Source organism: Colletotrichum fioriniae (genome assembly GCF_027942845.1).
Source record: "Colletotrichum fioriniae strain IMI 355084 chromosome Unknown scaffold_14, whole genome shotgun sequence".
NCBI classification, from domain to species: Eukaryota; Fungi; Ascomycota; class Sordariomycetes; order Glomerellales; family Glomerellaceae; genus Colletotrichum; species Colletotrichum fioriniae.
In genome coordinates this window covers 685478-821544 of record NW_027076850.1, presented here as the reverse complement: position 1 = coordinate 821544, position 136067 = coordinate 685478, and the positions used below count along the sequence as shown (strand labels likewise).

At 52.7% G+C, this 136067-nt stretch overlaps 38 protein-coding genes across 38 annotated transcripts in view; 25 read left to right on the top strand and 13 right to left on the bottom strand.

The window, feature by feature from the left end:
- Nucleotides 1-788, top strand: part of CHT2_2 (Chitinase 2) — a gene marked incomplete at both ends in the record, with an annotated part of 2717 nt that extends 1929 nt beyond the window's left edge. The window contains one exon of the mRNA XM_053194739.1: nucleotides 1-788. This exon is cut by the window's left edge and continues 1293 nt beyond it. Coding sequence (XP_053047908.1) covers nucleotides 1-788 — 788 coding nt within the window.
- Nucleotides 789-2952: 2164 nt separating this feature from the next.
- Nucleotides 2953-7097, top strand: N0V96_010386 (uncharacterized protein; the record flags this gene model as incomplete). The annotated part of the gene is given in 4 exon segments (XM_065758927.1): nucleotides 2953-2972; nucleotides 3263-4394; nucleotides 4406-5848; nucleotides 5904-7097. 4 exon segments carry the CDS (start codon nucleotides 2953-2955, stop codon nucleotides 7095-7097), a joined length of 3789 nt encoding a protein of 1262 aa, XP_065612450.1.
- A 3023-nt stretch (nucleotides 7098-10120) lies between these two features.
- TES1 (acyl-CoA thioesterase) lies at nucleotides 10121-11359 on the top strand (the record flags this gene model as incomplete). The annotated part of the gene is made up of 3 exons (XM_053194737.2): nucleotides 10121-10225; nucleotides 10320-11213; nucleotides 11297-11359. 3 exons carry the CDS (start codon nucleotides 10121-10123, stop codon nucleotides 11357-11359), a joined length of 1062 nt encoding a protein of 353 aa, XP_053047906.1.
- A 1352-nt stretch (nucleotides 11360-12711) lies between these two features.
- N0V96_010384 (uncharacterized protein) lies at nucleotides 12712-13437 on the top strand (the record flags this gene model as incomplete). The annotated part of the gene is made up of 2 exons (XM_053194736.1): nucleotides 12712-12892; nucleotides 12974-13437. 2 exons carry the CDS (start codon nucleotides 12712-12714, stop codon nucleotides 13435-13437), a joined length of 645 nt encoding a protein of 214 aa, XP_053047905.1.
- A 1165-nt stretch (nucleotides 13438-14602) lies between these two features.
- On the bottom strand, nucleotides 14603-16761 carry N0V96_010383 (uncharacterized protein; the record flags this gene model as incomplete). Its single annotated transcript, XM_065758926.1, has 5 exons — nucleotides 14603-14907; nucleotides 14973-15477; nucleotides 15532-15630; nucleotides 15710-16126; nucleotides 16312-16761. The coding sequence occupies 5 exons, from the start codon at nucleotides 16759-16761 to the stop codon at nucleotides 14603-14605; spliced, it is 1776 nt and encodes a 591-aa protein (XP_065612449.1).
- Nucleotides 16762-18460: 1699 nt separating this feature from the next.
- On the top strand, nucleotides 18461-19432 carry N0V96_010382 (uncharacterized protein; the record flags this gene model as incomplete). Its single annotated transcript, XM_065758925.1, has 2 exons — nucleotides 18461-18534; nucleotides 18583-19432. The coding sequence occupies 2 exons, from the start codon at nucleotides 18461-18463 to the stop codon at nucleotides 19430-19432; spliced, it is 924 nt and encodes a 307-aa protein (XP_065612448.1).
- A 3726-nt stretch (nucleotides 19433-23158) lies between these two features.
- N0V96_010381 (uncharacterized protein) lies at nucleotides 23159-23835 on the top strand (the record flags this gene model as incomplete). The annotated part of the gene is made up of 2 exons (XM_053194733.2): nucleotides 23159-23165; nucleotides 23372-23835. The coding sequence occupies 2 exons, from the start codon at nucleotides 23159-23161 to the stop codon at nucleotides 23833-23835; spliced, it is 471 nt and encodes a 156-aa protein (XP_053047902.2).
- A 1287-nt stretch (nucleotides 23836-25122) lies between these two features.
- N0V96_010380 (uncharacterized protein) lies at nucleotides 25123-32188 on the top strand (the record flags this gene model as incomplete). Its single annotated transcript, XM_053194732.2, has 2 exons — nucleotides 25123-31180; nucleotides 31248-32188. The coding sequence occupies 2 exons, from the start codon at nucleotides 25123-25125 to the stop codon at nucleotides 32186-32188; spliced, it is 6999 nt and encodes a 2332-aa protein (XP_053047901.2).
- A 522-nt stretch (nucleotides 32189-32710) lies between these two features.
- Nucleotides 32711-33493, top strand: N0V96_010379 (uncharacterized protein; the record flags this gene model as incomplete). The annotated part of the gene is made up of 2 exons (XM_053194730.2): nucleotides 32711-33031; nucleotides 33101-33493. 2 exons carry the CDS (start codon nucleotides 32711-32713, stop codon nucleotides 33491-33493), a joined length of 714 nt encoding a protein of 237 aa, XP_053047899.2.
- Nucleotides 33494-35301: 1808 nt separating this feature from the next.
- On the top strand, nucleotides 35302-36713 carry N0V96_010378 (uncharacterized protein; the record flags this gene model as incomplete). Its single annotated transcript, XM_053194729.2, has 2 exons — nucleotides 35302-35520; nucleotides 35586-36713. The coding sequence occupies 2 exons, from the start codon at nucleotides 35302-35304 to the stop codon at nucleotides 36711-36713; spliced, it is 1347 nt and encodes a 448-aa protein (XP_053047898.2).
- A 2182-nt stretch (nucleotides 36714-38895) lies between these two features.
- On the bottom strand, nucleotides 38896-40619 carry N0V96_010377 (uncharacterized protein; the record flags this gene model as incomplete). The annotated part of the gene is made up of 5 exons (XM_065758924.1): nucleotides 38896-39082; nucleotides 39109-39548; nucleotides 39608-39999; nucleotides 40059-40272; nucleotides 40362-40619. 5 exons carry the CDS (start codon nucleotides 40617-40619, stop codon nucleotides 38896-38898), a joined length of 1491 nt encoding a protein of 496 aa, XP_065612447.1.
- A 1258-nt stretch (nucleotides 40620-41877) lies between these two features.
- Nucleotides 41878-42611, top strand: N0V96_010376 (uncharacterized protein; the record flags this gene model as incomplete). The annotated part of the gene is made up of 2 exons (XM_065758923.1): nucleotides 41878-42152; nucleotides 42605-42611. 2 exons carry the CDS (start codon nucleotides 41878-41880, stop codon nucleotides 42609-42611), a joined length of 282 nt encoding a protein of 93 aa, XP_065612446.1.
- A 737-nt stretch (nucleotides 42612-43348) lies between these two features.
- N0V96_010375 (uncharacterized protein) lies at nucleotides 43349-44476 on the bottom strand (the record flags this gene model as incomplete). Its single annotated transcript, XM_065758922.1, has 4 exons — nucleotides 43349-43681; nucleotides 43713-43746; nucleotides 43813-44168; nucleotides 44240-44476. 4 exons carry the CDS (start codon nucleotides 44474-44476, stop codon nucleotides 43349-43351), a joined length of 960 nt encoding a protein of 319 aa, XP_065612445.1.
- A 2563-nt stretch (nucleotides 44477-47039) lies between these two features.
- Nucleotides 47040-48159, top strand: N0V96_010374 (uncharacterized protein; the record flags this gene model as incomplete). Its single annotated transcript, XM_065758921.1, has 2 exons — nucleotides 47040-47048; nucleotides 47413-48159. The coding sequence occupies 2 exons, from the start codon at nucleotides 47040-47042 to the stop codon at nucleotides 48157-48159; spliced, it is 756 nt and encodes a 251-aa protein (XP_065612444.1).
- A 443-nt stretch (nucleotides 48160-48602) lies between these two features.
- Nucleotides 48603-51560, top strand: N0V96_010373 (uncharacterized protein; the record flags this gene model as incomplete). Its single annotated transcript, XM_065758920.1, has 2 exons — nucleotides 48603-49241; nucleotides 49449-51560. 2 exons carry the CDS (start codon nucleotides 48603-48605, stop codon nucleotides 51558-51560), a joined length of 2751 nt encoding a protein of 916 aa, XP_065612443.1.
- Nucleotides 51561-68029: 16469 nt separating this feature from the next.
- Nucleotides 68030-70812, top strand: N0V96_010372 (uncharacterized protein; the record flags this gene model as incomplete). The annotated part of the gene is made up of 5 exons (XM_065758919.1): nucleotides 68030-68066; nucleotides 68300-68495; nucleotides 68554-68594; nucleotides 68660-69089; nucleotides 69144-70812. The coding sequence occupies 5 exons, from the start codon at nucleotides 68030-68032 to the stop codon at nucleotides 70810-70812; spliced, it is 2373 nt and encodes a 790-aa protein (XP_065612442.1).
- Nucleotides 70813-73546: 2734 nt separating this feature from the next.
- Nucleotides 73547-74152, top strand: N0V96_010371 (uncharacterized protein; the record flags this gene model as incomplete). The annotated part of the gene is made up of 3 exons (XM_065758918.1): nucleotides 73547-73633; nucleotides 73813-73934; nucleotides 74071-74152. The coding sequence occupies 3 exons, from the start codon at nucleotides 73547-73549 to the stop codon at nucleotides 74150-74152; spliced, it is 291 nt and encodes a 96-aa protein (XP_065612441.1).
- A 2847-nt stretch (nucleotides 74153-76999) lies between these two features.
- On the bottom strand, nucleotides 77000-78736 carry AL1 (phytoene dehydrogenase AL-1; the record flags this gene model as incomplete). Its single annotated transcript, XM_053194722.2, has 1 exon — nucleotides 77000-78736. The coding sequence occupies one exon, from the start codon at nucleotides 78734-78736 to the stop codon at nucleotides 77000-77002; it is 1737 nt and encodes a 578-aa protein (XP_053047891.1).
- Nucleotides 78737-81011: 2275 nt separating this feature from the next.
- Nucleotides 81012-82899, top strand: N0V96_010369 (uncharacterized protein; the record flags this gene model as incomplete). The annotated part of the gene is made up of 3 exons (XM_053194721.1): nucleotides 81012-81034; nucleotides 81092-82015; nucleotides 82086-82899. 3 exons carry the CDS (start codon nucleotides 81012-81014, stop codon nucleotides 82897-82899), a joined length of 1761 nt encoding a protein of 586 aa, XP_053047890.1.
- Nucleotides 82900-83593: 694 nt separating this feature from the next.
- Nucleotides 83594-84211, top strand: N0V96_010368 (uncharacterized protein; the record flags this gene model as incomplete). The annotated part of the gene is made up of 1 exon (XM_053194720.2): nucleotides 83594-84211. One exon carries the CDS (start codon nucleotides 83594-83596, stop codon nucleotides 84209-84211), a length of 618 nt encoding a protein of 205 aa, XP_053047889.2.
- A 172-nt stretch (nucleotides 84212-84383) lies between these two features.
- On the top strand, nucleotides 84384-84746 carry N0V96_010367 (uncharacterized protein; the record flags this gene model as incomplete). Its single annotated transcript, XM_065758917.1, has 1 exon — nucleotides 84384-84746. The coding sequence occupies one exon, from the start codon at nucleotides 84384-84386 to the stop codon at nucleotides 84744-84746; it is 363 nt and encodes a 120-aa protein (XP_065612440.1).
- Nucleotides 84747-86028: 1282 nt separating this feature from the next.
- N0V96_010366 (uncharacterized protein) lies at nucleotides 86029-88234 on the bottom strand (the record flags this gene model as incomplete). The annotated part of the gene is made up of 2 exons (XM_053194719.2): nucleotides 86029-87670; nucleotides 87729-88234. 2 exons carry the CDS (start codon nucleotides 88232-88234, stop codon nucleotides 86029-86031), a joined length of 2148 nt encoding a protein of 715 aa, XP_053047888.1.
- A 6537-nt stretch (nucleotides 88235-94771) lies between these two features.
- N0V96_010365 (uncharacterized protein) lies at nucleotides 94772-95501 on the bottom strand (the record flags this gene model as incomplete). The annotated part of the gene is made up of 2 exons (XM_065758916.1): nucleotides 94772-95170; nucleotides 95262-95501. 2 exons carry the CDS (start codon nucleotides 95499-95501, stop codon nucleotides 94772-94774), a joined length of 639 nt encoding a protein of 212 aa, XP_065612439.1.
- Nucleotides 95502-95621: 120 nt separating this feature from the next.
- Nucleotides 95622-97322, bottom strand: N0V96_010364 (uncharacterized protein; the record flags this gene model as incomplete). The annotated part of the gene is made up of 2 exons (XM_065758915.1): nucleotides 95622-96055; nucleotides 96164-97322. 2 exons carry the CDS (start codon nucleotides 97320-97322, stop codon nucleotides 95622-95624), a joined length of 1593 nt encoding a protein of 530 aa, XP_065612438.1.
- A 907-nt stretch (nucleotides 97323-98229) lies between these two features.
- N0V96_010363 (uncharacterized protein) lies at nucleotides 98230-98732 on the top strand (the record flags this gene model as incomplete). Its single annotated transcript, XM_053194717.1, has 2 exons — nucleotides 98230-98524; nucleotides 98680-98732. 2 exons carry the CDS (start codon nucleotides 98230-98232, stop codon nucleotides 98730-98732), a joined length of 348 nt encoding a protein of 115 aa, XP_053047886.1.
- Nucleotides 98733-99589: 857 nt separating this feature from the next.
- On the top strand, nucleotides 99590-100496 carry N0V96_010362 (uncharacterized protein; the record flags this gene model as incomplete). The annotated part of the gene is made up of 2 exons (XM_065758914.1): nucleotides 99590-99596; nucleotides 99985-100496. The coding sequence occupies 2 exons, from the start codon at nucleotides 99590-99592 to the stop codon at nucleotides 100494-100496; spliced, it is 519 nt and encodes a 172-aa protein (XP_065612437.1).
- A 1610-nt stretch (nucleotides 100497-102106) lies between these two features.
- Nucleotides 102107-103171, top strand: N0V96_010361 (uncharacterized protein; the record flags this gene model as incomplete). Its single annotated transcript, XM_053194715.1, has 1 exon — nucleotides 102107-103171. The coding sequence occupies one exon, from the start codon at nucleotides 102107-102109 to the stop codon at nucleotides 103169-103171; it is 1065 nt and encodes a 354-aa protein (XP_053047884.1).
- An 832-nt stretch (nucleotides 103172-104003) lies between these two features.
- Nucleotides 104004-104711, bottom strand: N0V96_010360 (uncharacterized protein; the record flags this gene model as incomplete). Its single annotated transcript, XM_065758913.1, has 2 exons — nucleotides 104004-104662; nucleotides 104705-104711. The coding sequence occupies 2 exons, from the start codon at nucleotides 104709-104711 to the stop codon at nucleotides 104004-104006; spliced, it is 666 nt and encodes a 221-aa protein (XP_065612436.1).
- Nucleotides 104712-107548: 2837 nt separating this feature from the next.
- N0V96_010359 (uncharacterized protein) lies at nucleotides 107549-109898 on the top strand (the record flags this gene model as incomplete). Its single annotated transcript, XM_065758912.1, has 3 exons — nucleotides 107549-109195; nucleotides 109242-109392; nucleotides 109450-109898. 3 exons carry the CDS (start codon nucleotides 107549-107551, stop codon nucleotides 109896-109898), a joined length of 2247 nt encoding a protein of 748 aa, XP_065612435.1.
- Nucleotides 109899-110261: 363 nt separating this feature from the next.
- On the bottom strand, nucleotides 110262-110831 carry N0V96_010358 (uncharacterized protein; the record flags this gene model as incomplete). Its single annotated transcript, XM_053194712.2, has 1 exon — nucleotides 110262-110831. The coding sequence occupies one exon, from the start codon at nucleotides 110829-110831 to the stop codon at nucleotides 110262-110264; it is 570 nt and encodes a 189-aa protein (XP_053047881.2).
- Nucleotides 110832-111501: 670 nt separating this feature from the next.
- On the bottom strand, nucleotides 111502-111957 carry N0V96_010357 (uncharacterized protein; the record flags this gene model as incomplete). The annotated part of the gene is made up of 2 exons (XM_065758911.1): nucleotides 111502-111858; nucleotides 111949-111957. The coding sequence occupies 2 exons, from the start codon at nucleotides 111955-111957 to the stop codon at nucleotides 111502-111504; spliced, it is 366 nt and encodes a 121-aa protein (XP_065612434.1).
- A 6661-nt stretch (nucleotides 111958-118618) lies between these two features.
- Nucleotides 118619-120234, top strand: TEF1 (translation elongation factor EF-1 alpha; the record flags this gene model as incomplete). The annotated part of the gene is made up of 4 exons (XM_053194710.1): nucleotides 118619-118757; nucleotides 118816-118950; nucleotides 119064-120136; nucleotides 120199-120234. The coding sequence occupies 4 exons, from the start codon at nucleotides 118619-118621 to the stop codon at nucleotides 120232-120234; spliced, it is 1383 nt and encodes a 460-aa protein (XP_053047879.1).
- An 808-nt stretch (nucleotides 120235-121042) lies between these two features.
- On the bottom strand, nucleotides 121043-123809 carry N0V96_010355 (uncharacterized protein; the record flags this gene model as incomplete). Its single annotated transcript, XM_065758910.1, has 4 exons — nucleotides 121043-122482; nucleotides 122535-122797; nucleotides 122846-123605; nucleotides 123780-123809. 4 exons carry the CDS (start codon nucleotides 123807-123809, stop codon nucleotides 121043-121045), a joined length of 2493 nt encoding a protein of 830 aa, XP_065612433.1.
- Nucleotides 123810-124153: 344 nt separating this feature from the next.
- On the top strand, nucleotides 124154-125234 carry N0V96_010354 (uncharacterized protein; the record flags this gene model as incomplete). Its single annotated transcript, XM_065758909.1, has 4 exons — nucleotides 124154-124183; nucleotides 124237-124444; nucleotides 124500-124564; nucleotides 124695-125234. The coding sequence occupies 4 exons, from the start codon at nucleotides 124154-124156 to the stop codon at nucleotides 125232-125234; spliced, it is 843 nt and encodes a 280-aa protein (XP_065612432.1).
- Nucleotides 125235-125486: 252 nt separating this feature from the next.
- On the bottom strand, nucleotides 125487-125851 carry N0V96_010353 (uncharacterized protein; the record flags this gene model as incomplete). Its single annotated transcript, XM_053194707.1, has 3 exons — nucleotides 125487-125531; nucleotides 125587-125793; nucleotides 125849-125851. The coding sequence occupies 3 exons, from the start codon at nucleotides 125849-125851 to the stop codon at nucleotides 125487-125489; spliced, it is 255 nt and encodes an 84-aa protein (XP_053047876.1).
- A 384-nt stretch (nucleotides 125852-126235) lies between these two features.
- N0V96_010352 (uncharacterized protein) lies at nucleotides 126236-127634 on the top strand (the record flags this gene model as incomplete). The annotated part of the gene is made up of 2 exons (XM_053194706.1): nucleotides 126236-127192; nucleotides 127251-127634. 2 exons carry the CDS (start codon nucleotides 126236-126238, stop codon nucleotides 127632-127634), a joined length of 1341 nt encoding a protein of 446 aa, XP_053047875.1.
- Nucleotides 127635-128491: 857 nt separating this feature from the next.
- On the top strand, nucleotides 128492-130936 carry N0V96_010351 (uncharacterized protein; the record flags this gene model as incomplete). Its single annotated transcript, XM_053194705.2, has 4 exons — nucleotides 128492-128616; nucleotides 128894-129454; nucleotides 129516-130069; nucleotides 130140-130936. The coding sequence occupies 4 exons, from the start codon at nucleotides 128492-128494 to the stop codon at nucleotides 130934-130936; spliced, it is 2037 nt and encodes a 678-aa protein (XP_053047874.2).
- Nucleotides 130937-133284: 2348 nt separating this feature from the next.
- N0V96_010350 (uncharacterized protein) lies at nucleotides 133285-134163 on the bottom strand (the record flags this gene model as incomplete). The annotated part of the gene is made up of 1 exon (XM_053194704.2): nucleotides 133285-134163. One exon carries the CDS (start codon nucleotides 134161-134163, stop codon nucleotides 133285-133287), a length of 879 nt encoding a protein of 292 aa, XP_053047873.2.
- Nucleotides 134164-136067: the final 1904 nt, after the last annotated feature.

The window sequence follows — 136067 nt, the reverse complement described above, 5'->3', positions numbered from 1 at the left end:
TCGTCACTGAGACCATCCCGTGGTACACCACTGTCTGCCCCGTCACGGCAACGTCGTCCGCCGTTGCGGTGCCTACAATCAGCCCCCCTTCCCAGTGGGTTACCAGCACAGTCTACACCACAAAGACCTACACCATCACATCTTGCGCTCCCGATGTGCCAAACTGCCCTGTCGGTCAAGTCACGACCAAGGTCGTTCCTGCCTACACCACTGTCTGTCCGTACACCGAGACGACACTTGGCAGCACTAAGCCTTCAGGCGACCTTCCCAACCCTCCTAAGCCCTCTGGCGACGTTCCTCAGCCCCCTAAGCCCACCGGTGATGTTCCCAAGCCTACCGGTGGCCAAGAAGGAAACAAGCCCTCTGGCGGCATTCCTCAGCCTCCTAAGTCTACTGGTGATGCGCCCCAGCCCACTGGTAGCCAGGGAGGAAACAAGCCTTCTGGCGATGTGCCCCAGCCTCCTAAGCCCACTGGAGGCCAAGGTGGCAGCAAGCCTTCTGGGGATATTTCGCCCCCCAAGCCTACCGCAACTCCTGTTGTCCCCGGCAAAGAGGATGACTCGACGACTTTCATCTACAAGACTCTGACTGTCCCCATCACGATTGGCAAATACAACTCCACACTCGCGGGTACCGGCTCCAACTACAAGCCCACCTCCACTGGCGGGTTCCCTAGCTACACAACGGCCGCTGCCGTCCCCAGCAAGCCTGTCCAGGCTGGAGCTGCCAAGATTGGAGCTTTCGGACTCGGTGGCTTCGTCGCTCTTGCCGTTGCCCTTCTGCTCTAATGCGTATAAGGAATTGATGATTGGTTACCGCGGATATGGCATTTATTTCTTTGATTCTGTTCACGAGATGTATAAACATGACTAATATTTCCTTTGTATATGGTGCTGAAATCGAGGCATGTAAAGCAAGCCTCGGTGGACAGAGCCTCGTGAAAAAAACGTTTGGCGCATTGCATGCCAGAGCATATAGTTGAGAAAACATGTTGTATGTATATGCAAACAATGCAGTCAGCCCATTGCTGGGATTTGTTATCTGTTCCTTGAACAACCTGATGTTTGACTTTTGAGTGTCGCCTATGCGCTTTTAACATCAAGGTTTCTTTTTCAGTCGTTCGGCCGAATCGGCCTGCCTGGGCTGAACGGGAGCGACATGGAAATTTGACAACGGGCTTGCCTGCTGGGTTCCGGCCCGGTTCCTAAAGAGCCGCTCGGCAGAGATTGCGCGCGCCGTTTCCAGGAAATATCTCAGCGAGTGGTGATCGTGGTCAATCAGTCCCCGATATGGTTGGTGTATGGAGCTGGACTAAGGTAGTTCTTCAGCTCTTGTGTGTGGCTCAAACAACGGGCGCCACAGGCACCCGGCGACCGTCTGTCCTTTTTTTTCATACCATATAGGTATCCGTCCAAGGGTAGTAAGCTCGAATCAAGACACACACATTTTACCTTGGTAACCTTACCACCTTGCTGTGTACTAACCTTACGGCTTTGCCCCTCCGCATCCCACTGTGTTCCCCCAAAAAGGGACCAGAAGGGGTGTCATCATCGGGTGGCATTAAAAGGGTATTAGGGTGTGTCGCCTAATTAAGTCCGTTTCCATGGACAGACCAGGTACTATCTAGACTCGCCGGGGGACAAAAAATGATATGATTGGCTGGAAGCTCGCGGGTGGGATAGGGGGGCCGCAAGCCTGTGGTTTCGTCACCCCCCAATTCCAAGGACGGGAACGTCATTTCTGGATTTCTGGATTGCTGCAGGGAACCCGGAAAGGGAGAGTGCCGTCCGAGCAGTGAGCACTGAGAGGGGGAAGCAAAATGAGGGGCACCACAGCAGGCCAAGGGCTGATTTGCGATGACCATGTTGCACAAAGTCACACTAGGCGCTTTTCTGGATAGTCGTCGAGGTTCTATCGTGTTCATCAATGGGGCTATGCTGGAATAGCGTCGGTACCTTGGTTGTTTGAGTTCTTTATTACAACCTGAGCTGGTGACCTTACTGTGTATGTACCTTGGGCGCAGATTCCGTGACGAGGACTCGAGGGAAGATAGAGAGAGATACCTTAGGTAGTCTGTATCCCGAACAGTCGAGAAGAAAGAAAGAAAGAAGAAAGACCATCATCTACCCATCCATCCCGTCCAACCAACCATCCTACCTTGCTTCTACACACTACACTACATTACCTACTCCGGACACTACACCCTCAGCTCGCTTTCGTTCTCGTGCGACTTGCAGAAAACTTGGCAGCAGCAACAACAACACCACCATCATCCTCGCTCACGAACGACAGCGGCTTCCTACCTCACGTTGGATTCTTCTCTTTCGTGGGATAATTCGCGCCCCGTTGGTTCCAACCACGCCGCTCATCTCGATACCTATCTCTAGGAAGTCATTATCGGATATTCATCACAGCATCCACAGCTTTACTCTACGCATTATTCAACCCACCCCACCATTGTCTGTGGTTTGTCTGTTGTCGCCGACCAAAGCGTCTCACATTCCCCCAACCGAACCGACGTCCAGTCCCTCATTCAGCATCCTCCACCAATTCTCCTCCTCCTCCTCCTCATCCAAACCCCCGCCGACCTATCAGCAGGTCCGAGTACCCAGTATTCCTGCAAGCATAAGCCATAAACTGCCTTGCCTTTCTTCACCCATTCTTTACCTTTGCTACGGGGTGCGGCATACGTGTAGCAAGCCGGTCCCTTGTGCTCGACCACCGGCTGCTCCATTCTTTACCTTACATTACCTCCCCACGACAGACGGAGTACGGGATCCAGCACACGCTCATATAAACTCAGACTATCTTACGAGGAAGTGGGGAGCCCAAAGCAACCTTGCCTGGCCCGCGTTCCAGAGGTGTCCATAATAGCATCCTTTTACGGATACAGTTGCTCTCCAGCCAGGTGCGTGTGTGAGTGAAGCCGAGCTTCCTCACTGCCTCTGTAACATGTCGGACGCTGGCGATAGGTACGTGATGATCCACCTCAATCTGCTCCCGTCTTCTCCACGCCTGTGGCATTCCAGCTGCTTTGCACACAACCACAACCTCCCTTCCCTCCCGTCATCATCCTTCCGTTCCCACTGCACCTGTCATCGGGGCCGACAGACACCTCAGCAGCAGCAAGGCGTCTGCCCATACACTTTCCCAGGGCGGCCCGCAACAGCAAGCGACAGAAGCAAGCAGCGGGCACCAGCAACAGCACCTTCCACATCCCAACCTTGGCGGCAGCAAAGCTAACCCTGTCTTGATTCTCCAGCACCCACAAGCGGTCAAAGTCGGCCGCTGCCCTCTCACTCCTCCGACGAAACCACTCCCGCAGCGAAGAAGATCCATCCACCACGGATGACGGTGCGCCGCTGACGTCGCCACCTTCTACAGCGGCTTCCGCGACAAACATATCCATGGCTCAAAACATCCCCCGCGGCAACGGGGCCAACAGGCTCTCCATCTCCCCTTCTATGGGCCGAACCCCTTCCCACAACAGCCCCCCCTCCGCAACCGCCTCTACATCCGCATCCAAGATGAGCGTTGCAGGTAGCGAAAAGGGCGTCTCCCTCGAGCAGTCTGTTCGCAAGTTTCGCATCGTCGAGGCCCTGCGAAGCGGCGACACTGCTTCTATTTCCAGGGCCATCAGGGATACCGCCGAGGGCGGGCCCCGCACGAGCATCTCCTCCATCAATACCCTCAGCGGCACCGGTCTCGACGACACCACCGTGCTTCACCTTGCGATTCAATGCGCCGAGTATCCCGTTGTCGAGTACGTCCTATCTGACGGCGCCGGAACCATCGATATCAACGCCAGAGACAAGGACGGCAATACCCCGCTCCACGTAGCTGCTGTCCAGGGTCGGACCCAGGTCGTCAAGCTCTTGCTCGACCAGAAGGAGATCAACGATGCCGTCGCCAACTACCAGGGCCGACTACCCATCGACGTCGCTCGAAACCCCGATATCTTCCAGCTTCTACAGCTGTCGCGGTCCATCTTTGCCGAAAACAAGGTTAGACAGATCCAGGGTCTGATTGCGCAGAACGACTACAAGGCTCTTGAGACTGTATTGGAGGAGTCTCGTCTCAAGCAGATTCTCGACATCAACAGCACCGAATTCGTCACCGAACCTACGACCCTCCAGGCCGGCGGAAACCTTCTCCACGAGGCCGCCCGCAAGAAGAATACCCAGCTCATCCAGGTCCTTCTGCTCCACGGAGCCGATCCCTTCCGTCGGGACCGCAAGGGCAAGCTCCCGCAGGATGTGACAAAGGATGATACCACACGCGCCATGCTCAAGCGATCCCCCGCTGCCGTCGCGGCTCAGAGAGGCATCCAGGAGAAAGCCGTTCTCGGCCAGGCGGCTTCACAGGGCGCTGGGGCCGCGGCCTCTGCCGACCCCGTGGCTGGAAGGAGGCGCGAGAGATGAAGGGCTACCTGAAGAAGTGGACCAACTACCGCAAGGGATACCAGCTTCGATGGTTCGTTCTCGAGGACGGCGTCCTGAGCTACTACAAGCATCAAGACGATGCTGGCTCCGCTTGCCGTGGTGCCATCAACACGCGCATTGCCAAGCTGCATATGAGCGCCGACGAGAAGACCAAGTTTGAGATTATCGGCAAGTCTTCTGTCAAGTACACCCTCAAGGCCAACCACGAGGTCGAGGCGAAGCGTTGGTTCTGGGCCCTCAACAACTCTATTCAGTGGACAAAGGACCAGGCAAAGGAAGAAGAGCGCCAGCGCGCTCGCGGCGCCGAGCTTCTAAGGCAGGCAAAGGCAGAGCAATCTGGAAAGTCCCCAGAGCTGTCCATCAATGAGGCTCAGAGCGAGAGTGCGAGCGTAGCCGATGGAAGAAGCAGTGTGCAGATCCCCAGGACTATGTCGCACAGCAAGATGTCCGTCCCCAGAAGCGACTTTGCTGGCGCGAGCACCGTCGCTAGCAACGATGACGACTTTGCCGATGCCGCGACAGATGCGGGTCAATCTCGTGTAACAAGAGGACACCACGGACCGGACGATGACGATGATGATGACGACTTTGAGGATGTCAGTAGCCGTGAAGAGCCCTCTGTCAGTAAGGACGCTTTCAGCATCACAGCTCAGTCGGCCAAGCTACAGCTGGATACCATTTCTGCTGTCAACGCTGCGATGCTTTCCGAGGCCTCCAAGAACCCGAACACGATCGTCTCCGACACCAAGGTCACTCAGGCTCTCACAACCTACGATGCAGCCGTCAGGAGTCTGACGGGACTCATCGGAGACTTGATGAGGATTTCAAAGGATCGCGATGCCTACTGGCAGTACCGGCTGGACCGCGAAATCGACATGCGCCGCATGTGGGAGGAGAGTATGGCCAAAGTTGCCAAGGAGCAAGAGATCCTGGAGGAGCGTGTCGACCAGGCTGAGCAGAAGCGCAAGGCTGCCAAGCGTGCGCTCCGCGAAGTTATGAACGAGCAGCCAACAGCCGCCAGCCAGGATCTCGAGGGTGACAGGAAGGTGGATGGCACTGCAACTGTCGAGGCTGCCGTCGGTGCCGACGATACGAATATCGCAGCCCCGCCAGCGGCGCCCGAGCGGACCTTGACAAGGAAGAAGACGGTTCTCGATTCGCTTGAGCTGTCTGACTCAGAGTCGGATGATGAGGATGAGTTCTTTGATGCAGTTGATGCTGGAGAGGTTGAGGTCAGCCACTTGCCTCATGCTGATGCGGTGCCAACTCCCCATGAGGAGAAGGAGGAGCAGCAACTCGTCGTTTCTGGTGGCACGGATCTCAGCAGCTCCTTCAAGGGCTACGAAAATGGTATCAGGAGTCGTCTCAAAATGGATGCCGATGATCGGCCCAAGATTTCACTTTGGGTAAGTTACACCGTATCTGATGCTGTGCATGTCCAGTTTGCTAATTTGTTTGCAGGGTATTCTCAAGTCCATGATTGGCAAGGACATGACAAAGATGACTTTGCCTGTGTCATTCAACGAGCCTACCTCCCTGTTATACCGCGCTGGCGAGGACATGGAATACGTCGACCTTCTGGACCAAGCTGTGGAGCGATCTGACTCGATTGAACGTCTCATCTATGTGGCTGCCTTTGCTGCTAGTGAATACGCTTCTACCGTCGGTCGTGTGGCGAAACCCTTCAACCCGCTTCTTGGAGAGACTTTTGAATACGTCCGGCCTGACAAGAACTACCGTTTCTTTATTGAGCAGGTTTCCCACCATCCTCCAGTGGGTGCCGCCTGGGCTGAAGCACCTAACTGGACCTACTGGGGTGAATCGGCTGTCAAGACCAAGTTCTACGGCAAGTCCTTTGATGCCAACCCCCTTGGAACGTGGTTCTTGAAGCTTCGACCCAAGTCTGGAGGTAAAGAAGACCTTTACACCTGGAGAAAGGTTACGACATCCGTCATTGGCATCATCACTGGTAACCCTACTGTTGACAACTATGGACCCATGGAAGTCAAGAACTGGACGACTGGTGAGGTGTGCCAGATCGAGTTCCAGCCGCGCGGCTGGAAGGCGTCTAGCGCATACAAGATTTCAGGCAAGGTCCTCGACTCTGACGGAAGAGTCCGATACAGCATGGGCGGCCGATGGAACTCGAAGCTTTACGCCCGTCTCACGCCTGGGTATGAAGCTACAGTCGAGGATCCTGGTGATTCGGCTTCGCTCCACAAGGGCAGCATCACCGACCCCAACAAGGCGTTCCTCATCTGGCAGGCCAACCCCCGCCCGCCCGGCATTCCGTTCAACCTCACACCCTTTGTGCTCACCTTCAACCACATCGATGACAAGCTCAAGCCTTGGCTGCCGCCCACAGACTCTCGTCTTCGTCCCGATCAGCGCGCCATGGAGGATGGAGAGTACGACTTTGCTGCCGAGGAGAAGAACCGTTTGGAGGAGGCGCAGCGCGCGAGAAGAAAGCAGCGCGAGGAGAAGGGTATCGAGTTCCGTCCTGCGTGGTTCGAGAAGACGACGTGCGAGATTACTGGCGAGGAGTACTGGAAGTTCAACGGCAAGTACTGGCAGCAGAGAGAGAAGGCCGGTCCCGAAGGGAACCCGCAGCAGGCCTGGGAGGGTCTGGAGCCCATCTACGAGGACGCGAAATAGGAATCTCGCGTCGTTCTAGGAGATGTTCGTTCTGTCAGTGGCGGGATCGATGGTGCCAGCAGCGGGTACCAAGTTGTGCCGGACAAGAAGCCGCAGCAGGTGCGTCTTGCGGATGGGCCGAGCGGCTTTCGGTGGACTGTTGGGGGGAAAAGGTAGATCCCACCTGCACTGCGTGTCGGAAAGCCAGGATGCAAACGATGTAACATAGATGATATTGAAATAAGCAATCGCTCGTTCTCGGCATGTCCGTGTGTAGTACTTGTGCTTGTGAAGTTTGGAAGAGCCTTTAGCTCATGCTCGATGAGACTATGATATGATGTAATTTGTTTCTTGACGGGTCCGATTGTGAGACGGTTTGCCTTGAGAAAAGTGAGGGGCTAGCAACAAACGGTATATTGCCTGTTGAAAAGGAAGCCGAGAGAGGGTCTGGTTACGGAAGAGGTGGGCAAGGTAGGGTGAATACGCGGAGAGTCAAGTACCGTTACCTTGGGGAAAAGGATCTACCTTGGTTGTTTGAACGGCCGCGACTGAAAATTTGCTTAATGGGTTCATGGATGTTTTGTTGTCCCTCAAGGTGCCTTACACCACAGGTCACGGAAGTCGCGACTGGGCAGGAGTGTAACAGGACCCACACCCTCCTCGACGTAGAGGTACGTATATAACGTACCTGAATGCTCACTCTCGATAGATCTTGTTCAGGCAACTTCTGAGCCTCTCATTTGGATCACTTCCTTGTCCTGCTTCTCCAGGAGCTGGTGTATCTCACTGCCCAGGGCGGATGGAGGAGCAGCATCTCTTTCGTTGTGGCTATCCTCTTCTTCTTCGTTTACGGGGGGTCCAATCCTTCTAGCTAACGGGCCTGTCTCTTCTTGACGTATCCGTCTTGGAATATGAGAAAATGGGTGAGATGTGGCTGTCTGGGATGTTTTTATAATTGTGTATTTGCTTTTACTTGGTCCCTATAATCATCTTTCATAGCTTAGACCCGAGGATTGATATTCTGTCCTTTGGAGACAGAGAAAAAGGTCTTTTACTCTATTTACTTTAGCTAAGCGCCCCGTTAGAGGAATGTGAATTGGCTAATATGTTACCGCAATAGCTTTTATAGCCTACCTCTTTTACGTACGGATACGTGGTGCGCTAAGGGACGTGTTATTCAGGTATAAAATAAGTTAGAGCCCGCTAATAAACTCCTTTTTCTAGTACGGTTAAGCGGCTTGAATGGGGCTAATATTTATTCTTGTTTTGCTATGCGATCTTCCGTATACTAGACCGCCTAAGTGATTTTAAGAGCGGAGATAGTTTAGGATACTATCCTACTTAGTTAAGTTATAAAAAACGAACCTATTTCATCTCGTTCCGCCATTTTCTTTTCTTGTAGTATTTGATCATGAATATGTGGGAGGTGGAGGACAAAGTTTAACATGCAATGGTCATGTAGTCTTTCTATCTGGGTATGGCGGAGGTGGAAAAGGGCTGGGCGAAAGACCCTCTTTACAAGATGAAGAGAAGAGACAGGAGGAGAATGTGCGTCCGCTGTCGTCCGAAACAGGTGCGAACACTGTCTTCCATCGCGAATAGTTGCAGGTATAGAAGTCAAGGTTGAGGTACTTGATGAGTATCAAGTACCCAGTTCGGCCGGAATGGCAGTTGCACTGCGAGACTGCCTCCACAGGAGCGATTAAAATAGGCACGCAAGTATCCCGCTAGCTGGCAACCACGTCTCAAGAGCCCTGTTAATGGATCTTGCCTCAATTATATGAATCCGGAATCGGTACGAAACTTGTAGAGCCCGAATCGAGTGCACATCAACGCGGTCAACGAGTTCGTCTCACTGCTCGAGGTAAGATACCTGACTAATTATTCAAGATGCTCTGCCGGTATTGCCATTGGATGACATTATCAAGATGACAACGCTGGAGTAAGACGCAAACACCAAACGTATTCTTCCAGTCTCCGATTATCTTGCTTGCAGTTGGCAGCTTGAAGCTCTAGAGCCGAGGCAAGCGGCGGCACGGGGCGATTAGTGAACTTGGGGGAACACCGGAAGCGCTTCCGCAGACGCGCTTCGTTCGGACGGGGGAATCGAACTGCCGCCTATTTGTCTAGAATTTCAGCTGTGGGAAACACGTTGTATCAGGAAGTTATTGATAGAAGGCGCAGTTGAGAGCTGTTAAGTGATATGTGAGCGAGTTTATCTACGGCCATCAGGGGAGTATATCGTACGTCGCGGAGTTACCATTTTGGGTATCTATTTGCACATGACCCCTGCGATCTATTTCGCCTCTCCTCAATGGCAGTGTCTACTCCGTAAAGACTGCAGCCCAGTCCTGAGTTGATGCTTCCCCTGGACCGCAAGTGCAGTCGAGCCTCGTTGGGCATCTGCCCCGCCAAGAAGCTTGTGATACCGGTCGGAGCTCGGAGTGGAGGGCGGCGTGTGCACCCGGCGCCCGTGGGAGGTGGGACTTTAGGGGAGCCACTCACCGAGTCCCGGGAGCACCTCGGTGAGCTCGGGTGGAGAGCGGCACGTTTCCTGCAGCAGGTGCAGGTGCTGGAGACTCGCAGCTGCCCACGACTCGCCACGGTTCGTGATCCCCTGAGCGTAGCAGTGACATCCAATCAAACCGCTCCGCTTTTGGACCTCGGCACTTTCCCCCCCATGCTTGACCAGTGGCCACGACCCCAATTTATGTCACATTTAGGGGACCTGGGTCGCGCATCTCAATCCGGACTCCTGGGTTCGGTCACAAGCGAACCCTTTTCTCATCCCCATTGTATCGTTCATCTTCTTCGTCTTTCATATCATTCTTTTCTTCACTTGCCTCACAGCATTTAGAGGGCTAGATTGAGAGGCGCAGCGCACAGGAGCGGTCGTGTTTGACCTTGCGAAACGCCAAGACTCGGTGTTTAGAGGAGAGATTTCTTCGGGGCTTAGAGGCGAGCTCATCAACATCATCATCAAAGACGGTAGACAGCCATCGATTTAGAGCCTGAAATTTGGGTCAAGGGAGAATACCAGCACAATGGCATCAGGTAGATCAACAATCATCCGGCCTCCGCCGGATGACCCGAACAAGAGTCCGATGGAGAACGTATTGGAGGTGACGGAGCTCGGCGTGCTTGGTCCGGTGAGTAATCCCACCCGATGCCGTCGGCGGCCATATGTTCACCAACGACACATACTGCATGTCATGGAGAATTCAAACTGACTCCGTTAACTAGGACATCTTCACGAACACGCGCACACCATGGCACCCACCTGGCGCCCGCGGCATCTTTGGCGGCGCCGTCATCGCCCAGTGTCTTGCCTCCGCGCAGAAGACGGTGCCCAACGACTTCTTCGTCCACTCGTGCCACTGCTACTTCCTCCTCGCGGGGTCCTCTGAGATCCCCATCCTCTTCCACGTGGAACGTGTCCGCGACGGCCGTTCCTTCGCCACGCGCACCGTGCAGGCCCGCCAGCGCGGGCGGTGCATCTTCACGACGACCGTCTCATTCGTCAAGGAGGGCAGCGGCGGCGAGAAGCAGGTTCGGCACGCGGCGCCGCTTCCCGACGGCGTGAGGGCGCCCCCGGATAACTGGAAGGGCGAGCCCGAGTGGAGCACGCACTCGCCCTTCCAGACGCACCGGATCTCGATCGTCGGGGCCAAGGACAAGGGCAAGAGGCTTGACGAGATGAAGTCGCGCAACTGGGTGCGCGCGCGGGGCCGCATCTCGGTGAGCGGCGGGCACCAGGCGCACCTGAACGCGCTGGCGTACATGTCGGACAGCTACTTCATCGGCACCGTTGGGCGGATCCACAGGCTGTGGCGGTTCCCCTTCAAGCCCGAGGAGTTTGATGACCTGCCGCCCGAGCTTCGGGAGCAGGTCGAGCGGCTCAACGAGTTTGAGGGCAATACCGAGGCGGGCGGGATCGAATACTGGAAGACGAGGCCGCACTTGGGCATGATGGTCAGCTTGGACCACTCCATCTACTTCCACGAGCCGAGACGGGTGAGGGCGGACGAGTGGATGTTTACCGAGATGGAGAGCCCTTGGAGCGGCGACGGACGGGGCGTGGTGCTGCAAAAGATTTTCGCGAGCGATGGTACGCTTTTGGCGACTTGTGTTCAGGAGGTGAGTTCCCCTTTTGTTGCTGGTGTTTTCATTCTCGTCTTCCCACCCTTGATATGTGATGTGTGCTGACTTGTCTTGCACAGGGCGTCATTCGGTTGAAGCAACAGGAGGATGATGATGAGAAGGAGCCAAAGTCTAAGTTGTAGATCGCAATTCTGGCGTGTATGAGTGTGTAGAGGTAGTGTATCAGCTCTGAGTCTACTTCATTAATCTGCTCGTGACACAAGAATAGCGTTTATCATTTCGATGATAAAAGCTGTTCTTGAGCGTTATGGGGAAACGAATATGGAAGTCCGTTTACGATAGCAGTGATCAAAAAGTTTGAGAATCTACCATGTGTGATGGTTGCGATACCAAAGAGGCCTTCACACTTGAGCATTCCCCGTAGTGACTAGCTGAGTTCTGTCGCAAAACCCGAGACTCGTCTTGAGAAACTGCCACCGGTCGCCTCTGTCACGAATACGCGTCGGACCGCTGATTGACCTACGTCACATACCCTTCGAAACAATGCTTCCTCGAGCGACCGTGAGGGTGGTGCGGGAAGTTGATCAAGTGGATGTCGAGGGGGGGCGTGTGGTGTGGTCGCTGGTTCCTTTGGGGAAGTCCAGAAAACCCAACCGTACTCTCAAACTTGAAAAGCCTGATGACTATGAAACGTATGGGTGTGACGACAAGCTCAAGCTTCAGATTCAGCCTTCATTGCCAAGCTCAAGCTCAAGCTCCCGAAGGAGAATTCAAAAGTCAAAATAGTTGAGATTGGAAATTACAAAGGCTTCATTGGTAGGAAAGTGCCGGTTCTCAAAGCTCCCCCTCGCAACGGACCATCTGGATAGATCACTCATCGCAGCAATAAAACCTGCAGCACAAAAAGTACATACATTAAGCTCAAGCTTACATCCTAGAGCTGTCCGTAGGCCGGGAGGGTTGCTCCAGAAGAATAGGGAAATAGCAAGCTTTCCCCGCCCGTCTGCCCACCTAAGCCGTCTCTGTTGCATATCGCAGCTCGGTTTGTGACGCACGCACATACCCATACCTGCTTGTCAGATGCCATCCGGGCCACCCGGGCAGAAAACTCGTCTGATCAAGATCAACAGCCATGGCTCTTACCACGCCATCTACAGGAGTCCGATGGGGATTGTCTACGCGCGCGCGCTCTCTATCTTCTTTCATGGAATATTCGCTGTCCGTGAAACCTGTTCGTACCACAAAACGTAACTCTGTGTGACAATTCTGAAGAGACCAAGACATGGAACAATTTTCTCTTGCCGTCGTCGTCTCGCAGGAAAAAAGGAGCATCATTGATCTTGGGTCACTGCGTCATCCATCAGACGGTCTGGATCGGTGATGCTCTTGAGGTGTGATATAATAACAATCTCACACCTCGAAGAGCTATCTGATGGACAAGACACAGACAACCCAGGCTTTCGTATTGTAGCCTCAAATTTACATAAGCACTACCTCGTTCTCGTCAACTTTAAACAGAGCAAGCTCTCACATCATGTCCGGCCCTCCTCCTAACCTTGGTCCCACACGAGTGATCCTCCACGTGAAGGGAGACGTGCCGGAATGGAAGGAGGAGTTCAAGCAGTTTCTGTTGACTGTGAAGGATTCGGAAGGATACTTCCGCTACCGATGGGGTCCTTGGGAGGAGGACCACAGCAAGCTGGAGATCCTCGCGAGTATGTTTCTGTCCTCCGGCTTATATCGCAACTTCTTCCCACTGCCAGATCGGAACTAACGATGGCTTCTCCTTACCACAGCCTGGGCCCCAGTCGAGCACCGCCAAGCCTTCGGCCGCTGCCCCCACCACCAAAAGGCCATCGACGCCCTCATGCCCGTCCTCAAAGCCGTCCCCTCCAAGTGCCCGCGCGTCGACTTTGACGTGAGCACCATTGTCCCGCCGCCGCCGCAGCTCATCAACAGCCCCATTTGCGAGATCATCACCATTACGCACTTCACGGGCGACAAGGACGCCGCGGCGGCCATGATTAAAAAGGTCGAGGCGAACGCGGGATGTCTGGCGTCCCACTCGGGCATCACGGCGACGGACACGCCTGATAACGGGACCGTGTGGTTGGGCTTTGTGGGGTGGCAGGATTATGCTTCTAGTAAGGCGGCGGATAAGAGTGTGTATATACCGTCTGGGGTGGGCAAGGTTGAGTCGCATCATATCAACTTCAATTTTCCTATCAAGGGGTTCTCTGTTACCAATCCCGGAAGATAAGATAGTTTTTTTTAGTTGAGGATACATGAGAGAATGTGGTTATGAGCCGAGACTTTTGCTCTCCTCGAGCTGGAATGGTGGCCCGTCTTGTTGTACCTCGAACCGATGTCAATCTCAGTCCTCCGATAAACTATGAAATCTGGTGGAGTTCATACGCCAACGGGTATAGATCAACCTCAATGGTTGCAGGGTTCTTCTGGTGTAAGTTCTGTCACAGAGGCAACCTCCAGTTTCACCGACGAAGAAGATCATGGAGGTCTACCATGTATAAGAACCAAGATTGGTCAACTGACGTCTTCAAACTATCCTGTCGGTCAGGCTGCACATGATCGTAACTACGCAAGAACACCTAGCCTAAATCTTGGATTCTTGAACCCACCGTGCCTGTCCGTTAGGTCGCCACGGGCTTCATCAAGCCTAATTTTAGGAGTTCAATAAGAAGCCCAGCGATCATCTATTACAAATCTCAACGAGGCTGATGAAACAATCTGCAGCCTTGGCTCCTTCTTTATTTACTTATATGAGCGTTCCGACTTCAAAGAATACAGTGGTTGCCACGGCATGGACCGACGGGATGTGTCAACCCAAGAAAACTTAGAGTCCGAGTTGCCCACTCAGAGAGTTGGGACCTGGTGCGTACAACCAGAGCCGCGGTAAGCCATCTTTATCGTGTGATTGGTGACTTAGTAGATCGGATGACAGCTGACGAGAGTGTGTGCGAACGGCTTTCCAGGAATAGTTAGACGATGAACCTGGCTCATGACTAGCGACGGCAGGGCCGGAGCAGTGGAGGTCCGCAATCCCAAATCACAGCTTACGCGATGTATTCCATCCGGATGAGAGGCCTGAAATGGTTACATAAAGAAATGGACAATCGGAAGTCCATATCGTGGTCCAGCGAGGGGAGTTCCGTGTAGATTGAAGAGTGACCTTTTCGAGTAAAGACCCTGTTGTTTCAACTACCTTAACCCGTAGATACGAATAATGGAACTATACACGCAGGCTCCCATGTTCTAGCATGAAGCATAACGCCGGTAGTTGTCAAATTATCCTCACTCTTCCGTCCACAGTATTCATCGTCCCGTTTCACTTCGTCGATTAGGTGAGTTTTATAAAGACTCATGCAGACTCGGATTCGTATCTTTGAGTATCTGCCAGGCTCATCTCACCCAATGTACTTCTTTCCCATCATCCAAGCATCCTTGTCGTAGCACTTTGGCCAGACACCGCCTCTTCCGGGCGCTAGAATGCCATTGGGATCCAGGGTGTCGTGAATCTCCTCATGCATCTTCCACAGTGCACCATTGTTGAAGTCATAAGCATCCGCAACTTGGTCCATGAGACCTACGTGGGTCCTAAAGACGCTCCAGCCGCGAGCCTTCCACTCCTTGACAAGGGTCCGGCCCAACCACTGCGCGCGGCCGCGCATGTCCTTGTCCTTTCTGTCATACGGGATGATGCACACGTTGTCTGAAAGTGCGATGTCAGTTCATGTAAACTAGTTGCTTCGATGGTCTGATCATGGGAACACTTACGCATAGTCCGGAAGTATGCGACATAGTGGCTGATGTAGTCGATGCCCGCCTTGGCGAACAGCTCCTTTGCCAAGGAGTATTGCTCCCAAACGGCCTTGCCCTCAAGTCTGGAAATAGCCGCGACCATGATGACGGAGCAGTTGGGCAACCACTGCTTCATCCAAGCAAACTCTCCCATGGACGAGATACCTTGGAGGTACGTGGCTCTGACACGAACCAAGTTCTGCTCACCGGGGCACTCGTCAAGCGTGGCCCACTTGCTGCCCGGAACCTTTGTCAACTCCTTTTTGATATCCTCAATGAGAGCCGCGCGGACTTTGTCAGAGCCGAATACGGCGCCAATGTAGCGCCACCGACCCGTGTTGAGCTTCTTGGCCATCTTCTCAAAGTCCTCTTCGGGGATGACTTCCTTGTGAGAGGCATTGGTGTAGCTGGACCTCGGGCCATAATGAGCAGCCTCCAGCGTGAGGTTGCGTAAACTGACTGAACTCTGGAGCGTGCCGTTCTAAAGAGAGTCAGCTCGATAAAATTGCCTTCCAGACCTGGGGAGAAATCATACCAGATCAAGAGGCTGAATGCAGTCGACCAGGGCGGCCAGATCGGCCTCCTTCTCAAAAGTGACGGAGAACGGCGTCATGCCCTGCGGAGCGGGCATCAACTATGGTGAAAGTTGTCAGTTTACCCCTTTTGACGTTATTGTCGTACCGGGCCAGGTATGATTGGACGGAGCATCTCACCCAGAATCCCATCTTCGTGACAATGCCAGCATTGCCCTGCGAGAACAGACCATCGTTCATTGGACCCCAGCCGTACGGGAACAGAGCGAAACACTCATTGAGCTTCTGATCGGCCGGGTGAACGCCTTGCTCCGCCTGTTTGCGGCCCTCCGGGTCCTGGATCGCTCCCATTCCCATCCTGGCGACCTCGCCGTTGGGCAGAACGACCTCCATTCCGCTGTGTTTTCCCCATCTGTCACCGTACAAGGAAGCACCGCCCCCGCGGTCCAGGGCGTTTCCAATCATGGATCCCCAGCCGAGGCCTGACGAGTCTACTCTGATCTTGTCCAAGAGGCCGCGGTCACGCAGATAACTTTTTGGCGGGAAGCCTGTCAGTCTCTCGGTTTCTGAGAATCTTTTGATGGGACGATCGGCGACCTACTCGCTCATTTGCATGAAAGTGACACCCGGCTCAACGATGCAGACACACGCCGTCTCATCCAAGTGCAAGATGCGGTTCATGTGCGTGCTCAGAATCATAACCAGCGATCCAGGAACCTTGAAACATCTCGTCAGCCTTCCAAGGCGGGAGCTAGGTAAAAGACACAGGTTATTGTGCTTACTCTCGGTGCCGAGCCACCGTACGCGAGGTTTCGTCCAGTGCTGATGGGCCATACGGGAACCTTTGACTCGTTGCACGCAGCAAGAACAGCCTGGATGTCCTGCACGCTGCGCGGGTGGCACAAAGCTGAGCCTACCAGCTCGCACTCGTCGTCAAAGGAGCGGTAGTAGTCGTGGGTGCGGCAGTTGCGGCCAAAGTCATCATCTTCGTAGCCCTCAAAGTCACAGCCAGCCGTAATGACAGTGAAGTTCTCGCCTCCTCCGACCGCTTGAATTACTCGGCGGGCGAATTTAGTGAATCCAGCCTGCGTGACTCCGGGAGGGAGAACCTTGGGGACTTCCACGTCTTGTTGCTGCTGCTGTTGCGTCGGGGCTCCGTTCTTGGCTCCGTTGCCGGCACCGAGCCAGAAGTGGCCACTGCTAAGATTCGGAGGAACAGCGGCGGTGGTCATATTCGAGATTTGAGTTGAAAAGTTCGTTGGATGTACAGAGAAACAGGACGAGAGGTTGGGAAGTTGAATGCAGTGGCAGCGGCAATGATGATAACAAGCTTCTTGGTGATAGTCAAAGCATATTAGTTGACAAGAAATCAACTCAAACATGTCTTATTTTATATCTTCCCTCTGTCATGATGGAAATTCCTTCAATGTCCGAGTCCTAACCGCATCACCATTCACAATCAGCCCACGCCCCCGCCTCGACATCACGAACTTCAGGTAAATGCCTCTATGGGAAATAATTGCTCGTGGGGTCTACCCCGAAGAGGAAGGCCAGGGATGGGAACTTAATCCGCGTCCCCCCGTTAAGTATCTTTTCCATGGATGAACGAGACTTTGATGGGGGCAAAGATACAAAGTGCCAACTTTTTAAAGTGTAGGAAGATACTGATGTCTTTGCCCAGCACAAAGCTCGATTCCGCATACAGTCTAAGCGCTTGAGTGACATTTGCGCGCATGTCAATCTCGGACGTGCCCACGGGCCGAAGTGCAGTCACTTTCGTCTGTAAACATTGGCCACTATTGTCTTTTCGATTAGTTTTGGCCCAATGTTTCCGCGCTTTACACGCGCTCCGCCATGCCGCTTGTGACCTCCTTGCAGTGTCTAGTGTGGGTATCAATGCCCCTACGTTGCTTTTGCTACTGAAACGGCGTTGAAGATACCAAGTCTTCAACCAGAGCAAACCCTGTGAGTTCTGGTGTGTACAAGCTTTGCCGTTAAGCTCCCGGCAATGGAAACGACCAACCTACTTCGCCCCGGCCCCGGCTCCGAGAAGGTTGCAAGGAAAGTAATTCAGACTGGCATAAGGTAGCCTGCAATCGACTATGATCAGCAAGCGTGCTGGACATACCCGCGGACAACGTAAACCCTCAGTTCTGTGACTTTGAACTACTGTTCTCAAGTCCGGGAGCTACGAAGGAGTTACTTAGTCCATACACAGACCCACCACACGGTTTTACTTCAGAACCTTAGCAACAGTCAGCTAGTCTAACGGTCGACGACATGCTCTCCAGATTGGACCACTACCACGGCTTTTTTGGGCTTTACAACATGTATTGTGGCTGTAACAATATGTTTGACGTCCAACGCTCTTTCGGATTCGAGGCGGAAACAAACACAAGCAAGGCGGAAACTCCAGTCTGCGCCACGGACTCGCAGTTTTAGCCTGATACGTTCTGACCGTAGCATGTACTTCAAGCGCTCCAAGGCGGTTTTAGAGTGCGATTTGATGCCGTATTGGGCTCGGTCCGGTGCCCGCGTAATGGCATCCTTTCAAGAATCCTCGCGGTGGAGAACCAACAGTTCCTTGCAGGCTGCAGGCTGATGTATTCGCCCTTGTACCATCCAACTTGTGGGAAACATAAGTAAGTAACTGAACCTGTCCCATTTTAACGGCATCATAGACATCCCACATGTGCCAACTTTGCCCAGATCTTTCTTCTCACGAACCATCACCTAAAGCTTACCTCTGCAATGTCTCATTCTTCAGTTGCCGCAGCACCCTTCTCGCTTCATCCCGCTCTTTCATCCACTCCAAGAGGACATCAAACTCGCGACAATGACTTGCTGCCGCAAAGGACCCATGGAGTTCGCGAGAAAATGCTTTTGCAGCTCCATGGCCAGCAAATCCGTATTCCAGACCTCGGACGGCTGATGAAAGATTGGCCGAGGGACCAGAACCCACACCTCGATGCTGTAGACAGCAAGATTCTCCAGATCATTGAGAGGTAAGAGATTGCTATAATGACGATCGGATTCCACTGACCGTGCAATAGCCACGCAGTCAATGATGCCGTTCGTGGACGTCTAACGAAAGCCATGCTGTCAAAGCAACTGACGGGCTGGTACCCATATGCTTCCTGCGATAGAATCGAAGCTCTCACCTCTTTCCAGGCCTGGATGTTCATCGTCGATGACATGCTTGACCAGTACTCGCTCATACATAACTTCGACTTTGCGTCACTGCATCTTCTTCTGGCCGATTGCCGGGACTTCATCGACCGTAGCCTCGGACTCCTCACTACCGCTGAAAGCGGTCAACCGCAGTATAGGGATCACGATGCCGTTGTGTCATTTGCTGAGTATGCTCAAGCTGTCATGAAGGCCAACGGGGACAATTACAGCTATCGACAACGCATCGCAAAAGAAGCTACTGCCACCCTCGATGGCTACCGACAAGAAGCCGTGAACCGGTATGCTGGTCGAGCCACATCGCTCCAAGAGTACCTCGGATACCGAGAGGCATCATCATGCATCATGCAAGTGGCGGTCAACCTTGAGTTCGCCAACGGCATCAACCTCCCCGAGGAGGTCATGGCATCCCCAGAAATGCGTGAGTTGTACCGAGCTGCTGTTGCCATCGTCTGGATCGTCAACGACATTGTGAGTCTGCGCAAGGAACTCAAGGAAGGTTTCGTCGAGAACCTTGTTGTCTTGTTAGCCAATGGCGATGCGCAAAAGGGGCTTGATGGTGCTGTGGCTCGATTGGAGCACGAAGTCTCTGCGCTCAACGATGCCGTTAAGGCTTCTGCTCGCCGGTTCGACGATACGCCCTACAAGAGTCACGTCACTCTGCTGGCGAAAAATTGCAAGAATATGTGTATGGCAAATTGGCTGTGGAGGTAAGCAAAACTCAGTTCGTCAATCTAGGTGCTCAAATCTGACCGCGACATCAAACAGTATGAAGACCCCCCGGTACTGTCTTTCAGACATCAAGCCTGATGCCGAAGGCGGGTACACATTCACAGTTGATTCCACGCCGGAGGAGAACTGATCCCTGTACTTCGCCGCGACGATGAATATGAAGAAGCATAATGCATGGGTTGCATTGAGATTCTGCAATTTAGGAAGCTGGGCTGGTTGACGATTCTAGACTGAGAGCCCGGTCGCTCTGTATGATAGAACTTCATCTTCGCCAAAACCTCAAGAATCAAGATCAAACTCGCACTGTCAGTATGAGTCATTATTGAAGCTACACGCCTTCCTCGCACATTCATCCACGGATGGCGTGGTTTATGGCCACCCCATCACCAACCTTTGCAAAATTGTGTGGCTCTGCTGTGATACTTTTGACCATCGTCGATCAAGGTTCGAACGTCGGTATCGGTAATTTATGTCAGCATAGGCTTTTCATCTCAATATGACGTGCAGTGGCTCGGTATTGCTAAAATATCACACACTTGATATTTCATCGATCCGTTGATGGTTCGCTCTCGCTTAGGACACCCATTGTGGTTGAAATCTTCTTCCATAGCAAAGCGGCTTCACATGCTGTAGCAGTGTAAGTTCTACCTCGCCGGGTAAGTCCGCGGACCGCCTCTTACAAGGTCTGACGGCCCGCCCGGAGCGTCCGGTGCTCCCGATGCTCCACTCCTAGCCTGCCAGCTTGAGCAACTGGCGTAATACGGAGCAGCCCGTAGACATGTGTGCGCAACACACACATATTTAGGTTAGCCTTCCGCTGATTTCCTCAATTGTAACTATAGTCGGTCTTCATAGGATGAGTGTGCCCAGCGACAGGGATCCGGGATCATACCTCCTGTCCAGTGGGGTGTTACTTGTCGGGACAGGTTCAAAGTGTAATGAATTAACATTTAGACAAGCAAACTCGCCATCACTGTTGATTCTTAAGTAGTCGTGTCGATGGCAGAACGCTTACTCAATTAATTGGGAAAAAGTGGGTTGACACCGGTCTTCGCCGGGGAAAGCTCCCTCTTTCACCTTACCTTAGGTAGTCAATACCGAGGCAGCACTTTTAGCTAATTGCTCGAGACGTTTCACGAGGGTTGCTCTTGGACACTGAGAAAAAGTCACTTTCGCGTAGCCAGATAATTCTATGTGCTCTTAGAACCCGCGTGGTGTGGCAATCATCACCTTTCACTCCCGAGGAGTCACGTATCGGTCTAACTACCCACACAACGTGCACAGTTCACTTCACATCCGCTTCTGCTCATTGGTAGCACCGATGCTTTTATTCTAGTACACAGACAGGCTTATACTCTATAGTTATATGCACCGGGAGCGAAGTTCTGAATAACACGCAAAGCCACGCACGTACATGGTTGCAAAGCAACACCATGAACATCGCTGAACACGGAATGTAACACGTAGACGCCTATGTCCCAATCCCCCAACAAAATTACAGTCACTTTATAATACTAGATTTCAATATTGACAAAAGCACATGATAGACCATGAGAATGAACGTCTCAAGCACTGAGCATCAAAGAGTAGGTCTCATCACATAACTCAATGGCGGCGGAGAGCGCTCTTCGAATCTCTGTCAAATTCTCCGGTATACAACCCGATTACAAGGCATTAAATTGTATTGTTGCTAAAGTCTACTGACATCAATCGTGGTTGTGAACTTTGCAGGAGGGAAAGGATAAAAGGAGGAAGAAAATCCCGAAAAAAAGTCTGTCGAGACAGTGAGAGTATCCACTAATACTGTGTAAACGATATCGAGAATCGCCCGAGCAGCCAGCAAAGGCAGAACTTTAAACTAAATACTGACATCAATTTCAACGTGGAGGTTCGATTCTCTCGGAAATCGTGGCTCTAGACCAGATTCATGATACTTGTTTCTGAATTCAGGCCGACTCTCGCTGATCCGGCAAACACACATGCAGTGCAGGCTAGGCCTTTGAATAGAACTAAGATTGTTTATGCAACTCATATATCCAGTTTCCTTGCAATGACTAACGGGAACCATCTTTATGACCTTTAGTAGATGGAACAGTAACTAGAGGTTTGAAATTCGCGACACACGGGAGTGATGACATTGAGAAAAGCATCGCCTCTTTACCTATCCGTGCTCCAGTGCCATGTACGAGCTTATGGACAGGAATTGCTCGCAATACTTTTCACAGTTCTAAATGATAGAAGCGAGAAAACTACAGTTCCTTTCACTCTCCCCTCCCAGCTTTTGTTATCACATTGGCGTTTGAGAGTAAGACTTAGTAAGAAGCTATTGAGGTATGGAGAGGCCCAAGAACATACCCACACACTGGATTGAACTCCCATAGCCTATGGCAGCAGACAAGCTTGAAGGACCCTCCTTTATGAGAATATTGAAATCTGCTCATACGTCTTACATCCAAAACAGGCTCACAGTATTGAGCCAGACGGTGAGTGAGGAATGCCAAGAACAACTGAATAGGCGGCACGGGCCGTGATGGGATTTTGAGCAATGAGAAATGACATTCTGTCCAGGGCAAACGATTACCGACACAGGATAGACCCATCGGGATACTCAAATTTGAAGTCGCAATTAAAGCAAGTCGCATCATTCGCAGCATATCTTTTGCAGTTGTTGTAAAACTCTTTTCCATCAATTTGGCCACTAATTGCCTTGAGCTGTTGTCACAAGTCAGTCATGCCGCTTTCACTGAGGACTGATTGAGCTGGACTTGAACTTACGAACCGTCCTTGGAACCTCGGTCCCGAACCAGATGATCGACCAATCCAGAATTGCCCGGAGTTTTGGCCTAAAAGTGGTTAGCTGCGTGACTCTGATTGGCAAGAGCCGCAAGACCTACCATAAGTGTAGCCGAACCTGCAGTCGCCGGCCAACAGATCAGTGGCGGCATAGTCAACTGCTGAGTCGGTTTTGTACTGGCATGCACAGTAGTCGTGCATGTCAGCCATGGACAGCCCCCTGGCGAGCGTTAGCGATCTGAAGTTATGAGTTTCCAAGGATGAATCTCAGGAACATACAGAAAGAGGGCCATGACAGGAAAAACGGAGAGACGCATGTTGAAGATTGACTATGATTGATAAATTTGATGGACTGAATTAAAGCAGGTAGTGAATGTGGCCATAGGTCAGAGAGCGCACTTAGCAATTGTCCTGAAATAACCGAAGCGATGTCTTAGATGCTGCAGGTCAGAAATTCAGCGAACAGCAGCTGCGGACTTATATGCTCTATGGAATAGCGAAGTTGTGAACCCCGCGGGTTCCGTTCGCAAGCAATCATTGTCTTGGGTGTAAGTTTGATTGCATTCTCGTGATAATTTGCAAGAGTCAGTTCTTGAGCTCACAGTTCTGAACTAAGAGTTGCAAAGAGTCCACTGACAGAAGCCGCCACATCCGTTCGGAAGGGCGTGCGGAGAGCGAATCTGTTCTAAAATCAATAAGCACACGTAAAAAATATGCGAAGCTTTTGAGTAACCGGCCAGCGAAGTCACAAGCTTTTGGCTATGGGCGCTTTTAGGCCCGTGTTGTAAGCCTCATTTCCAGCTGGGCAGACTTGGGAAGAAGAAGCCATAGTACTTGACACCAAGAACTCCGTAGTCATATATTTGAATTTGAGATGGAAAATTACGGAGATCCTAAATGTTATGCCACGTAAAGATGTCGAGTTCCACGATATCTGTACAGTTAGACACATCTATATAGCTACGAACTCAAGCCTGCAGACGATGAAAGCTCTTCAACCAGAAAATCCCGCCAGCTCGTCACCAAGCCACAACATTCTTTTTTACATATACGAGGCACTCATTACATTCGATTTGAATATGCTTTGGCTTATTGCTTTATTTATCTCTCTGGCTTCCTGCTCGCCAGTTCTCCAACCTCTGGTACAGGAGCGGGGCCTGACATGCGTCGGTTACCGCGGTGCCCCAGCCGAACTCCCCGCCATCAGCATCGACCTTCGCGGCGACATTGAAGCCCACGTCTTCGATGGCGCCAATCCTACTCTTTCACAGCTTCCTTTGAACACTTGGGCCGGTTCGGCTCGTGATCACCGCTTAGAGTACCGTGCCTGGAGAAGCACCGGCCGCGACGGTATCTTCAACGTCCACCTCGAGGTTCAAGTCACTGGCTACGCCAACGTCTTCGTCAACTTTGGCGCACAGTCTGACCGTGGTAACGGTGATCCGGGCCTGTCTCGTGTTGATAACGGCTTGGCTGTTGGTTCTGGCTCGAACCCCTACCCAAGGCGAACTTTCTTCAGCATGGCTCTTGGTACCATTCACCAGAACATTAACTATAACCTTGTCGGAAACTGGAGTCAGTATACTAATTAGAAGGTTCCGGGCTCAATATCTTGCTGATCGTTTTACAGGACTCTGACTGGGCTCTTTCGATGTGCATGAGTTGGGGCCATTGAGTGATAGCCAGGCTCCAGCTTACGAACGCTCAACTTCTCCATAACCTAAAGACATTAATCAAGCTATGAGCAAAATTTTCCTTGCATTGGAAGTATCGCAATGCTTCTGGCTATCGATAAGGCACATTTTGGAAGTTTATGGGACCTACTTACATCGAGTTGCTGGGGACCAGAAAGGAAAAAGGCCGCCTACGTATTCCATCAACTGCTAGATAGTGCCAATACATATGGACGTATTTCCCTTGGGGTAATAAAGAATGATACATCTGCACGATCTTGCTTCTCTCATATTCGCCTATGAATAAGTAGTTTCGAAACAAAGTATGCGTTGAAGGAAGGCTGGAAACGGATCATTAGATGTGTCCTGATGAAGAGATATGATCAAGGACAGATCGGTTAGTTATGTACTCTTATGAGATATCATGTCTGTCAATGAGACAAAACTCATATGATGCCTAGAGTAACAAAACCATCCATGGCTCAATTTCTTAGGACACGGACAATTAGTGTACCAACAAGAACCGCATGAGAGCCAAATAAAATATGCAACACGGCTTCAGTTGGTAGTTTGAAGCACATAGCTGGATCTAGGGGGCGAGGCCAGGTTCAATGAGCCTATCGTACTGCTAAAACGTTATTATCATAGAGGTCTTACGAGACTACGTATTGAAGACTGTAAGACAGCAAGGTTGAAATTCAATGGCTATATACGATGAAAAGATAGGCAGGTTATACCAGGCGGAGTTGCCCCAGTTTGCATCTGCAACGAATGGTACGAATCTCATCTTATCGTGATAACCATGAAATGTAATATAAAAAACCGAGGCAAAAAAGAGATCCATGGGGTATGCATTCGTTGCTTTGATGTTAAATGGCCACGGGACCCGAGTTGGGGCAAGTCAGAGAGACCCGAGTTCGTACATTTAACCTGTCCTCGATGATTCCTTCCGCGGGCCCAGCACCCTTGAAACTCGGTTGAGACATTATGATTGGTTCCAAATATCTCAAGTTGTCCTACAGACACGATTGTACCTTAAATTGGCGGACGACTGGTTACTTACAGACTTATGGCTATTAGAAAAATGAGTTATTTGAAATGACCCTGTGCCCACATTGAAGAAACTCTAGTTCCCCAAACGTCAACCGGCACCTTCAACTTTCTTTAACTCCTTTTAACAAGGAGAACTATAGACCACAACGTACAATGTCTACCACTAGCACAGACAGTCTCCTCACGGAGGATATGCCGCCGAATACCATCGCTGTCGTCGGCGTGGGCTGCAAATTTCCCGGCGCCGACTCAGTCGAGGACTTCTGGCGCATGCTAGACGCGGGAGAGTCGAAGCTGAGCGAACCACCAAACGGACGTTTCCCTGCCCACGAACACCAACGTGACACGGACAAGACGGTATACTTCGGGAATTACCTCGACGATATTGCCAGCTTTGACCACCGTTTCTTCAAGAAGTCAGGCCGCGAAGCAGCGTCCTTAGACCCCCAGCAACGACTCCTGCTAGAGGTATCCTACCAAGCTCTTGAGTCGGCCGGCTTCTTCGGCCCCCGCAAGCCCGACTTGGACGTCGGCTGCTTTATCGGCGTATGCGCGTCAGACTACAATGACAACGTGGCCAGCCATCCGGCCAACGCCTTCTCTGCCCTCGGAACCCTGAGAGCTTTCGTTCCCGGCAGAATTAGCCACTTCTTCGGGTTGTCTGGGCCGTCAATCGCCCTTGATACGGCCTGCTCATCATCAGCAGTCGCCATCGACGCTGCCTGCAAAGCAATCCTGCACGGCGACTGCAAGAGCGCCATCGCCGGCGGCGTCTCCATTTTCACGAGCCCGTTCTTCTATCAGAACCTGGCGGCGGCCTCATTCCTTAGCCCCACTGGCGCGAGCAAGTCTTTTGACGCCAGTGCTGACGGCTATTGCCGTGGCGAGGGCGTCGGCCTTGTTGTTTTGAAGCGACTTTCTGATGCGATTGCTGACGGCGACAATGTGCTGGGCACGATACTCGCTACCGCTGTTAGGCAGAGCAGCAGCAAAGTGCCCATTACTGTTCCGTATAGCCCGTCACAGACGAAACTCTATCGCAAGCTTCTCACTACGGCTGGTATCGCGGCTGAAGACGTTACTTACGTTGAAGCTCACGGTACGGGGACGCCCGTTGGCGACCCCCTCGAGTTCGGCGCCATCAAGGAGATCTTTGCCAGCGGAGAGAGAGATACTCCTCTTCATTTTGCGTCTGTAAAAGGAAACATCGGCCATACTGAAGGAGCTTCTGGGGTTGCTGGTCTCATCAAGACTCTTCTGATGATGCAGTATCGTGCCATTCCCAGACAGGCTCATTTTCAATCTCCACATCCTAAGATTAGCCTGGTTCCCGGGCAAATGTCAATCCCGACAGCAACCATCCCTTGGACTGCCGACACACTCATCGCATGCGTGAACAATTACGGGGCAGCTGGTAGTATCGCCGCCATGCTTGTCAGGGAACCGCCTTCGAAGACGACGCTGGCGCGGAGTTATCAAGCCACCGCATCAAGTAGCCTCGATAAATTTCCCGTAATCATCACTGCCAACGGCGTCAAGAGCCTCGGCGAGAACGTCGCCAAGCTGTTAGACTACATTTCCTTCCTTCGCAGGGGCTCGGCTTCAGAAGTTGAAATACTGGCTGATCTCGCTTTCAACTTGAGCGAGAGACAGAATCGGACTCTCCCAAACATGCTTGCGACGGTAGTTTCCGATCTTTCAGAGTTGGAAAAGCAACTTCAGATTGTGGTTTCAAATCCCGAGTCATCTCTCTGCCAGACCAACCCTAAGCCGAGTCCAGTTGTCATCATCTTCGGCGGTCAGACCTCCCGCTCTGTGGGCCTCAGCAAACACGTCTATGACAGATCAGCACTCCTTCGCAAGTATCTTGACGAGTGCAATGATATAATCCAAGGTTTTGCACACCCAGGGATCTATCCGGGTATATTTGCGACCAAGCCAGTTGATGACGTGGTTGCGCTGCAGACGATGCAGTTTGCCCTTCACTATGCCTGCGCCCAGTCCTGGATCGCATGCGGCCTGCAGATTGACTGCGTTCTGGGTCATTCCTTCGGTCAGCTCGTTGCTATGGTCGTTTCCGGCGTTCTGTCGCTCGAGGACGGTCTCAAGTTGGTATACGGGCGGGCCGTTCTGATGCGTCAGAAATGGGGCTCGGAAAGGGGCTCCATGATTGCAATTGAGGCCGACTACGAGACCACAAAGAACATAATCTCAGCAGTGCAAAGACTGGACGTCTCTTCTGATTACCGTCTCGAGGTAGCTTGTTTCAACGGGCCTTCAAGTCATGTTCTCGTGGGGTCTTCTGCTGCAGTCGATGCTGCTCACGTTCAATTCATGAGTAGAAGTCCGAAGGGCAGAGCCAAGGTATTAAATGTGACGCATGGCTTCCACTCGAGGTTCAGCGACCCGATTCTTGCCGACTTGGAGAAGCTTGTCGAGGGTTTGTCTTTCAACAAGCCCAGGATCCACTTCGAGACCTGCTCGAAGAGAGAGGCGTGGTTCGACATCACAGCCAAGCAAGTCGCCGATCACACTCGTTCGCCCGTCTACTTCGAAGATGCCGTGAAACGTATTGAGGCTCGCTTCGGCGCATGCACATGGCTGGAAGCTGGGTCTAACTCAGTCGTCACTAGCATCGCTAAGCGCGCTCTTTCTAGCAGCAACACCGATGATCACCTGTTCTGTCCCGTCAACTTAACTCGGGATGACGCGCTGAGTTCAGTAGCAGACACGACCGTCAACCTCTGGAGGCACGGTCACCACGTTCAATTCTGGCATTTCCACCATATCCAGAAGCAAAGCTATCAAGCGCTGAATCTTCCCCCCTACCAGTTCGAGAAGACGCGGCACTGGCTGGACTTCGACCTTCAGGCAGGGATCTCATCTGAGCTGTCCCAAATGCCGGCCAAAGCACCCAAGTCTCTTGTCGTCGAGCCAGAGCTAGAGCCGGTGCTCATTGCGCTATCCGGTTTCCAAGATGGGGCACCCAGTGGCCCCAGGAAGGCGACTTTCACTATCGATCCTCGTTCCGAATGTTGGAAGGTGCTTGTTAGTGGCCATGCTGTGCTGAACGAGGCACTTTGCCCAGCGACTATGTACATCGAGCTGGTTATGCAGGCCACCAAGCAGCTCGCGGCCATTGAGAACATTGCTTGCGCCCCTTTTGCACGTGTGGATGATCTGGAGATCCCCTCGCCCCTCGGAATGGGACAGGATAGGATCGTTCAGCTTATCTTGAGTCCGTCAGACCAGACAGGTTACAAGTTCGACTTTGCCTTCGTCTCACAAGAGCGTTCAGGTAGACAGTCGCAGGTCTCGACGACGCATGCTACTGGAAAGTGTGAGATAGTACCATCGAACGACAAGAGCATAACGGCTGAGCTAGAACGAACCAGCAAGCTCCTTCATCGCATGCAAAAGAGCCAGGATAAGGGTCAGATGTTTACCGAGATGGCTAGGCAGCCTAGCGGCGAAGCTGTCCAAGGCAAACTCGTGTACAAAGTGTTCTCCAGGGTCGTTCAATACGGCGACATTTACCAAGGCGTCCGCAGAGTCGCAGGCAACAGCGACGGTGCCGTCGTTGCCGATGTCGTCTTGCCCAAGCCACAGCCTGCCTGCACACAGGATCTCGTCTCTACACCCGTCGCCATCGACAACTTCTTTCAGGTCCCTGGCCTATACGCCAACTGCCTTGCTCCTTGTCCTCCAGACGATGTTCTCGTCTCTACACACGTCGACCGCGTTCAATTGTCGCCTGATTTCGGCAAGGCACAGGCCGAAGGGAGCAGCCCTGGCTGGGATGTTTTTGCGATATCCACGGCTACGAGCGACAGAGAGAGCAGCAACGACATTTTTGTCACAGACAAGATCACCGGACAGCTCGTTTTTGTTGCTTTTGGAGCTAAGTTTAGCAGGGTGAGGATGGCATCTCTCGCCAAGATTCTGTCTCGTGCGAACCCTTCCGATAAATCTGAAGCGGTGTCCTCCAAACCATCCCAACGGAGTTCGACTACAGCTATAAACCCCCCCAAACTTGAGGCAGCGCCTTTGAAGGCTCCATCGCTAGCTTCAATTTCTCTGCCGAGCATTGCAGCTGCCGTCAATAGCATACTGCCATCTTCACCGCCAGTTCGCCTTGCCATTGCTCCGAGCGTGGCAGATGAGCTGCGTGAATTGCTGAGCAAGATGACAGATGTCCCGGCAGATCAATTGCATGATGACATCACGCTTGAAGAGTTGGGAATTGATTCTCTCATGGCTACGGAGATTGTGTCTGAAGTCAACGAGGTGTTCAACATCTTGATCCCGCAGGACCAACTTCAGGACATGCAGACCTTCTCAGCTCTTTGCGCATACCTCGATGGCTATGGAGCTCAACAAGCATCTCAGAAGTTCAAGGGTAACCCTCAGGTTCCGAAGGGTCCCGTTGTCACTGTTCCTCTCACTCAGCCCCCAAACCAGGAGAGTCGAAACATCATCTTCAACTCTGAATTCCAGCCTGCCGCATCAGCGGTAGAGCCAAGCGGTCTCCAAGAGAAAGACGAGCTCGTCGATTTGATACCGCGACTGGCAGAACTGCTAGGAGATCATCTCGAGTGCCCGGCAACTGACTTTGATCGCTCGACGAATCTCATCGATCGCGGCCTGGATTCTCTTCTCTGCATGGAACTGATGAGCGACATGGAGGAGATGTTCGGAGTTTCTATCGACGCATCTTCTTTCACAGATACCTGCACCTTCGGGGATCTTACTGACATCCTCGTCAGCGCCGCCACACCCGTTGGAAATGCAGAGACGACGGAGCCTAGCACAGCCGACTCGTCCCCAACACCGTCCTCCGGCTATTCGACAGACGGCACCGACTCTAGCATTACTATCGAACGCACTAAAACCCCGCTCAAGGCAGAAAAGCTTCTCTCGGCTCCAGCTAGCTCAGTCTTGGCCAGTGCAGCCCAGGAGTTCGAGGGCATCAGAGTTGATTTCGACAAGTTCGCCGCCATGTGCGGGTTCAGTGACTTCTACATCAAGGTAGCCGACAAACAGGCAGACCTGGTTCTCTCCTATGTCGTAGAGGCCTTCTCGGACCTCGGCACCGACCTCAGCGCACTGAGACCCGGCGATGTAATCCCCAAGATCCCAGTTATACCGAGACATGACCGCATGCTCGGCGTTTTTCATAAAATTCTTCAACGCGGCAAGTTGGCCGACTACGATGGCAGGCATTACGTCCGCTCGGAGAAGATCGTTGACACCACGCCCTCCAGCAGCCGCTTCAAGGATATCCTTGCGGAGTTCCCCCAGCATGCCAAAGAGCATACACTTTTGAATATCTGTGGTTCAAAAATGGCTGCGATTCTGAGTGGTAAGATGGATCCGCTATCGATTCTTTTTGGCACCAAGGCAAACCGCAGCGTACTTGACGACGTGTACGCGACGGCTCCCATGTTCATCATCAGTTCTCAACTTCTCACATCCTTCCTCGAGAAGGCGTTGTCCAAGTCCACCCCTGGACCTGACGGGAAGTATCGCATCGTGGAACTTGGAGCGGGCACAGGCGCAACAACGCGGTGGGTCGTGGACAGACTTGTGCAGAAGGGGGTGCCTATCGAGTATACCTTCACCGACATTTCCGCCGCACTGGTGTCCGGAGCCAAGCGCAAGTTTGCCGGGCTCGACTGCATGAAGTATGACACCATAGACATCGAGAAGCCGCCTGCGCCGCAGCATCTTGGGCAGTACGACATCGTGCTAGCCACGAACTGCATCCACGCCACTACCAACCTTCACAACTCTCTCACCAACATCAACAAGCTCTTGCGGCCCCATGGCTTCGTGTCGCTCGTTGAACTTACAACGCGAAACTACTGGCTGGATATGGTGTTCGGTCTCCTGGATGGTTGGTGGCTGTACGACGACGGCCGCCCCTACGTGCTCGCAACCCCAGAGTTCTGGGACGATACAATGAGACAGGTCGGGTTTCAACACGTCTCGTGGACCGGCGGTCACAAACGCGAGTCTGAGGTCTGCAGGGTCATCACCGGTTTTAAGCAGCCTGTCCGGGATGCATCTCAACATCGCAGCATACCCCAAGAGAAGGCCGGCGGTGTTGAAACAGTCGTCTTCACGCACACAGACAAGCAACTTCCGCTTCGAGCAGACATTCACTATCCTTCACAGTCTCAGGCGTCAGCGCATAGGAATTGGGTGACCGGTATGGTTTAAATCAAGAAGTTCGCATTTTGTACATAGACACCGGAGCTGACGATGCTCCGCTACAGGTTTGATAATCCATGGAGGAGGGCATGTGATGCTGTCACGCCAGGATGTACGGCCGCGTCAAATACAACTTCTTCTGGACAACGGTGTTTTGCCCGTGAGCGTGGACTACAGACTTTGCCCGGAGGCGACCATTCTCAACGGGCCGCTTGTTGATGTTGCCACCGCATATGCTTGGGCAAGGAACACTCTGCCAGACCTGAAGCTGACTCAAACGAAGACGAACAGCCTTCTTGATCGCAACAGAGCTGTGGTTGTCGGCTGGTCGACTGGAGGCACTCTGGCCATGTCTTTGGCCTGGACTTCCGTACCGCGTGGCATCCCGGCACCCGATGCGATTCTTGTCTTTTACTGCCCGACTGATTATGAGGACGAATTCTGGCGAAAGCCAAATGTCCCAGATCACTCAAGTGGGTTCGCAAATGAGACCTACAATGTCATTGATGGGGTCTCTTCTGCCCCCATCACCGCATACAACGTGCCTCCGAAAATGATGGCAGCAGCCGGCTGGATAGCACCAAAAGACCCCCGCAGCCGCGTCGTGCTGCACATGAACTGGCACGGGCAGACACTGCCCGTCCTCTTCCGTGGCTTGCCTTCTGGCTCGGACGTGTCATCACACGCCGCGGCCGCATATAACAAGTTGGAACAGCCCTCATTAGAGGAGGTGGTGCGCGCTAGTCCTTATGCCCAGATTGTCAAGGGCAACTACAAGTCACCGACGCACGTTGTTTTTGGCACTGGAGATGACTTGATTCCATGGGAGCAGGCCCGGCGCACGGTGGACGCCATGAGAGATGCGGGCATTCAGTCGGGGCTTACTCTTGCCCCTGGTCAACCTCATCTGTTTGATCTCTTTCGGGATCCCGATGGAAGTCGTTGGGGTTATGTGAAGGAGGGTTACAAGTTCTTGCTTGAGAGAATTGGGAGAGATATCAAATGAGACTACAACATAAAAAGCTACTTAGCTTCGACGTCAAATTTTTATGAATTGTTAATACAAGCAAGAAAATTTTATAACCGGATGTTTAGGAGAAAGGAATTTGCTGCAAGTTCGCTTTAGATATGCCCATTAGAAATCAACAACTCTTGAAGCAGGACGCTTAGAAACGAGACTGCCTCTACCTCCTCACCCCTGTTCTTCTATTCACCAGCCTTGGGGGAAATAGCACATCTCTCCTTCTGGTGTCGGATCTCAGAAAGGGTGATCCCTGACACACCTTGTCTCTCGTCAGGCACAGCCGAGCTGAACTAGTCGGACCCGAGTTATTCGATGAGCCGGCTACCTTAGGATAGGTGTAGCCAATAACCCGAGTGATGTAATCTGGGTGTGGCATCTAGCGACCACATTAAAGCCTCCGTCGTGCAGGAATTGGTCACTAGTATTGTAGGTCGCGAGAGCGAAAGGGGATACCAAGCTGGCGATTATCAGCCATTCATCCACTGATACATTACCACCGCCGCAATGATTGCAGAAGGACTCTTTGAGCGATTCGATGACAGAGCCTGTCGCATAGTTGGTATCTTGGCGGTCTTAGTCGTTTTCATCTTCGTTCTGGACAATGCGCGTTCGTACATCCGGTTGAGACACATCCCAGGACCAACTGCGGCAGCTCTCACAAACTTCATCCGTCGATCATGGGTCAACACTGGCAACGCCCACGAGATACACACCAATCTACACAACAAATATGGCACCGTTGTGCGGTTTGGTCCCAATGCCGTCATGGTCTCCAAGCCTGATGCGATTGAGAAGATCTACGGTTTTAAGATAAGATTTGAAAAGGTATGCAACGCTGTCATTAGAACCCGACGTCCTGCAAAGGTCTTGGCGCATCATTAACTTCCGGTATAGTCCGAGTTCTACGATTCAATAAGGCCAAGGATTAAGGGTGGCAAGATCCCAGACGTCTTCGCTACTCGCGACGAGGATATTCATCGGCGAATGAGGCGTCCCGTCGCCAATCTGTACTCGCTCACAAGTCTGATGTCGTTTGAGCCGGTCGTCGACTCTACTATGCAACACCTGTTCGAGCGACTAGACGAGTTGTTTTTAGACAAGAAAGTTGATGTCGACCTCTTCAAATGGATGCAATATTTCATGTTCGACGTGCTTGGCGAAGTCACATTCTCCAAGGAACTAGGATGTCTCGATAAAGGTGGCGATGTTGAAGGCGTCATTGAGAACAACTGGCGCTATTTCAATATAATTGCTGCGGTAAGTGAGAATATACGATCCTTGGTATGATTACTAAGGAACTCTATGCTAACCGTATTGCATGGAACAGAATACGCAGATGCCTTGGCTTGACTGCCTGTGGAGAGACAACCCCCTGATTCCCGTCTCCGCGAAAAGAAACCCACTGGTGGAGTTCGGTGCCGCTAGAATCAGGGAGCGAATGAATCTGATCGAGAGCGGCAAAGGCGACCTCGACCAAAAAGACTTCCTCTCCAGCTTCATCGCCGAAAATGCCAAAGACCGCACTCTCCCTGCAATGTACGATCCTACATACAGCTCCTCGAACCTCGGGTTTGGTAATGACGCAGCCAGACTGACGCAACACGCAATAGGTTCCTTCCCACCTGGGTCAATTCCAATATCGTGGCAGGTGCAGACACGACAAGCATTTTGTCTGGCGCCTTGTTATACCATCTCCTCAAAAACTCTGCCTCACTCGCAAAGCTTCAAAAGGAGATCGACGATGCCACCGCCGCGGGGCGACTCTCCAAATTCGCGACTTGGAAAGAATCTAAGGCTCTTACTTACTTTGACGCCTGCGTGAAAGAGGCCACTAGGATGCATCCACCGTTCGCCCTCCCTTTCGAGCGCGTGGTTCCAGACTGTGGACTGGAGATCGACGGGTACCACATTCCTCCGGGAACAAGAATCGGTATTGTAAGTCGACTGTTTATCATTTGATGACTAAATTCGAAAGATACTTTGATGCTGACAGCTCACTTCAACTCTTTAGAACCCGTGGTCGCTGCATCGCGACGTATCACTGTATGGTGCCGAACCGGACCTCTGGCGACCCGAGAGATGGCTGTGCGATGAAGAGCAACACGCCACTATGTATAATACACTTCTGACTGTAAGTCTTGTGAACAAGAAAGACATCAACCGGGATCGCGTTAACGTTATTGGCTTCACAAGTTTGGCGCTGGCCACCGGAGCTGCCTCGGGAAGCACCTCGCCTATTTCGAGATATACAAGCTCATTCCCTCATTGTTGCAGCGCTACAATGTGAGTATACTGGCTGTACTTACCAATTGATACACGGTAATTGATAACCCGCTCTAGATACAATTAGAAAACCAAGATGAGGAGTGGACTGTTGAGAACAAGTGGCTTGCCAAGCCTTCGGGATTCCGCGTCAAGCTTTCGACTCGTAGTTAGGATCACATAAATAGTTTACGGGCATTTCGTAGAAAATGGCACTTAGACTTCAACGCAGCAAAAAAATTTGTCTGCGCAGAAACTCTGTGTTCTTCGCACAAAGTGTCTCCAGAACAAGACTTATTTCTAGAACTGTTTTCCGACCCTATCCACCTGGATGTGGTCTGAACTGGAGAACCATTCTCTAAATCACATGATTCATAAGGAAGAAAATATTCAATGTGGTCAATGGTCTAATTACAGCTCATCTAATCGTACACCATACCTCGGTCATGAAGCAGCTGTGTAGTTTAGGGCGGTGCAGGTTGTCGGGTCCGGGGCCGAGTTGACTCGGACTAAGCGCACACTTTATGCGCATTAGTGTCAGTTGCTTACACAGTATGTGCAGGCAAACCTCGTGTCGCATTCTGCTTAACATATTCCAACACTGGCTGGGGCGCTTGTTTCAAAGCAATTCCTTTTGTTCATGATTGGCCCGAGGTGGCTCTTATACTAACTCGGGTCCCGTCAACCTAGTTGCACCGGACGCAAACCGGCCAACATCAGCTCATCTTCACCACCATATATTGCGCTGAAAAGGATACTCATAGTAGTGTCTTCGTGCCTCTCTGAGTTAACCAATTACTCATTTAATCTGTGTTCATTTGTCCTAGCCTACGATGCCTGGGCTTACAACCCAACCTCTAGTTCAATCTGAGAAGCCAGAGAAGTCACTCGTGGTTTGGCAGTCACTCAAGAAATGTCTCCCGCCAGCGGAAAATAAGGACGTTGAGTTTTGGTGGAATCTCACCGGGTACCACCTCGCAGTCATGATCGACGCGGCAGGCTATTCTACCCAGCTGCAATACGAAACCCTTCTTTTTCACTATCACTGGATTGTAAGCAGCCTACTTCATGCTCCTCTTTTGTTACAGGTCGAACACTAACTCAACAATTAATTTAGGTTCCTAGGCTGGGTCCAGCGCCGCACCCTGATGGCACTGCGGTCTTCAAGTCTCTCGTCGCTTATGACGGCTCGCCATTCGAGTACTCGTGGAAATGGAACACCACGTCCGGCGAACCCGACATCCGCTACTCTTGGGAGGCGATCAACAGCTCCTCAGGAACCGCTGCCGATCCCCTGAACCATGATCCCACGCTCGACTATATGGAGCAAGTGCCAAGCGCTCTCCCGGGCGTCGACTTCTCGTGGTACCGCCACTTCCTGGCAGAGCTGTACAATCCAGACAGGTCCGTCTACGCCAAGGAGCTGGAGGAGGGCGAGCCGCCAGCGACGACTCTGATGCATGCCGTCGAGTACAACAAGAAAGCCAGCTTCGGACTCAAGTCGTACTTCCTCCCGCGGAAGCTCTTCCAGGGCGGCGACCCCGCGACGTTAGGTGAATGGGACGCCGCCATCAAGAAGCTGAACCCAGATGGCAAGCATCCAGGCAGAGACGCTCTGATGCACTTCCTGGCCAATAGCCCCGAGGGCCGCCTCATGAAGCCCAACGTCATGGGCATGGACAACGTAACGCCGTCCAAATCTCGCCTCAAGATGTACTTCACCTCGCGCAATACCTGCTTCAACTCGGTCCGGGAGGTCATCACCATGGGCGGGCTCCGCGACGTCTCTGAGGCCAGCCTGCAGGACCTGCGCTCCCTCATCCTCGCCATTCTCGGTCTGCCCGAGGACTACCCCGAGGACGCTGAGTTCGCTCCAGCGTCCGCCAGCGGCGACAACAAGTGGGACGACTTCGACGCGCTGTGCGAGGGCTTCACGTACTTCTTCGACATCGCACCCTCGAGCGGCACGCCCGACGTAAAGTTCTACCTGCCCACGCGTAAATATGGCCCCGATGATTTGACGATTGCGAGGAACCTAGTCGCATGGCTCCGGGAGCGCGGCCGTGGCGCCTACTGCAACGAGTATCTCGCCATGCTGGAGAAGCTCGCCGTTCACCGCGGCCTGGAGAACGGTAAGGGCATGCACGCGTACATCAGCTACCAGTGCACCGACAAGGGTGAACCGGATATCAAGTCATATATTTCTCCTGAGTTGTATCATAAAGCGCGGTATCTCTCCGCCTAGGAATGTCTAGCTAAGTTCCGAACGACAAACAATTAGTTTCCAAAGCACGCATTGAGCCAGTTCTGCGGATGGCTAAAGTGCGGTGCCATGATCCTCCAACTTCACAAGATGAGCTTCCTCCCATAAATACCGCGCGGGGGCATCATGCAATGTATATATCCACGGAAACCCGCTGAGATGATGATGAACTGTTGCCCAGTCGCGCAGGTCTGCACGATCGCAAGTCTCCGCGATTGCAAATAGCAGCCAGCTGTGGTCATTGACTTTTAGGACCGAGATACCGCTGATAAACAGAATCCACAGCAGCAGTGAGACATCGCCAGTTCGCGCGTCTGTGTGCGTCGAATAGAGTTCTCGAACGGCGTCCACTAGACGAGTGCATAGAAGCGATGAACTGAAGTTATCACGGCAGTAGTTGGGAAGCAGGCCGGTCATGAACGCCAGCATCGCGAGACGTGATGCGTTGCCGTAGAGGCCTCCCGAAGCAAGTAGGGGCTGACTGAAAGGGTCACCTTCCAAGAGACGGTAAAGGAGTGATATGAGCGTCTCTGTGTAGTCTAAGGGGTTGAGCTTGGCTCGTCCGTTCTTCACCCTGTCATTGAGGACGCCGGCGAAAACGATGAGATCTAGCAGGATGCGGGGCAGCCCGGGGGGACAGGCAGAGAGTTGTTCTTTGACGGTGGCAGAGTCGCATAAGACAGTTGTTACGGGCACATCCTGACTATTAAACATCGTGGGTGACCCGTTCTGCATGGCCAATTCAATATCGAGTCTGCTGTTTGTGAGTGCTCTGTCTTTCAGAGATCGGATGTCAGATTGGGAAGAAGCTGCATACCTGAGTGGCTTGAGGGCCAATGGACGGTTCTCCTTCATCAATCTGGTGATACCCCCGCGCAACTCAATCATTCGATGAAGCCCTTTGAGGTGTACGAGACCGGTGGAGTGTTGCTGGTGAATCTGTTGGTAGATGGCGAGGGTGACAACAGCAGCAATGGCGCTATCCGATATGGCTTGGGGGCCAGAAAGTTTGAGGTTGACCAACGAATAAGCCTGGCATATGTGATGCAAAGTCTTTGACGACGTGGTAGGCTTTCTTTCAAAGAAGTCGACGTATGACGCCGACACGGCCAAGGTCGAGTGAAAGTCTGGGGCAGTGGTGAGTTGAATGTAAAATGGAAATTCGCCCGCATGAGTCACTCACATGCTTCATCTACCAGTATGCAGTTGACCCAAATCGATTTCAACATGTCGAACTTGTAGCAGAATTGGGGAGGAAACAGCGTATCACTGATGTCAAGGAACCCTGGAGGAAGCAGGCAAGTTAGAGAAGCATCAGGATAGAGGTTAGGGCGGTGGTAGGGGTCTGGGCGAGCCATACACCGATGCATGAGCCGAGTGGAGTCAGGATCGAGTTCTTGGGGGAACGATGTTAGACAGAAGTCATTCCAGAACACCCGTCGTGGTATCTTCAGCTGACGCTTGATGGGGACATTGTTCGTCTGTCTTCGCGTCGAGGGTCGTGGTCTGCCGGCATTCTTGCCCCTCATGACATGAGAACGAAGGGTGCGACGGTCCGACTTGCCTATCCCGGCCGCATTCTGTTCGATGAACACCAACGCAGGGCTCATCGTGGTCGCTCGAACGGTCTGGTCGATGTCGGTAGTGAAGATTACGGTAGGCGGGGTACTCTCCCTTGGCAAGCCATGAGCTCAACTGTTGCCTGTCTACAACGGGATGTGCTATTTTTAGACCACGCTAACCTGATGCCGGATCTCCTACAACATTATTGATCCAACGTCGCTCCAATCATGAGGATTGGAACCTTTTAACACATCTTTATGGTGATACAAGTATAAGCCTGTTTTTTATAATAAATATATATATATATAATAAAAATAAAAAACTTGCTTATACAGTCTACACATATTCATTCTTCAAAATCGATGCTAGACTGGCAGTGGATGTTGGAGATAAATTGAATTGTGGAAGCAATCTCAGAACAAACATTGAGCTGGCGATTATAGCTTCATTCATATCATGTGGCCAATTGGCTACTTTTCACGAGATAAATTTTGATATTAATCTGGTACTACTGCTTTAGTCGTATCATATGCAATAAAATTTGTAACAAGTTAAAGGCCCATACATCCCTCGAGAAGATTCTTGACAGATGACGGCCACTCTAGCTCCAGGCCGCCGCGTTGGAAGGAACAGGGTGATATCCATTGAAAAAGCCCTGAGGATCGAACTTGTTCTTCAATCCCGTCAAACGCTCATGGCGCCACTCATCGTAACCATACAGAGCCGACAGAGGCTCGTCCTCGTTGGCATAGTTCTGGTAGACGTAGAGCTTGTCGTAGCCGGAAGAGCTGGGCTCAGCAAACTATCGCGCCACTCCGCGAAGAAATTGTTGACAGCGTCGGCAACGGAGTCATCCGTGTACGAGCCGATTGACTCAATCACGTTCTCAAAGTGGTCACGGTGAGGGAAAGCCGAGTAGTCGTCGGAAAGCGCCTTGACTCCCTGCACGGGGAAGGTCTCGATCATCATAGCCGAGCCGGCAGCGAGAGGGTTTGCTACCAGGAAAGTCTCGAACGCGTCGGTGAAGTTGACCCAGGTGGTCGGGTTAAGGACCTTGGTGTTGAGGGCGCGCAGGTTGTATCGCGGTCCAGTCGCGCAGGATTGCGGGATGAGACCGTGGACCGTCTTCGTGGGCAGCTCTTCCCAGCCCAGCATGTTCTCTTGGAGATCGACACTGAAGGAAGAGAAACGCTCGGTGTACTTTCTGCCCTCTTCCTCCGGTCCAGAATAGACTAGGTTGACGATGACGGTGATCTTTGGAGAGGTTAGCAAGGAACAATAGTAGTGAGCTTGATAATGACACGCTGACGTACCTGAGATGTCGTAGCATCCAATGCGAAGAACATGAGGACGGCCAGCTTCTCATCCAGACCTTCCGCAGTCAGCTCATTGGTGATCTCCATTACCCGTTGCACGGAGTCCTTGGTGAAGACGAGGTCTGCACTGTAGTGCTTTCCTCCGTTCGTCGCCGGCCAGGTTTCGTACGTCGACTCGATAACGATGCCGTAGTTTTGGCCCGACCCCCTGATTCCCCAGAAAAGATCAGAGTTGACGTTGTTGGAAGCCTCGATAATGGTGCCGTTCCACAGAGCCAAGCGGACCTTGCGGAGGGCATCGCTAGTCAAGCCGTGCAGGCCCTGAAGACGTCCAAGGCCACCGCCTAACATCGCGCCTGTTGAACCCACACATGGGCATGATCCCACAGCTATTTTATCTCATGTTAAAAAATTCAAGGCACATCATTCTCATTGTGGTGTATCTTACTCAGTTCTCGTCCGGCGGCCGCTACGGTGTCGATGAGATCGCTGAAACGGACACCAGTCCCCACAACAGCTGTGTTGTCGCCTTGCAGCTTGACGTAGTTGAAGTTCTCCAAGTTGATCAAGACGGCGTCTTGGATGGCGTGGAGAGACGGAGCATATCCGTGACCTCCAGACTTGGCTAGCCAGGTCATGTTGTTACCGGACATATATTCAAGCTACGTACGCGATACCGTATTAGTCAAAGCTTCTTGCCGTCCGCAGGTCGTTCCAGCAGAATGGTGCAATGCTGGATGTGCTAACTTACAGCGAGGGAAAGCTGCTCCTCGGTTTCGGGAAGGAAAACTTCGTCAAAGGTAGGGGCCTTGTAGGAAGACCAACGTGTCGTCTTTTCGCCGAAGCCAGCCCAGGTCTTGTCGTGTACCAGACTAGAAACTTCCGTCGGCCATACAATTTGAGAATCGTTGCGAGGATACAATGTTGAGAAAGTCAGGGGCGTGCTTGATGCCGTCTGGACGATGGCCAGAAGCGCCGGCAGGGCTTGAACGATCGTGAGGCGGGCCATTTCTACTACTATGGGAATTAAAGCGCACGAGAGAGACTTGTTGCTGTTCAGGTTCTGTGGATGATTCATCAAAAAGACATCAATTCAAAACGGGGCTCTTGAACTTTTATATTCTTCTCAGTCGTAGCCGTTCGCGATGGTGGCTTGCTGTGCCTCAGCCTTCAGGCCCCCAAACTTCAAGAATGAAGCCATTGTAGAGCCATCGTGGAGAGACCGTTTCGCTCCTGTGATGGGCGCAGCGCTCTCTCGCGACGCAGGCTCCTCTGTCTGCCCCGAAGTGGTGATAGTTTGGATGAGAGCATCGTAGGATTTTTCAGTCAGGGCTCAGCCGCTGCCCTTCTCAACCTGATTAGGAATGGCTTCTCATTTGGGGGCCTCCATAAGCTAAACATGAGCGCCCAATCTCAATCTGGAAGCCGTACCTGGAGAGATGGGATTTATTTTGGTTGGATTGAGGCCCAGAGGCGCAATCCATGGGCATAGAGTACGTCCCTGAGGGATCACTAGTTCGAAGGCAGCCGCATTCAACGATCCTTGCGTTCCGATAAGCGGATATACCAAGACTCTATGAAGCTTGTAATACAGGGATGTGAATATTTGAGCGCTTAGGGCCAAGCCGTGACAGCCGTTCGGGACTGAGAAGCCAGTCGCATCAACCGGAGACGATCTCCGAGGAGTGCCTGCCTGGAGCGGATAGTCCTTGTGTGAGATTGAACGGAACGACGGGGAACTTCAGGTAATTCTGCAAGGGCACCGTGGTCAGCATCGATTGTTCGGACGATGAGGGGTCGCAGAAGCGGCCGTTCGTCCCAAGATCCTCGCCCCCTCCCGGTCCGCCCGAACTAGCGAATCGCCTCGCGTGGCCTCTGAAAAGTGGGACCGGTCTGGAACTCAGAGCGAAGAACATGATAACAATAGCATCACTTAAGCCTGAATCGAGGTCCTCAAAGAAACTGTAGCTTACTCGGCTTCTTGGTCGTTGACTCGGGTCCGCTGGGCTGACAACTCGGGCCCGGGTCCCACAAATCGAACTCGGGTCCCAGGCTGCGGGGCACTAGTCTCCGGCAGAGCATACTCCGTACTAGACCGGAACCTGTCGAATGCCTAGCTGGAAATCAAGTGTAGCCTAATTTGCGCAACCAAACCCATCATAATATGGTGAATCAAGCTGTTTGAAAGGTGACATCGAAATTGCGGACACAATTCTTCCGACCCTTCCATTCTCCTACCTTAACGTTGGAAGAATACATAGCAAGCCATGGGTTCAGCCACAGAGATTCCAACATACACTGGAAAGACCGTCTTGGTCACTGGAGCAGCTGGTACACTCGGACAAGCGACTGCAATCTCGTTTGCCGCCGCGGGAATTGCCCGTCTCGCCATCGTTGACCACGTCGACGTTTCGGATACCCGCGAAAAGGTTCTTCAGGCAGCTATCGACGTCGGCAAACCGACGCCCGATGTGCTTGCCTTGACCATCGACGTCTATGATGCCGCGAGCGTCGAGGCAGGCGTGCGGGAGGTGAGCTCAATGTGGGATCATGTCGACACTTTTGTCAACATCGCAGCTTCTTCGTCTAAAACCGTCATCCCTCAGGGCGATGTAATTGGATTAAGAGACGTGAATACCTGGTGGAAGGTCTGGGAGACTAACGCTAAGGGCATAAGTCTCATGGCTCGAGCCCTACTGCCTCTCTTATCACGCGGCTCCGAAAGGACGATCGTGAATGCGGTTCCTGTGTTCTCCGCCAATCCTGCGGCACCTGCAAACGATAGCCAATTGTCAGTGCTGTCTTCTACGCGGCTTTCTGAGAGTCTTATGCTCGACTACGCCCACGAGGGCCTGTTGGTCTACTCTGTGAACCCAGAAATCGATTTGGAAGGAAGAGTGCTAGAAGTCGCGGGGCAAGGTATGTCGAGCTAGTGACACTTTCAGAAGATGAAAGTGCTTTGACTTTATGATAATCAATGCTAATATCTACCAGTCATTAATGTCAGATGCGGCGATGTTATTGTCCATCTGACCGGCAAGCGGCGTGAATGGCTGGCAGGGAGACATGTCAGAAGCGTGGAGGACTTGATTGAGCTGCAGGCCCACGACGAAAACTTGGCTGGCAATTTTCTTCCAAAGATGCAGTCTCCTATTGAGATAGCTCCTTTTAAGAGTGAATCTTTTGTGCCTTCTTGGACATCTAGAAGGGGGAGAGTGCCTCGTAGTAGTTACTGAGCAGTGTGTGGGAACAATTAGCATAGCATTGTCATTGAGGACTTACTATTTGTTATTGAAGCATACATGACTTGATAGTAACTGTCAGATGAACTCAGAATAATTCGAAACAGGCAATTTTCTTACGAATGAAGGCTGAATATTGACTTGGCTTTCCCTTTAGTGTTCCAATTTTATTACTGGCGTCATATCGAAGGCTAGCAACCGAGGACTCTGATTGGATTGTAACCATTTCCACTTTCGATACGTGCCTTTGGAAATTCTATATGATTTGATGTGTCTCGAGACGCACATGATATATCTAGCTACCATGACCTACGTATGTAGTGCTGAGTATCAGTCCTATCGGAAATCAGTCGACATCTATAGACCAGTATCAGCTATCAAGACTGTGGGTTGATATGAGGCTTTTGACAGAAGAAGCTGCATTCAAGTGAAAAGTGAATTAATGAGGGTATCTTATATCCCCTACGACCTAATTTCCTAAGGATAAATACTAAATCTACGAAATCTGAGAAATGCATCCAGGCTGCACCTGTTCTAGCTTGGCAACGAGTTCCTTCCATATCGTCTTCTGTAAGCGCTGGCCCTCATCGTTGCTAACCCAGTCCGGCACCCAGAACTCCTTGATTTTGCAGCCCGAAAGAAGTTTTCCGTGACCCTCCTCGCCGACCACCAGTCCGTGCAGGATGGTACGACTTCCCACCTCCGCTGTGCGTGCCATCATGGCCCGGACCGCCTCATGCATGATCTTGGTGAATGTCCTTTGCATCACGCCCCAGTCCGGTGGTGCAAAGGCCAGGGGCGACCATGGTAATGACCACACCCGTACGATCTACGGGAAACTGGGCCGCAAATTGACGAACAGCACATTCCTCAACGAGCTTTGTAAGAGCGTACCTGGTAATATTACGTTAGTCTCGCCACAAGCCGCTTATTCTTTCTTCGGCTTCTCCTCTGACGTACCTTGAGTCCATGTTTGCGCGCTTCTGGTCGTTGAGCCCGTCAAAGACGCTCCCATTGCGGCTCTTGTCCATTTCCGCCTTGACGGTGTATCCCAATACACTGACGATGAAGACGAGCGTTGGCTTGATGCTGAACTTACGAGCGCTCTCGATCAGCTTGGGCATCATCAAGGATCCGAGGAACAAGGTGTTGACGACGTTGACAAAGATGCTGCTCTCGACGCCTTCAAAAGTCTCCCACTGGTCAATCATGATGCCGGCGTTGCAAACGAAGCCATCAATCCTGTCCAGCTCCTGAGAAATTTGATTGGCAAATGCTTGAACGGCAGCATAGGTTGATAGATCCAGATGCCGCACCTTTTGCCACGAGGGTAATACTGTCAGCCTGTCTTTCTCGGCCGTCGGTGTTTGGGGTAAGCCAAAGTTACCTGTACGACGCCCTTGCGTCCCGTCGACTTCTCAATGTCTGCCTTGGCCGTTTCTCCAGCGCTGAGGTTTCTCACGGCCAGAACAACCGTCGCGGCGGAGGAAGCAACGAGGTGCCGCGCAGTTTCCAGGCCCAAGCCGGAATTGCCTCCGGTGATGACATAGGTCTTTCCCACGCAGGACGACTCGTCTACCAGGATGGGGAGCTTCCTGTACTGCTCCGCGGTCAACCGTAGCATCACCATCTTCGCTATCACTGCTAAAGGATACTACAAACTATTGTGAAGAGTTCTGAAAAGGTAGAGAAAGCTGACTCTGAGATGGGTTCAGGAAAGTCGATATGTGTGGAGCTTTGTTCATGCCGGAAGACATGATTTCTGCGTGTTCACGACACGGCATTCATCCTTTATATCCCAAGCAGGCAGCATCTTACGAAGCTTCCCAGACACGAAGAGAATGTCAAGGCTCCAGCACGGTCTCGGAATCACAATCGATCCAACGCGCGTGGCATCATTTTGGTCAGTTTGGATGTAAGTATAAGTCAGAAGCGGCCAATCAAGGGGCCAGATCTGTATCTCCGCCATGTGGGGGTTTCCCAATAACCAATTAGATATTACTTCCTACTTCGGGGTTAGCGTCAACGGACCGGTCCCCCCTGCCGGCCTTCAGCCCGAGCCAATCAGATATTGATTGCCTCTTCGGGAAGCCGACGGGGAAATACAAAGATCAAGTACCTCGATCCTCGGACCTCCGTCCAATGAAGAGTGCTCATATAAGATGGGAGTATCCACCCCTCGGATAACTTAGGCACCTTGGGGTTCCACTGTCAGCTTATATGTATCCGTAGATGTGCACATGAAGGGCATTGAATCCTTCATACCTAGAGAATCCTTGAACCCTTGGTACTTCAAGCTGCCTTAATAAGGTAGTCTGTCTTGCGTGCTTCCCGTCAGCCTCAACCGAAGTACTTCATACGGGCGACTGCAGGTGCAGGCCCAGGCCGCCCGGTGTATTAACAGGGAGCAGGGTCATATCGCCTTACCCGTCCGCCACCCATTGGCGGCTTGGCCCAAGGCTCCCTCCGTGCCTGCATATGCACGTTGAAGACTTCAAGCCCTGATAGCGTGATTGCCTCTGTGTGAACAATGATTCATTGAATACCTTCCATCTTCTCTGGCCTGCGGCGTAGTCTATCCTCGTGCTGCATGTGGCCCGTAAGATCATCCTCCCTCCATGCGTCCGAAGGGGTCCTTGTCTATCTAGATTCAGACCCTTTTTCCTAATACCCTCGACAGCGCCAAGAACCAACATGTTTCTCAGGCGCAATTTCCAAAAAGTAAGACGTCTTCTGCCTAGCTATCAGCTTGAACTCAGTCGCTAGTTGCTCCGTGATGCCTCCCGTGCCAACCAGCTCGCCCGCAGGCGACGGTTGAGTAAGGGAAGACTGGCCTGTACCTTGATCTGACATATAGCTAGCGCAGCATGAGCTCGCGTACCGTGCCTCGCCGGTCGGGAACATTCGTCTGATTTATCCGTCGTTCCCCGGAGGAATTGGACCCTTGATCCGGAAACGTGTCGTAAACTTGCGGGGTGGGTTGAGGTGACGACGAAACGGGGAAAGCAACATCTACATCACCCATGCATGCACGAAATCCTATGGCGAAATCTGTGGTCTGACAGGATTTGGGTCAAATTGAGCATATTCTAAGCGGCTCTTGTGCACTTTCTTGAGCTGCCTAATGTGACTCTGGCTTTTTAGGTCCCCGTATAGGGCTAGTCCTTTGGCGCCCGTCGCAGCATCAAATCATATGATAGTATGGCTCATCTAGAACGCTGCAGATACACCCGATCTGAGAAACTCGAAGGATTGCAAAGTGTCGCACCAAACCACTCGACTAAATACCAAAAAGAAACCTCCTTTTGCCTGGGATCCATTGAGAGTGGTCTAGGTAGGGGTGAGTGATGGCTGACGCATACAGGTAGTATTGGCCTTTCGTCTCTTCTGCCCAAAAGAGGCGACCCCGGCCTATTGTCGCTACCGCTGCTGCAGAATACACCGAGCTCCAGCCTCTGGGCCGAGATTCTGCATGCAGAACTGCGCTCATTTGATTCCTTCGTTTGCGAGCCAGGGCGCGGCACAGTGGGGGTCTTCGGTAAGTAGGCTGCACTGGGGAACGATGGAGGCGCGGTCTAACCATCGCCTTCGTTCATCATATATCTATCTTCATACCAGCTCTCATGCGATAAAGCCTACTTCATAAGAGCGAATCAGACGGTGAACCTTTATAGACCATTTCAGACTTCAGTCTTTTGTCATAAATTGCTTTCTGGCATCTACTCACCTCGTCTTTCATTCTACAGAAAATCCGGAGAACACCATGCCTCCTACTAGAGAACGACGATGGTGGACAAGCCAAGAAGATGACATACTCAAAAGAGAGGTGCAGGGGAAAAGTACCAACCTCTTCTCCCCCTTGTTACGTGCGCCGCCGAATCTAACAAAGATCTCCATCTTCCAGTGCGCCAAGGCGGGAACGTCCAAAACTGGAACGACATCGCCTTATCATTACCAGGCCGCACCAACAAAGACTGCCGTAAGCGGTGGGCAAAGATCCAAGTCGACATCCGAAAAGGTGCTTGGACACAAGAAGAAGACGAGAGGTTGCAGAAGGCCGTGCTGCAACTCGGATGCAAGTTGGTTCACCACACACTTCCCCCAATTTCCCATCTCTCGGGACTCATCAATGCTAACCTCCATCTGTCGTAGATGGTCACAAGTAGGGGCCATGGTTCAAAGTAGAAATGCCGACCGTAAGCAGAAATCATCCTCGTCAACATCCCACCCTTGGTTCCCCTCAGTGCTGAGATACATCCTTGCTGTAGAATGCGCGAAACGTTGGCAACACGTGTTGGGACCCGACGTCAAGCACTGTTCCTGGACCCCCGAGGAGGATAGGAAGTTGCTGGACGCCATGAGTAAGTTTGGAAACAATTGGAAGCAGATTGGTCTTACCGAGCTGCCGGATCGTTCCACCCATGATCTACGCAACAGGCAAGTCGAGAAATCTGAGCCATCATCTGTATGGATCTACAGCTGACCATGACTCGCAGAAGTCTCATTCTCGGCCGCAGGAGTCGGCATGCACAATCAAATAGCTCAAATTCCTCTCCACAGTCATTACCGGATGCCAATGACGAGGAAATGGCCAACAACAGCCCTGACGGTAACGATGAGGAGAGCTGTGACGGTGACGGCGACGATGTATTTGATGAAGGTTCCGAGTCTGGAATGGCCGAACCAAGAGGAGATCAGAAGCATCAGCTCCTGATTGACATGAGTCTTCTGTCCGAAGAAACAGTGAAGGCAACAGAACTCGGGGCCGCGTCCATGATCATGCCAAACTACCAGCATTCAGACACATTCTTGGCAGTACCCGCTCTGGAGTCGCCAGGTAGCACTTTCAACATGTTTGACCCGAGCTGCGTGGGCACCTCAGATCATTCATCGTTGAACTCGGCTATTCAGACTCCGGATAGCGATTGGATGTCTTGGCTCAATTCGCTTGAGGCTGACACCTCAGTTTCACCGGAATCACGGCCCTCATGGTGGGATGAGGGTTCCACTGATCAACACTACTTCCACAACTCCGGCTATGGAAGTTCTGATGTCAACATGGCTGGAATTCCGGACGGTAATAATAGCTCAAGAGCTAGGAAGCGAGTCAAAGGTGAGGCTTCTCCAAGGGCTTCTCTCAGGCCAGGGGCCCGCGATGAGAATCCGGCGAAGGATAATGTACAGATGGGTCTTGTCACTTTGTCTCTGGACCAAGTAGACCCGATAATCGCCAACGAGATAATAGGAAGTGTCATGAAGCACAATGGGGGGCTCAAGATCAACTGCACCGTCAATAATCACTCATGAATCTCAGGAGAAGTGTAAAATACGTATGTACATAGCTCACATACACGAATATAGTCGTAAAAAGATGAACTCGTGACAACTCCTCTTAAAAGCCGTCTTGACAGCATATCATACTTTCTTCTTATTTCGATGTTGCTCTAGTCATGTGCCAAGCCTTTGCATCCATTGATTCTTGATCAACATCATTGTGAATCCAGACCACGAGCTTCTGCAAGGACCCGAGTTCTGCCACTCCTGCGCCCGGCTCAGGAACCCGACTTGGGCTCAAGTACACCTGATTGGTTCATTGAAACACACTGTTGTTTGTAGTGAGGGTGACAACAAGTATCGAGTCATTCTTGATGGTACCACTTGCATACTACCTCTGACTACACGCGTTGGCTGCCACCCACAAATTTTCCTACCCATCCATCTTTCCCTGTCAACCAGATACCTATGCGCAAATGTCGTCTTTCAGAACGCCCAGAGTGAGCCTAGAGCCCAGCTCGGCGTCCGGCCTGCGAACGCTGCCTGAATTGGTCGACTTCCACGCCGAAAACAATCCCAAGCATCTATTTTGTCTCCAGGCCGAAGTAAATGAGGCTGGAACCGGTCACAACTTTGTGCCCCTGAGCTATGAGACGCTGCAGCGCGCCATCATCTGCTGTCAGGCATGGCTCAAGGAACAGACTCCCAGTCTTCACCCACCCAAAATTGAGGCCGATGGAAGCGTGAAGAAATGCGCTCCCGTCGCGGTGCTCATGGAGAGCCATGTTGGCTTGGTCATCTGCGTGCTCGCCTGTATGGGCATGGGCGTGCCGGTTGTCCTCCTGTCGGCCCGTCTAGGTGCGCCATCAGCACGACATCTCATCCGCGAAACAGGCGCGAAACTTGCTCTTGTGTCCCCCCGCCTTATACCTCTAGCTTCGGAGGCGGTGGGTGCTGAGTGCCAAGATGAAAAAGAGATGCCTGATGAAAGCTTAACGATGATCCGCTCTGTATCCGGCTATGAGTCGTTTCTTGCAGATGAGCCCGCAGAAGACCAGGATCACACCCTTCGCGCGGCCGATGCGGATCACTATGTTTCGGAAGATGACCGCCAGGTTCTCATCCTACACTCTTCAGGGACTTCCGGTCTCCCAAAACCAATATCTTGCTCTCATAAATACTTTCTGAGCTACGCCACATGCCACAACTTCGAATCGACCGCAGAGGCTCACGGGCTGACCGTTTTCACACTACCGTTCTTTCACGTAAGTTAAAGAAGCAACAGATAATATTCCCAGTTTCCCAGCTAATTCTAGAGGTAGGGATTTGGCTTTGTATCTGTCTGCCTGTCCCTCAATATCGGCAAGACATTTTGCGCCCCTGTATCTTCCACTATCCCCAACGGTGCCAGCGTCGCAGCCCTTATAGAGGACTCCCAAGCAAAGGCGCTATTGACAGTACCATCTATCTTGGAGGAGATTGAGGGCTTGCCAGATGGGAAAGGACATGACGTCCTTCGAAAGCTAGATTACGCGGGCTTCGGTGGCGGCAGACCTAAAACCTCGGTCGGGGAAAGACTTGAAGGTTCGGGTGTGAGACTCGTCGGCCAGTACGGTACGACGGAGACCGGTCCAATGACACCCTTTTTTGTGCCTGGCAAGGGACACGACTGGCGTCGACTACGGCTGCGTGCTGATATACTCGGGCCGCTTCAAGTGAAGCTTGAACTCATCGACGCAGATGCAGAAGGGAGTGCACAGGCCGACTCCGAAGCTGCACGATCTTACAGCTACAAGCTGAGCATGAAGCCGTTTGGATGGCAGGAGCGCTTCGAGCTACAGGATATAATCGTATCACGCACAGAATGCGTTTCGGCTAATGAGGTGGAACGGCTAGATTTCGTGATTGCGGGCCGCAAAGACGACTTGATCTGTCTTGCCACCGGAGAGAAGGTGAGACCAACGATATTGGAATCTCTGCTCAGACAGCAGGATGATGTTAGAGACGCAACTGCGTTCGGAGAAGGACAGTTCGAGCTCGGTGTCATTGTAGAGCCTGTCAGACTCATCGGGCCCGGCGAGATGGACAACTTCAAGGCATCGATCTGGCCGGCGATCGAGGAAGCTGGCCGTCGGATGGATGCTCATGCAAGGATCACGTCGCCTACCGCGATTCTCGTCGTCGCTCCCGAAGCGCTCCCAAGGTCAGACAAAGGTACCGTTCTCCGGAGCGCAGTATCAAGGAAGTTTGCCGATGATATGGCAGCAGTCTACCGCGATCTCGAGGCCAGCATGGTTGCTCCACCAATCGATGTATCCTCGCCCGCGTCCAGTATCAGAGATCTCGTTACCCAAAACGTCATGGGGCTGAGAAACGTCAGTGATTGGCAGGACGATGATGATTTCTTCGCGCGTGGCATGGACAGCCTTCAGGCAACGAGACTACGGAGACTGCTGACGGCTTCATTGCGCGCAACCCATGCCGCCGCTAAGCCTGGGACAGCCAACGTCCTCGCCTCTGGGATGATTAAAGACGATATCGTCTACCGCAACCCTTCTATAAATAGGCTGGTTGAGGCACTATTTCCCAGTTCTTCGAAGACAAACGGGGTCATAACCGAAGCAAAGCTTATCGAACAGCTGGTGGACAAGTATTCCAGCGGAGGCAATCACCGAGAGCAGCAGAAAGCCGTGATATTGCTCACGGGCGGCACTGGCAGTCTCGGATCTTTCTTCGTTGGGCGGCTCCTTACGGATGATAACGTGAGCAATGTCATTTGCTTGAATAGACCTGGGAAAGGAAATCCCACAGAGGCTCAGAAACGTGCGGTGACATCTCGAAATATCTCTATCGATGACAACGCTTGGAAGAAGTTGGAAGTTCACGAGACAAACACTGCAGATCAGTGGCTCGGCTTGCCAGAGGCCGAGTACCTGCGTCTCGCGGCTAGGGTAACTCACATCGTACATATTGCGTGGCCCATGAACTTCAAAATGGGTCTACAGTCGTTTGAGACTTCATTCTCAAGCTTGCGGAACCTCATTCGACTGGCACGCCAAGCAAGAGTTCACCTCACACAGAAGCCAAAGCTGTTACTGATATCCTCCATCTCTACGGTGGGGAACTACCCATTGATCAAGGGAGAAGCACTGATTCCCGAGGCGTCCGTCGAGGATCAAAGCTGGACGCTAGATCTCGGTTATGCCAAAGCCAAGCTTGTCTGCGAGAAAATTATTGAACGCACGGTACAGGACCATCCCGAGATCGAGGCGGCGGTGGTCAGAGTCGGCCAGATTGCCGGCTCTGGCACCGGCTACTGGAACGCTTCTGAGCACTTTGTAGCCGTATGTGCTTCTTCTCAAAAGCTGGGGAAATTCCCCGACCTGCGTGGAGTAAGTTCGGATTCCAGACTAAAGGCCGTTCCGCCGGCTTGAACATCGGGGTGATTCCATTTTGCTAACAGAAATTGCTAGACCTTGTCGTGGCTGCCGGTTGATTTAGCTGCCGAAGCCCTCAGCGAGATTATCTTCCATCAAGAACCGCTCAGTGCAGTCTACCATCTGGAGAACCCAGCCCGGCAGAGCTGGGAGGAAGTGGTCAGACTGATGTCTGAGGAACTACGGATAAGCAGCTCGTCCATCATCCCGCTCGAGACCTGGCTGGACCTAGTGGATGCTGTGCCGGGACCAGGCAATCCTGCTGCAGGTCTCACACAGTTTCTTCGGGAGGATTTCTCTAAAATGTCGTGTGGTTTTGTTGTCCTAGACACCAGCAATTCCCGCAATGTGAGTTCGACCATGGCTAATATGACGTCGGTGGGGGAAAACTCGATCAGGGCATATGTCTCCCACTGGAAGAGTATCAAACTGTTGGAATAGGTATCTTACGGACCATTGTCCTTGAATTTTTTGAGATTCTATGCGTCAAATGAGGGCAAAAGCTTTATTATGTCTCCATCTCAGAACGTTAACACAGCACTAAAGCTCGACTGGATCATCTTTTTGGGGGCACTGGGTGTTTGCATATTCAGTCTGATGAAACATAGACCATTAGCAGACATTCCGGCTACTAGATCACGTTCTGTCTTAAGTTCCTGTTCGGCGATCTCGACATGCTGCTTACCGCTGCACTTGTTGGACACAATAACATCACGAAGATTGCGACGTGAGTAGCCTGAGAAAGAAGAAGAGTTGGCAATTTTGAGTGAACCAAAGATCTAGACTAGGCTTATCTTGCGGTCCGTATATATAATTCCATCCCGCGGATATGTCTAGTCCTACGTGTCAGCCAATATCAAGCATCTGAAATATAGCTTAGGCAACCATACCTTGAAGCTGTTAAGGTGTAAGCGTGCAACCCAAGTCCTTATTGCATGTATTCAAACATTTCTCAAACACGGCATTGCTCCCTTTCCCAAAGAAGCAATCTTTGCGGCACAGATCACACTATAACCTGTCAGTCTGGGTTTGCGTAAAAAAAGGCCGGGGACATAGCCTATGTACAGCTGTATTCTGGCGAGTTTCGAGACTCGCTGGGCTAGCGAAGGCAACGCCTGTAAAAAGCGCAAAGAGTATGGTTGAGAACTGCATTCTGTAATGATATAGCAGGTAGTTTCGGTCAACGAAGGCGTTTGCAACTCAACACAAGTCAATCAAAATTAAAAGAAAGAATTGTTGATAACTTTGTATTGGGATTGAATAGATGTATTGACTAGATATCCTCTAAGGCTTGAGAGAGGGTTGAATGCGCAGCTCATCTTAAATAGGCATTCTGAAAGAATAATCCAGAAGTATTCAACTAGGGTAAGTTTTAGCAGGGGACTTTTTAGACCTTTGTCTAGTTCTGGGTGGCCTGACTTGATGTTGTAGACAGCTGACACAAATCTGACACAATGCACGGTTGACGCGTTGGAAAGTGCCGGCCAAGGATACCTCAAAATAATAGCATAATAGTGAAAAGCTCTTCTGGTGATCAAATGGCCCATTGAGTATGCTGTAGTGCTGTTCTGCACGCGAAAACCCCCTTGTTTTCGCACTCCGACACCATTGTCAAGACGAACTCTCGGCCATCACTGGTGGACCGGCGCACTGGGACACTGACAAGTAAGGTAGTTCATCCGGACGACGAGACAGTCAGCAGGGTAGCAATAGAGTTTTTGTCAAGCATTTCAATAGCTTGCTTACCACGTTTGTGAAACAAATAGGAAGGCCTTGGTACAGAAATTTGGTTTGCCTCAGCCCTCATTGCTTAGGCCCAAGGCCGTCCTTAGTTGGAATAGCATCGTATAACAACACGATATTGATGTTGAATGAGTCCACTTTCTCAACAATACTCGTTTCCTTTTTCTTTCGATTTCAAAAACCTCTCCTTCCAACTCAGCCTCTTGCAATAGGAAGGCTGAGTATTTGACGTGATAGTCAAGAGCCCTTAGTTAAGTATATAGTACTTGAGGGTTCGTGACATTGGTTAGTGCGCCTTTTTCGCTCTCTTCAATGGGACAAATGTTTCAGGCTACGATAATAACTTCAATGATAATTCGACCGGCAACTTATTACGAAAGCGAACTCCCGTGAAAGCCGTAGCTACAATCATTCTTCATTACTCTGATGCCTCGTGATTCGTACTCCACCCAAAACATGCGAAATCTTAATTTCGGAGACTAGTTTTCATAGTTCTCTTATCATAAATGTCGATATGCGCGAGCGATCGGACTTGAATAGTCATCAATTCCTAGAAATAATGCAATGAGGCGGACTGCGCATCCTCTTCAGTCGGCATTACTCGTATATCCACTGATGGCACCGCCACAACATGACAGAGTTTGACCTCAAACGTCAAGAAATATTCAGTTCCGCCTGAAACCTTCCCCGGAAGCAATCAATTTTCCGCCAAATATCGGAGACACCGGCAGCCCACCGGCAAACCGCTAGCGCCTTTGCTATATTTCCACTCTTCTGAGCAGACATCAACATCCAGAGAAGAAAAGTTGCCCGTATGTCCCAAATATTCGTACGGTCGAGATTGGTATATAACATCTATCACGGAACAGGGATGGTTCAGCACTCGTCAGGCAAGCTATCATGCGCGTCAACACGCGGATCCCATATTCGCTTAGTACATAGACTGCCATCTTTTTTCCCTTCTGGTTGGATTAATACCAGCTACTTTCAATACCTTTATATGCCCGTTGCTGCGTGTCATCACCTGTGGCAACATTTTGCTGGGTTCTAATTGCTGACCAGGTACGAAGACAACAGCGGCAATGCTTCCTTGGTTAACACTAAATAGTGACGAAGTCTAAGAGCTTGTTGCTGACTGCCCGCAACGCTGTTGGCGACTGGACAGCCTGACGTCTTGCTTCAGCGAGAGAGGAATTCCGGGAAGTCAGAGCGAGTTGAACGAGGACAAAATCAGATGAAGGGGTTCGAGAATCTTCTCCGCGAGGCTTGGCTCAATAAAGAAAAGATGCACGTTTCCACGCATTGCGTTTTACGTATTGAAGTGCTGGAGTAGCATGTTTCAGTCATGAAAGATTGCACATTGAATGCAGCGCTTAGTGTGCGGCGATGATGAAGTTCAAATATTGAAGCGAAGTCGCAATAATAGCCGTAAATAATTGACTACTCCTTGATATATGTATACCAATCTTCGTTTCAATGCCGACATTACACGGTATTGGAACACATGCTTATATACTAGATGAAATCGGGGTTAATGCCCCTAATTCCAATGCCCCTAATATGTCATACAGATTCCAGGGAACTTTTAAGAAGCATCTCATCGGGCTATCCCATGGAATACTAGATGACATATCAATATAGGTACTCTTGTAAAGGATAATACTGAATTGCCGATAAGTTACTTTTGAATAACTTCGAAATGTAGAGAGCTGCCTGAAGAAAAAGCAGAGAGGGATGTACTGACGCTATCGTTGCTGGCAGTCGATAGGCTGGATTTAGGCCTCATCGCATGATGCGTTCATCAAGTATGACCCATAGAGGGTACTTCTCGCGACGGCAGATTAGAAATGACTGCAATTGTGCAATTGTGCGAACGTTAGTTACAAGGTTTGCCAGGCTGTGTAGCATGCACTCGGGAGCTTATTAGAAGAGCAACATCTCCAACAAGACCTGCTATGGCATGTTCCAGCCGCCCGGCATACTTTCGTTCAACGGCATCTCTGGGTTCTTCAACACAACCACGGCGTTTCGAGAAGCCACGAAACTCAGCTCGAATGGCTCTGAGCCGCCTTTACCAACGCTGCCGAGCGCATGTGGCTACAATATTCTGCTGTTGAATGAAACAAGCGCCGCGGCACTTGACACTCTTCAGGCAGATTATGTGATCGCAATACAGGAGCATCTCGCAATAGGTGAATCATGGACCATCACTGCACCGGTAACAGGGACAGTAGCCACCCTCAATAAGATGAAGGACTCGTCACGATAAGCATTCGAAAGCGACTTCGTGTCTTATTGTATGAACAAAGAAGTCGCCTGGGACATCGATACCAAAGAGATGTTCAACGGGTGGTCACTCAGCCTCGTGAACCGGAGATCTAACTCAGACCAATCTGTACAGTATATCGGACTGGCACGAACTAATTCGGATTGTGATTCCCTTTCGAAGCATGTCTATCTATACAACACCTACCGGCATAAATACAACGGAACTTAGTCAGTCACACGAGGTGGTTTTAGCTGCTGAGCGGCTATTGCGACGATGCAATCTTGCCTTGGCCTCAGCAGTTACCACTTACGTTCACATATCTTGCGCTAGGAGCTTGGTATATGCCCCCCTTGATGGGAATAATAGGCCCATTCTGCGGAAACAACAAAACGTGTGACAGAGGCATCCAGTCCCGTTGGATGAAGCCATATATGACCACATCGGTCGACCACATCGGTCGCTGCGATGCTGTGGTCGAGGAACATAGTCATGAAAGGCTCGGGAGCCTTCAACTCGGAAGAGTTCAATATGAGTTCTACGCTCTGGGAGCTGAAGAACGGGACTAAGGTACCGTACGGAGACGTCCGAGTCAAGTACAGAGTCGACCAAGTCGAGCAGATCATATTCTATAAGCGACCAACGCTACGAAAATCGCCTTGGCTGTATATGGTGCTTGCTATCCAGCCATTCTTGATAGTCATCATCCTGGGACTAACTGCCATGCTTCACTCGGAGCCCTTGAGCAAGGGATTCGGCCTCGTTTCAATCCTGTCGGGCATCGACAGCCAGAGTCTGAGCAAATTGGCGGGAGCATCTCTTTCAGGGGGAGCTGTCGCGGCCTGTCAAGCTGGCAATGTCTCCCGTTGAAACTGGCGGTACGAAAACAATACAGTATCGTGCAGAAACGTCTTCAGAAGGGCGGGAGCGAAATGGGAAGCTATCCAGGGAAGTTGTCTATCACTGAGGTGAGAATAACAAATAGGGGTTGGGGGTTACACACATTCTTCAGTGTTATCCCATCAGCTGTTTGTATAAAGATACGTACATACAGTATGTTCATTAACGCTAGCTAGTATTTAATGCGAGAGAGCCATCAGCTTTCCTCAGTCAAGTTGAGCAGGAGTAGGACGCATCATAAAGAAGGCGATAATCTGTCAAAGCCCTTCCAGATAGAGGTTAGTTGGGGATAGTAATGGGTCTAGGCAACAAAGCAACAGCTCGGATATATCTACAGCGTAGGGAGTACACGTCTAGGAAGGGGCAGATTTCAGTAATTCATCCTTTCGACCCTAACAGCAGATGCCCTCTGTGAGCTTCCTCCCTGTGTCATAAGCCTATTGACGCCCATTGACATAATTACATCCATAGCGGAGATGGGAATCTCAAATCGTTCAAGGTCATGGCAACCTTGATCGCAGAGCGCATGTGGCCGAGTGAGAATGCAACTAAGAAGACCGCACACACCGGGGCTGATGGTAGCTCATCGGAACAAATACAGGCTGCCAAGTCTCTGTTCAAAGTATCAGAAGCAAGAGCCACGGCAGTGCAACAGGAAAATCCAAACAAGCTGCTGACTTCTAGATCTCCTCTCCCTTCTTTGATATCAGACATTAACCTACAAGGCGAGATCTCGCCAGGCCAGAAAGCAAGGTTAGCCAGAACCAAGCCTCAGTAGTCTTGGAAAAAACTTCATCCTCGCCAAGCCTCAAGGCGAGCTCACAGAGGTAGGCATCAGCAAAGACTCGGTCGTCTGACGTATCTGGCTCTCGTACGGTACATAGACAAAACCAAGTCCTCAACTCTACACCTTCCCGCCGAATAGCACCACGCCACGATTTCCCAAAGAGCAATTCACCTATTCAAGAAGACTCTCATTCAGGTTCCAAAGCAGAAGCTCGTCGGCTGCTCATATCCAAGCACTGCATAGTTGTCGCCGCTCATCGTAGGCAGCCGAATCGGAGGATTTGATCCTGAGCCCTACAACCCCTGAATCTGAAGGAAAGCGGCCGTGGCCCTGGTCCAGCACTTTGCTGTTAGTATCTCATTGGCGAGTATGATGTACCGGTGGCCAAGTGAGGTGACTGAGATGCGGGCGTGGCAAGTCAGGGCCTCGTGTCTCTTGGACCAACATCTGGCGTTCCACGGTACGCGGGATCGTCAACTTGGTCCTGGCAATTTCACATCAGCGTATTCGGGTTGATATCACTTCGGATGAGCAGATGGTGGTGCTTCACTCCATGCTTGGAGTCTGAGGCGGCAAAGTGCAGATGAGAAGGCTGCTGCTATAAGTCTCTCAGTCCAACCAGCAGACATCAAAGTACCATACCGCCCGTAGTCGAATCTTGAGCCGCAGGTCTCGCGGTGAACGACAGCCAATGAAGCCAATATCGCAACGAGCCGGATCAGTGGACATCCGTGACCTTGCTGAATGATCTTCGTTGCAGTGGGATGCAGTAGGCAAAGTCTGGGGGGACCGTGTTGGGGACCTGAACTCATTTGAACGTCCCAAGAATCGCAAAATGGGAAAGGGTGTGCATCAAAGATAGAGAGCAGGGTTTGGACGACGACCCGTCGTTTGAGCGTGGTCCCGGAATTGGTTCTTCGCGTAACGGCAGGGCGGAACCCCAGCTCACAGCAAGGTCCCCGCCAGACCGGAGAATTTGGGCCGCCCTTTGGTCTGGGATCTGGACCGTCTCATTGGAAACCACAGATTGACGACAATGCTTCTGTCACAAGTTGAAGGAATTCACGGGACGCGTTTCGGTCTTACCCCAGAAAAGCCATAGAAGCCTCAGAGGTGTTCGCCACACCAGTAGCTTCTGGATGGAAAGCCAGATCGCCATATGGGGAAGCGAGCTGATGCCGTCGCCAACTTTGGAGGGTTCGGCATGCAGACACGGCACAGCCACGATACGTTAGTGAAAGGAGAACGGTAGGCAAGCATTTTTGACAGGTCAAAGTCTCCTCACTAATAAAGAGAACCGGAGCAGGGATGCCATGCGCCATTCGGTGGCTTGTTGACCGGTATCCGTAGGCATAACGGGTGTATCATTTGCTGATCCACATTGAAGATCTCCTTTCTCACATCCAGTCAAGTCGGACGATTCGGGCACTACTTGGTTCTACTGAGTCTTTGGGTTCTAGGTTGAACTTGTTTGCCGGCACTTGCGTAGTCCGCTCTCGATCTGAGCGAATGACCAGTGTGTCGGCGCTCGAGGGAAGACGGGACACATAAGGCCCCGTAGCTGGGTTATGACTGATATGTAATAGGTTGGAGATGAGCAGCGAGAGTTGCCCGTGAGTTAGAAAGCGGCTGGCCAAAATATTCACTCTCACGCGGTACCAAAGCTGGTTCACTAATGCTTGCTGTGTTTTACTCACTCGCTGCATGTATGCCAACCCGAACGATGCAAGACTCAGGAGATAGACATAGGTATGCGCTGTGGAGGGCAAGCCTGATGTTCCGTTCGGCGCAAGCGGTGGTCGATCACTGTCCCGCCAATTTCATGACAAGGGTTGTTAATTGAGGCGATAGGTAGCCATTAATGACGAGTCAACGCTCATCTCTGGCCTGTCTGACTCTAATCATTGACTCCAATCATATAATGATCGATCCATAGACATTTCAGCTGAGCAGCTTGAGGCCATGGTGCAGGTAGGTTTGTCCAGCATTGCAATGAGGAATTGCGTTGTGCGAGGGATATAACGCAGCCGCCAAGGAATACAGGCGCGTACTCGTATTGCCGAAATACGTGGACGGCTGGCTGCAGAGAAAATGATGCTCCTCAACCTTGACCCCCTTCCGTGATGTATTGCTTTTTCTTTGCCGTCGCCGCTCCTGCGAACTGAGAAACGGCTCTAGACATGAGAGGCATCCAACGACCAGCGCTGGTGCATTTGATAACGGCAGTCGGTTGCACTGAACGCGCGAGACCGTGTCTTGGCTAGGCAGCTCGTGGCGTTGTCCCCGAAGAAGCCGCCCGTTTCTGGGTCTTTTGGAGGAGCGTTAGGGGCAGCTAATATAGACGAGGATCCATGATTGTGGCGCGGCCTGTCGCCCTAAGAGGTTACGTCCAGTGTCCGTGAGTAGCATTCGGTGCGTCATCCATCAACAAGATCAACTTTTTAATAGAGATTGGCCAGGGGGCAAGGTAGCTCTCAGCAAAACGAGTTCGGGTGCCTCTGAGAGCGGGTTTCTCCCGGGAGAAGTGGGGGAAACAACGGTGTTCTGGGCTATAAGTCTTGAGATATGAGTCGGCTGCACTGGCAGCAACAAAGCATCGCGAGGATAAGACGATTGGTCATCCAAAGATTCCGAGAGCAATTGATAGACAAGTCAAAGTGCGGTGCGGCGTTGAAAAAGTTTGAAAGGGCCGAGACAGCTGAAGAGCTCACCACCCGAAAGGAAAGTTGGCCCCTGAGTCTTCCCGTCGCGGAGCTCATCAACGACTAGCCATAACTAGCGTCCTGGTTGTCTCTCCAAAAATCGAGCCGCCCGAGTCAAGAAGGAGAGGGAGGTGGCACAGACGATGATTTGACGGGTGCCAATATGACGAATTGCTGATGACAAGACCAGGACAGCTGAAGGATTGCTGCTAAAAGCCTGGGACCACGGAGGGCTTTCCCTAGCCTAGCGGCCTAGCCAGGTGCCAGTGGAGGGCAAGCCAGGATGGCGACGAGCAGTCCCGGGGGGCCATATCAAGCTGTGTCTAACTTTGGTGCTAAGGCGACTCGGGTGCAGGGATGCGCGGCGCACCTTTTCAAGCACTGCACCACGACTTGGCATCTTGGATGGTCTCTTGCTAATTTCCCTTCCAAGGTTGAGATGCAGCAGCACACATGGCCGGGAAAACAACCGAATGCTGATGTTGCTTTGTGGCCGCAGAATGCCTGCATGTCAGCCTGCTTGGGCCTTTGGTCGCGAAGTATCCGTAGCTTGTATCCATAACAATTGCCATCTCATTGATTACCCCTGGAAGACGAAATCGGCCAAAGGGCATCTTCGCAAGTTCATCAGGCCTGGGAACCTGTCCGGAGCGCATGCAGGGGAGGTTGAAAAGACATTTGATTTGCAATCCCGCGGCCGGGCTCGCCAGGCACGCCGACAGCCAGGGGTATGATTGACAAATGGGGCAGCCTAATTCATCTTTTGCCGGGGCTCCGGATCGCCTTTCTTTGGTATCTTAAGTTCTTTACTCCGTACTCCGTACTGTCGCCGACAACCTGTATCCGTACATGATGGTGCGGTTGCTATCCGAAGGACGCGGCGAGCAGCCATAAACACGCGTATATCGAAATTCGTGGAGACACCTCATCCTTGCTTTGCGGTCTTTCCAACCTCTAGGCTCCGATGCGACTTCTGCTGTGCCTCCATTCTGCGAGTGTGTTTTGTTGGTACGCGATCGCAAGGCCCAAAGATACATAGATAACAGTGGGGGCGCCATGGGACATTATTGCTGCTGCATTGCAACATGGTCTGTATCAAGGCAGAGCGACAACAGGATGCATGATACCTTGTGCGACTCCTGTTGCGCTCTGATGTCGTTTACCGGGTCTTGGCGGCATCGACACGAGAAAAACGCAGGCGGAGCCTACGGAGGAAAGTCACAATAGTTAGCACTGAGGCTGGTGATGTAGTTTGTGCTCATCATGTTCGGAATAAACAGCGGTTGTGGGAATGTGGGAGAGCCTAAGGGATCGTTGATGGGGTTCTTTTTCGCTTGGGGTGCGGCGTTTCGATTTGGGGCGCCACTTTTGAGTTGTAAGGAGTGGAGCGGAGTCTAAGTGCAATGGACCATGGGCATTGCAATTGGGATGGAACGATGGGCGATCGAAGATCCAACAATGCTGGTGCAACCGAATTCTGATTCTGGGCCTGGGCAGCAGTAGGATGCAAATCTCTTAAGCGATCCTTCGCCTGGAAGACTGCTTCGTAATAATTTGTACTGTGTCTGCCCGAGACTCATAGCTGGTGCGCGGCGCAGGATGGTGAAGTTGCTCCTCTGATATCTGTATCCAGTTCTCCTGCCGCATGGCTTATTATTAGCATCGCAGGCGGAGGCAAGCGGATCTAAATTCTTCATCCATTACTTCGGGTCTGGTATCCGAGCAACGGTATGGCCTCCGGGTGTTTTAGTTTGACGTTGATGGCAATTGGAATGCAAGCTGATAAAAGCAGCTGGTGTCGAATGTTGATAAGTCGTCATGTGCTCAATAATAGTGCTGGGCTGTCCACTCTGGGATGTGCCTTCATCTCGATTTTATTCCTGGCGTTATGGTGTTGTGTAACTATGGTCTGTCAACGGGGATAAATGCCGTCGAAGGCCTTTGGCCGTGTTTCCAGGACCTGTGATATCCACCTTTGTTGTGCATCCCGTTGGCAGTCTTGGCAGTCGAGTGGGACTGAGCAAGGAATGGGACGCCGGCGACAGGCACCGCCAGGCAGGATGGGGAATTGGAGTCTTTGGAGATGGGGATTTCGGTCCACCAGTCCATGCCGGTAGGGTCGCAAGCAGGCGGACATCTGTGGTCCTCCTGGCTGGCTTCGGCCGTCGTCTCATGCAAAAAAGGGAAAACCATGGCAGAGGCGATCGAAAGAGTGGGACAGGTTGTGCTTGCGGCTTGCCAACCAGGTTAGAAAGGCACTCCCGTCGATAGATCATGGTAGGGCGTCCGAAGGTCCGGCCGATGTGCAGAAAGAAGGAGTTGGGGAGAAAATACCTGTTTCGTGCTTGACCCAATTGAGCCGTGATGCGAACAGATCGAGTACCATAATTAGCGAGGAGGATACGCATCAGCAGTCTCTGCTATTCCCACTAAATCATATGTGTTGACATTGGTAAGTTTGTTGCCGTGAGGAATCCGAGCTGGCCATTGACTGGCATGTGGATGACCGATGATGAGCTGCTGGGGCCCGGGGGCTGTGGTATGAGAGAGGATTGTGAATGTTGGAACGGTGGGCGTTGGACCGTGCACAAGATGACGGACAGCCCGTAGACGTTGGATGGCACCGTTTTCGCCGCGGTGCGAACCGTAAGGGAGATGAAGGTTCGTTGGCCCCGTCCGTTTTCAATGTCATTGAGTAAGGTACCTTACTCAAGCTAGGTAAGAACCACTGCCTGTAAGACACCTGAGGTAGGTGCGAGGAAGGGGCCAAAACTGGGAGACCCGTGGTAACTGCTCGATAGTGTTCATTTTGTTAGAGAGAAGGAGACGAAACAAGACGATCAATTGGCAACGTCTTGCCATGGTTCGGACGGAAAGAGCCACCTCCATCATGTTCGTTGGACTTCTGACTTGCTTCCTCATTTAAGCTATCATGAAACCTTGGGGTGCACCTGACCAAACCGTTGCCTTCCCAGTTCATCTGTTCTCTCAGACACCTCAGGTTGATTGAGGAGTGGATTCGCTTTCTGGAAGGAACAGATCAGAGCAAGTGCCTTTACGTATTCGTACCTACCTTTCTCGACGCGTAGATATTCCATTTGATACAGTACCTTAGGTACTTCCAATCTTCCAATGTTTTCCATTGTTCCGTAAGCATGGTAGAAGGAAGGTCAGGGAAAGCTCAACCGCCACCTCGATTTCCCCGTCGCTCTGTCCACTGTGTACAGTTCTCTCGTCTCTCTCTCTCTCTCTCTCTCGCTTTCTGTCGCTGCCTGAATGACCGTCCCACATCAGGAAGACAAAATTTCTCTTGCCAAGCAAACTCAATTCACAGGAAACCGAAAAAAGGTGGCCCGAGACATCGTTCTTCCGTCTGTAATATTGACACAAGCTCGTAGGCATTCGGGGTTGCTCTTTGGCTTAACCGCTCTGGTGCTGTCTTTCCCGATGAATCGGTTTCCCACGGAGACCCGGATCCCGCCGGGTCCGCCAGGCCTTCTCAACGGTCCCGTCCCGCCCGCCGATTGATGTGGGAAGTATCTGCATCAAGAAAACCTGCATGCCACCAACAAGCACCTTACTCGCCCGAGACTTTGAGGTCGGCTGCCTTCTACGGTTATACGGTTACGTTATCCCATCCAACGCGTTGACCTTTGATCTCCCTATCCGCACATAGGATAGGCCCGCCGCCCAAGTTGTCTAGCCTGTCAATCCATCTGTCTGCTTGCTTACGGAGATCAACAGTTTGCCAAGTCCGCACCGCACTGCGTAGACCCTCGCACTCCCCTCCCCACCATAAGAATCCAACCAGAAGGTTGCGGGCTCACGGTTCCACGCTAAGCATGACACAGCCACAGGAGAAGGACGATTTTGACGTGTTCCCGCGTCCTGGGAGTGCGTTGATTGCGTCGTATACCTTTGTTCTGCCCCACGTTGGAATACCAAAATACGGCCCATCTGCCCAACCCCTGAGCAGTGAGCACGCCAGTGGCCGCGACACGAACGCTGAGGCATGAGGTGGTGTCGCATTGGCAGACGCTGTTGACAGCTATTGGTCATGCCTCAATACGCAAGTCTGCGGGTCACGTCCAATTTTTCCCTCCCAAAGACAGAATCGATTGCTGACCTTGCCGGGGACAGACGGGCTACAGTACATGAGTACTTCAGATCTGCGGTTATCAAGCCATACTGCGAACATGGCGGGCGGATGCCATCCCCTTCTCAATGTTGTAGGACATGCGGCGAACCCCGTTGTTGCAAAGGTTGGGCGTTGCGTTGTTCTGGCTCGGACCTCCGGCGCGTAACTTGCAAAAAAGTTAGAAGAGTTACCGAAGCCACGCCACGACATGCACAACAACACATACATAAGGTAAGTGGCAGAGGAAGACCGGCGGGATGGAGACCGATATCTGCCAGGCGAGCCCTATTACCAACGCTCGGGCACCGAGCTAACATCCTGGGGGCAAGCAGAGGTGGGATGTTCAACGCTGCCGGTCTGTCGTTGCTTGCTTACAGATCCCCAGTGTCTGTTCACTCGCTTGCTAACGAGTTGGAATAGGATGCCTTGTTGCATTTTCCTACTGACTTAGCTGCAGCAGTCTGAGGGTTGCCGTTGTCTGCCGTATCCCTACCAAGCTGGAGCGTACAGATACAGGCTACCTTACACAGTACAGCAGCGTTGTGCTTGGACTTTTTTTTTCTTTCTTCATGGGCATCCCAAGTTCCGACTCGTCCGCCCTGTTTGCCCGGCTCTTGCGCTGCAAGGCCTTGCTTCTGCATTGCATCACAGGAAATGGAACCCAGCAACAAAATACGTCCTGTGGCTTGTCAGATTCGCCCCTTGTAGCTTGTCCCTGCCAGGCTTGACAGCAGCGACTACGGAAGTACAGAAACCATATCTTTTTCGTATTCAACTCCTCCTCAGCCCACAAATGGCTCGAATCTCAACTGCTTCAGATGAGCCATTGAGTCTCAATTGACGGTCATGCTTTCTCTCGGGCACACATCGTCTTCGATCTTCTTTCCTTCTCCCTCGGGCCTCACTTGATGATCCAGTTGGTGACATTCGGCCCGTCGGATTTAGATGGGGTTGAACCATTCCTTATCGCCCGGCGCAAATTTCATAAGCCCTTTATTTTCTTGTTGCTTCTGATCCAATCCAGCTTAGTCTGACTACGGATACAAGAGTGACCTAACAGGGGGGCACATGCCCGATCCAGTCAATAACTCACAACCACGTAGACCTCCGAGCTAGTAGTGGAAGATCCCGCGCGCTCTCGCCGGCGGTGTCGTTACTCATGAGCACTTGGATCATCAAGGAGGAGATAGCGCGATGAGAAGTCCGTAGGACATCGCTAGAACATGTAGACGTTCGCCTGGGGTTATGGGTTCTTTCAGTACCTGTAGAGACCCAACCTAAGTGCCTACCACGCAGTAGCAGGACACTTTGGAGTCGGAGATTTTGGTACAGGGAAGGGGCCTCTACAAATTCTCTACAAATGGTGCAAGGAGGTGGACTGTGGCACATTTCAAATGTTGGCCAACCTATGGGGACACAAAATGCCTCCCGAGTTCCCGGGGGAGGAGAAAAGAACCAACGAAGCCAGAGTAAGGTATGTATGTACTATCTGCCCGGGTCGGTGCGTATCTGACTATCGGATGGGTACCGACTTTTGGTGGGATGCTGTACGGAGTACGCGGTATCTGTACAGCCAGGACAAGAGGTGAGGCATCTACCCAAAGTACCTACATCTTCATTGGTCTTACTCCGAGAGAGTGGACGTTGGTAAGGGAAAATCAAACACACGAGAAACCATCAGCAATTCCTTCTTTTTTACGTCTCCCTCGAATCTCCCCCGAGCTATTCATCTATCGACAGACAGGCAGCGCAGCTTGGAATGAGGTACGGGAAACTCATGGTCAGATCTGTGGTAATGCCGCAATCGCAGCAGCAGGAGATGGAGGCAGACTACCTGTCAGGTCAATTCATGGCAGCAGACATGACAGGCATTGGGAATTGAGAGAGGGGAGAGTACCTATCATGCTGCCCCAATCCAATATGAGCCAGGTCCCAGTCAGTTTAGTCCAGCCCAGTCCAGTCCAATCCATCCCAGTTGCAACACACTTTCGATCCGATTGCCATCCCATCCCATTCCATCCGTTCTCCCCGTCTCCAGTTTCTCCCATCCGTCCACGTTTAGAACGGTGAACCGGTACCTGACTGGGAGTCTGGCTGTGACTGCTTGGAGACTGGGCTGTTGTAGTGCACTTTACGAAAGTAAGTAGTGAGGAACTCATCCACCGGCCTGTCCCATCTCTCTTTTCCATCCACCCTGAGACAGACGCCCAGAAATGTCAATATTTTGTCTCCATCTTGCTCTCCGTGTCTTCTTCCTGGAGTTCATCCTGCGCTCTTTCTCTCATTCAGCCTGTTTCTCTCCCCTTCGTTTTGCTGAAATAGGTAGCTGTGTGTCTGGATCTTGTCTCACTGAATTTGTTTACGTTTACCGAATTGGACGCCAGTCAATTAGAAGCAAAGTACTTTGGTAGTTTGTCAAGCATCTGTGCCTAAGGTACCTACCGTAAGGTAATTAAGAGACAATCCTCTCATCGCCGGCGCCTACATTCACGGCCCACGCCCGTCCTCCCTGAACCCCCCTGTCCCTTCCGTCCTTCTCCTGCCTTCCGCAGACGCCGCCCACCTCATCCTCCATCTCCCCCAAACTCACCCACGTACTTCGTAAGGTACCTACGTCGTACGCTCAGCACGGCCACACTGGAGACTTTTTTTTTTTCTTCCTTTCCTTTCCCTCTGCTCCTCCTGGCACCGCGTGGCTCTCTCCTCATCCCGTCATCCCAACTCTGTCACCGCACCTCCCTAAGGTATAACCCACCCCTACCTCCCTTTTACCTGGTCGTGACTTCCCTAGCTGGCATCCGTAGAGGTGTCTTTGCCCGAAACACACCACGCTTCTTACACACCTCCCGCGCCGCCCGAGGTACCTCGCGTGTCCCTTGGTACCTGCCTCTCCTTCTTTACTTTTAGACGCCTCCTCCAGCCATTGCCGCTCTCTCCACCACCTCTGGCTCACTCACCCTCCTTCTATCATCCCGTCCCAATTCTCTAACCCTCTACCCTCTCTACCTCTTCCCTCCATATCCTCGTTGTTTTTTTGCACCGAGCGAGAGACTGTGTTTGTCCTACGAAAAGAACGACAGACAGAGCTCAATCCTATCCCGTCTCCTTTTCCTTCTTGTAATCCTAAATCTCGTCATCTCCTTTCGACGATCACGCCCCCCCGTCCGTTCGCTGTCCTCCCCAAAGACCCAAGACCGGCCAGTCTTCGAAACACGACACTACCTCGGGGCAGCCAATTCATTCGTTACATAGACAGAAAGTTGCTTGCACATTCACACTCCCACATTCACCTTGGCCACAAGCTGTCGACAAGTACCAATCGACTTCGCATCATCCTCTTGACTGTGCTCCAAGCCAGCTGTTCTTGTTGCATCGTCTCGCCATTTCCAAGGGCCCATTCAGTTAGCCCACTTCAGCTCGACCAGCCGCCCCCGACTTCGACTAGCCACTACAGGCGACACGTTCGTTAATTCTGCTGCATCGAGAGAAGCCTTGGTTTTCGATCCTGCGCCACCAGGCTACCAGAACCAAGAGAGACTGACGACCCGTTGCCGAATCGCTTCATTTCCTCGTCGCTCCAAATCCACGCCCCGACACGCTTGCCAGCGTCGAATGGGTCTGACGCCCGACGCACCCACAGACGCGCCCACCTGCCGACCTGCTGTCGCCTACGCCTAGTAGGGGGCTTTGGAACACGGGGAACAGGATAGGAACAATTCACCACCTCTGTGTGTGCGATACACAGGTCGCTACACCTAGTTTGACTCCAATCGACGATTGAACGAAGCCACACGTTGGTTGCTGTTCCATTCGCCGTCGTTGTACAAGGCCCCAAAAGCCGTCTGCGTTGTCGCGAAAAAGAGGTGTACAGAGGGTACAACAGGCGACCACTTGGCCCAGCCCACCAGCTAATCCACAATTGGGCCCATCATGGCACCCATGACGCCCCGGCTCAAGATCCTCTCAGGTGCGTCCCATTTCTTTCCTGGCTTCCAGTCTTCCCGCCCGCTCGCTCCAGTAATTGCTTCTTCTTGCATCAGTGCGACGGTGTGGATCGGAATTTTGTGTCCCTTTATCTCTATCCGTCAGCCCGGCTTTTCTCCTCCCCATTACACCTTTCCCATCGCAGACCACACTCGTTTTTCTTCCCCTCTCTTTTTTTTTTTCCCCTTCTTAATATACACAGTATCGTCAATACAGGGACCGGTGCTCTTGCATCGTGTCGAGTGCAACTCAGCATGGCCGACGACAGCGAGCTAATGAAAACCTGTGTAGTGGGAGGGAATCCAGTTTCTGCCTTTCTATCATGGAGATTACAAGCAACGAATGCTTGCGACGTTACACTGGTGTGGAAGTCGGGATTCGATCACGTTGCGCAATACGGAATTTCCTTCAAGTACGTCGCCTATTCTCTCCTGCGACCTGCGGGCGCGCGTCTAATCAAACATTGGCAGGTCTCCCATATTTGGCAACGAACGATTTAAGCCGCGACATGGTAAGCTCCCAATCCACCGTGGTCGACAGAGTAATATGAAGGTTGCTGATACCCTGGACCCGCAGTCGTACGCGTTCCCGAAGAAGCCGCACACGGCGGTGGCCCATTTGACTACGTGATTCTTTGCATCAAGGCTCTCCCCGATGTTTACGACCTTGCCGCCGTCATTGACGCCGTCGTCACCCCTCAGCACACGTGCATTCTCGTCAACACAACGCATACTCTCGGTGTCGAGGCAGCTATTGAGGAGCGATTCCCTACCAACGTTGTGCTTTCGCTGGTGTCCAACGCCGAACTCTCCCAACTCGGCCAGAGTGAATTCGAACACAAGGGCTCAACAGAAATCTGGGTTGGACCCTCCTGCAAAAATGAAAACATTCCCGGCGCGATCCAGGGGGATATGGCTGAGGCATTGGCGATGACGTTGAACACGGCTCAGGTTGACTGCAAAGTTTCCCAGAACATCCGTCAACAGCAGTATGAGCGGGTCATTGGGTAAGCCTGAATATGAATAGATCCCGTTTGGCAGTCTTGCTAACCTGTCGACAGACCGATTGCTTTCCACCCCGCCAGCGTTATCTTCGAGACAGCAAGTCACGCCCAATTGCTTGAGAAAGTTGGTGTGAAGGACATGGTGACCGGCGTAATCGACGAGTTGCTTGCTTTGGCAGACGCACACGGCTGCAAGTTGTCTCCCGACTTCAAACAAAAGACCATTGACGAAATGACGAAACCTACGAACCCCGAGAGCATTATGTGGCAGGACTACATCGCAAAGCGACCGATGGAAGTCGAGACGTATCTGGGCTCACCGATAAAATTGGCCAAAGAGGCCCGCGTCCCTGTCCCTCGCATCGAGTCGCTTTACGCTATTCTGCATAACCTTAATATTGTCAACCGCCAGAAACCGCCCAAGCCTATCGATGTAACCATGGCACCTCCCGGCTCGCCCACATCACAGTCACCCCTCCCGAGGATGTCATCAGCAAACGGTGCCCGACCCATGATGAATGGTAATGGCATGCCACCGAACCGAGGACCCCGCCCACGCAACTCCTCAAATTTGGGTCCAGGACCACCGCCCGGTATGCGTCGGCCCCCCATGAACGGGGGCCCTCCCAACGGCTTCCCTCGTGGCCCGCCTCCTCCGGGATCTAGGGCTGCTTCGAGACGCGGGTCCATGGAGGGAAACGACTTGGAGGAGTTCTCACATCTTATGATGTATGATGATATTCCGGAAGGTGGAGAACCTGGTTACAGCCATGGCCCTGAGGGCTCCGAATTGGCGATTCGCGAGCGTGAAATGGAGTTGCGTCAGAGAGAGCTGGCACTGAGAGAGCGGGAGATGCGAATGAGATCGAGAGGGCCTCCCCCCAGGCGAGGCCCGCATCCCATGCGCAACAGCGCTCAGGTTTTTGACGAGGAAGACGATGACGACGACTACTTCGACCCCAACTCTGGACCACCGGCCCCGATGATCGACCCCGATAACTTTGACATGATGAGCGTTACGTCACGGAAGAACCGGAAGGCCGCAGCCGCAGCACCGCCCACCCGTGCTCAGTACCACAAGAACGAGATTTACGATGCTGGAGGAGCACCGCCCGCCAGATCCTCCCGATTCCGGCCCAACTTTGGACGCAATCGTTCCAGCCAGATTGCTAGTATCCCTGCTGCGAATGAGAACATCCTGGACGACCCCCTCTTCTCCTACTCATCGAATCGATATGGTGCCGTTGACAGAGGTACGATGCAGGCAGGCTCGAGAGCAAACTCGTTGACGGCCTCACGGCTGGACGAGATGCAAATGGGCGGAGGCCCTATGGCCATGGGCATGAACGGAGCCTTTCCGCGACGAGCTAGCCAGTCTCCCGGAAACCCCTACAGTCCGTCGATCCGGGGCGGCAGTGGCCGACCGTCGCCGCCTAATGGATACCACGGTCCTCCGATGAACGGTCGTCCGTCTCCTCCTGACGGTATGCGTCAGCCGGTGCCCCGATACCCTCCCGGCCATGGTAACGCAGTCGCGCCACAGCAGGTTGAGCAACATATCGGGGTGAGCGGTCTTGTTCCTCCACCTAAGCAGAAGAACATGAGAAGTCTGACTGGTAGTGCGAGCGCCAGCGCGGGCAGTGGTGAATCACAGAATGACACCGAACCTTCGGCTCACAGCAGCCAAAGCAGTCTCGGGCCGAGACCGGCTATAGGAGTCCGGTAAATTTCCGCTTACGAGGTTGCCTTGATCGCTCTATGGCATTGACGACGTCACGGCCGGCGATACGGAATGATATCGACTTGCTTTGGCCCGATTGCGACCCGGAACGAAATCGACGACTACGTCTACATCCTTCTACATACTCATAGACCTAGGCTTGCTATCGCATTCCGTCGGCCCCAAGAGGCCACTCCGCCAGAGTTCCTCACATATCGATGCTCGGCAACACGATGACGACACGAAACGATTAGACAGGAATCGGTCTTTCATTCGCGGCACAACACATAGTTAATTCGACGACTTTTCTCATTTCTCAATCGGACGCAAGTCCAGTACATACGGCATCGTGACGATGGGGGCAAATTCTCTTCGACTTCTGGTAATAGCAGCAGCATTGGCGTTGACGACATCGATGTTCTCGTTCAGCAAAGGGCAACCAGCGTTGGAGGTTGGATAGCAGACGACGTCCCGGCAGCCCGATGGCTTCGGACTCGCACCCACCGAGGTTCAGATCAAAGACAAAAGATGGGAGGTGAGATCTGACCATGCTCGAGTCATCTTGGGTGAAGCGAGAAGTTGGATGTGTATAAAACGAAACGCCCCTTGTCGGGCAATTTCCTTTTCTTTTGTGTCTGTCCTTTACGAAAAACATTTCTTTTGCAGCCAAGGCACAGCCACGGCTAGGTACGTCGAGGTGATTACAAGTAACGAGCATAGACAAGGGGGAGGAGCCGGAGGTGGTTTTTGAACCGGCAATACAAAGATGGGCAACATTATTGCATAGCAGCAAACAACGATTGGGGGACATGCTCAGACTGAAGCCTCTCTTGATAAGAGATTTTGGCTTTCCATAATTTTTAGTTTCCCGATGATGAGAGAAGGGCGATGACGGGCGCAACCCATGGGGATGAGGAGGAAAGGGGCGAGGTGTGTATGGATGTAAAAGTTTAGGGGGCAGGCAAGTAGGCAGCCCCTTTAGGGAAGTTGAATTGAACGCAATGGAAGCCAGATACGTGCGAAAAGAAACTTGGTATTGTGAAAACAAGCGTGATGTCTAAAAAGGCTCTCCATCAAGGGTGCGTGCATTATACTGTGGCCCTTGAACACTGTCAGACGAGGTGGGTTGACGATACGTAAGGTAAGCAGTAAGTTAAGTTTGGTAGATCTACGTCCAGGAGTTCCGTTCGCCCCGGCCGGGACTTGTGGCGGGTTTGTTGCGGGTTTTGGGGTCAGTCAGGCGCGACTGATGAGACGCTGGCATGTTGGTTGATTCAGAACTAAGACGTCGTCGCTGACCTGAAGGGAAGCCGGGAAAGGGGGGGTTTAAAGAACGCGCGCCAGCCGAAGCCACCATCTGGCGCCGTGTCCCCCGAAGCCGAGGAAAGAAAGGAGAAGGGAGATCTGAGGAGCGTAGAAAGAGAGAGTGCGTTGCTGACACGTGACGCATGCTTCTGGGGGTTGAGGGTTGCACGCGATATGATCTGATGATATGATATGATACCTACATACACGTAGGGCAGGTACCTAAGGTAAGGTAGGGTAGTGTTGCCTCGTGATATGATGTGATGCTTTTTTTTTTTTTTTTTTGAGGTTGGTATACCGGGCAGGTAGATCCCCCTCACCGCTCACCGAGGGAGCGACGCTTGAATGTTCGGTATGGAGGGGGTGCTCTTTTTCCGTCCTCGAGGGATGTGCCGTGCCGGAGATCCGGGAACAGTTTAAAAAAGAATTAAAATAAAAAAAAAGGTAAAAGTCTGCCCTGGCGAATATGCATGGAAGCGAACAGCCACCCCCGATACTTCTTTTTTTTCTGTGAGCACCTTAGTTGCCCTTGCAGGCGCACCTCAGTGAGCGTCAGGTTTCCAGTTCAAAGGTGCTGTTGTCAAGGTACCTTAAGGTAAGTAAGGTAAGGAAGGTCCTGTTCTCCTGCGTTATCTTATCGCGCCGCTGGTGACGTGAAGCCCGGCGCGCTGGAGCACGGACCATATTAGGCGCTCCTGGCAGCTGGCATTTGGCACCTGCCTGCCTGCAAGAAACTCAATGACGAAAAGACGGCGAATCAGAAGTCGAGGTTTTGTTTACTTTCTGCCCAAGGGGAGGGTCCTGACTCCTGCCCCCACTTCTGTCGTCCGACGACATCCCGTCCCCCCCAAACAAATTCAAGCATTTGGGAAGAGAGAGTGTGTGTGTGAAGAAGGCATGAATTAACGATCGTCTGTTAAGATATCCCTTTCCCCGCTACCCACCATCAACTTGCCATTGCGAGACGAGGACAAGACAAGCGTTTGGACGAAAGAAGAGTGAGAGAAGAAGGAAAATATAAGCAGTGGGGTTCGCATGAAATCGTCTGAAGAGTTCTTGATTACTACTACTGCACCTTTGTTTTTTTCTTGGCGACTACCTTATCCGTTACATTACCTGCCGACGGGTTTCTTACTTACAGTTGAGGCTCTGCTGGTTTGTTCGTTTCGGATTATTGACGACGCGTGGTGCGCGAGGGTGAGTTGTATTTTTGCGATTGATTCTTCGTGGTGAGGAGGGCCTGCATGAGATGAGAGTCGATCGCGGGGCTTGAGTGTGAGGTCTTTTTTTCGTCACCTTTCTCCTAGGGCGATGGGAATCCATGGCAAAGAGGGACCTGGAGTTGGTGAGAAGGGTTTTTTCACAACTGATGGCTGATCCCATGTTTTACAGGACAAGCGCTGTAAGAGAAGCCAAAACACAAGTCGAAAGAAAGATGGCGTCGAGAAATATCAGCATGGGGCAGACGACGAGACCGTCCATGTCATCTAGCTCCGGCAACGCGATGAAGACGCGGCAGTTGGTGAGTTCCCTCTAGCCCTTGTGGTGTTCGTTCTTTCCCTTGCTCTTTGAGACGCGGTGGCGTGAAAGGCAGAGGAAGAGGGGGGAGAGGCGGGCGAGGCGGGCGAAGAGATGCTCGGTGGAGAGGAAATTAGCTCTGAGATGGACTTTCATTCGTGCTGACTGGGATCGGGATCGCAGACACATCTTCACTCACAGCTGGCGCAGCTGTCTGCTAATCTTTCCGACACGGAGAACCTGGTTCGTATGACGAGCGTACAGGCTGAGAGTATGCGGGGATTAGGGGCGTGGCATGGCGGCATGTGAGTTGTTCTTTTTCTTCTCCCGACTTCCACGCGGTTACGATACTGGGGGTCGCAGCCAGCGGCAACTTTGTTCAGGGTGTGGGTGCCTGAACGAGGGTGATACGTTCTGCTTACTGACGGGTTGTGATGATAGGTTCATGGCTGCGAGTAAGGTCCTCGGAGAGGAGGCCATCAACCGCGATGCGGCGGCACAGGCGAGGGGTGGTCAGAGATGAAAGAGCGCGTCTTTTGTTTTCGAGGAAGAGAGATACGAACCAAAGATGCGAGAGTGCGGCTGGATGCTGCGGGACGCCGCGAGAGACTCTTCTGTGCGTTGTAGCAAGAAGAGGAAGACTCCATTTGGCTGGTTTCCATAACGATCAATGGAACTTCTATCAAGTCACAGTATGGTTTCGATATCACGTAAGGGAGATTGAAGATCCGCCGAGATTCAGGCCAATGGTGATGTGATGGTGCTGGAGTTGAAAGTGCTCAACTCGCTCCGTAGGGCGCCACGTCGGGGTAGGTAGTTGCTTCGCATATCGGCGTTATCTGGTTTCTCATGCGCGTCCATCCGTGCAGGTCATCCCTTCTGTTCTCCTAATGTGCTCTGCAACTGCGAAACACAGACTGCCGCTCAAGTGCGGCGACTTCCAATGCTTGCCAATACTCTTGAGCATGTCACTAGACCCTCCGGGGGGGACGAGAAGATGCCGAGATGACCGTCATTGAACACGACATCGGGTTATCATAGCGAGCTTTGCTATGATTGCAGAGCTTCAGGTCTCGTCGCTTGGAAGGGGTTGCATACCAGGTCTTGCTGTACGTCTATGGTAGTCAACACAAAGATCGACCAAGTAGGTGCCCATCTCCCTAATGCACGAGGAACACTGCCGCCAAGAAATCATTTAGGCTCGCTGATATGATGGGGAGGAATATCATCGGAGAGATTACGTCTGTCCGCCATGAGTACTCTTCTTGTCCCAGCATGAGTCAAAACCTTGCTTCGTGAAAAGAAGACTCAAGAGGTATGTTTGGGGATACCTTTGTGTGATGGAAATGCTAGCAAGCAAGGCTTCCTTATTGCCCCTTGGGCTTACTATATCCTAAGGTGTTCTGCCGCTTTCGCCTCAAGGTCGCATTTTCACCGCCGGGCCACCTGCATGGTACGGACTTTAGAACAACCTCAAAGGTATATAAGACAGGCATACTGCCGTCTGACTGAGAGGGTACGGGGGCCGAGTAAGCCTGCCTTAGACATGGTTACGGCGAGAATTGTATGATAGGACACCCTGTTGCTTCGCGGCAAAAAGGCAGCTTGTTGATGAGATCCTGGGAGACGTTGACGTGAAAGAAAGCGCGGCACATCATACCAGTACGGCGATAGTTGAAGACGCTCCTTGGTATCCCACGTGTATTCGAGTCTTTATATACTGCGGGTAGTGCCACATAGTGCGACGAAGGGTGCATAGCTTAGCGACAAGCAAGCTATAGAGTAGTTAGAGCCGGCTTTGCCTACAGCCGTTATCGAGATCACGCGACAACTTGTGACCTCCCTCGGTACCGTCCATTCATTCGCCGCAATCGTATTCACTGAGATACTCCGGCTACACGAGCTGTTCAAGTACGCCATGTATGAGGATACAGCAAAGCTACGTGACTGGTCTAGCTGACGGCAGTCTTGCGCAACTAGTCAATTATTGGACTTTTTCCTTCTATGTCTAGTCCAGCCTTTCCTGTAGGATCGTGGGTTCCAGGACTCAGGGGCACCTTCAAAGGACGATACCGCTGAGTAAATCGCCTTTCTTCGAGCATTTTAACGAAAGACTGGATGTTTCTGTAAGGCGAGAATGGTTCCACGCATGGAGTAAGACTCTTTCGCCGCTGCGGCAGGACCAAACTGCCGCTCAAGCCCATGCTCGTCAGGTTCACTCCTTGATTATTATCTGTCGCTCCACCCGCTTTTATTGTGTCCTATGACCTAGGAACCCACATTCGCAAGATATGTTCATCGGCGTGGTGCTACTGGAGACGCCATTCTTTGAGAGCCTCGATGTTTCTCCAAGTCTTCAAAGTGCTGCTTCTTCCCATTGACTCTGTGTGCTGTAGCCTAATTCTGTTCCATTGGGACGAACGCAACGTTCATGAATCCAGCACCTTCACCTTCGGGCAACGGGTTCAGGTCAACTTGGTATCCCTAAGTACAGGTCTTAGGTGTGGGGCCCGGGGACCGTAGGGGATAGGTTCAAGAGCGGCCTGTGGCTTTCAAGACACGGCAGATCTAGAGAGACTCAGAACACCAGGGACAATTCGAGTAGGATGCCAAGGACTGCCATCGCCTGCCTTCGACTGTTGGGTTCGAGCTCGCTTCAACGTGGTTTGGATATCAGCACAGGCAGCCAGATACGTCTCACTGGGGCCGCAGTGAAGGAAGACATTAGTACTCAGCTCTGGATAGCGTCCTAAATGTATTCCGAGAAGGATATACTGCGGGTTGGGGTAGAGGAAGGTGAGTACTTCCTTACTTAGAAACGTTTCTAGATAGTGTTAAACCCTCATAACCTGGAGCACCCGCTTCCGAAGACTATGGCAGCAGTATGAGTCCCGCTGCCCAGACAAAATGTATTACACACAGGATCTATCCCTGGCCTCCCCATTCAGCCAGCCGTGCGATGCTTTGCTTTTGTGTGCTCAGCCAATTAGACGGAGGCGCCTACCAGCCTTCATGTTCGTCATCTTTAAGTGCGTTATCTGAGGGCGATATTATGTTGTCTCCTGCCTTGTCGAGCTAAAAGGTCACAACCTCAGGGCTCCCCATGAGCAGTGAGGCACGCGATGACTTTATGCCGCCGACTTGAACTCAGGGATTCAAGGAGCTTCTCATCAGCGACAACAACTGGATGATTATAAGGTTCCATTAGTGACATTGGACTTGTGAACAGTATCATTGATAGGGAGTTGTCGATTTATCGTGAATCAGCTGAAAAAGAAATATACCATTGAGTATTTTGAAGTGAGGTGTCTATATTAACCAAGGATACTCCCGAAAACAATTCATTCCTTCCATAGCTTACATTGCAAACTTAGCAAACCCATGGTTGTACGGTAGGCCAGAAGATAAAGTAAATCAAAGCCAAAACCAGTCCGACAGACAAGACAGCAACTTCCTCGGATCCGAAGTGGAATCCGTACCGTACGTTATCCAGCTTCTTGTTCCCCGGTGACAGGCTCTGGGGCTTCAGGATACCGTCGAAGCCTCGGGCCCAGGGCACTTCCAGTCCTCGATCATCGAGAATCTGCTCAGCCGTGATCTTGGCACCAGCCATGACAATGGGCACACCCGTACCAGGGTGCGTGCTGGCGCCAACGAAATACGCATTCTCCAGGCCCTCGGCGCGCGTACGCGGGCGGAAAGCAAGAACGTTGAAGATACCATGCGTCAAGCCCAAAATAGCACCCTTGTCGAGGTTGAACTTATCTTCCCACGTCAGAGGCGTGTTGACAATCTCATGCGTGATGGAATCAGTCAGGGGCGCGCAACCCGTCCTAGCGCTCACAATCTCCACGACGGCGGCGCGGGCGCGGGCGACGATGTCGTCCCAATGCTTAGGGTCCGACGTCAGCCCAGGCCCGTCACCCTTTGACTCCTGGAGGTGGCCGACCGGCACGAGGACGATGACGGTGTCCTTTCCCTCGGGCGCCGCCGAGGGGTCGATCCTGCTGGGCACGTTGACGTAGAAGCTGGGCTGGTTGGGGAGGGAGTGGCGCTTGAAGATTGCGTCAAAGGACTCCTGGTACTCCTCGGCGAGGAAGATATTGTGAACGGACAGCTCGGGGATCTTGCGATCCATGCACCAGTAAAAGGAGATTGAGCTGCAGCTGGCCTCTCTCTTGCGGAGAGACTTTGTGTAGTCGGTGATGGTCGGGGTCTTTGGGAGGAGGTTGCCGTAGGCATAGACGAGGTCGGCGTTGACGATGACGACGTCTGCCGTGAGAGACTCGCCGGACTCGAGCTCCACGCCCGTCGCCTTCTGGCCGTCTGTCAGAACGCGGGCTACGGGCGTGTTAAGGCGGTAGTCGACGCCCATACGCTCGCCGATGCGCACCAGCGCCGCCACGACCTGGTGGAAGCCGCCGCGGGGGTACCAAATGCCCTCGGCGAACTCGGTGTACTGGAGCAGGGAATACGTCGCGGGCGCGTCAAAGGGGGACATGCCCATGTACATGACGGCGAACGTAAACACCCTCCGCAGCCTCTCGGTCCAGAAGTACCTGCTCGCGCGGCTCCAGATACTCTCCAGCGGGTGCAGGTTCACGACGTGCCTGACGAACCCGGGCCTCGCGAGATCCAGAAACTTGCCGAAATTCCGGTGCAGCACGTCCTTGACGGAGATCTCGTAGTGCGTGTGGGCCTCACGGAGCCACTTGAGATACCGCTCGAAGCCGTCTTTGCCCTCCCAGCGCTCAATCTGCGTCTTCATGGCGGCGAGGTCGGACGAGTGCTTGAATAGCTCGCCGTCGTGGAACCAAATGTTGTAGTTTGTCTCGCAGCGCAGCAGGTCGACGCCAGCGTCGGCCATGGTGGTGTCCAGATCCCGGAAGGTCTCGTGGAAGAGCTGGGGGAGGAGGAAGAGGGACGGGCCTTGGTCGAAGCGGTGGCCTTCGTGGTGCATGAGTGAGCAGCGGCCGCCAGTGAAGGAGTTCTTTTCGAGGACCGTGACGGAGAAGCCTGCCTTTGCGAGGCGGGCGGCGAGGGCTACGCCGCCGGCGCCTGCGCCGACGATGATGGCCTTCTTGGGCTTTTCCCCGAGTTGAGGCATTGTTATATTATATAGTGGGGTTGTCTATTATGTAGGTGAGATGAGATAGATGGCCGCGCTGGATGTAAGGCGATAAGTGATGCTCGTGAGGTCGTCCTGAGCTTGTAGTGCTAGGATCGTCAAATGTCCCAAAGAGATTATCACCAACTCACAAGGCAATGAGAGGACGTGAACAGAAGACGGAAGGTTGACGCAAGGGAAGTTGATTAACATTCATACTAGAATAATCATCCTACCATTCCAGCAAGCATGTGAAGAGAGACGGCGGCGGCCAATTGTCCCTCGCATGCCATAGGATCCACAAAAGCAACGGAGCGGCAGGTGCAGGGGGTGGGAATGGAATCGCACGAGGATGAGCTCCGCACCGGCCGGTTCGGGGGTAAGAGTTGAGAGAGTGATGACACCTCGACTTCGGAGGAAGCTCCTGGCTTACGAACGTTGTAGAGACAAGACGGGCGGGACGGCGCACAAACTTCACACCAAACTTTTGTCTTCTTCCTAAGGTGAGGTGAGCTGCCACCGACTTGGGGTAGCATAAGGCGTGCGAAGCAAGGGGCGTGCCGCATGAGAGCTCATGCACAAACAAGCTAGCTACAGGTATCCGTACAACCAAACAAAACGGTTGTTGAGACATTTGATATCGTATTCGCAGATCGCGATCGTTTTTTTTTAATCCCGCTTCATCGGCTTCTGCTTTGGATGGAGATGGAGTACACTATAGAGCCAAGCTTCGCGGACTCGGACATTTGTAACAATTTAGTCTTCCAACTTGCCATTTGCCGTGAAGTGTGTAAGTGGAAGTGGGCAATTTCATCAATTAGACGTTGGTGATGAATCACCTTGGATCTCATTCATCTGCCCTGCGCCCCCAAACAACCCAGACGTTCCAAAAATCCAGCCTCCAACAGCCTCTGTAGAATCACTCCCGTCCGAAAGGCAAACCGACACCTGGCATCCATCCCGCCTTGTCTTACTCACCCCTTCTCACCACCACGTTTGACACATGGCCGTATCTCTCTCCAGTGCTTGAGCTTTCTTCTCAAGAAAACATTTAGTGCATCCTCTCCCACCTGGCTAAGAACCCACTAGATCCGCGCCCGCTCACTATCCGTCCATCAATCCCTGGTCTGATCAGGACCTGAAAGTGGGCTGGTTGTATGCAAAATCCCATGTTGGGACGCGCATATGGTCGTCATAGACTTTTCAAATTCCCTTCGGACTCGGCCAACCAACCCCGCCGGGCCGGACCAGCCACCTTGGAAATTGGAGCTTCCATTCCGAATTAATCACTGTCAGAGTCGGACTGTGTAGCTTACACCAAAACGCCAGAGGAAGCTGCAGCTGGCCCAGCACGTTAGATCCTCAACAATCCCATCCCATTTCAAGCTCCATCCCTACCTTTTTTCCAGACGTACCTAGCACCTAGCTCCTCCCCTCAACTGGTTCAGCGCATTGTCTTACCGCATCCGGAAAGAAGCTCTGTCTACGGGATCCTCGCAAGCGCCACCACGTCCATCTTACACCACATTGCACCACAGTCCGGCTGCACCCTTGACATCTTCGTTACCTTCGTCTGGAATCTCTGAACTTCAGAAAAGTCCGAGCCCCGAGCAAATAAACAGCGCCTGGAAACACCAGCCGGAGCAACGTGCCCGCAAGACAACGACTAACCCGGATTTCTATCCCACTCCACTCGGGACAATTCACCATTCCTCCCACCGGGAACTAGCCGACCGGCTTCCGTTATTCTCTTGGGGTTACGGATACAAAGTCCAGCCAGCAACGGTGAATAGTCCGTCTTCAACAGAACACCTCATTCAAAAGGGACGCGATAAAATAAACGGCAGGGCAGGTTCGGGTGCAAGCTGCAACGCTGCAACGCCGATGTGGGGTCTCACCTCACGTCTCTTCACCTTACTTGCCTACCACCACGCCTACCTACCTACTTGCTTGACGCTCACCTCTCCGTCATAATTGCGCTAACACCCGCCCGATCTATTCCCACCTCACCTTTCGTCTCTCCCATACGCCCCAAGGTGCCGTCTTTTCTTTTGTGCAACCTAGCCGCAGGAACAGCTTGCAATCTGGCCTGCTTCGGAGTCGGACGGACTTTAGACAGGGCGAGCGCTGCTGGCAGGAGCCGCCGAAAATCAAGCCTCAATTCTTATCAACCCTCACCGTCGCCGAGCCCGTGTCCTTATTTTTTCGACACCCTATGAGAATCTGCTCATTCTTGTGATTGTTCACGGCTTCCGGAAACTGCAGCCCTCCCAAGATGGGCTACGACTACGCGTTGGTGTAAGTGATCTTACCCGCTGGGCTCTTCTTCAGCAACACTTCCTCATCCCTTGCTAGGCACGTCAAGTACACCATCCCTCTGGCGGGATTACTCACTTTCATCTCATACCCTCTGTTTACGCGCCTCGATGTTGTGAGGACTCTCTTCATCGTCACAATCGCTTTTACAGCTACGATTCCCTGGGATTCGTACCTGATCAGGACCGGCATCTGGACGTATCCCCCAAACGCAGTGTTAGGACCGACCCTCTATGACATTCCCATCGAGGAGCTCTTCTTCTTCGTCATACAAACCTACATCACCGCTCAGCTCTACATCATCCTCAACAAGCTTGTGCTTCATGCTCAGTACCTGAACTCCCCCGCCACGCTCCCGCAATGGATAAAAACGGCGAAGCCTTTCGGCCAGCTAGCGCTCTTCAGCAGCGTCGTCTTGGGCGCATGGCTGATCGCCAAGGAGGGTGAAGGCACCTACCTGGGCCTGATTTTGGTTTGGGCATGCTCCTTTGCGCTCCTCACTTGGACTATCACGGCGCAATTCCTTCTGGCCCTGCCATTAGCTTGCACCGCTCTACCCATTTTACTGCCCACTATCTATCTCTGGGTTGTTGACGAGATGGCCTTGGGCCGCGGCACCTGGGCCATTGAGAGTGGCACAAAACTCGAACTCAAGCTCTTTGGCAGCCTCGAAATCGAAGAAGCAACCTTCTTCCTGGTTACCAACATGCTCATTGTCTTTGGCGTGGCAGCCTTTGATAAGGCCGTCGCCGTCTGCGATGCATTCCCAGACAAGTTCGACAAGCCGGCAGACGCCCTATCCATGTCACTGCTACGAGCTCGTGTTTTCCCCTCATCTCAGTACGACATGGAGCGTATCTTGGGCATCCGCCAGGCGGTCACCAGACTGGCCAGAAAGAGTCGTAGCTTTCATCTCGCCAGCTCCGTCTTCCCAGGCCGCCTACGGATCGACCTGACGCTGCTGTAAGTAGAGTTCCAGCGCCCCAAACCTAAATGTAACCCTATATCGCTGACCAACTGCTCCTCTCCGCAGCTACTCCTACTGCCGTCTAGCCGACGACCTTGTCGACGATGCCGAGACCCCTGACGAGGCCGCCTCCTGGATCTCCAAACTCGACCGCCATCTAAGCCTGCTCTACAAAGACCCCGACGCGACCTCGGCGCCGCTCGCTGCAAAGTACGCTGCCGAAAACTTTCCAAAGTCCGCTCTTTCGGCTCTGGATCTCCTCCCTTCATCGCTCATACCCCGCGAACCCCTCGCTGAGCTCCTCAAGGGGTTCGAGATGGATCTCTCCTTCAGCAAGGACACCTTCCCAATCACGGATCCCGAAGATCTCGAGCTCTACGCTGCCCGCGTTGCCAGCACCGTCGGACAGGCCTGTCTTGAGCTAGTCTTCCGCCACTGCCAGCACAATCTGCCTGATTACATGCAAGCCTACCTCCGCAATACAGCGCGCCAGATGGGCCTTGCGCTGCAGTTCGTCAACATTGCGCGCGACATCGCCGTAGACGCCAAGATTGGGCGTGTATATCTGCCTACGTCCTGGCTGAAGGAGGAGGGCCTGTCGCCCAAGGATGTTCTCGCGAACCCCAACAGCGAAGGCGCCGGCAGGGTGCGCCGTCGCATCCTCGCCAAGGCCTTTGACCACTATGGCGAGGCGAGAGACTCCATGAAGTGGATTCCCTCGGAAGCGCGCGGCCCCATGGTCGTCGCTGTGGAGAGCTACATGGAAATCGGCCGGGTCCTCATGCGCAACGACGGTGCTGCGGCGGACGGGAGTGGGCGAGCGACGGTGCCCAAGTCGCGTCGCATTTGGGTGGCTTGGAGCACGCTGATGGCCGCGTAGATTTGAGTCTGGGCCCAAAACTGGGCTTGGGGAATTTGCATTTTCGTCTTAGATTTGTGTGCTGTTTTGTTTTGGTTCCTCCTCTCTTTCTCCTCTCACCCTCTTCCCACTCAGGCCCTTTCGATGGCGTTGATAGAGGCATTACGAATAGACAGCATGGCGTCCATAGGAGTGAGAGCAGTATGACATAGACGTGACCCAGGATGCAAAAGGCGTTTTCACGCTGCTTTCTTCGATACCAGGTCCACGATGAGATGCATTTGTTTCGTGTTCCCCACAGAGATCGAACCGCCCGATCGAAACGTCGCAGCAGTGACATCACGTCAAGCTCCGTAGTCCATCCAGATTGCTCCCAGGAGCTATGTAAGCAAGGATCCGTGCGCAGCCTGCAAGGGGGACATTTGGCCCAAGCTCCTTTACCGAATCTTATCATCTCACCGAGTCGCTGTGAAAGCTTACCGAGAAATCAGTGACCCAAACGAAGATATCTAACCTAGGTCTCCACCAAAAAGAGAGCCTCCATTGACAACTGCTCAAATCGCCAAGTTTCCTTCTTTACCCACCTCGACCGATTACGGGGGAGAAGAGCCACCACGTTTCCAACCCAATTGAGCCGGTCGCGCGAAGAACTTCAATTACATCAAACCACATGCGCCGCCAATCGTAGACCTTTGACAGACATAAGCCTCTCAAGATGATACCCAGAACGCCCGCCCGCCGTCTCCTCCGGGACATCGTCCACGCGCACCGCATCGCGCCGCGACCCTTCCTCCGACCTTTCACATCCACACCCTCCTCCCGACTCCAGGCGCAGCGCCCGCCGCCGCCGCCTCCGATCGCGCAGTCCCCCCTCCAAACCCAACAACAACAAGCCGCCGCCAACGCCGCCCTCTCGAACCTATCCCATCTCACCCCGGCACAAATCACAGCCCTCCTCTCGACGACACCACCATCAACACTACCGGGAGGCGGCGGAGTAGGAGGCATTCCCGGCGTCCCTCCCGGATCACCTGCCGTCGGGTCAGTCCCCGGCGCCAGCGCCGCCGGCCCCTCCCGCCGCTCAACCCTCCTCCGACGCGCCCTCTGGGCCCTCTTCTTCTTCGCCCTAGGCTACAAGCTCACCGACGACCAAATCGCCACCATCCGCTTCACGGCCCCCTTCCTCTACCCGCCCGTCGAGGCAGACGAGCACCAAATCCCCTCTTCCGCGCCCACGCGACCTTCCAAGCCATCGAAGACTACCCCCATCCTGCAGTCCCTCGTCCCCTCCATGCCCCCCAACACCGACCCCGGCGCCGCGAGGGAACCCTGATCCCCAACTCCCGACCTCGGACTGGGAAAACTGGGAACCCTACCGCGACTTCTCCCCCGAGCGAACGGCACATCACCTCTGCGCGGGGCCCGCGCTGAATAACCCCAACGGCCTCGGACTGGTCAACATTGTGTTCCGGCACAAGTACACGGGCGAGCTCATCCTCGCCATCATGTTCGGGCAGGGGACGTCGGGGTGGCCGTCCGTCGTGCACGGCGGGATGCTCTCGACCATCATGGACGAGGCCATGGGCCGGCTCGCGGCGCTGAATTTCACGGCCAACACGGCCGTCACGGCGAAGCTGGCCATGGACTTCAAGGTGCCTGTGACGCCCGGGATGCTGTATATCGTTCGCGTGGGGAAGGCGCTGCCGGAGTGGCAGAAGGAGAGGCCAGACGAGGAGGATAAGACGGATCGCAAGTTGTGGATTATCGGACGGATGGAGGATCCGGATGGGGCTACTGTTGTTGAGGCCAAGGGGCTTTTTGTGGTGCCCAAGGGGATTGAAGTGCAGCCTCTTGGTGGGAGGTTTTGAGAAAATGGGGAAAGGGTCTGTCGACGTAGGGGTTGGTGTTTGAAGAGGAGGATGGGGAGATGAGATGGAGAAAAGGAAATCAAACGTGCATTCAATGGCATTTTGCAAAGGGGATGGATTTCATGCTATCCCGGTTGCCTCTCTCGAAAGCTGAGGCGAGTAAAAAACAAAAGGGGGGCGGAGGCTACTGAAAAGTGATATGTACCGATAGATGTGGGAGTCAAGAAAAGAAGCAAAATAGACAAAACTTGTGATACCTCAAGTCAGTTCAACGTAAAAAGGCCCACGATTCCACCATTCTATCGTACCGCCTACCCAACCGAACAGAAAGTTGACACTTCCACAAAGATTGACAGCATCAGACTTTGATTCGTCTGTGTGGCGTCCCGTTAACTAAGTACGTACTTGATACATGGTCGGATTCTTATAACCCTGATCTTCCAGGGGAAGGGGGAAGGGGATTGAACTCAGGTAGAGAGGGCTGCGTCAGTTTCTGTGCTTTGATCAAATGTGGTATCCAGGAGTTGTACAAGCTGTTACAGTTATGCTCACTATGTACCTATGTATACCGCTCGTTATCTAAATGTCTTCCTTGATCGTGACACTGACGTTATCTTCATGCGAACACATCTCCAAAGACATTAGAAGGTTCTAAGATAACAGACAGTTAGGCTCTAGATCATCGAGTACGATCGTTGGGCAGGTATAGATTGTGAATTCCAACAAGACGTTGCTCATCTTCCAAGTAGTAGGCGTGCGTGGTACGTTTGTCGCTTAGGTAGTCAACCAGGCCTACGAGATCACACAGGTAAGTAACGAGTCAAGGTACCAATTTATACATAAGTAAAGCGCTGGGCACGCTTCGCGTGTGCGTATTATACATTGCCTATAGAGGCCCACTGTTGCGAGTGATTACGATGCTCCTCACTGCGCAATCAAGTTCCTAACCAGTCCGTAACCGCACTCTGATCCCATTCTTCTTTACATGCCATGAAGTTCTCTGACATAACCGCTACAAAGGCGTGTCACACCCCACACCGCGCTATACCAAAAGCATAGCCCTCCTCATCATCATTCGTGCTCTTCACCAGTTTAAAGATGTGGTTGGCTGTCAGTTCATAGTCGTAACATACCCGCCAGAGATACGAGTATGTTGTTGAAGAACATGAGATCAACGCCGGCGACGGGCAATGATGGGCGCCGATGGGCAGCGATGGGGGTCAAGCTGCCAATACCGCTCCCCATCTCGGCCGCGAACCCTCCTCCTGCACCTACAGAGGACCTACGACTGTTGCAAAGACGTCGCGTTTGTCCACTGTGGCCGCGGCTGATTGTTTGCCAAGGGATACATGTTGGCAATGTGGTAGGTGTTGAAGCCTCCTCCCCTGCCACCGCCAAACGATCCACGACCCCCTCGGTAACCTCCTCCACTTCCACCGCTGCTGCCACCACCTCCACCTCGACCACCCCGTCCGCCACGATAGCCACCACGGGAGTCGCCACGGAATCCGCCGTTTCCTCCGTTGGTACGGTATCCCTGAGGCCCACTGGGTGGTGACCTAGATGAAGAGTGGCCTGTCGAGCCTTGGTCTGAGGCAGCACCATTCGAGTGACCGTAGCCTCCAGTAGAGCTTCCTGATCCTGGTGGAGGCCCTCGTGATGGTCCACCGTTGGACCCGTTGCCCTGATGGGGGTTGCCTCGACCCCTTCGTCGATTATTATACTGCCTTCTACCGGTCTTAGGTTTCCCTTCTACCGAGAAATCAATCTTCTTGATGGGGTCTGTGATCATGGTGTTGTTGTTCAAACCGAGGCGTTCGAGCTCATCCGCGGGTGTGGTCCAGAGCTGGAACACATTCTCCAACTTTCCAACCTGTCGAGTTTCGACGACCCAGGCTTTGACATACTCTCCGTTCTTATCATAGTCGAAGGCTTGCTTAACAGGATTGAAAATTCTGTTGTCACCACGAGGATCATTGCCGACGCCAGCGACGTACTGCCAGTTGGACCAGTTCGAGCTAACGTCATAGTCGACAAGAAGATACTCGTACCATTCAGCTCCGTACCGCCAGTCGATACCGAGATGCTTGGTCAAAAAGGAAGCCACATTTTGACGAGCTCTGTTAGAAGTGTAACCAGTGTGGTACAGCTCGCGTTGCGAGGCGTCAATCAACCCCATGCCGGTGGTTCCCTCAAGGAACCTGTTCAGTGTCTTTTGAATATCATCCGGCGACGCACCAAGGTTGTCGTCAGAAACCACGTGCTCAGGGTCCGCTGACTTCCACTTGGGTGTCTTGTCGGCCTTGAAACCAGTGACGCGGAAAAGCTGCCCTCTAAACTTCTTCGTGCAAAGACGCATATAGTCACGCCAGAGGAGTTCGAATCGCACAGCCTTGGTTCCGTCATTTTCTCCCTTTCCGTACCCGGGCGTGTCTTTGAATGTGGCATCCTGGCCGTCTTCAAACTTGACCAGAGCCTCATGGATCTGGCGACCCGTCAGGCATCCCAGTGATAGATAAGCTGAAAGTTTGGTGCTGAAATCGACTCCTAGGAGACCGTTGCGTGTGTCCTTGTAGCTTGACATGGCACCTGTCTTGACAAGGTGATCCAGACGCTCAATGCCGACATCCTCGCCACCACTGAACGGATGAACAGAAGTCGCCTTCTCTGGAAACTTTGGCTCTTTCTCGAAGGGGCACTTCAGAGGTTTAAGAAGACCGGACTCAAGGGCATCGTAGGTGAATGGGATCTGAAATGGTGCTTGCTGGGGAGGGATAGCGGACTGCTCAGGGAAGGGTGGAAGGGAACCCTTTGCAGGGCGAGCCAGCGTGGGTCTCGGTTTCTCGCGGAGCGGCTCTTGGGTCTTTCTGAAGGCTGTGAAAACATCTGCCAGGTCGCTGGGAGTTTTGAAGCCGAGGTCGCGGCTGTTGGAGACAGAGAATCGTTAGGCTGATAATGTCTTATCAAGCGGGGCACACTTACTCGTCAATGAAGTATTTCTCGTCCAGCCAAGTCTTGAACTGGACGCCGTGCTTCTCGCAGGCTTTGGCCACTGCCTTCTCATCCTTTTTCTCTTCGATAGCTTCCTCCTCGACCATCCAGACCGCTCCGACCTTTTGGTGTTTGTCTGCGAATCCTTGAAGAAGGTCGCCAACGACATCACCGAATCTGCCTGCGCGTAAAGCCAGGCCACTTCCTACGCCTTCGAGGGATTCTTTGACGTTCCAAACGGACTGAGCGATGAACTTTGTTCGGTGAGGTCCACACCGCCAGAACTTGCCAATCTCGCTGCGAGCTTCTGGGTAAGGGGATTTGCTTCCTTCGCGCAAGAGGCCGGAAATCTCGATCTGGTGAGCCGGGAATACGTAGACAGGGAGGACATGTGTGAATCCGTGGTCAGACGCGGTTACGAGATGATGAAGGATAGGGTTATCCGCAATGCGAAGATCGTGCCGGAGCAGGTAGATGAGGATATTGGACGCCGCCATCGTAGATAGATGTTCGTGGGGTATTGCTCTCTAGTAAAAGCCGGGTTGGATAAAGTCGAGTTCCTTCGTTGTAGTGTCAGATAGACACTGTTTTTGTTTTTGTAGTTTGATGGAGTGTTGGTTTGTATTGAGGGTGAGGTTCGTTGGCAAGATAGAGGCAAAGAGACAGTCCCTTGGATGGATCTTTCTGAGAGCGAGAGAGTGGGTTAAGACAAGTTTGCGGTGGTAGGAGTCTAAACCAAAGTCATGGCGTAAGAGAAGCCGTTAGATCTGCTCTAGCTCCCGACCAGCTGGGAAAGAGACTAGTCTTGGAGTCGCCACAGAAAGTGCAAAAGTTGATTTGCGAGCGAGATGCAAATAGGTAATAGGTAGAAGGGGGAGGTTGACTGGAAGGGAAGGGTAGGCGAGGAGCGGGAGACAGGGTTCCCCTTAGGGCAAGGAACAAGCTAGGAGAAACCTTGGAGTCTGGGTCTCTCGAGAGAAGGGGGGGCCTGGTGTGGAAGGGAAGGTGAGGTTAGGTTGGGGCCGAAGAGAGAATGACGCAGCAGCCGCTAGTCCAGGGGTCCTGCCGCGATGCGATGGTAGGGTGGTCGGATGATGAGGCTGCAAGAGCTACGGCATCGACTTTTAGGTTAGATGATCGGGAGTGAGATGGGAAAGTAAGGTAGTGTGTGTGTATATGGAGTGTCCACAGAGAGAGGTAGGTAGAGAGAAGGGGGAAGGACGATCTGTCTCTTGGTAAGAATAGGAACAAGAACGGAGCCGCCTCTGGTTCGGGTAAGAAGGGCAGAGTTTTTTGTCCAGATGAGCAACAGAGTCCTGGGGCGTTTTACTTGGGAGTTCTAGCTGGCTGGAGCACTGCAGAGAGTCGTTTACGCAGTTCTTGATGAACACTGGGACACATGCAGGGTCGAGCCGCCGTCCCAACTGAGCTGAACCCGGAAGGTTCACGACGCAAGCTCGCTAAAGGGGTGGAGTATTATGCAGTGCAATAGTGTAGGCACCGCGTGCTGGGAAGAAAGTTGATGGTAAACTTGATCGTAGGATAGGTACTGTTATTCCGAGATGAGATTTGATTCAGCGAGATAGATGGAGCAATACCTGACAGACTAGAGGACGAAAGGTTGTACGCAGCAAGGTACGCAAAGAAGACATGGATGGAATGGACGTCGTCGGAGAAAGAGAATGGTAAAATGTCCAATCAGTTTGCACGGACAAACCGCCGATGGCTTAGAGTAGTCATGACGCCTCCTCTCAATGTTCTCCTCCTCGAATGGCGAGCAGAGAGACTAAGTCACATTGGACCCTGAAATTTCATGATCCCTCCGGGTCTGGGCCCCCGGCCACCCCCCTTCCCAGTCTGTTCGGGTGGCCGCCAGATTTGGATTTGCCATGCATATCCAAGAAACAGGAGAGCCTCGACAGGAATTGGTGCGTTTGTCTACGAACTGGAACGGTGTTGTTGCTTGTCGGCCGATTCTGAATGAGGCAAGGAGGACGGTCATGGTGGTTGCCGGGGTCAACTCCGTGACTCCCCATAGACAGGAGTGATACGATACCTAGAATCTGACAGTTCATACATCGTGCGTAAGGAGGGGAGGTAATTTCCAGGGTACAAAAGGCCGAGACGTGGCAAGGGGAATGCGCTGGTACCGGCGCATAGTGTAGCAAGGAGCGAGGGAAAAGGGCCGCAGGATTGCATGGCGATGGTGAGGGCATGGGAAAGATGGATAGCAGTGCACCGAGATCGAGAGGTACTTCTGATGCAGAGATAAAGTCCGGGGTTCCAGAGATCGAGTCCACCCGGACGGATCCATGGCCCATGGGACTAGTTTTTAGTGGGGAGCACCTCTCTACGTAGTAAGGTATGCAGTACGTACCTACCCTACTGGACCTCTACGTACCTTACCTTACCTTATACATGGAATGGAAGGTACTGTGGTCGGTACGTATCTGCTGCCCTACCAGGGGACCGCACAACCCTCAGGCCACCGACAAGCCCAGCACTCCCAGTAACCTCACACCTCACTTGCTTACCTCACGTTCCTACGGATATTCCTGCTGCTCGCCTTCGTCACATCTCTGATTCATCGGATTCTGCTTTTCCTCGGACAGCAATGGGATACGAATGCTACCGAATCCCAGAACTCCCAGCTGCATCGCCCCTGGTATGGGCACTTGCATGGGAATGCGCCGTCCAAGGCTGCCGAAAGAGCTTACCGAATTCAACACCCTTGACCACCTCGCTGTGTTCGCCGACGCAGATTCCAATCCACGATGTCCCCTGATCCATTGGACTCCATCAGCAAAAAGAACAACCACCCGATCGATGCCATCGTCGTGTGTCAAGCTGCAGCAACCGAGCATCGCGGGCAGAGCGCAAACCCATCCTCAATCCACCTCCCTGCCTGTCAATGCAGGTCGCAATGATGTTGGAGCTCGGGGCGGATTGCGGCTTCTACTGCGGAATATGATGAATCATCGAACACCACCAAACGTTCCCGCTTTGTTCCCAGACTCTGTCTTTGGCTTTGGAGACGCCGCCATCGCCGCCGCCGCCTCCTCCTACTACGGACACACGCCCACTACACGTCACAGCCACTCGGCCGATCCATTGATGGATGGGGAATGACAGCTTGGTACGAGAGCAGAGCCTTCAGACTCCAGACTCCAGACTCTTCGCAAGCTTCAGCGCACTTGTGAACGCTATCGAGTCAGTCTCCGGTTTAACTCGCCGTATCAGCACTGCAATCTGCGCGGCACTTATTTCGCGCACAACTTATTTGGAAGCTTTGGCTGCCTACCATACGCCCCTCCCTCCCTCCCTCCAGAGAGCCAAAAATGAGAAGAGATGGTTTGTTGTTGGTCGATACTTGAAAATCCTATTCTGGGTAGCTCAGCTGAATGAATGTGCAGCTGGGCACCCTGTTTTGGCAAGCTGCAACAACTCAACGTTGTACTGTTATTCGCCAACAGTACACCAACCTCCAGCTGAACCAGGGTGCCAGCTCCAGTATTTCCTGAGCTAAAACTCACAGGCGTGTCATGCTTCCCGACAAGACTCTTCTCTTGTTCTCTCAGGTGCACACAGTTCCCAACCCGCCAGTTGTTCAAGCTATGATTGAGCGTATGGTAACGCCATCGAGTTGCAAAACACTGGCCGTAGTCAAGTCGAGTCATGGAATGGAAAAAGAAAGTCAACTATTCTCCGAGGGAGACTTCAAAACCCATCTGCTAGAAGGAAAGCCGCACTTCGAGACAGCTCTCAAGCAAAACCCGGCCTCTGCTCCCGCGTGCACCAAAGGCTAAAATTGCCTTGCCTTACTCACATTCTGCATACATACTTCCAATCAAATGGTCCGGGGCTGATACATAACTAGGTGCCGGAACTCGAACCCCTGGCCAAGGCGACGACTTTTTTCAACCCGATCTGCGTTCAGAGCTTGGCCGCCCGGCATCACAGCTCCAAGAAGTTACGGGCTTGCTGAAGCTCTGGTAAACGGAGAGTAATTGTGATGGACAGTTACAAGCCACCCACGCTTCCTCAGCCTGGCAGACAGTGCTGCGCCGAAAACCCCCAGGTTACTTGGCCAATGACAGCCGTCCGCGCCAACCCCGATCTGCGGGCTCGATGCTCAGAGAGCCATACTGATGGATCAGACCGGGTATCTGCGTTGGTGGCCCTGTGGTGGAAATGCCACGCTCTGCTTGGTTACGGCTTTTCCGACGGCCCCGATTTGTACTTCCAATCTAGGCCCTTGATCCTGAACCGGCAATCGGTGTTGGAGAATCCTCCACCACAAAACGTGCGTTGGCTTAATAGTGCTTGGCTCTTAAGCAAACGGCGCCCCGCCGTCAGACCTGCGAACACCTGCTGTTGCACTGCAGTCGCGAGTTTCACCTTTGACAACGTGGATGTCGTTTCTTCTTCCAGAACTCTGAATGCGACAAGGGGAGCGCTACAGCATGCCTCGCGATCAAAATAAGCAGCGGCAAGGCTGGTATCGAAACCCCACACTCAACACCAAATGCTACACGAAGCCTAGACGCCGAGGAAGGAATTACCTGTGCGGAGGAAGCCGATCTCAAATCGGCTCTGTGCATCGTACCTTGCGTGCTTGCTCACAAAACATGGCACTTATGCCATGCCGTCGATGCAGGTGCTGTAGGGCATTCTCAATCATCGAATTCATCCGACCAATATTGTTCTGCCGGGCCGCAGCTTGTCGAACGAGGTCTCATTCCCGCCCCGAAATTCTAGGCCCGCCCATACCCGGTGACACCCGGATGAGGTACCGGACTCGGACTCCCCGTCCCACATTTCATCGACATCCGGATCGGGGTTGCGAAGCTGACCTGCAAAATATCGTTGTCTCACATCTTCCAACGACAATGACTTTCATTCCAGACATCAAGTTCTCCATGCCACGCACGTCACTGCGTGCTCGCCACGCTACCATCTTTTCAAGGGCCTGATTGTTTTCACCGACTGCGTGATTACTTACCTATCCTTGTCTGCAGGTCTTAGACTCAACGCCGCTGCAAGGACGCGCTTGTGCCTGGCATGCGAACAGGTTGGCATGAGAAGTCTCGACCGTAACCGACTTTCCTACACGTCATTGGCGCAGATTCTAGCCTCCGTTCACCCGCACATGGTCCGATAAGACTTCAGTTCTCACTTCTTATCGACATTGAATGAGTTCACGATGCCTCACCAGCTTGATAAGATTAGCTAGAGAACATTTTCAAAGCTCAGACACTGGTCAATCGTCAGGTCTGGGGTGCGGCGGCTAGAAATGTGATTGTCCTCGTCTACCTCTCCTCTGCGTCTTCAAATTGATAACGTAGGAGCATTCGTTTCTCGCGGTTTATTTCAGAAATTGCACTCTGGCGTCTGCTTCCCCATGCCTCCTGAGTTGTTCATCCCGCCTGATACGACCGGAAAGTTCGATGATGGGCCTAGGCCCCAGATGTGCATGTCCGGAAAAAGAAAAGAAAATAAGGAGAAAGATCGTCCCCGACGATCGTCGCCCAACCGTCCTATGGCATCATCAGTTTCAATTACCTCCGAACCAGGTCTCTGGAGCCTAGGCAATGCATCCGTCATATTTATAGCCGATGCCAATCAAGTGCGGTATCATGAATACCCATGGCATTCACCTGCTATTTCCGGATCGCCATGAGGCTGCTCTACGTTTGAAAAGTCTAGGCAATCTCGATGAGCAAAGAATCAGAGCGTGCCATCATCCAGACATCTTTTCTAACTGCTGGCAGGCATTTGAAGTCGAGCGATCTTTCCCCTGCGCGGTTGTTGATATCACCATGTCAGCTTGACCAGGCCACCGGTGCGTAGCAGGCTGGTGCTGAAAGATGCCCATTGATTCCGTGGAAAAGCTGTGATGGGACGATGGACACAACCGGGGCCCACGCTGCAACATGGAAATTCTCCGCGCAGTCGAGTGACGTCTTGGTTGAAGTGGCGATTTCTCGCGTATGTGCTGCTTTTCGGCTGCAAAAAATACTCTAAAACTCCACTTCTTCTGGGCCAATCTTTTTTCCCACCGGTGACCAGTGGCGGCTCCCTCCGGAGCCGAGGAGACCAGCCCCGGGGCTCTCATGGCATGCGTGGCTTAGGTGCCTGCCTAGTGACGACATGGCAACGGAACCGCACTAGAATCAAGGTGGGAAGACCCTCGTGGCATTGCGATCCATGAAGCGGCAGCAAGGGCCGGCCCGGTGTTTTTTTCCGATAGCTTAAAGTTTCGAGATCTTGTTTGGAAGGTATGGGAAATGAATCGGCGGGATCCGAGGCCTAGCAGTAGCAACCCTAGCGATTCACAGATACGATGTGATGGTCCTGTGGTACCGGCCTGTCGTGGTTGTGACAGGTCTCGCGTAGAATCCGTAAGTGTAGATGGGAAGCTGATTCGCGATTCCTTGCGTATGTTTGGGGATCTAGTTCATTATTGCGTGGACCGCGATCATGGGAGCTGTTACTCTGGCACGACGACGGCATTCATCCTACACGACAGTGTTGTCTTTTCGAGTGGCAGCATGATTTCTCATTACATGACTCCGTCTCTGTTAATCGGGAGACACTCCAACCTCACGGCATGGGTCGAAGTATTATGGCCTTCGAACGGTTGCTCACTGAGACGTTTAGAGGGGATCACAGCGGTCAAGGATGTAGGTTTGACGGACATATAAACGTCCTAAGGCCGATTATGGCAATGGTTTTGCTTTACCCACTCTGTCCTGTCAACTTCAAACCGGCGGCAATATGTATTTACGTCAATTTAGGGAAGCAGAGCACTGAGTTAAATAGTATTGAGCTGGCCCTGATTCCCTTGACTCTGTCTATGAAAAACGGCGAAATAAAGCAGAATTAGAGAGGGATTGAAGACGGATGTCTTGACGCCATCTAGAAGTTGATGGCATAATAGCAGAAAAGTGGAAACCTAGGTATAGACTTGGAAAGAGGAAAGCAAAAAGCAGAACCAGCAGCTAACACGAACACTTCCACCCCCCCACGAGCCACTATGACGACTGTTGACTCGAAGACACCTCCGGACGCAACCAATCAAACGTATCAAGCAAATCAAAGTTGAAATCAAGCTGCGTAGAGAAATCCCAGTCCATGGGGATATCCAGCATTGCCCCGGACAACCTGCCGTCGACGGCAGACGAGGCCGACGCCGCGTGGCTGTTGAGCGCCTGGTCGAGGACGCGCTGGATGATGACCTTGCAGTCGGCGCAGAGGTCGCCGTTGGGCGCTGTGGGGCTGACCCAGTCCAGGAAGCCGACGAGGAGGCTCAGCTTCTGGATGATGCTCGAGCGGGAGACCTGGGGGTTCTGCGGGTGGTGGCCGCCGTGGAGGGTGGGTTTTAGGAGCTCCATGCAGAGGATGCCGCCTCCGGGAGCCGCGTAGGCCATTACCTAGTTGAATGCGTAAGTCTTCGTCGTGTTTGTTCCCAAGGGCAAGATGTGTTGAAAGCGGCAGGGTGGTTCCGGGGGGTCGAATACGTACGAGCCATTCAAAATCACCATTCATGCAAGATAGACGATCCATGTTTGTCCAGAACATGAGGGTCTTGGAAACCATTTCGAAGCTGACAGATAGCAAGGCGCCGTCATCGTGGCCTCTTTTCGCGAGCAGCCGCTCGATGAAGAACATGTTTTGGAGGTGTTCCAGCTTCATGATAAGTCGAGTGTACAGCAACGAGATATCGAGCTTCCTGTTCTGTATGTCTTCTTCTTTCAGGGTCATGATATCAGGGAACCCGGCAACGGTACGGAGCTGCCTTTCTTTGATTTCCCTGCACAACGCAAATTAGCGACACATTCATGTCTTTGAATGATTTCATAGAGCAAGTAGCACCCGAGTCACTTACAGCAGCGTCTCAACCAGCGTCACGGAACCCTGTCCGAGCGCGATCTCGAATATTTCGTCCCGAATGTGTGCCAGCATCACCCGAGCCCGAACGATGGTGGCCGAGTAGAGCTCGCCCTCAGTGTTCCAGCCGTTCTCATCGAGCGCGGCCACGTGACGCGCCAGCGAAGCCTCGTCGGAGAGGAGGTGGTCGTCCTTTAGGTCCAGAGGCGGTGGTGTGCGCGCGTATCGGCGGCTGATGAGGGGCGGCCGGCCGGCGAACGAGGCTAGGACCTTGTCTACGTAGAAGACGTAGCTGAAGAGCTTACGCTTGATCTCGGAGCAGACGGTCGGCTTGTAGCCTACCCCCGGCGCTGCTGCGACTTCGTCGTGGAACCCGAGGAACGTTGATAGAGCTACTGTCTCTGCGTGTAGTTGCCAACAGGCGAAGCCTAAGACGAAGCGTTAATAGACATCCACGCCGAGATTAAGAACGTTGTTCCATTCTATAAGCAGAGATGAGAACAAAGTTCTAGTGTACAAGTAAAGACACGACTTACTAGCATCACCCGAGAAGAGCGACTCGATGATGGTCCGCTTCGAACACATGAAAAGGAGTAACGTATTTCCCCCACTACCGGCGGCCTTGGTCAACTCTATACACGCACCAAGACAGTACCGATACTGCATGACCACCTTCGTCCCTTCATCAACGCACTGAAACCGGGAGCCAACGTCAGGCCGGTACGGCCCGAGATAGCGAGCCGCCAGCTCCCAGTACGCAAACATCACGCCCAACGACTCCCACCGCAGATTAGTGCCGGTGAACTGCGCCATCCACTTGGCCGGCTCCGACTCCTCGTCAGAAACGCACTTTGCGGTGTTTCCACAGATGGTGCGGGCGAGCGCGGTGAGCTGGGCATCATCTGGCCGTTGTCCCTGTTCGTTTGCCGGAAAGTACTGCGGGAGCGTGTCGTACAGCGAAATCATCATGTGTTTTGCCGCCAGGCGGATCCACCCATCGCTCGGGTTCAAGTGGCTGTCGAACAGCTTGAGTCCCGTTTCGCGGTCCGGGACGTGGCGGAGGATAGTCAGGCACGTCTCGAGCGCTTGCGCCGTTAGGGGCGGAGAGCACTCGAGCCCGCAGTAGGCGGTGGTCCCGATCTCTCCGATGGGCGCCGCACTGGACGGCTGGAGCTGCTTCAGACTTGACCGGGTCTCTTCGTAGATGCCGCAGAAGGAGGTGAAGCCGAGATAGCCGATGCCGAGGACGGCCGGAGTGGCTACCGTGCTGGCCGAGTCCGGGCTAGTGGGGAGACTCGCGGGAATCGAGGGGCGGTGCCGGGTCGTGGATGTCGCGGGCGATAACGTTGTGGCTGTCGCCGTTGATGCCGTCCGCGAAACCGCTGTTGGTCTTGGACTTAATTGCGATATTGGTATGACGGTGGGCTGGAAGGTCGAAGTCAGGGGAAGAGAAGGCGCTCTCGAAGCACGACGTTGTTCCCGCGGCCGGGTCTGCCTTGGAGCTTCTCTTGATGTTGCTGGACTGTCACCGAGGATGTACTCGCACACCTCCCCGGGACGCTTCGACTTTCTGCATCTGTTGCATATCGGTTGGGCGTGGTCGCAAGCGACTTTGCGCTTTCGGCACGGCTCACACGCCTGCGGCCGCCCGTTCTTTCGGAGTAAGAGCCGGGGTGGTGTTTGCGTTGAATCCATATGGGGCGTAGACATGAATTCTTTCTCTTCACTCAGGCGATCGAAAGCCCACAATGTTCCCCGTATTACAAGGTTGAATGTTTCGTAAGAGAAACTTTCGGGAAGTGAATTGGAAATTCTCATCAACAACACGGCATCAGCTCGACTGTTGACCGCGTGAAGTTGGTGATGTGAGGTCTCGGCTTCGGCTTCGGAGGCACGGGCGGTTGGAGTCGGCTTCGGAAGTGGATCGTGTCAGCCCGTTGGTCCCCACCTTCTCAAGCCGTCGCGCGATTACTAAATTCTCATCTTTTGACTCCTCCAAGACCTCCACCCTCTAGCCCGACTCGACTGACCGAACAACGATCAAACCTGAAGTTGAGAGTGACTGGTCGTGCAGGTCTAGCCCAAAACGACTGGCCGTGCAAGCCTCTTCGCCAAGGGCTTCACCAACCGAACGATGCACCTTTCAGCCCCGAGGATTGGGAACGAAGCGTGATTGGTTTTAGGAATCTCCCTCCTAGGTCGGAGAGCCGGCGGGCACCTCCACTTCGGCAGCGATCCCCCCGTCTTACCCCCCGTCGAAAACAGACACTAGCACTGACAAGACTTGGACCAATGTGAACTTTTTTGGCCTACGACTCACAACCGCGCCCTTTGACATGATGCCATGTACATTGGACGTGCATTCGTGCCATTGAGTGAGTCAAATGGGGACTGGCCTTGCCGAAGCCGCGTTTGCATTGGAAATCAAACATCAGGCTCGTGATGTATAAAAGACGTGGCCCACGACCTCCTTCCCGGGGTCTTGGATTAGCAAGCACATCAAGCACGACATTGACTAAATTACAAATCCATTGACGATACCTCAAAGAACCATCAAGTCAACTACCTCTCCATTCTACTACTACTACTCCCCTTCTTCCACATGAGTTCCATCGAATCTCAGCAATACCTCAAGGCCATCCTCAGGGACAAGACAGACAACAGCAAGACAAGCAACAACAAGAACAACAACAACGACACGATGTCTGGCTCCTTCTACGAATCAGCTTTTGTGATCCCTCACATGCAGGCTTCTGCCATGCCTCGTAGGCCTCGCCAGCCTGCTCCGGCACCGCGAGCAACTGTCGGCGCCATGTCCTCAGAGTCAACCCTTGTTGACAAGGACGGCGTTCCTGTGATGTCCAAGGAGAAGAACGAAGCCAATGGCGACATCTCTGGTAAGTCGTCTCACTTATTGCCGTCTATCCTCCCTCGAGCCCTCCCCCTATCTCATTACCATCGGGCTCGTATGGTCTGCCGGCTATTTTGATCGCGAACGCCTGGCCTCCATAACTCTCTCTAGGACTTAGTTTTCTAACGTGGGCTTCTACAGGTTCATCATCATCGAGCAAGAATCTACTCAAGCGTCTTTTGAAGAAGGCTTGAGTTGTGTTTGCAGATACAAAAGACTCAATTGATCAAACAATTAGAGCTCTACTACATCACATTGGACTTCGGAGCCCTGGGCTGGCGTCAGCCTCCTGCTGATCCTTCTACCCTAATACGGCGACTACTGCGAATCACTTGAGCACTTATACCCATAACGGGCGCATGGCTGCAGTCTTACATCGGACCGGATGTATACACGTTCTTGCCAAGCCTGGTTTCCATCAGATGACCAACCGCACTTGCGCAGTTACCAGGTTCATTTGGCCAATAGTACGACAATGCATCGATCCTGCACCGCGACTTAGTACTCGTTCAAACACTTACACTCTTTTAATTATAACCGGAGATCCAATCCTTTGCAGTTGGGAGAGTACACGTTGGCTTGGGGGCGAGTCGGTTTGGAATTGCCTCATTCTGTCCCATAAACTTTCGAGGACGCGGAGGACAGGGTTGAGCTGAGCGTACGCGAACACTGCGGCTCTTGATGGATAATATGACACTTGGAGATGAAATTCGGCCTGCAACAAGCTTTTTGAGTCGGAAAGACCACAAGGGTTGGTTTGGCTTGAGCCTCTAAGGCCAGAGTTTTCACATAACGCCTCGCAACCTCTACGACTGCAGCTTGTTTTCCATGGTAGTTTAGACTTCTGCAAAATCAGAAAACAGAAAGCGGAGAAATCTCTTACATTTATTCATTCAAACCCTATGAGGGTTACAAAACGTGAAATCTTTTGAGTTGCAGCACACAGTCCTGGGTGTCATTTACTCAGTGCCTTGGGCACATCGCGTGTCAACCTCTTCAACAACCGCTTGAGTGTCTGATCAGTCGCCCAAGACTTTGGCCCACGTCCATCATGATCTGTCAGGCCATCTTGCTACCTATCCTGGGCATGGCGTCGCTATTCAGCGTCGCACTTGCCCAAGCATCTCAACGTTCTTCTCTGGATACTACAAGGGACCCCCTCAACTGGTGCGGCCAGGATGAGAAGGTTCATGCGTTAGGAAGAGAGGACGGCTTGGCCGCTCTTGAGGCACTCTCTAAGCGCTCGTTTGACACAGAACAAGCTTCGATTCACATACCTGTTAATGTCTTCCTGGTCGGAACGGAAGAACAGCGAAACTCGGTCAAATACGTAAGAATCCTGCCACTTGCTCATCTGAAAAACAACAGCTTCAGGTCACATGCACTGACTCGGGATACTTACATAGAAAACCGAAATCCGTTACATTGGAACCACCCTCAACGAAGGCTACGCCAAGCACGGCATCACCTTCGGCCCCATTGAGACATACGAGGTCGCCAACGACACATACGCCAACATGAACTACATGGAGCACCGACATGGCAAGACCCGGGAAATGCAGAGAGCGCTTCGCATCGGCGGACCCGAGACGTTGAATCTGTACATTGTGCCGAAATTGGATACGGGCCTCCTCGGATACGCCGCCTTTCCCGACTTATTGACAAACCCTTTCAGTATCGTGGGAGCGACAGGGACGTGGTTCGACGGGGACGCCGTTGTCATCGGCCACAGCGCTCTTGATGGCACTCTGTTCGCAAAGGCTGTGATCCACGAAACGGGACACTGGTTGGGGCTCTACCACCCGTTCCAGGGCTCCTGCAAGGTCCCCAACGGCGACTACATCCCGGATACGCCGCAGTCGCGGCACGAGAACTACGCGTGTAAGGCCAAGGACACGTGTCCCGATTTCCCGGGCGAAGATCTGGTCTGGAATTATATGGCGTACTCGGCGTGGTAAGTTGGACCTTTGCTGTGGGAGCTACGTACGTGATGAAACGGTGATGCTGATGGCAAATGCAGTGACAAGAACTTATCTTTCACCCCAGGCCAAGCGTAAGTGGAAACAAGCAACATCTCTATGCCCTCAATATTTGGCTAACATACTGTGTCGCAGCCTTTTCATGCGTCAATCTTGGTACAGTTTCCGCGACCCCAAGACCAGAGACCTTCCCGCGGAATCGCAAGTCCCTTATCGAACGACACCTAATAAGGACATGATTGTCCATTCAAGATTCGGGAATGCGTAGTTCTTCCGAGCCTCACAAAGGTGTGTGACAGTGCGGCCAACATCTGAAGTCTGGGGGATCAGTTTCGACAAACGGTATGGAAATCAAGTGTGCGGAAAGGGCTATAATGATGATGGCCTAGGGGTCTCTCTTTCTTGAACAAGCCTTGCTAGGAAGTACACGAATCCAAGCATTGTCCAAAACTGAGAACTAGACATAGTCTGACATGAGGCTATTCATATCGACTTCGGTCACACGCTGCGCTTCTGTTTGTTCTTCACATATTACTCTTTAATCAAGGGTACATCTAAGTTCGGTAACGTGAGCCTTGGTCCGCTATGCCATGTAGCCCCACTCCGGCTCCGGCCTAGATCCGCGTGCCGGAGCGACATCGGAGGTAGCCTCAAATTCACAATCGCTTCAGAACCATGTCTTTTTTTTCATCTTCTTTTGCCTTTTGACAAATGATGCGGTTCCTATCCAAGACCATCTCCGCTGTCTTTGGGTACGAATGGATGAACTGTTGGCGACATCCACTTAAACAACACGAACGTCTCGGGGCCTTGATCTGGACCGGGCTTGTGTCTGGCCAGCGGAACTATGTCTCCAAGTGGTGGACTTTAAGAGCGTACCACTTGGAGAGATTGAACCCCCTTTCTGTAACAACAAGATACTCACGATACTATACCTCTGTCTGTAGGGGCAAAATATCACTGAAGATTGAAGAGCTCATATGAGCAGACCTTACAGAAAATCGGCTTCAGTCGATGATTGCACATAGGTTTTTTGTGTCATAGTGTAGTTGCTCCACATGCCTTGGATACGTTTTGAACCTCGGAGATTACACTGTAGCTATTGTTGTACTCAAGCCATGCCATCATTTAATTCAAATGAACGAGAAGCAAACAAGCCAAACTGACATGTACGCCTTTTGGCGGGTTGTGACAGTTGTGACGAGGATTTCCCGCAGTGGTGGCGGGATCGCCAGTGCAGGCAAGGGCGTGGCTCTAACAAGACCTGGGGACTTGTTAACCCCGCTGTAGGATGTCCCACTCAGCCCCGCGAATCTGCTTTGAGGCCCCCCCACGTCAAGTCGAGTCTTTTTCAGCTTCACTTGCATCTAATACCTCAGATAGCCAGTTTTCTCATTTCTCATAAGGATTCAAAAGTCAAATTCTCGGTCATTTTCAGAGGGTCTGAGTGTTGGTGTCCTAGCTGAAACGCAGGTCACTGAGTTACTCACCACTGCCATCTCATCTCACCCGCCTGAGGAGCAGCCTACATTTCACCTACAAACTCATCCTTCATCGTCACTCTATCACTTTCACCCGCGCAGTCTGACATGGCTGACCTCGTTGTGACCCAACACGGGTCCGAGAAGGAAATCAAGTTCGCTTCCTCGACACCCGCCCAGCGTGAGGCCGCATGGCGCCTCAACGGCGTCTCATGGGCCCCTCCAATGTCCCTTGAGAACTACATGGCCCGCGAAGTCGCACTGTCCAAGACGGCCCTTTCATCTCAGTGCAACTACTATGTCCTCTTCAACCCGGCCGACCCAGAGCACATCATCTCATCCTGCGAAGCAACCGCCAAGACCCTCCTCGTCCGCGATGCCTCCTCTTTAACACCCCGCGAGGAAAAGGCCTACGCCATCGCCTCCGTTTACACTAACCCGGCCTACCGCAGCCACGGCATGGCAACGCGGCTACTGAACAGCCTAAAGGAAGCCATGGACGCCGACTCCAAGGCAAGCGCGCTCTACAGCGACATTGGCCTCACATACTACGCCCGCCTCGGCTGGGCCGTCTACCCGTCCCTCCAAGTCTCCCTCATCCCGGACGACGCTTCAGCCCTGCGCAAGCCAGACGGTGTACAATACCTGGAGGAAAGCGATGTCCCCGCCTACTGCGAAAAGGACGTCGAGCTCTTGAAGAAGAAGCTCGCGAACCTGCCCCAGGACGGAAAGACGCACGTCGCCTTCGCTCCCTCGGCCGACCAGATGCTTTGGCACTTTACTCGGGACGGCTTCATGGCCAAGCAGCTCGCCGGCCGCGAGGTGACGCACCGCGGGGCGGCTACCGTTGACGGCAAGGCGTGGGTGTACTGGGACCACGACTTCCGCGAGAAGAAGCTCAAGGTCCTCCGCGTGGCTGGCGACCCGGAGGCGGACGTGACTGCGCTGCTGCAGGCCGCGGTGATTGAGGCCGCCGAATGGGGGCTCGCCAAGGTGCTGGTCTGGAACCCTGATGAGGGCGTCTCGGCTTCGGCGAAGAGGGTGAGTGACAGGACGGAGGGCGCCGTGCGGGTCGTCTTTGACGAGAGGCTTGATGGCAGCATCCCCAGTCTGCGGTGGAAGGGTGAAGGAGAGGTCGTGTGGGAGGATAATGAGTACTATGCGTGGTGCTAGATGGCTAAGTATGGAAGAGCGTATTCTTGATGAGCTCATTAAGTTACGGTTTCTCCATAAATACTCAAGAATTTCGGATATCAACACAGAAACCATTCTATTCTTCCATCTCTTGCAAAGCCAACGCTTTGATCAAACCCACAAATCCGATCTCAATGGCATCCGTCATCCCATCAGCAACCAAGTCCTGATTCTCTGAGAACGAATTCTTCCATCGCCCTCCCTTACCAAAATACGCATCAACAAGAGGGAAAGACAAGCTTTTCAAATTTCCCTCTCCATCTGGCCCCTCATCGCGATAATCTCCGAGCATCGCAGCTACGAGCTCCTCTATCTCGCCACAAAACATCTCTGCCGTCCCTGGCTTAATTGCTTCTTGCACGTCGACCCATACAGCCTCCCGCTGCGCAAATGTTAGTTGCGAGCCAAGCTCCTCGTCTTTCTCAAAGACTAGCAACGCCAACTTGCCCTCTAGCCGCTTCTTCCTGTCGAGGGGGAGATGAATGTCGACAATGTCAATGTGCCGCTGGATCTGCTCTCGCATGCTGTTCATCGACCAGGTGGCCGCTGTCCACTTTCCGACCGCAGCAACCCACCGTCTGATATCAGTTTCTGAAAAAGATGACTGATTTCTGACCGGTGCTTCTCGGGCGGCTCCTTTCGCTGCGACGAGTATCTTATTTATGACTTGCGTGAGGGCAATGCCAATGACAGCGTATCGTACTTCCCGCCAGACCGTCTTCCACAAAAGGTTCCTGATTGTGTCCGAGATCGTCCGCTCAGCGTTGATTTCTAGCATCAGCACGTGGTGCATCGCGTCCGTCGTCGTAAGTCATGGGTGAACATCGAACTTATCATCGCGATTCACGACATCATCCATTCTTGCAAAGTTGTCGTTGAACGGATGAATGAGCGTCACGTTGACAGGCGACCCCTTCCAACTCTTCGCCATGCGTATAAATTTACCGACAATGGCAAACTCCTGCTCACCGACGGATCCGATAGTGATGTAGATCATGCAACCTCCGAGAACCGTCGTAAGGTAGAGAAAGAACTTCCAGAGAGACACCACATTGTTGTTGGCCTCCTTGAACTGCTCTAAGTCAATCCCGGCATCAATCATGACCTCTGTCTTCTGGACTAGTATCTGGTCCACGAGTGACGCTATCGCTGACTGTGCTGTCATCGAACGTGTCCAGATTAAGTACGCCGACGGGACATGTGACGCAAACTTGCGCTGTTGCTTCTTCCAGACCAAGGCGTGCTGCGGGTCCGGGGCGTCGCACTCTGCCTGTATAACTTTTGTCTCGTGGGAGTATCCCGAGGGAACGTATTTCTGCTCCATGCTGAACCATTCGATCCACGCTTTCGACGTGGTGACCTCGTATGTGGCTTGCAGCTCCTGGTGGAATCCGGCCTGGACTTCGAAACTCTTGAATAAGTTCTTCCGTATCGCTCTGAAAAGGTCGGCTTTAGGGTTTTCGGCGACGGCTAGAACAAATCAGCAGGATATCTTCGTTCCCACAACGTCACCTTGCATACATTTGAAAGCCTGGTGCATCGTATGCCTTTGAAGCGGCAGTACATTCCGGTATCTGTCTCTGGCGTGGTTTACCATTGCCTGCCTGACATGGAAACATAGCTCTGCGTCCTCGCGAATGTCTCGTTGTGTCTTTTTCATCTTTGCCACTAGTTCTCCATATCTGACCTCAAAGGGCTGTAGAAAGGTCGCCATCACGCGCTCTGTACTTTGGTTAGTAGACGGAAAGTCATCTATAGTACTAGCTTAACAATATACTTAAAATATTCTTCTCTGCATTCTTCGCATCTCTTATGACCTTTTCCAGAAACTCAACGATCGCCGCATATAGTTCGGACGAGAACTCGAGCATTCGGGGAGTCGGATACAGCGCAATGTACCCTCGTATCCTTTCCAGGTCCCGCCCAATGTCAATCATCACATCGATGACTTTAGAGAGAACGCTCGAGTTGTTCTTCGTCACCTATCATCCGGTGAATAGATTGTCATCTGATGAGTCTTGAATGCCTACCAGGAGTACAAACTTCAGACCGCCCCAGATCAACGGTAGGCCTGAGAACTCTGCTTGTGACAGAATATCAAAGACTCCCTGGTAATGATCCAAGCACTCGATAAGTTTCTTCGTCTTTCCCTCCCCTAGCTTCGCCTTTTTAGTCCGTTGTATATCCCAAGCAATCCGATGAAGATCTGCTTTGGGGTCACTCTGCTTCCCAATGGTGCTTTTTGATAGAACTGCGGCAACTTTGTCCTTATTGAGATGAGAGTGAAGTGAATGTATAGCGTTTCTGTATGCTACCTCGGCTTTTCTGTGATGTCTCTCAGCCAGTACTCCTTACGAGACCGCCGACAACAATGCAGTTCTTCTGCCCGAAGAGCCCGAGTCTCCATCAGATAGCCGTTTCCTCGGAGCAAACTTACTCGAATGTCATGCGATCAACTACTCTCTCGTCTTCTGTCGCGTCATCAGAGAATCGCCGAAAGACCTCGTTCTGGGGTTTCCAGCCTATGATCGGACTAGATGCACTCTTCGGGCTTCCATCGTCACGACTCCAAGACGGCGTCCGAAACACAACGCTGGTGTTCAAGAAGGGAAGTCGGTGCATGGTTCTGGAGCATGTCGGCGAGGCTTGAGAACCAGTCTACAAATATAGCGAAAGCTTTTCAAGAGGATGACAGATTAGCGGCGTACTGTGAATTTGGTGCCTTCACTGCTTATCCATCTCGTATTCAATAGCTGAAATTCCATCCAGAGTTTTGTTTCTTTTGAAGATCATCGGCGAGAGACTCGATACGATGAAACCTCAATCTCCTTTACACCAGGTTCAATAGCAGAGTACCCACATGACTGTTCAGGGGGCATCTCGGAGACCTTGGCAGAGCCCTCCGACTGCAGATATCTCCCTCTGCAGAACCTGGGGCATCACACAACGAGGGGTGTGAGACAGAAAGGAGAAAGTGAGCGTATGCAATATTGCTTGTTTGCCCGAGGCCGCCAATCAGTGTGAGCGCAGCTTCCGCGCTTTCCATGGTGGCGCCGGCTTGTGTCACAAACAGGAAACATGCCTTTTCGTGCTAAACTGGTACTCTTCAACTATTGAGGCCTCTGACCATGGACTATCAGCGGTCTAGACGCAATATGGGACTCAAGCTGAGGCCATACGCCCAGCTAAGGACTGATGGTGTTACAGTTACCATCGTTCACAAAGGATCTTGGAGACGAGCTCCAATGCCTCTACTGTAACGCATTTGTAACCTAGGATACAAGCCAAGTGTGAAGAGTGTGATGCAAAGGGCCACTGTTAACACGACACGCAAGGATGCAGATATTGCCGAGTATAGGTTAGCTCAGCAAGTGGGTGACAGAATACGATGTCGGTCAAGGCAGCACTTCGCCGCCAGCATCCTCAAAACTAGTACCATAGCAACGATCATCGTACTAAGCTTTTCGAAGCGTACTCCTCAAGAAATATGGAGAATACATAAAGTCATAATAGTGATGGTATCAGTAGCAGTATTAGGCACGGTAGAAAGAGAGATAAGGTATTAAGCGGTAATATACTGTGTAACCCACTTGCTCAGCTCTCTAGCCACACGACTTCTACCTGATTTATTGAATGTACAAGATTGACTAGCGCACATACCAACCGAAACAAACCCATGAATAAAGCGAATTCCGCTGTTGGACTGGTGTCAGCATTCTTAAAGCATAGATGTGCCAGCAGGGAGGCCTGGAAGGCGATGACAAGACTCAAACCAACAATCCCGAAAGGGCATTGGCCAACTCAAATAATGAAGCACTTTGGACACAAAGTTACGCCATTGATGCTACGCGCAGAGATCTTACTCAACAACAGGCAATGCTCTCTATGTCGACAAGCCCGCTCAGGTAAGCGAGGCAAATGGACAGAAGTCATAGAAGGAGGTAACGATCGAAAACTGGCCCCGAGTCCGAGGAGGAATCCCGAGAATAGAGCTTATTTTAGCCTGTGCACCAAGTGGGTCATGCGGACCGGAGCCACGCCGTGCCCGGCCCCGTTTCCAGACTGATGGGCCAGTGACAGGCCGAGAGATGGACCCTGAATACGGGGGGATGCAGCAAAGCGGAGCACCACGTGACTTTATCGCAGCGATAAGGTAAGGTTGCCATCAAGGTGGTCCGTCACAGGGGTTCGAGTCCCGGTTGCGATTTTGGGATCCAGAGAAATTAAGGGAAAGAATTGTTCGACTCGACGTTTACTTCAAGCAAAAAAAGAGGCTACGTCTCACAAACATCACGGTCTATGACCTAGGAACGACCTATATCTCGCCCTTTGCCCTCCGGCACCTCCAGTCAAACCATGTCGATACGCCGTCCCAGCGCAAGGTCCCGGGCGGACCGCGACAACACGAGTCTTCTTGCCCCCGATACGTACGACGACGACGCCTCATCCATCCACAGCACGCGAAGCGACCAGGACAGCGACAGTGACGATGACCAGTTGCAATTGCGTGCGCGGAACAGCCGCGAGCTGCGCGCCGCCGACAGCCTAGTTTTCATGGAAGAAGAGGAGATCGAAAACCTCGTCGAGGAGACTCGCAAGAAAAAGGAGCTACAACGCCGAGGATCTGGCCTCGCCGTCCCGAACCCACTGAAGTTATTTGGCCGAGGCCCAGACGGCCAACGGCCCGGATCCCGAGACGGCTCATCCGAGAATCTACTCGACGAAAAGGACAGACGCCAACAGCGACGTATGAGGAGGAAACAGAAAAAGGACCGGCTGCTGGAGAAGGCGACCCACGGCGAGGACGGCGAGCTGATGTACGAGATGGAAGAAGGGGCCATGAAGGAGGGAAGCTCGACTGGTGAAAGCAGCGAAAGGGACGATAGCGACGAACTCGATCGACAGAGACTCAAGATTGTGACCAATGCGAAGAGCGACAAGAGGAGGACCTGGCGCCGTTGGCTAGTCATACACAGTATGATTGCTGTCGGTTTCGCGATCCTCTTTCTGGTGGCGTGGAAGTTGTCAATCGGCAGTAGGTCGGCACACAAGGCCGAGTTCGTCAGCAATGGCACGGCGCTCTTCGCGCCGACGACGATCATTATCAGTCTCGATGGTTTCCGCGCCGACTTTTTGCAGCGCGGGATTACGCCGAGGCTGAACGCTTTTGTGAAGGAGGGTGTCTCACCGAAATACATGCTTCCGGCCTTCCCGTCAGTCACGTTCCCGAATCACTACACACTGGCGACTGGTCTTCATCCCGAGAGCCACGGTATCGTTGGAAACACGTTCTGGGATCCGGACATGCAGGCCGAGTTCTACTACACCGATCCGGCGCGCAGTCTCGATGCGAAGTGGTGGAGTGGAGAGCCGTTCTGGGTGACAGCCGAGAGACAGGGTATCCGTTCTGCGATCCACATGTGGCCCGGAAGTGAAGCGCACATCCTCGGTGTTGAGCCAACGTTCCTCGACAAGTTCAACGGGAAAGAAGTACTCGACAACAAGGTCAGCAGGATCCTCGAGTTTCTTGACAAGCCGGGCATGGAAGACAAGACAGCCAGGGTGGAAGACATGCGGCCACAGCTCATCGCTGCCTATGTCCCCAACGTCGACGCGGATGGCCATAGATACGGGCCGAACAGCACGGAGATCCGGGTCTCCATTGAGTCGGCCGACGCTATGATGGACCAGCTCTTCCTGGCTCTCGAGCAGCGCAATTTGACCAACATTGTCAATGTCATCGTCGTATCTGATCACGGCATGGCCACAACAGATACGGCGCGCCTGCTACAGCTTGAGGATCTTGTCGACACCTCCAAGATTGAACACACCGACGGCTGGCCGCTGTACGGTCTCCGGCCGAAGAACCCAGACGACCTTCAGGGGCTGTACGACGGCTTGGTTGAGAAGTCGAAGACGAACCCCAACTTTGAGGTCTACCTCCGCGACGTCAACATGCCCGAGCGCTACCACTTTTCCAAGAATAAGCGTATTGCACCCCCTGTGGATCGTGCCCAAGGCTGGATGGGCCATCGTCACGAAGGAAGAGATGGATGTGGAGAAGGCGCTGAAGGATGGCACGGTCTATAACCCCCGCGGATTGCATGGGTACGATCACGAGCATCCCCTCATGCGCGCCATCTTCATCGCCCGCGGACCGGCTTTCCCTCATCCGCCAAACAGCCAGATCGATAACTTCCGTAAGTGTGCTCCGCGAGTGTCATGTCATACTATGAGTCCGGGACTAACGTCAGTAGAAAACATCAACGTGTACAACATCCTGTGCGATTCCGTCGGTCTCATCCCAGAGCCCAACAACGGCACTCTGCGCCTACCGCTCACCACTATGGGCACTCACAAGTCCGAGGACACGCCCCCAGAGCCCGAGGACCCTGTGCCTCCGTACACCACAACCCAGGTCCCCGCTCCTGCCAGCACACCACCAGCGGGACAGTCGGCTACCCCTGATAAGTCCATACAGGTGGATCCCGTTCCCCAGCCGACGCCTTCCGCGCCGGCGTCGAACGATGACGAGAAAGGAGATGATGAAGAGAGCGAGGGAGCCGATGAAGACGCCATGCAGAAGGGCAAGGAAGCCATGATTGGAGTTTGGGATTGGCTCAAGGATAAGTTTGGAAAGGTTTGGGACAAGATCAAGGGATCAAAGGGGGATAAGGAATCGGAAGAGAAGGAGGGATCGGAATGATTTCCTGTGTAGAATTGGGTACATGATTTGGCGTTCATGGGTGGGAGGCATATTTTGGTTTTCTTTTGATACTCCTGGCGATTCTCTGTATTTTCTATAGACTGAAACCCCCAAGGTTGCTTTTTCATCTTGATCGCCTGTCCTGACCTTCGACCCTTGTCAATTGGCCTGCTTCGCCTGTTGATAGCTGCTGCTGGGAAAACCTCGATGCTGCCTCAACTCTCTGGCAACCAAAATCAGCCCAGACGCGAGAGCGGAAACCTCCGGTATGCAGTCGAATAAACCAGCCCGGAAAAATGAATTCGTCAGCAGGACAGGTCTCCACGAGAGGGCCCATGCTCAGTGTGCAGCTTGTAGCAGGCTCTAGTTCATCCGACTCGCTCTTCGCTTCACAACATGACGGTTGTTGACGCAATTATCGGCCTTCTCATAGCCGTAGTCCACGTAGCTGCTGTGGATAGTGTAAGTGGATGATGCTGCTTTGAAGCCATGTTGAGCACTGAAAGTGGCTAGTTTGACCGTGATTAAATCCGGCAGAGTGGCGCCCAGTTCGTCGCATATGAGCATGTCATTTTGTTTAAAGTACGTTGTGGTGAACTCCTGTGCTACCCGGAAGAATTCGATATCTTTGGTTCCCCAATCTTTAATGACGCGGAGTCCGGCTCGAAGAAGCTGGTACGGAATCTCGACCCTGGAATGATCGCCAGGAAACATCTCGACGAGTCCTTCCGATGTCGTTTTGAGGGGTGTGATGATAGCCCACTCATTGCCATCATGCCCATCGATCTTCTGGCTAATATGAAGCCAAGCCTTGGTGTTCTTCTTGACTTCTCGAAATGGATGAGTGCTCGGATGGAAGAGGAAGGCGAGGTATGCTTTTTCCAGTGTCCAGTCTTCCGTCAGCTGGACGGCAACGGTTCTCTCGGTAGCCATGATGATCGTCAATGTTCAGCTTCGGTCTGGTGCGGCTGCAGACTGGTTAGGCTGTGGTGACGGAATAATAACGCTGCAAACTTGCCTCTTCGAAAATGCTGGGGAAGGCAGACTGCTTGTTTCGCAGTTGTTATTTTCGGCAAGAGAATTCTGTGCGATGAGAGAAGTGGGTGGGAGAATTAGAGAGTTGACAGTTTGGAAAAGAGATGTCCTTTTATACTGCCCGGTAAGAGGAATGTGAAGGAAGGAGCTTGAGATCCTGTTGAGGCACTAATAATACCGAAGTGTGGTTCAATAGATTGCGCGGCGAAGGTTAGAAGTGAAGAAGTAAAGTCATTAGAATGACGGAGCTGATGGAGACCACATCACGATGCATATTTCAGAGATGCATCGGTGTAGTATTCGGCAGGAAATTCTGAGTGAAGGACATCTATCTCACTGACCATCCGTATCCTCCACTTGCATGCTTCTTGGTTACCCCGAAAGGTTTGTGGTCACCCCGACTCCAGCGCAGCTTCCTCGCCCGGTCGTGGCTTTTGTCGAGTCTCGGATTGCAAATTAAGGGATAGTACGCGTCTAGCAGCACAGGTTATAACGGAGTTCCATTCGTGTCCAAGAATCAACATTTCTTACCTAGAATATGAATACTGACGTACAACCAAGCACTATGCTAGTCCTTGATAGTAACAGGACCGGCCATCTGCAAGCCATACTCGACAAATTCGCGAGGAATAGCTTGCTTGACACTAGAAGCCGTATAGCCCGAATGCTTGCCAGTGCGGAAGTGAATCTTCTTAACCATGATGATATCGGGCACGTCGATGACAAAGTGGTCGCAAACAGCCATATCGCCGGCCTTGAAGGACTCCTTCTCGGCCTGAGGGGCATTGGTGCTAGTCTTTGTGCTGCCCTCGGGCGTCATGTTGTCAAACTCCGGATCACCGGGTCCATAATCCTTGATAATTCGAATACTGATACGGAGGAACCGGGCCGGAACGCCGACCCCCGCGTCCACCCCAGGGAGTATCTAGGCGACGCTGGTCTCAGTCTGCTGAATAGGCTTGAAGGTGACGAGGGGGTTGTCAAATGGGCCTTGCAGCTTCTAGTTCAGGGCGACAAGGGCCATGTTGCCTGCGGCAGGGCGACGAAAGGGCTTTGTGGTCGGGTGGACGAGGAAAGCGAACCTGGCATTGAATCCGGTCCATTCTTCCTTGATCTGTACGGCTACTCGAGGAGCGATGTCCAAGGTGCTTCCGGGGTGTTTCTCGATAGGGGTTGATTCGGGAGGAGGCTGGTCGGAGGGGGACGACATCTTCAACGCGTTGAAGTCATTGTGAGAGGAGAGCGTTTATGAATGGATGATAGTGTCACTGGATGAGAGATGTGTGTGAGATGAGAACGAGATCTGACTTTGGGGAGCTTTAGTCTATTACTTATGGGAGGAGCTCTTCGATTACTTTACAGCCAGTTCGATATGGAGGAGAAGCAGTCTCACTTGCATTGTCTTGAGTGTCTTGACAAGTGAAATAAAGCTGATTCATCAAGTGCAAACAAAAACAAATCATCAAAGGCTACAAAAAAAAGAGTTTACCACCGGTGTGGCTACATCTCTTGGTGCTCATGCTGGGATTCGAACTCGGGTACTCGCTGAGCCTGTCGTCGAGTAGGCTGGTTGGCGTATAATTGATTGTCGACCTTAAACCACTCCACCACCCAGCCAGTTTGACCTGACCCGTCGGCCTAGACGGGCGCCTGCTGGCTGGTGACGGGAATGGGTTTGAGGGGGGTATGAAGGCTTCCTCCTGTGTGTATTCCATTCAAGGTGGTGAAGGTGAGATGTCACGTGTGGAAGGTCCGGTGGTGCCTTGAGGTCAGAGGTCGGTCTATGAGGCATCAAAGATCCCGAGTGAGGTTCGAATTACTTCGATGTGAGCGTAATCAAAGCTGCTCACTGCTGTCACCTTTGACCGCCAACTGCAGAAGAGTAGAGAAAAGCTGCCGCGTCCTGCAAAACAGAGACACTTTAGGCAGGCCTCTGGCATATTGCAAACGCCCTTGATATCGACAGCCGAGAATTATACAGCAAGACACAATCACGTCTTGCAGAGAAGTGCAGGTTCACTGGTCGTAAGTTCTTGGCAATCGCATCTATACCTCAAACTAGTACTACGGTATGGAGGGCCCTTGAAGCCTGGGACCACATTGATTCATCCTGCTCCAGAAAGTGCAAGAGCAATTCCCTGCCTGGCCTGCGAATGTTCTTTGTTCCAACTTCGCCTCTCCTGCTCCTCGAACATCCCATAGAACATACAGTCATTGCCGGCTCTATCGCCGTTAGCTTGCTGCTCTGATTCATCAGCCCGAGAGAGCAGCTTACCAAGACAGACGCAAATCGATGCCATCACCAGTTCCAAATGTTCCGGGGTGACATCAAAGCTTTGGGCCAAAGGTTGGATTCTTCAGTCCGGGCGGAAGCCCATACCTCACAAGGCTAAAAGGAATAAGATAGTGTCTTCTCTGTCTATCGACAGTCCAGCCTGCGCCACAGACTCTGAGAATCATGGGAGGGTGCATGGAGAAGTCCTCGTGCGTGACCATATCGCCCTTCAAGAAGATGCCTACTTCTCCAGGGGGGTACCGGGCGGCTAGAGCATCGTATTCGGGCACTCTAGGCACGAAATCTCGAAGAACAAAGACTTCAGCGCTGAGATAAGAGACCGGAATCTCCACCAGGCGCTCATCATATGGGTGTTCGTAGTCATCCAAAGAGTCCCAATGAATACTCCCGCTTCCATTTGCATCCAAGAGAACCGGTAGAGACGGGTAATAGAGTGCGATGTAGACCCATTCGCGATAGTCGCCGGCTTTCCGGAAAGGTTCTTGTTTTGGAAGCCAGGCAATGGTGTCTTTTTGCAGAACAACGAGTTCTGGAAAGAAAAGGCGACCCGAGCCGTCAAAGTCGTACCTTTTGCGAACCCGATTGATGGGAGTCCAGTCGCGCTTCAAGACCACAACGATACCCCAGGGGAACCCCATTGCGTTGTGTGAGATAAAGTGTTGATTGGTGCGTTCCGGGACGAATTGCTGGAAAGCCTCCAGTATGAAGTGATCATATGCAAGCTGTTTGGATGTAAAGTCTGTTTGGGGATTGGAAGTTGCGGGTAGGCAAGGATGATGTTGTTTACAGGTAGAATACGTGCCGTTGTTGGATGTGTTGTTGTTCGTGAAGATGGGTTTACTGGAGAGAGAATGGGCAGCAGTTCTGTGCAGGGCCTTTCAAGTTCAGCCAAGGAAGTGGCGTTAAGCAAAGACGCACTTTCCTACCAATACTCTTGATACATGACTACTTAGTTAGGAACGACGAAGATGAAGTAGAAGCACAGGCGAGGAAGCATCTGCGTCCACCTCCTGCCTCTTGCTTCTGCTAGAACACCAGAGGCAGCAGCCATCCAAGCATTCTTTCCGAAACACTTCCCTTGAAAGGCCCTGCTGGATCTGACGGCTTTGCTAAACGTCAACATCGCACCATCTATCAGAAGACGCTTCACGACAGGACATCTCAAGATAGACCGAGATTCACTAGTCGTTTACGACTACGCAGACTGGACTGGGGAGCTGATACCAATGTACAAAACCCATGAAGCATCATACTTGCCTACACGACATGTACCCGCCAATGAATCAAGGACGGCTTTAGTGAGACTAGAGCAGTGACTTCGGACTGCCTCTTCCATGAGAAGGTTCAAGTGTCGGCCGCGGAAGATTCTCTCTGATGAAGCTGTGATATGGTATATGACCATGTACTTGTAGGACAGTTTGGATAGCCTGGATAGCGCGCTTCAATCGATTGATAATGGCCGATGCCAAGACCTTAGGTAGCTGAATACCGATCCGACTGGGAATGAGACTAATTGGAGCAATATAATAGCAACGGTGTTGATAGGCTGATGGATTGGACCTCAGATAGAATCGGCAGTCAAATACTCTGGATATGATGCGTCGGAACAGTTGTACCGGCTAATTGATATCTACTAGCTACTTTAGCACGCCTGAATGTAGTGTATGTAATCCCTAGAGACTGGAGACCACAAGAAGACTGCGTGTCGATGCCTAAAGAAGCTAGTAGTTTTGCTGAAGTCCTCGCGGTATCATATAGCTTCTGGGCTGTGGTAGAAGACGGAGGAAGAGGTCAGTTGCTATCCCACAGGAATCTCTGTCCTTACAAGATGGTCTCCAGCCCAAACACGAGCCATGCCAAAGACTCTGAGTAGGGGGGTAGAGTATGCCTGGGAGCTCTCAAAATGATTCCGGCTTGCGGTGCTGAGGAGAGGAACAAATTCAAAAAAAAAAAAGGAATCAGTCTTTTATCCTTGAACTGCAATCCTATGAACCAAAAACCTCCATCTTTTACATATATCCTCCATCCCCTGATCTTCCGACACCACAGCTCTCCTCTAAAATATTTCAATGACATGACCTCATCCCAAGCTAATCTTGCTACGCAGCCGAAGCGGATGCGTAAGAGTATGGAAGCATAGCCCACGGCAGCACTTGCGCGTGAAAGCGAGGGGCAGATGTCCTCAAATGGGATACCAACTCCTCCGACATGACTTCATGCCTGGAGGGCTTTCTCGCAAGAAACGTAACATATCCACACACGCGGGGATCTAGACACCTCAACAGTATAGACCCCATGATATAGTTATATACCAAATCGGGGGATCTCGAAATCGGTCGATGTAGGAAGTTCCTTTGTAGACTTGCTCTCGTTTCAGAAGACGTACGAGCGGCGGAGGTAGAACATCGTATTCGGAAGATCGACGAACGTCGGTGATACGTGAAATCTTCCATGTCCGGCAGAGCTCTAAAGGGAGTTGTCGATAGACTTAGAGCCCAATGGCATGGCCTGGGGTAGACTGCTTCGAAACTGTGGTCCTTCGACTTGTCCCAAATTTTCTCAAGTCAATTCCTGTCATGTTAATCCAATGAAAGCGGAATAGAAGCAATTTTCGCACTAGAGCAATCTCCAAACCCGCAAAACACCTTGCGACATGCTGGCGCTGCGTTGTCGCCTGCCTCGCGGGTCTTCGTCGGATGACGTTGAGGGATGTCATGTGACTTGCTCTTCGGCCTGGTGGGGCCGGCGGTTTCCGACGTCGTCTGTCGCCACTGCCGTCGTTTCTGTTCCCGATTAGGAAATTTGAAAAATGGCCAGCAGTCGCCGTAAAGAAGATGCTCATCAACCTGGCCAAACTGGCGTGGGATATGGGCTGGTTTAAACAACATTCATGAAGGATGAAAGAGCTTCATCACGTGACGCTGGATTTTTTTCTGTCTCGGAGTTCAGCTCCTCTTATCGCAAGCGCAAAAGAGCATGGAGGGGCATGGCATGGAATACCCCTCATTCTGCTCTCTCTTTTTTTTTTTTTTTTTCTTCGTCTCTGTGGCTCGGCGGCGCTTCGTGTGAGGGAGGGGTCTTGCGCATGGGCTGGGGCGGGCGATCGCACTCGTCTTGGTCTTGTTTGGGTCCTGGCGCCCCTCTCCGTGGCCCCCTCCTACGTGTCACTGCACCGCATTGTCCGTTTATGCTGCTGCTGCTGCGAAATCTGGCCAGCCGTCCGATAGATTCTCACTTTATTTCGGGAGAGAGATGCCAACGCGATGGCAAATATGCATGCAGCCGCGATACTACCTCGCTGTCTGGGAAATTTCGCTCTACGAGAACGCGAGAGGATGAGGATAATTGTCCCTTGACGGGCGGCGCAGGCGCTTAGAACGGGTTGTTTAGGTACCTTTCACCTGCACGTCACCCTTGAAGCCAGGATCTGTCGGACACCCATGTCTTGCCTTTTTTTTTTTTTTTTGCCTCTTCTCTTTCTGAGATCAGATTTTTCCAACCCCGCACCCCGTCAGAAAGCCGCATCAGCCACATTTCTTTTCGGAGTTAATGCACCGACAGTTTATGAGAGAGAGAGAGGACTATAATATGGACCCGCTTGGGTTGGCATTCCCCTTGACCGATGAAAGAATAAGCAACACAAGGAGGATTTACAATGCCCCTCGACGGTCGACAATTCCTACGGAAACCAAAGGCAGACAAGGACCAGCCCCACGGAGGAGCCTTGGTTTTGGAGTGGGATGGACCATGGCGACGGCGACGGCGACCACGGCCCCAAACCAAAATGCTACGAGGAGGGGCCCCAAGCACCCGTGTCACCAAAAAGGTATGCAGGAGAAGGCTGTAGCTGTGCCAGAGGGAAAACTGCCAGATACGTGACTCATGCCGAACGAATGGGTTGGGCACACACTCTGACGGTCTGACGGTCCAAGAGAGAGGGAAAAAAAAAAACCTGGGCTTCGTCGAGGGGCAAGGAGGGGCCCAGGTTGGGCTGCGCGGCAACCTACCTTGTGTGTGTCTGACAGGGATTGGGCGGGGTGGAGGGGCAGACCGCAGAGTTCGAAGCTGTGGATGTCTTATCGTTGGCAAAGTAGATCGAGGTCACTCGGAACAAAGCGCTCCCTCTGGTGAAAATTTTTGTGTGTGTGCCAAACGGCGCTGTGTGTCCGTCTGTGTCTGGCCGGTGAGGTATGTGTGGATGGGACGAAAAGAGAGAGGCACCTCTTACTTGAGACGCGGCCGATGGTCTGCCTCAAGGTGGACTCCGACGATGAAAAAAAAGATGAAGTGGCCCGACAACGAGGGGAAAGACTCAGGCAGGTCCATATTGCCCCTCCTCGCCTTCCCAAAAAGAAGGCGGCTAGCTAGTGCCCGAGGGAAAATTTGATCGTGATGAATGCGTTTGTTATTGTTCATTACTTTAGCTGGGCTGGCGATTCGACGAATTGACATCACTGGGATCTGCAGCAATGAGGCCTGGAGCTTCCACGGTGGGGTCTACAGGCCAGGATCGTTTGCAGCGCCCCCCGCGACACAGAGAGCGCGGTGAGAGCTGCAGAGTGCCCCTCCATGCCCCCTTACCTGTGACATCAACATGCCATCCATCCTGTTGCCTCAACTCCTGCTGCCGCAACGGGAGCTGGATATGCGTAAAATATGCTCCTCTGAATTCTAGGCACGATGGATCAAAGTCGGGAATAGTGATTTGGTTGATAGGAACAAACACCAGAAATCGTCTAGGTAGCTGGAACAGTAAAATCATGGATAGCGACGATGAGCTTTACCGCCCGTCGCATGCCTTAGGCGCAGGAAGGAGGCTAAAGGAGGGGTGATACGATACGTACCTGCCTGGAGCGGCCCCGCTTAGTTCGTGCCGTGGCGAGACTGAACCAAGGTACAATGCGCTACTTGTCCGTGAGCCACGATCTGCTAAGAAGCCATCTACAGTTGGAATAAACAACAACCACCCAACCAACCACAAAAAAACTGAGCCTGTGAGTGAAAAATTCTACCTTAGGGCAATTCGTTCAGGCAAGAGCCTTTGACCCCACCTTCCTGCCTTTCCATCCCTGCAGACTTTGGCAGACTAGCCCACTCCCCCTCCCACCTCTACTCAACCCACTTCGACCCTCTCACATTCCCACTCCACCACCCAACTTTTCCACTCACAAACATACAAAAGCCTCGCTCGCCCACCAAAGCAAAGCTTTTCTCTCCTTCTTCTGCTCTTCGTCGTACATACCGAATCCAAATTTACGGATCACCTGTGCAGTGAGTATTTCTTCTACCGCACTTGGCTCTAGTCTCTCCGAAATATCATCACTGACTTCTCACCCTCACCCAGCTTTTACCTTTCAAACACACAACTCGATCACATCCCACCGCCAAAATGGGTAAGGAAGAGAAGAACCACATCAACGTCGTCGTTATCGGCCACGTCGATTCCGGCAAGTCGACCACCACTGGTCACTTGATCTACCAGTGCGGTGGTATCGACAAGCGTACCATCGAGAAGTTCGAGAAGGAGGGTAAGCATACTCCCATTATCACTCCACCGTGCTGAATTAGTAACTAACGCTCTCAAAGCTGCTGAGCTCGGAAAGGGCTCTTTCAAGTACGCGTGGGTTCTTGACAAGCTCAAGGCCGAGCGTGAGCGTGGTATCACCATCGACATTGCCCTCTGGAAGTTCGAGACTCCCAAGTACTATGTCACCGTCATTGGTATGTTTTTTTAACTCCTTCCAGCTCTCTGAGAGCCGCTCCTGCCTCGTGCTCTCATTGGACAAAAGAAGCACAAACTTTTTCTCGAATTAGTTCTGACCCTTTTGCCACAGACGCTCCCGGTCACCGTGACTTCATCAAGAACATGATTACCGGTACCTCCCAGGCCGACTGCGCTATTCTCATTATCGCTGCCGGTGTTGGTGAGTTCGAGGCTGGTATCTCCAAGGATGGCCAGACCCGTGAGCACGCTCTGCTCGCCTACACCCTCGGTGTCAAGCAGCTCATCGTCGCCATCAACAAGATGGACACCACCAAGTGGTCCGAGGCCCGTTACGAGGAGATCATCAAGGAGACCTCTGGCTTCATCAAGAAGGTCGGCTACAACCCCAAGACTGTTGCCTTCGTCCCCATCTCCGGCTTCCACGGCGACAACATGCTTGCCCCCACCACCAACGCTCCCTGGTACAAGGGCTGGGAGAAGGAGACCAAGGCTGGCAAGTCCACCGGCAAGACCCTTCTCGAGGCCATTGACGCCATCGACACCCCCAAGCGTCCCACCGACAAGCCCCTCCGTCTTCCCCTCCAGGATGTCTACAAGATCGGTGGTATTGGAACAGTGCCCGTCGGCCGTATCGAGACTGGTGTCCTCAAGCCCGGCATGGTCGTCACCTTCGCCCCCGCCAATGTCACCACTGAAGTCAAGTCCGTCGAGATGCACCACGAGCAGCTTACTGAGGGTCTCCCCGGTGACAACGTTGGTTTCAACGTGAAGAACGTCTCCGTCAAGGATATCCGCCGTGGCAACGTCGCCGGTGACTCCAAGAACGACCCCCCCATGGGTGCCGCTTCCTTCAACGCTCAGGTCATCGTCCTTAACCACCCCGGTCAGGTCGGTGCTGGATACGCCCCGGTTCTCGACTGCCACACTGCCCACATTGCCTGCAAGTTCTCCGAGATCCTCGAGAAGATTGACAGACGTACCGGCAAGTCTGTTGAGAACAACCCCAAGTTCATCAAGTCCGGTGACGCCGCCATCGTCAAGATGGTTCCCTCCAAGCCCATGTGCGTTGAGGCCTTCACCGACTACCCCCCTCTGGGACGTTTCGCCGTCCGTGACATGCGCCAGACCGTCGCCGTCGGTGTCATCAAGTCCGTCGAGAAGTCCGCTGGCAACGCTGGCAAGGTACGTTCACACAACTCATCTCACTCTCATTTCTCTTCATCAACTAACATCTTCATCACCAGGTCACCAAGTCCGCTGCCAAGGCTGGCAAGAAATAAGCGATCTAACTCACCAGGGTTGGTTGCTGAGTTCGCCCACGGCCTTACCGCTGTGGCTCACTCACTTCTACGGCTTTACGAATTCCCTTTGCGTGGCATGAGGACATTATGATATGGCGGAAAGCACGAATATCGAGAGGAAGGTTGGACCGGATGATTCTACGTCAAAAAAGCTTCTCATGATACGTGCCTAGTAGCACAAAAATAGAGTCCTAGAAGTGATTCCCAAGTTAAAAAAACAACGTTCCCAAAATGCCGTGACATGATGCTCCATGACACAATCTTCTATCTTAAAAGTCGTCGCTGCCGAGATATGTGTCCTATGCTGTCGTTCGAATGCTTGATTGATCATAGCGAGCCTTGTGCTGTCGTAATGCCAGTGAGGCTTTCAACGAAGTGCTAAGCCTAAGTATGACAATTCGGTCCCGAGGTTTTCATTTGACTCTCCACATGCCACCGCGAGACTGTGGACCTGATTATGGACCTTGCCTCTCCCACGAGAGTGTTGAACGAAGCCCACTTCAGTAAATGTCTTTATTTGTTCAAGCCGGACGATTTATGGATGTCTTGACTGAATGCTAGTAAGTAGTTAGGCTGGCGGAAGAGTTCCAAGGTAACCTTCCATCTCCCAAAGCTAAGCACCCATGATCAGAAAGGGAGACTTCCGCACCTCTCACCTTCACCAGAAACTGCACTCACCGCGTCCTCAGTGAACATGCCTGATTTCCGGTCATACAAGCATCAAGTGATTAAGGTGTTTAAACATCAATGATGGTACAGTTGATCTACAATTATTTGGTACATGATTTTACAAGTCATCCTTCTTTGGCGTCTCAGTCTCCCCGCCCACAGAAGTCTCACTGTCCTCGTTGGCCGACGCTTCAGCATTGCCGTCTACTGAAGTCTCAGCTTTGCCCTCCTCTGTCACTTCCAGCTGCTCCATGGGAAGATCGAGCTCACTCTCACGAAGAGCACGCTCCTCTCCAGCTTCCGCAACCTCAATTTCCTCGACCGCCGCTGCCGTCGTGTCTTCAACTTCCTTAAACTCTCCCGCAAGGTCTCTCTCTCCGATCCACTTCACAACACATCCTCTCACAAAGTCCTCCGCGATGTCTAGGTACTTCCTCACATAGGTCTTCTCTTCGTATTTTGACAAGCTCGCGTCGGCAGGCGGTGGCACAGCTTCAAAGTTCATCTGAGAACGGCGACCACCGTGCAAACCAGCCTCGATGCTCGCCAACTGGATCTTATGACCCTCGTAACTCACCTCGAGAGCCCGACGCATCTCGAGACCGGCAAACATGTACTTCACGGGCCCGGAAACGCTCCCGTCGTCCTTAGCGGAAGGGAGACCGGACAGCTCGACCTCCGGCGGCGGGCGCAAGCGTCCTTCGAGGAGGTCCAGCTTCGCGGCCTCAATGTACTCGCGGAACGCAGACGTGTCGAGGGCCTCTGGTGACATGGTGGACACCAACGGCTGCGAGAGCCGCAGGTCGACGGGTTCGGAGGGGTACGCGACGTCGGTAAAGGTCTGGCTGAGGGTGGCGACGAGACGCTTGGGAGTGGCGTCCCACGCCAGGGGGCCCTCGGGAAGGTCGTCCGGGACGGTCAGGTGGAGCTCGAGGAGATCGGGAAGGTCGCGGGCTGTTTCCTTGGCCACGGAAGGGTGAGGTCGGAAGACGAGAAGGAGGGTAGTTATGATGGGGCTTTCCGGGTTCGCAGAGGTAACTGACTCCACGATGGGTGCGAGACCTGCGGGAGGCGGGGAGCTAGGTGAGAAGATGTGATTCTTGGCTTTGGCTGCCTTGGCGATTGTAAAGCTTCCTTCGTCGTACTTGTGGAGTATCTGGCCAAAGGAAGCGGCTGTCGAGACATACGGCTTGCTCCAAGGAGCATCTGAATCCACGGCTGGGGCCTTGGTAGAAAGAGGCAAAGGCAAAATGTCGCCCTCCGTGATGGTGAACGCCTTATCGGTAGAATTTTCTCGACCGGCTTGCTTCACCCACCGAGACCACTGTGTGAGCCTCTCCTTCCACGAGAGCTTCTCGTTGCCGCGAGGCTCGGCAACAAGTCTTGCCTTCTTCACATCGGACTCATGTTTCAGGGTGATGGACTGTTCTCTCGGAAAGAGGGCGGAGTGTAGCAGACGCTGAACAATGTGGCCCAGTTGTTCACCCGTTTCGTCTTGGTCTACCTGTTCGCCAAAGGCGACTTCTGTGTTTCCGTGTTTGATCCACGATACCTCAATCTGCCCAGCTATTAGTCGTGGCCATATCCCCAATACAACGAGCTAGACGCACCTCTTTACGCTTTTTACGGTCAATGAAAGTATTGGTGAGCTGGCCCAAGTTCCAGAGCAGCTGGCCGTCGACGTCGCTATTAGCAAGCCAATCGGCTTTGAAGTTCTTCACGATTATAGCTTTGGACGCTTCGTCCAACCTCTGAAGAATTGCCTGCGTCTTGGCCTTGGTGGCGTTGATCTTTAATATCGAATCCGAGATATCAATGGTTTCGCCTGGATCAAGATAGGCTTCCCTGATGGCGTCCAGTCGCTGCTCTTGGTCTATTTGCATGTTAGACAGTATCGCCGTAAGTGGGCCAAATTACTCACTCGTAAGCAGGGCAAAGAACCGCTCGTCGATCCGCCCGCTCAAGTAGCCTTGGCCGTCGACAATCTCCCTCATGGTCAAGCGCCAGGCCTCCAACATGAGAGTCAGTCCCAGCCTCTCCTTGGCCGAGCCGTCGATTTCGACGCTTGCCACGGGGGTCCAGGGCGTCAAAACTTCTACAGAATCGTAGGGCTGCTTCGTCTTCTCCTTCGGCTTAGTAGCAGCCCTCGCGTTCGCACGGCTTACATATGCCCTGAGCTGGGCGACTGTGAAGCCATTGATGAGGACATCCAGCAGCGTATAAAAGTCATCGTACGAGACAATGGGGTCGGAAGGCCGGATCTCTTCGAGGTTTGATAGCGCCTCCTCCATCGTCAGATCCTTATCTTCAGATGCGAGGCTTTGGCTGATGTCGAATGCCTCAGGAATGAGCTCTTCCACAGGCAATTGCTTGATGTCCCGGTGGCGTCGTCTCATGTCGCGCATCACGATCGCTTGTGCCTTTTCTCCCAGCATATCAACGTCCAGTGCCTCAGACTGGAGGTACACACTACGATTGCCAACGCGACGCCTCGAGACGCGGTCGAGGGGGTCTTCGCCGATGTAGTATCTCGTCAAGAGAGGGCTCCTTCGCTTCGTTGGGTCTCGGGACAAGGTGGCAGCTTCCGGTTCGGTTCTGATCGATGCGCCATCTTCATCTACTGTTTTGAATGACGTCTGAGAAGGCTGGTCTTTCGTAGGCGAGACATCCTTCTCAGGAACCTGTCTGCTTGGCGGTTCTTCATCCTTCCCTTCTGAACTTCTAGTAAGACGCTCCCACGCCGACTCGGAACTATACGTCCGTCGCTGGAGGAAATGGGTTCGAAAAGGGGCGATTCGGAGCGAGCTATGAGCTTTCGGTCGATCGAGGATTCGTAATTGACATCGCAGGCATACACCACGAGCAAACACTGCTCGCGAAATCATTTGAAAGAAAGAAACGCAAAATAACGCTGTATGAGCATTCACATGCCTTTGCGAACATACAACCATGTCACTCAGACCAGAGCTCCCAAATTTTTGCGACGAGAGCTGGTTACGATAAGATAAGAGATAAGATAACGATGCGCAAGCCTGCAGGTGCGAAGGGTCTAAAGTGGCACCGCGAAGACCGCGTCCCGTCGCGTCGGACTGCAAGCTCACTGAACTTCAGTTACCAGTACAGCCGGACACCCTTCACTTTGACTGTCTACTGCATGTAAATTGCAGAATTCGGTTCCTTGCCATTTGGCTATCAGAACTGGAGCACTTTTCTCCCACTCAGAACCAACATGCCTCCCTCACAAAGACGGAGACGACCCGTATGTACTGCGCCGAATCCTCACGGCTCGCATCAGAGACTAACAATACGCAGGTGGATGACGAGGACTCAGAGGAGGAGCACAGGCACCCCAGGCAAAGGCGCAATCACGACGAGTCCGCGGAAGAAGAGGGTTCAGAGCATGGTGCCGTGGACTCTGAAGCGAGCGCGGAAGATCAACTCGCCAAGAAACTGGTACGATATGCGCTGGCCTGCGAGTTTTCTCGGACGCCTATCCGTCGAGATGGTATCAAGGAGAGAGGTACGGAGATACGACGGGCTTGTAGTACTGTGAACATTACTGACGGTCGCTTTAGTTCTTGGAGACCAGGGTAGAGCCTTTAGAAAAGTCTTTGACCTAGCGCAACAACAGCTCCGCCTCGTCTGGGGCATGGAGCTACGAGAACTCGCAGTGAGGGAAAAGTTCACAATGGCGGAGAAGCGACAAGGCAAGTCTCACATACGACACAACGTCAATTGGCATCCCCCGCTAACGCCGCACAGCATTAAAGTCCGGCTCCCAAGCAAAAACCAGCTCAGGCGTCTACGTCCTCTCCTCGACCCTCCCCTCCGAATACCGCGCCCCGACCATCCTCGTCCCCTCAAAAGCACCGAGCACCGACGCCGAAGCCTCGTACGTGGGCTTCTACACCATGATCGTGACCATCATCTTCCTCAGCGGCGGCGAGATGTCGGAGCAGAAGCTGCGGCGGCACCTGAACCGCCTCAACGCCGAGGCCAACGTGGCGGTGGAGAAGACGGAGGACGTGCTGAAGCGCATGCAGACGCAGGGCTACGTCGTACGCAAGGTGCAGAAGAACGCGGGGACGCAGGCGCAAGACGGCAGCGAGGATATTACGTGGCTCATTGGCCCGCGCGGACTCGAGGAGATTGGCGCCGAGGGGGCGGCGGGCCTGGTGCGTTCTGTCTGGGCCGATCAGGCTGATGCGGAGCTGGAGAAGAAGATTGAGGCGAGTTTTGGAATTCGCCCGGCTGAGGATGGGGATGGCGATATGGATATGTCACAGGCCGAAGCTGGACCCTCGCATTGAGGTGGCGTAGCGGCGTAGGGACAGAGGAGGATGCCCACGGTTAGGGAGGCAATGTTCGGTGGAACGGGATACCCAATAAGTAGCAAGCATTCCTAGCGCATGCGTTTATGAACAGCCAACATTTGGCAAATGGATTTCTGAGGGTGTCTAGCCCTCCATTACCGAGTCCGAAACACATTGTCCCCAACGCCAGTGCCCTTGTAATCCATATATCTCTTTCAAGAACCATGCTCCGATAGTTGTCGCTGGTCGTTAATCTTCGCGTTGTGGTGGTGGACCGGCGGGTTGCATCATTTTCTGTGAGCAGTCAGAAAGCGCGTCTCGAACCATCCAGAGTTGAGCTTCAACATACCCTGATTAACCTCGCGCGCAGAAGCTGTGTAGGCTCGTTCTCAGCCAAGGCCATGTACGACAGCATAGGGGGGTGGCCGGCGATGGATGAGTAGGTGTCGCGGTAGATATTGGTCTTCCACTCCCAACTCGTTGTATCGGGGTGTCCGGTGCCAACGTACTTGGCCTGGAGGCGCTCGAGTTCTTGCTGGTTACGGAGTTTGTCGGCCTATACATCAATACTGTTAGATCATTCTCCTATTACAACGGGAATCTCTACATACCATGTTGTCTTGTGTTGCTGAACAGAAATGGAGATGGTGTTTACAAGATTGAAAAGCTTCAAAGCACTGGACTGTCTTCCATGGATGCGCCGGCTGAAGCTCGGCAGACGTTCACCGAATGAAGCTGGAAGGGACGTGCGCGCTTGAGCTGCCTTCACCTTGAAGACCCACTCCTTTCCAACTCAACCACGGACTTCTCAGTCTCCTCCAACTACCTTACATCTAAACATAAACAAAGAGACTTCATCAAACAGAGAATATTGCATCTCATGAGAACTGTTTGCTGTTCACATTGAGGAATTACTCTTGAGAGGACGAAATCCTGTGAAACACTTCTCTCCACCAACACTCTTCGTTGCCTACGACAACCACAGCAACAAAGCCGAGATGAGCAAGAGCCAGATCCAGCAGAGGGTCTTGCAGACCAAGCGGAAACAGCAAAAAAATGAGGCCGAATCCATCGAAAAGTTGAAGGCCAAATGCGCGGAGGAGCACAGCAAGGCCCACGTTGCGCACTGCAAGGACTGTTATGGGGAGGTTGTGGAGACGATGAGAAGCAGATACGCCGATTCCAAGGATGAATGGTTCTCCGACAACAAGGCCTTCTTGAGTGATCTCGACGGCTTATTCGCCAAGTTGAAAGACTTTACGGAAGACCTCAAGTCCATCGAGGCTCGGATCGACAAGGAAAAGCAGAGGCACTATCGCGAAATTCTACCTAAATCGGTCGCAGGACAGATCGCCGAGGCGTCGATTGGCAAGGATGAATTCCAGGCTGCATTGGAGGACGAACAGAAATCCACCACTGCTCTCATCGAGGATGTTCGAAAAGTCGTCGGCAAAGGAGGCAACAATGCTCCAGGCTTGGAGGAACTGGCACCGAAATTTGACGACCTCCCGCCAGAGAAGGCAGCTGATGTTCTCGTTGACGTCTTCTTCCGCGACCCGAGCACGGGTGAGATCCCGGCATCATGCAGCAAGTACGTTGAGAAGCTGCGGTCCGGATCGTCCATTGACGAAGTAATGGGGGCCATGCAGGCCGACAAGTCGGCGAGGTCCAACGCTGCTGGAAATATGGACCGGCACAAGCGGACACTGAACGAGCTGAAAAGGGCACAAGCGGCACATGAGCAGGATAAGCTCCTCAAAGCTCAGAAGCGGCAGCAGCCCCCGCCTCAAGGACCGCAAGTCAACAAGGAACTGTACGACCTCCCGCCATGCCTAGCTTGCTCTGGCAAGGTGTCATCGGAGGTCATCGCGTGCCCTTTGTGTTTGATCTTTGCCGAGCTGAGCCTCACTAAGAGGACAGTCTTCGACTCGGAGAAGTGTTGCGAGGAGGCATACGTGAGTCATTCTCTATCAATGCGGCAACTACGTTATTGTAGGCTAACAGGTGATACAGGATGAGCACGTGAATGCGGCGCACAGCTGTGCGGCAGGCAAGGGATGCATCCAGCTCAAGGAGGAAGACGAGGAGATGGGTGGTAGCGGCGAGGGACCTGTGATCTGCGAAGAATGCGCAGAACAACTTGGACAGAGTATAGTGTACTGTTCATCCCGCTGCGCCAGCTCGGATTTCCAAGCCCACCGAGAGGGAGTTCACATCCCGAATTGGAAGGGACTCGGCATCGACCTCGGTACTCAGGGGGAGCACTTGGTCTACGACAACGATGAGAAGACCAAGTATCACGTCAACGATATCTCCAAGTTTGTGTGGCGGCTTGACGACGCGTTTGATCGCGTCTTTAAGGGAAGCAATCCTGACATTAAGGATGTACAGCGCTAAGGAGTCGCTCATCAGGATGTCTCCTCTGAAGCTCTCGATAGACAGCACGACACTCTACGAGGCGAATCGTGCCCGTGAGGTTGGCTTACTACAATTTTATCACATTCAAATAACAAAGAATCATTCCACCAAACTTCCCAGCCCAGATGAGTGCATCAGAGTGTGGTTCAACGAGGCTCATGGTGACATTTCAGAAAGCCACACTGCCACTCCAAGACTCCGAAGTGGTTCGGAACTTATCGGCAGCACCAAGGCCAAAGCCACAGCCACCGCAATTCGAGCACCTAAAGCTGGTTAGGTACCGTAAACCGTCCAGAAGACCCCTGGAATCCGCCCTAAGAGCGGAGCCGCCTAAGCTTGACGCATGCAACTTCCCCAAGGCACCAGCCAATCAACAACATCCGAACCTCGCCGGAGGACTCGTTCGACTCATTCGCTGCCCTTTCCTCAACCCATGTCTCTCTGCCCCGCGAAATTACCAAAGTGCCGGATGTTATGGTTCTTGTGGAATTACACCCAACTCACTTTCCAACCCCCATTCGCTCATTTGCAAGACATTCAAGGCGCAAGTTGAGCTCTGAGCTGATCAGATAAACGCTCTCATTCATCTCGGCTCCACCGTCATCTCCTTGCCAGGCGTGGCTTCACAGGCAGTGGATCTTCACTTTACTCTCCCAGCTCGTCCAGATAGGGGAGGTCGCCAGTCGCACTCTCTCCGTCTCTCTTGCTCCGCGCCAAGCTCCTCTGCAGACATCTTCGGCACTCGTCTGCCTGTTTAGTCACTTCTCTCGTTCCGGGCCTATTACCCGAGCACCCCCCATACACCCCGATCCGTCACTCCGTGTCGTCAACGCATCATGGAGCCCGGTACCGATCCTGACGCCGGCGCCAACCCGCGGCAGAGAGTGACCAATGCCTGTGAAGCTTGCAGGGCAGCCAAGGTCAAGTGCCAAACCAGCGTGCAGCTGGGAATATGTCGAAGGTTTGTTGTGTGTGGCCACCCTAAACCGGGGCGGTACTCCCCGAGCTGCCCCGGCGTATAAGTCGGTTCATCCGTATGCTCACCAACCGACCACCCAAACTCAGATGTCTCGACTTCAAGAGAGAATGTATCTTCCGCACCGGTCCAAGGACCCGTCGTCCACGGCAGTCTAAGCTGTAAGCTCTCATCAATCTCTTTGTACTCATTGCCCGCTGTTGGGCGATTTATCAACTTCAGATGAGCTTACCGCCTCACCAACCATACTCACATGCACCAGAAACCAAGACGCTCCCAGACCGCCTCCTCCACCGGGTCCCTCAAAGACGTTCAGCATCGACTTTGAGATGCCCCAAGTAGAAGAGCCCGATGACCTCGAAAGCCTCGCCTCCCGGCACGACAAGTATGTGGAGGAGTTTCTCCCCCCAGAGTCCGACCTAGACTCCATAGACGTGATGTTCGGCCTCGACGGCAGCTCCGGCAGCGGTCCCCACTCATCCATCTCGTCTCCACCGTCCTCGGGCCCGTCCGTTTCGGTGTCGAGCTTCGGTCTCAAACCGCAGTTTAACCTAGACTCGGCCGAAAAGCTGCTGTCGACTTTCCGCGTCATGCTCAAGCATTTCCCCTGCGTGGCGCTTCCGCCCGATGCCACAGTCACGTCGCTGTCAAAGACGAAACCGTTCATGCTTCTCGCCATCCTCTCGACGGCGTCTGCTACCAGTGCATTGCAGGGCCATACTCTCTATGATGAAGAGTTCCGCAAGATTCTTGGTCTCAAGTTCGTGGCCGGCGGTGAGCGGACGCTAGAACTCCTCCAAGGGTTGCTCATCTACACGGCATGGTGAGCTTGCCCAAATCCGACTGGTTACCCCTTTGAATAAACACACTCTTACAGAATCCAGGTACCCCTTTCACCTCCGCCCAAAGAATAAGCAAGCCTTCCAATACGTCCGCATGGCAGCCGAGATCCTCCACGATCTGGAGCTGAACCATCCACCTAACCAAGGCGCAGGCTCACCTGCCGGTGGCGGGGCGGGGGCCGGGGCGTCGTTCTCGTCCTCTGCGCCAGATCAAATGGACGGCATTCGTGCCTACGTGTCCTGCTACTACCTGGTGTCAGCGCACGTACTGCCCTTCCTGCAGTATTTTCGCCGCACGACTCTGACCGATGCTAGATTCGCAATGGCCTGGGCCAAGATGGCGATCCTGGCCCTCGACTACACATCGTGGACGGCCACCTGCTGCGATCTGCTCGAGCACAATTCTGCGCTCAAGGGCGATCACACTCTCGCGTGGCTCGCTAGGCTGGTCCACATTACCGAGGAATCGGCTGTCATCGCAAAGAGTATACCGCAAGGGGATCAGGCGAAGCAGCAGGTTCATTTCATGTTTCTCGGGCTCGAAAGCCAGCTGAGGGAGTGGCAAGGCAGGATACCAAGCAGCCTCGGCGACATTAGTCAGTCTCCATTCTCCCATCCATCCAACAAACACACACTCCTCCTCATACTAACTCAACCCGTTCCCAGACTCCCTCACACTAGCCAACCTATTCACCGAAATGTTCCTCCTCGCCGGCCCAGTCTACACCCTCCGCTCAACAGCAAAAATAGGCGACAGCGACCTCGGGCCCCCGATCCCAGCCCACCGCCTCGACAAGTGCCTAACCCTCCTCCGCACACTCCTCGACTTCATGGTCAACCTCCCCGCCGCCGCCTTCGTCGAGCTCAGCTCCATCGACTGGGGCCGCTTCATCCAGGCCGTCATCCTCGCCATCCGCCTCTCCTTCCCCATGCCGCTCTGCCCGGAGTGGGACCACGCCCGCGCCCGCGAGCAGCTGCAGTTCGACTCGTACCTCGCCCGCCTGTGCGCCAACAGCGAGGCGCCGACGCTGACGCCCGCGACGAAGAGCACCATGGACGTCCTGTCGGCGGGTAAAGTTGTCTTTGCGGTCGTCAAGCGCAAGTACGAGGCTCGCGTCGCGAATATCGAGACGCCGGTGAATAAGTTGCCACGGACGATTCGCGGGTGTCCAATGTTTGATGGGAGTCTGGATCAATATTTCCCGATATGGGATCAGGATCTGAGTAGGGACGGGACGCACGGGTTGGTCTCTCCCGCGGCGAATGGGACGCCTGCGATGGCGAATGGGCAGCCTGTCTATCATGACCTGTGGGCGACGATGACTATGAACTGGCCTGATGGTATGGCTGGTACCGCTACACCCGGGTTTGATCTAAGCCAGGCCCAAGATCCGACGATGAGCCTCGATCCTTCATTTCAGGGGGCCATGAACCTTGGCCCTTCGCCTAGTGGCAGTGGGTGAGAGTTGTTAAGTCTGCAGCATTTGACGCTTCATATGTCATCAGGGTTATTATGAGTAGCGACAGCGAACCTTTTGCTCTTGAATGGCGTTTAGTTTCAGGTCTCTTCTTTTTAGATGGCGGGCGGGATGTTGGCTTCATCACATGATTCGCATAAAGGCGTGGACTCATATATTTTCCAATCTGGTAGAAGAATACTTGTTTCAAGAGTGCCATCATCGTCTACTTCCGTTTCCTCATTGATGTATCCACTGCGGAGAACATGTCGAAACCGAACGAAAACGACAAGACGGCTGCTGCCCCAGGCCTGCCCATCGTGGAGTATAGAAAGCGTGCCACGACAGCGGTGGAAGGCAAGCAGCTAGTGGCTGCCCACATAGCATGGGCAGTAGGCCCCGATGTCGTTGATGAGCCAGGGACAGCGCAATTTACAGTAGTGGTCGGAGTGAAGAAAGGAAAGAGGGAAGACTCTCGACTAGGGAGATAAAGGCTCGTTGTTCGTTCATTTCCGTGACCCCCTCCCCCCCGTATTCGTCTCATACTAATAACAGGACTGTGTATAACGGCGAACAATAGGGCTGTATATAATAGGGCGAGTAATAGGACTGTAAACAAAGGGGAGCGCAATAGGATTATAGGAAATAGGGAGAACAGAAGGACTATAAATAACGGGGACAACAATTAGACTGTGGGTAACGGGGAGCCGTTATAGCTTCTCTTAAGGAACTCACTCCTTTAGTCTATAAATAATAAGAAAATAACCTCCCTTATGTCCCAAGTAGCAGAGCATAGAGTGGGAATAACTGACGGCTAAATGTTAGGCTCCCTGCTACTTAGAAAAGGTCCTGGGCTAATATATAATTACCGTGTTCGGGTATAATAAGTCTTAACCTCGTCCATCAGACACGGGTTATTAAAACGCACCCAGCTTATAGCAGGGTCTATTCTCTATAGTATTATGTATCCGTATATAGATAACGTCGAGTTAGAAAATTGAAAGACAAAGCTTTTACTAAGAAACAAAAGGCTCAGCGTTCGTTCACTACCCATAATCCCGTCCGTATTCGTCTCACGCTTATAACGAATATAACGACGTTATCGAAGCGGGATGCTGCGAACGGGCGTTCAGACCTTGTATGGCAAACTCACATGAGAACCTGCACACTGAGAGCACATGCACACGCATACACACCTCACCGCAACTCAGTCGGAAACAACGGCTTGGAGATTGGAGAAGGAGCTCTCCTTCCATGACAAGGCTGGCAAGGATGGAAAAAAAAGTTTGACTTGGCGTTGAATACTTATGCAGCGGTTCGTGAGATGGGCAGCGGGGACAATTTGGCTATGCCGTTTAGGGCAGCGGTAACAACCACCTTGGGCCTGGAGCAAGGCAGGCAAGAACGCCAAGGGTAAACTGGTGGTTGAGAATGGTATTCTCGAAGCTCATGTCTTGAGCCAGGTTGTTGGAAACCAAATCTATCCTATTCCGTGGAATCGCAATTCTCCCTTCCGCTTATAACAAGATGGACAAGAACGTCGAGGTTTGACTCGTCATTTCGAATTTCATCACCATGTTGAAATCATGGGAGAGTGGTCATTGAACACTTTGGATGTCCCAGGGGATAACAAACGCAGTATCGATGCAATTGTCTAGTTTGATAGATATAGAGACTCTTCTTTCGAAATGGGGACTCTTTTTCCGATATGTTCATGGCAAACATAAGTTTGCTTCCAGATCGATTGCTGACTGGCAATGGTATCTCTGCTTTGACTGTCAACCTACATGAAGCATCACGTAACATGAAGCCTCGTATATGCTAGCTTTTCTTCATCTTCGTCTGTCACATGGCTACCATTGTTTAAGGTAGGCTCTCCAAGCAGGTATGGTTGCATTCATCTACGACAAAGTGTGTCGTCGACGTCTTGATACCTCAGACTGTATTGAACGAGTCCTGGGCTTACATCTTAGCCTAGCGTGAATCTCTTCCTCTCAGCCACTTGAACTGATTATATCCAGTCGATCTATCCTTAGACCTCACCCGAACCAGGCGCAAAGCTTTCACACAGGATAGTCGCTTACCTCCCCCCTCGAATCGGCCTCGTGAGAATCGAGAACACATCCCCAATCCACCCCGTCCACCCCCTAACATACTCAACCGTATTCATCACCCGAATCCACCTCCACACAAAAGCCTCGCAATCCTTATAATCTTCCGCATACACATCCCACACCGCAACCTTTCCCCCCTTCGTACCTACCATCACCTCACCGTCCTCACCATCCTCCTCCAACAACCCCAAGGCATCAACCTCCGGCCCAACAAGCAAAGCCCTTCCGACAACCCCCTCATCAGCAACAAGCCTCGTCGCAGCATCGACAACATCCCTCCCCTGGGCCCCGCCCGCCCCGCCACCAAAGCAACGCCGCCTCCGCCGCTCCCGGGAACATCTGGCTCCCGCTCACAAAGTACGGGCACACCATGTTCATCCGCACCCGGTGCCGCATATACGCCGTCCCGCGCATCGCCCGGAAAAGCCCCGTGACGGCGTGCTTGGACATGGTATACGGCGCCTGGCCCGGGAAATGACCCACGCCGGCAACGGAGCCCACCAACAGCAGACACCTGTCGCGGGGCGAGGACGAGCCACCGGCACCATTCCCGTTCCGCGGCAGCCAGAAGAGGGCGAGGTGCGTCGTGTACGACAACCCCGTGATATTCACGTCAATAATCTTCGTCGACGGCTCCCGCGGCGCGTCCGGGTCCGTACTCGAGGCCAGGGGCATCTCGAAGCGTCCATTTGCGCCGGGCTCGTTGACGCCCGCGTTCGCTACCACGACGTCGATGACGCCGTTGGGCGAGAGTCGCGCACCCTCTTTGAAGAAGGAGACCTGTGACTCCCAGGACGTGACGTCGCAGGTGACAAAGTGGTGCGATCCACCTTTCCCTTCTCCTCCTTCCCTTCCTCCTGCTCCTCCTCGCTTTGCATACTCGGCGCGGAGTTCGGCAACGAGGGCCTCGCCCGCGGACGGGTTAATGTCACCGACAATGACATTGGCCCCGTGCGAGGCCCACTCCCTCGCAAAAGCCGCGCCGAGGCCGAGGGCACCGCCGGTGATGAGGACGGTCTTGCCGGCGAGGGTGGAGGGGTCGTAGGGCTGCGTTGTGTCGACGGGTGGCGAGAGGTTCGTCACGGGGATGAGGTTGTGGTAACCCTGTGCGACTGTCATGATGGAGGAGAGGGGGTGCGGACGCACAAGCGCAGGCGCAGGCGCGTGAGAGTGGTGAGCGGTGAGTGAGGTCGGGACGAAGCAAGTGACACGCTATTGTGAGACGTTTGATTTTGATTTTTGTTGAGATGCGGGAGGTTGCAGTAGTCGATGAGCAAACGTCCCGAACGACTTGGTGGTGAGTGAAGCGAATCAGGTCACCAAGAGTAAGGGTATTTACAGATGGGTTTATCTTTGCATATAATCAGTAGAAAAGGGGGTCATATGAAGAGGATGTTTAGTAGTATTACACCGTCTTAGAATACAAATTCAGCCAGGTGTCCAGATTATCAAATTATCCCTAACAAGCCACGCGATGCGAGGGCGGAAACAACAGGAAGAAGTAGACTGTAAGGTAGTGGACTGACGCGGCCAAAGTGCCCATCGGGTAAGAATCTGGCAGCGTTGCTAGGTACGGATACTCTGAAAGTGTCAGGTAAGCACCGTATACCGTAGCGTGCTGCGGCTGAAAATTACAAGACCCCGAGCCATGTGTCGCCGCTCCCGGCTGGCAGGATTCCCGTCCCTGCGTCAGTTTGTGCGCGAAAAGGTGGGAAACAAAATAAGGGGCGGGGAGGGGGGAGAGGCACAGTTGGTCGTGCAAAAGATGACGACGGCGGATCTTTTCATCAAAAATGTCGTCTCCGCCCCCGGTGACCCCGGTGACCGGCACGAATTTCCAAGACTATTCGGTCGGGCAGAGAAAAGAAAACACGGAGCGGGGCACCGGAGCCTTTACCCAGAGAGAGGGTCCCGTCTCCCGTCGTACAAGACGTTTGAAGAAACTCCATTGATAAAGATCAACTTTCGAGTCAGGGGAAACAAAATAGCTTGCAACTCTCGCCGGAGCCCCCTGACCTAGACGGGCAGATACGTACGCGGCGGCGGGGGGGCCCAGCGGGCGTCGAACCCGTGTTCAGAGCCTGTAATCAGGCTGAGAATCCTTACTCTGTATCTGTATGTCCATACTTCGTACTCCTTAGTTGGCCCGTCTTCGTAGTCAGCCACATGCTTAAAGATTGAAGCAGCAGCTGCACGTTGACAAGCAGGACGAGGTTAAAAAATGTTGACCCTGGAGATAAAACCCCAGACGCAGTGTGGCATGGGGCTCTGTAGGCTCCGTGCCAGGCTTGTCGCACACACCCCCTAGACACCGAACCTGCCCCTCCCCCTCCCCGCCAAATGTTTCGGTTGTCTCGGGGCCTGCATATAGTTGCTGCTGCCCTCAAAGTCTGTCTCCCAAAGTTGTGTGGTCCAATTTTAGACTCGATGGGAAGGAGACCGAGGAGGGTGTTATGGTTGCGGCGGTTTTCGGATGAGTGCTGTTTGGTGTGCTGCAGCTCGCACGCTTGTTGATGACAGAAAGAAGGAACCTGAGGTAAACAAACTTGGGGAGAGCCATACTTTGCTCTCACAGGCACGGATTTTTTGTCGTTGGATAAGGACCCTTGCTTTGACATTCTTCGAAGATAGCCTGCCTGAGCACAAAAAAAAAAAAAAAAATGCTGGCGGCCGGGCAACCCTGTCTGCTCAAGACCGCGGAAGCCCCCCGAGTGGTTGACTGGCAAGGAGATAGAGATCCAGAGGTCAGATGGCCTTGACTTTGAGCGGACAGAGTTGGCCACGCCTCTACTGCGTAGGTATCTGTACCATGGCTTCCGCTTCATGGGCGCCCGGAAATGCTTTCCTCGCCGGTAGTGGATCGTGGTTCAAACCAGCCCCTTGGACTTTGGAAGCGCGGCGGCCCAGAATCACGGAACAGACGCGCTCCGGTTGTCTCGCGCATGCCACCATCCGGAACCTGAACTGTTTGTTCATTACTGTCGGTTTGGCCTGTGATCGGTGCAGGATCTGTAATGATAATA